We start from the raw sequence: 138,998 nt of genomic DNA, 5'->3' as shown, positions 1-138,998 counted from the left end.
CCCAGCTCTGAGGCCGGTGTCCTCAGACCCTGTGCTGTTGTTACCTTAGTAAACGGGTGCAGAGAGGGGGTGTGTGGGCCTGATACGTTTTGTTTATGTTTGTTTTAGGGGAGTTTCCCCTCTTTACTGTGGTAAATGTACGTAAGTGAAACAGCGTTCAGGGTTCCCCCAGGTGAATTTTGACAGGTGCAGACACCTGTGTCACCACCCTCGTGGAATATCCCATGTTTTCGGGCCCTCCCACCCCAGTCCGGATTCATGCACAGAGTCACAGAGTCTGTACAGTTTTACGTCTGGCTTTTTTTCCACAGTGAGTTTCCGAGGAACATCTGATGGTATTTTAATTTCTAGTCTCACCTCATTGTGCTCGGACAGTGTAGTAGGAACTCTACGTTTTCGAATTTACGGGTGTTGTTTGGCCATTTAAAAGTCAGTGTTCATGAGTCTTCCGGAGGAACTTGAAAAGGAGTATTCTCTGGTTTTCAGCTACAAAGTTCAGTGTATGTCAGTCAGGGCTGCCCCATCGTGTAGGCAGTCTGTTTCATTGCCTGCATTTTATTCATTCAGACATAAACGTGAACTGATCTTTCCTTCAGTTTCTGTCAACACGCGTGTCCAGTAACTTCTGCTCTGTAACGCTGCTGCTGTGCCTGGTGCCCCAGGGTTCACATCCTGTCCTGGTGTCTTCCTGCGATGGGCATTTGGGCATTTGAGTTGTGTCCAGTTTGGAACTGTTGTGAATGTTGCTGCTGCAAACATTATGGCTCCTGTCCTTTGGTGAACAAAGTGTGTAGTTCCGTAGGATAGAGATACCTAGGAGAGGAATAAATAGGTCATAGTAATGAACATGATTCTGCCAAACCAGCACGTCAGTTAAAAAATATGATTCTGTCAATTCAACCACAGCTCTCTTAGAGGTGTTTTTGCTCTTTTTCCACTAAATGAAGTCACCATGGATTTTTTCACACTAGAACATTCAGACAATCGCAGAGCCGTTCTCTTTAGCTTTACTGTGACGTGACATATATAGTTTCAGAGCTTCTGTCTGCCTCGTAGTAACGTCCTCGGGAAGAATCATAGATATAGTGTCCCTGAGTGTTGAGAACTGGCCACCTTGGGCCATCCAACAGGAAGACAGCATGAGCTCGTGTGTGATTTAAAATTTTCTCATAGCCACATTGAAAAGGTAGAAACAGATTAAATTAATTTTAATATAATACATTTTACTTAACCCAATATTATCTAAAACATTATCATTTCAATATGTAACCACCAATACATAAAAGTCACTAAGCTGTTTGAAGTTCTTTGTTTCGGACTGGGTCTCGGAAACAGTGTGCATCATACACGGAAGCACAGCTCAGTGGGGCTGCCGTGCTTCAAATGCTCATGTGTGGCCGCTAGCTGCCGTGTTGGGCAGCACCGGGCTGTGGCTTGCGTGTCACAGACAGCTGTAGCAGCTGTCAGATCCGTCGGTTGCTTGCTTTCCCTGCATCCTGTAAGTGGTGCTGGTATCTTCTGCCTCTGAGGTCATGGAGAAAACACCGGCCTGGCTGCATCGTCTCATGGCCTTGCCTGCTGGCATTTCTTATAGATGGGGCCATACACTGTGTGGCCTTTAACGTCTGCTCCGTCCCTTAGCAAAGTGCTTTCAGGGTTCATCCGTGTTGCAGCACGTGTCGGTGCTTCATCCGTTTTTACGGCCGGGTAATGCTCCACTGTCTGGATGTGCCCCGTTGGTTCACCCATCCAGTAGAAAGCCTTTGGGCTGTTTCCACTTTTTGACTCTCGTGAGCTATGCTGCTGTGAACACTGGTGCACGGTTTTTAGTGTGAATTGTTTTCATCTCTCAGGTGGGGTTGCTGCCGGAGCGAGGCTCCATGCTCAACCTATGTAACTGCCACTGTTTTCCACAGGGGAGGTGACACCATTTACATTCCCACCAGCCACGTGTGAGGCTCTCTGATCCTTTTTGACTGTTATTGTTTCTTTTCCTTTTGAATCATTTCTGTTCTGTTTCCCAGTGTCCCCCTCTCCCTGGGCTACTCCCATTTCAGCTTTTTTCTAGTGGTAGTTGGATAGATTTTCCTTAGGGTTTCAGCCCCCTTGTCCTGGGGGCTGCACTGTAGCCACGTGCTCCCTGGCAGTGGGCTCGTCGGGCCACAGTCTTGGGCCTTGCCCTCCAGATGAGGGGACGGATCACCCAGAAAAGCTCCCCAGGAGCAGGGCAGTGTGTTGAGTCGTGACCTGGCGAGCATGCTGACGGGTGGGTTCTGTGTGAGCGGTCTAGCGGTTTGAAGGTGTTTGCAAGAGAGAAGGGCTTGGGACGGGTCCAGATCCCCTGAGCAGGCGGAGAGCGTGCAGGACGCTCCATGTGTCCCTCCTTGCTCCTCACACAGACCCTCTGGGCCAGGATGACCTGTTCCCTGGCCTGGGGCCCAGAGAGGGAGATCGGTGCCCCCGCCAGCTTATTGCCACCCCTCCCCTTATTACACTGTGACCCGGGGATGGAGCGCCCCTGGGAGTTTTTCCTCGCTTCTCCTAAGGGCCCCTCAGAGTGAGGCACCTTTAAGGCATGCACTGAAGGCTCAGGTGGGGAGTCGAGGAGGCTGCAGTTCTCAGCTCCATGTGGAACTCGGGGTCAGATTCCAGACCCTCCGCCTCACACCGCTGCACCCAGGGTGCTAGCTGGCCCGGCTCGAGCCAGCCCTGCCTTGGGAGCCCCCACTTCAGCTGCAGGGTCGGCCCAGAGGACCCCGATGCAAGGGTGGCATCTCGGGCTGCCTGTGCCCGGCCCCTGGCTCTCCTGGTCACAGACTAGGCCATGCTTCGTGCATAGAGATGTCCTCCGGACAGAGCAGGTTATGACAGCGGGCTATGAGCACTGCCTTGCACTATGCTTGTGCAGGTGGCTGCACAGCCACCAGAGAGCCCGAGGTTTGCAAAGAATGTTTCTTCAGCACCTCGCTGAGCGTGGCAGACGTCTGCCAGACCAGAAGATTCAGAGGCCATAGGCATCTGTCTGGAAGGTAATGATTTCTGTTTATTTGAAAAGTGTGGGACTTGGGTGGTCTTGCTGACCGTTGCCAAGCGTCTCAAGCTTCAAACTGCCCAGTCTTGGCAGCTTATCGCCTCAGTTGCTCAGGCTAAGCCCCCCGAGTCGCCTCTCGTCCTGCATCTGGGCAGATGCAGCTGGCTCTCCCTTCGGATCGGCTCCAGAATCTGGCCTTTTCCCTGCCTCTAGCCACCCAGGCCACCTTCCTCCATCACCAGGTGCTTCCTGCAGCTGCGGCCACTCTGCTCAGCCAGAGACCTCAGCTCCGCTCAGGCCTGTCCAGGGCTCCGTCTGCTCAGAGGCAAGGCTCTCCTGGGCCGTCCTCCCCAGCTACAGTGGCTGCCGGTTCCTCCCAGCACGGGCCACTCTTCTCCAGAGTGGCTGCGGGGCCCCTGTCCCCTCCCGGGTCTCTGCACACTCCTCAGGAAGGCCGTCCTTGCCAGTCTTAAGATCTCGAAATGCCCGGCCTACCCCGCCTCCTGTTCTGGCTCACACCTAATGTACATTAAATTACGCATCTTTTCCTTATATCTCTGTGTTCTGCGTGCCTTCCCTCACTGAGTGGCAGTGCCACGGTGGCGGGCCGCAGCCTTTGTCTCTATCGGCTTCTCTTTGCGGGCTGCCGTTGCCCCCCAGAGGTACGTCTGCGGGAAGAGACAGCGGATCCAGGGCCAAGGGCCACAAGCCACTCCCAGGCGGCAGCAGGCTCTCCCGAGTCCAGGGCCCTTATTTCTTACCTGCATCAAAGGCTGTAACTGGGATCCTGGTCGCGTTTTCTTCTGTTGTCTGGTTAGGAAAGTTTTACCAGTCGATGCTCCACTGTCGCCATCAACACTCCGAACGAACCATCGGCCGGCCATCCCAGGCCGAGAGGCGGGGCTCGCTGGGAGAGGAGCGGCCTCCCCGGCCTCCCCTCCGCCGCTGTCTGGCCCTGCGCCGCCCAGACGCGCGAGTCCCTGATGTCGCCCACTGCGCATGCTCACTGGGCCCGGGGCTGCATCACGCGCCGCCTGCCACCCGCCGGCCGCCCCCTGGGTGCCCACTTGCCTCAGCCGCCTCCAGAGCCCCTTTGACTCCCTTCCTCCTGGTGTTATTCTCCCCGGCTGCTCGCAGTTGCCGTCGGAGGCTGTGCAGTTCCAGGGCCTGTCCCTCCCTGCGTCTTCTGCGCGGGGCGGGCCGGCGGGAGCCACGCAGGTCGTCAGCCCTGACACAGAGCGGGCCCCTCGGCTTTGCCCTGCGTGCGAGCCTCCCGCGCCGCCAGCCGCGTGCGGGGTGCGGGGTGCGCCTCTCCTCTGCTTCCCCGCTGTTCGGGGTTAAGCGCCGATGGGCGTGGGCGTGGCTGGCAAAGAGTCCGGACATCCGGGACTCAGACCTGTTCCCGCGCCCTCCCGCCAACCCCTCAGCACCCCCGACACAGCTTTTCCTTTTGTGGATAAGGACACTTGACACGGTTGACAGGAGCGTCACCTGAGCCCCGCGTGTCCCTAACCAGTCTTCAGCCCCCGACGGCTTGGACGCCTGGCAGAATGAGAGGCCTGCGGTCCTGTGGCTGGATCCCTCCAGCTGACACCTCTCGATTCGAGGCCTGGGTGTCGTCCCTCACACTTCAGTGACAGTGGCTTTCTTGGGGAGTGAGAGAGAAACGTCCACTGGGTGCTGCAAGGCTGGTGTGGGGTCTGGAAGCCAAGGTCACGGTGGAATGGCACCCACAGAGTGTGCTGTCACCATGTTCCTGCGCTGAAACCCTCCGTCGCCCGTCCCGTGTTTTCCTTCTGCCCGTACCTCCGTCACCAGATCCTCGGGCCAGGGCGCTCTGGTCCAGCATGGGAGCTGGCACTGCCGCCGTCCCCGGCCGCGGGAGGCCCTCCGTCTCCCACTTGTAGAGCGCGTCCCGCAACATGGCATTTGCTGATTGTTTGGCCTTTTCTCCGTCCTGACAAGCGGCAGGTTCACGAAGGTCCTGCGGATTAGCTGTAATGACCAGGGATCTGCCGACAGTGCTCAGTCAGGAGGGGACTAGGGGACACGGAGCCACTGACTGTCTCTCCTTTCGCCCCCAGAACCCCCCAAGATGAGCCCAGTGGTGGAGCCGCTGTCCTGGATGCTGGGCACCTGGCTGTCAGACCCGCCGGGAGCCGGCACCTTCCCGACGCTGCAGCCCTTCCAGTACCTGGAGGAGGTGCACATCTCGCACGTGGGCCAGCCCGTGCTCAACTTCTCGTAAGTCCGCCCGCGTCTCGCGAGAACGTGGGCTGATGGACAGCCCGCGCAGTGGGGGGTGTTTCCGAAAGGCGCGCTCTTCCCCGCACCCCTATCCGCGACGCGCAGTGAACGGGTGACCTGGGCTTGCTTGTTCTCCGCATGTGACCGTGCCAGACTGACAAGGCCTCGGGGTGTCACCTCAGATGTAAAAATGGGTGCACATGCGCAGCGAAACCCCTTGTGGGGCGCTGCGTCCGCGTGCGAGTCAGGCTCCCGTGTCACCGCGGGCAGGAGGCCCGTCGGGGTCTCGGAAGCTGCTAGTGCTGTGTCCCTCGGATCCCCGCTGGTCGGCCAGCGGGGTCCTTTGCGGTCCCGCGGCTGTGCCCCACCCCATGCATGCTGCTTTCGTAGAGGCAGATGGTTAAGTAGCGCGCCCCCCCGCCCAGAGGTGGCTGAGAACATCTTGCTTTTTAATTACAGAAGTAACATTTCTTAAGATTTAAGCAAGAAGTATGTAAAGTCAAAGGTAGAACTCCATCCCTTCCCCAGTCTGTACTGTACGATTAACAATTATATATTAAGAATCTTATTAAATTAACTTGATACTATTTGTATAATATCTAGCAACTTCGGAAAAATTGAGATCTCATTGTTTTAAAAAATATTATCTCATACCTTTTTGTATTTTTTGCTGAATGGATGAGGGCAAAGTAATATTCTGCACATATCCCAAAAGGTACATATAACACAAAGTAACCCACAGAATTAAGCGATCTTTTAAAGCTACGCGTTACAACCCATTAGAGAATTTTGTGACTAGCATTAAAAGAAAAAATTAAATAGAGTAGAAGACGAATATTTTGGTAAATACAGGTAGGTAATGGTCTAAACTGCGTTTCTCGTTAGGGTTATGGTGGAGCGGGCGTGGGCCCACCTGTGCACGCTGTAGGGTCCTAGGCAGCGCCTGGTGCTGGTCAGGTTGTGTCAGCTTTAAGTCGAGGGTCACGCCCTCAGCGCAGCACCTCTTACCACCGTGAATTCGCAGTCTCGAGGCAGTGGACAAGAAGCTGTGTCCTTACTGTTCCACATATGAAACGATTGTGCTCGAAGGCAAGATGATAGCTCCCAAGGGGGCAGGCAGGTGTCGGATAGGATTTTACCTGTTGGAGCTGAAGACTTTAGTGTGTGAGGTGTGGGGGCCAAAAGGGCCCAGGGGAAGGGGACCCTGAGTTACATAGAGCAAGTTGCTGCCCTCGAGGTGCCGAGCACAGTGGAGAGGGCTGAGCCAGGTGCCAGGGCATGCTTTCATGCTGGAGGTGGGGGTCTGGAGGCACCTGGCGGCCCCGCCCACACACGCCGGAGCACCCCCCGTGGTGTCCTTTGTCCAGCTGCTTCCACGTGAGTGAGCAGGCGGTGCCTTGTTCTCGTGCGGCCCCTGCGCTCACACTCTGGTGCCCTCCAGGTTCAACGCCTTCCACCCGGACACGCGGAAGCCGATGCACAGGGAATGCGGCTTCATCCGCCTGGAGCCGGACACCAACAAGGTGGCCTTCGTCAGTGCGCAGAACACAGGTACCCTCGCCAGCCGGCACGGTGGCCCCTGCTGTCAGTCACGCTGGTGTCCCTGCTTGCGGACGCTTTTGTGGGGGACAGCTGGGACACAGATATGATCCTGTGAAGCATGCTGGGTCCTGTCTGCAGTCTCTGGGGGTCCCCAGGAGGCGGGGCTGCGGGGATGGCTCTAGAGAACTGGCTGGTTTTCTTTCCGCCCCAGTTCCTGCAGTAACCGCGGACCACCGGCTTCCACCCCCGTGGCGCAGGGCTTCGGTGGGGTTGGGGCTCTGGGGAGAGAGCTAGGGAGGCTCACTGTCCTGCGAAAGCTCTCCCATCTGAAAGTCTGCTTTGTCCCCAGAGGGAAGCCATCCTAAAATAGGTCACGAATTAGAAAGTATTCAAAACCCACCTGTGACTTGACCTGCTCACTGGCCCAGATGAGGCTCGCTCCCTGGAAGCAGGTGGAGTCAGGCCTGGACTGGAGCTGCCCAGAGCGGTGTTGGGCCGGAAGTCAGGGGCCAGCCAGAGGGGTGTCCATTCCTCTGGCCTGTGCCCCTCCCTCCGATCCCAGGGGTCCCATTTGGTGGGGAGAGATTGGAGTCAGGGCTCCCCTGCAGAGGGTGGCCTTCTGTAGGTCACCTGCCCCGCCTGTAAGTGGCGTCGTGTCTCCTCCCTCTTGACGGCAGGGGGTTGGTTGCAGGCAAGGAGGCCGCGTTGCCTCGATGGCTGCAGAGCTCAGATCTGCTGAGTCCTTGGTTACGAAGACGGTGGGAGCCGGGGCCGCCAGGAACCCGAGGGCAGGCTGTTGTGGACTGGTGTCGCTCCCTTGCAGGCATCGTGGAGGTGGAGGAGGGCGAGGTGAATGGGCAGGAGCTGTGCATCGCGTCGCACTCTATCGCCAGGATCTCCTTCGCCAAGGAGCCGCACGTGGAACAGGTGAGCCGTCCGTCCGTCCAGCCACCCCTCTCACGCGATGCTGCGTGCTGTGCTTTTCGTCATAGGCGGGATTGCGCCTCGTTCCCTGACTGATCCCTCTGTCTTGGAGCGCTGTCCAGCCCCATGGCCGCCGTTCCCCCTCACTTCCCACACGCGCCAGGGTCGGGAGGCACCGCGGTTTAGTCACCCGGTGCTTGGCTGGCGGCAGTGAGGTTCTCAGCTTTGTCGTCTTTCTGTCGCCAGCGTCCTCGTGCATTTATACTGTCCACTTCCGCACACACATCCACATCTATTGGATAAGTTTCTCCCAGCCGAATTGCTGGATCAGAGGATAGGCACATTTAAAATTTTGGTAGATGACTCTTAAATTGCTTTTCTTAACGATTGCATCCCCACCAGCTTTGCATGGGAAAGCCTGGCTCCCTACGCCCTCACCAACGAGGAGTGTTTTTAGACTTCCTGATGCTTTTGAACCTGGTAAATAAAAGATGGTATCTCATTCATGTTTTAAATTTAACATAGTGAGAAGGAGCATCCTCCATGCTCGGTGGCCGTTCCTATTTCTCGTTCTGTGTACTTAGTGTTCAAAGTCATTCTGTGTACTTAGTGTTCAAAGTCATTCTGTGGGCTTTCGTTTTCTTACTGATTTATGGGAGCTTTTTATATACTGTGGATATTCATTTATTGTCTGCTGTGTATGTGACAAATAGTTCCCCATTCGGTGGCTTATGTTAGCTTGGTTTGTCATGTGTTCTACAGGTTGTAAGCTTTTCGGTAGCTGCCTCTGGGGTCTTTTCCTTTGTAGTGTATGGATTTGGGCCTAGCTCAAGGGTTTTTCTGCTCCAAAATGATCAAATTATTCTTCCATTGTTCTTGGACTCCTGCAGCTTTCCTTTTCACATTCAGCCCTTTTCACAGCCTCTCTGAGGTTTGTTTTCACATGATGCCATATACAGTTCTGACTTTCTCCGATGGGTGACCAAGTGACCCCACAGGTTCGAAAGGTGTCAGTCTTAAGCCACAACCCCAGAAATACGGGGAAGGGCTCTGTTTCTGTTGGCCTTTTTATTTTTTCCATAGTAATTTAAAATCATCTAATAATTTAAGATTATCATAGCTGTATGTTAAATTTAATATCTAAGGAAAGGTCTCAGTATCTTTTCTTCTGAATTATCTTGGTTACTTAAGCATCTCCTTTTCTAGAGGAGCTGCCGAATTAGCTTGTCCAGGTTCATAAACCAACAGCAGGTGGGCGGGCACATGAATCACGTGGCGAGAACAGCGGCGTCTCCGGGTAGCGGTGCGCGGCAGCATGGCGGGGGGTGGCGGTGACCTCAGGTCTTGTTTGGTGTATTTGAAAGATACCAAAGTTTGTTCCTTTATGACTTTAGTCATGTAAGTCTTGGACGCTTCATGGTAGGGTGAAGACTTGAATGCTGTGTAGTTTTTTGTTGCTATATAAATAGAACGTTGTTTCCATTTTAACTTCTAATTGGTTGTTGATGGTTGTGGGGAAGCTTCTGGTTTCTGTGTGTTTCTGTTGACCCAAGCCATGTTTGTCACTTTCTGACCCCTGGGTCTTGAGCGCGGCACTGACCGGGCAGCAGGGTGAGCGTGTGTCACGCTGAGCCGTGACTGCAGGGAGGTGCTGTGGTGTCTCGGCCCTTGAGAGGCGCTGCTGCAGGCCCGTGGCTGTAGACGGCCGTTGCCAGGTCAAGGACATCCTGTGTCTGGTATGCTAAGAACTGTATTCAGGAGAGGGTTTTGAGTTTCATCAAATGCCTTTGCAGCCTCTTTGGGGAGGATTCTGTGTTTTTTCCACTTGAAGCTGTTGGGTCAGTGAATTATATTAATAACTTTGAGTCATGTTGCTTTTTGAAGATCACGTGTACTAGTTATGATGTATTAAGTAATTTTTTGAGATCTCATTGTCTATTTTGGTATCAGTTGTTCATACAGTGAGCTGGGCCTCCAGGAATGAGGGGCGACCCCTGGGAAGGCGTCTGGGCCACGCACCGGGGAGCAGAGGGGCCCAGACCCGGATGGTGCTTTTGCGTCTGTCTTGTTTATCTCGAGGTTCCTACTTTGTTTTGTTTGCAGATACACATTTCCCAGGAAAAGTGCCAGTTTCGTGGGGATGTTCGAAGTTTTGGAGGAAAGCAACACACACGGCTTTCTGCCACCCGTTGCCTCTGTATTTTTGTGTCTTCTCCTTTTCTCATACTCACCGGAGGCTGCCTATTTTATCATTGTTTTGTTTGGATTTTGTTTACTTTTACTAGGGAACTAACTTTACATTTTACTAATGAAACAAAAAAGTGCCTCTTCTGCAGAAGGAGGGAGGGAGTAGGCAGAAGTGAGGCCCGTGGGGTGGGACGGAGGGGCAGGCTCAGCTCTGCCAAGTGTCCTGCCTGACCAAAGGTGGATGCCCATGCCCAGTCACCTTCCCCCCCAGGTGACCTTCCCCTCTGGGGTGACCTTCAGCGCCTCGGGTGAGTGCAGTCGCAGTCCTAGTCTGTCAGTGACTGGCTGATCACTGAGCAGAGCCCTCCAGGCCCGTCCATGCTGTGGCGATGGTGGCCTTCCTCCTTAAGGCTGAGCCCTGTTCCCTCGTGTGCGGACCGCGTATGCTTATCCACTCATCTCCTGGTGGACACGCAGGGTGCTCCCTGTCTTAGCTGCCGTGAACGCGGGTGCACATATCTGCTCCAGTTCAACCGGTCTGTGCCCAGAGGTGGGGTTGCTGGGTCACATGGTCATCCTGTGTTTAATGTTTTAAGGAACCGCTCACTGTTTTCCGCTTCCACTGCCCCATTTCATCCCCGCCAGTGCCCAGGGCTCCCACCTTGTCTGCATCCTGTCAACACTTGCTGTTTTCTGCTTTTCGATAGTAACCATCCTAATGGGTGACGTGGTGTCTCATTGTAGTTTTGACTTGCGTTTCCCTGATGATCGGTGACACTGAGCATCTTTTCATGGGCTTGTTGACCATTCGGGTATCTTTGGAGAAATGTCTATTCAGGTCTTTTGTCCATTTTTGAATGGGGTTGTTTGGGTTTTTGCTGATGAGTTGTAGAGTTCTTTATATGTTATAGACATTAATTCTAATATCAGATATGATTGGTGAATATTTTCTTCTGTGGGTTGCCTCTTTACTCTTTGGAAAATGCCTTTTGGCATACAAATTTTTTAAATATTATGGAGGCCACAATTTGTTTATTTTTTGTTGATGTTGGCTGTGTGTTTGGTGTTAATGCTAAGAAACTATCGCCAGATCCAGTGGCATGAAGCTTTCGCCCATGTTTTCTTCTAAGATTTTAAGTCGATTCATTTTGCACCGTTGTTTTGCGGACACGGTTGGGCGAGGGCCCCGCTTCGTTTTTTTGCGCGTGGACGTCCAGCTTTCCTGGCACCGTCGGCTGAGAAGACCGCCCTTTCCCACCGACCCCGCGCGGCGCTGCCGCCCGTGCGCGGCTGGCCTCTGGGCTCTCCGTGCTGCGCCACGCCGCCCTGATCACCGTCGCCATGAGGGAATTTCGAATCAGGAGCGAGTGTCCTCCAGCCTCAGTCTTTTTCCATTTGGGTGATTTATATTGACCTGTTTTCAAATTGACTGTCTCCTCTCTCCCGTTAGCCGTTAAGCCACGAGGCGAGGCATTCCGTCTGTGTTCTCATGATGCCCTTCTTCCCAGTTTGCTTCCTGGTATTTGTCTCCACTGCCACCGCGTGGCCCCGGTTCCTTCTCGGCCGTCAGGAGGCAGCGGCGGGTTTGGCTACAGTCCTGAGCTGTCTGCACAGCTTTCAAACTGGTTCTGCTCACGGGACCTGCCAGGGAAGTGAGCTCCTTCACCCAGCTCAGGAACGGTGTTTAATGGCCAAGACGTGGACATACCCTGCATGTCCGTCAGTGGATGAGGGGATGACGCAGATGTGGTACACGCACGCACATGTGCACGCACGCACGCATGCACGCACACCCTTTATGTCCGTCAGTGGACGAGTGGATGAAGCAGAGGTGGTACACGCACATACACACACGTGACACACATCTGCACGCACACACACACACCCCCTTCATGTCCATCAGTGGATGAGGGGATGAAGCAGATGTGGTACACGAGTGCACACACATGCATGCACACACAGCCTGCATGTCCATCAGTGGATGAAGCAGATGTACACATGCACACATGTGCACGCACACAAACGCACGCATGCATGCACGCCCTGCACGTCCGTCATTGGATGAGTGGATGAAGCAGATGAAGCACGCAAACACACGTGCACACACACGCACGAGTATCAGCCATAATTCAGAATGAAGTCCTGCCATTTGCCGCGATATCGATAAACTTGAGGACTAAGTGAAATAAGTCAGACAGAAAGACAGCGCTGCAGGATCCCATTGGTAAGTGGAGATAAAACCTAGAGCCTCACGGAGCAGAGAGCAGAACGGCGGCGGCTGTGGTGGGAGAGGCGGGGGCCGCTGGTCAGAGACCCAAACTGCCGCTTAGAAGCTGGGCGACTCTGGCGTCGGCCGCACAGCGTGGCGTCTGCCCGGGAGCCGATCTCAGGCCTCACGCGCACACGGGGACGGCGGCCGCGCGAGGTGTCGGGTGGTAGCTCACCTGCCACAGTCATTCCGCCACGTACGCGTGTATGAGGTCGTCACACTGCACAGCTGAGACCTGCATCGTGACGTCTCAGTAAAGCCGCGGAGAAGGGGGGACGCCCTTGCAGCGCGTGGTGCACGTGGCAGTCCTGTGGTGACTGGCAGCCCGTCCGCGAGCTATGACAAGGGCCTGCAGAGCCTGGCAGGCCTTGGACAGCACGCCGATGGCGTGGGACCGGGCTCAGCCCTCCGTCCCGCTGCGGCGTCCGTGCCCGTGCGGGAGGCACACGAGCCCCTGCGGCTTCTCGAGCCCTTCGCTTTAAGGCCTGAGCGAGGGTCGGCGCTCTCCCGTCTCCCGACCTTCCATTCGGCTCCTGTTCCCTACTGAACGAAACGCAGGAACGAGGGAAAATGTTGGAAAAGCATCAGGACACCAGGAGGTTCTCACCCCGCTCGCACCCACGGTCGCATTGCTCTTGGGTGCGTGTGGCCCGGGAAGAGCGGGCGTGCCTGGCCAGGGGACACGTGTCCCCATCAGGGCCCGCGCTGCCTGCTGGTGGCGCCATTCACTTGGGGTCGAGCCCCGTAGCATGAGGAAACGCGTCGGCGTGCTGTGCGCCGTCCCTGCGGCCAGCGTGGGGCAGTGGCCGTCCTGGGCCGGGGCTGCTCACTGTGAGCTCCCGGCCTGGGCGCTGGTCAGCGGCGCAGAGGGAACATCAGGCTCGTGACTGGCTGGCAGCCACGTGGCCGGTGGTCCTAGGAATAGAGGTGAGCAGGGGGTCCCAGCCCTGGCTGTTCATCGGCGTCACCTGGGCCCACCGCAGAGATGCCAGCGGCCTCTGCCTGGGGTGCCACGGGTGCCCTGCAGGCCTGCTCCTCACCTGTCCTCCATCCCTGGGGTCCCAGTGGGGCTGTAGGAGTGTCTCAGAGATAAGGGCCGCTTAACAGCAAGGCCAGCCCGGGCTCCCGAACTCGGAGCTGGATCTGAAGGACCAGGCGCCCACAGTCTCGACTTGTCTTCCCCGTCACCTCCCACGTTCGCCATGTCCCAGAGAGCCACCCACTCTCCCTCAGCAGTGTCGGGCAGGCCACAGCCACTCCCCAGCCCCGGCCAGCACAGTGTTTTAAACACTGCTCATCCCACCGAGGGGTCGTCAGAAATTCTCTGCTCGTATTTTGCTGGTCGCACCGCAAGCAAATCGGCTGCCTCCCGTCCTGTTCCCGCACTGTAACGTGCGGTGAATCTGGCTTCTGTGGGGATGCAGACTCTGACCCGGTGGGTCTGGGTGGTCCCCCACCCCCAAAAAAGGTGGACTCTTCCTGGGGCTTCAGACCGGCCTCTGCCCAAGAGTGCAGCCCCCACCGCGGGGCTGCCTGGGACGCGGGCCCCCGTGCAGCCTGAGCCAGCTCTGCCAGGGCGACACTTGCTCCCAGCCCCGCTATGCAGGACCGAGGACCAGCCTGTGGCAGCCTCGGGATGACCACAAGGCCGTTCTTAGTGACCTCCCTCACTGGGCTGCTAGTTGTCACCGGAGGCCCTGGGCCCCGGGAGAGGTCTCCTGAGCCTGTGCGACGCCGCCCACCTGCCTCAGCTCTACGCCTCACAAACTGTTCTGCCGTGAAGAGGGAAAGTAGCACAAGAAATTCCATCCAAGGGGCCACGAAGCCCACAGGACCTCACAGGTGACTCTTGGGAGCCTGTGCACTGGTGCTGCCATCGTGAAGCCACCGTCATCCCCGAGGTGGGCTGGCAGCCCCCGGAGGCCACGCTCCGTGGGTGGGAGATGCTGGCCTGAGTGGACACCCAGGCGGCCGGCACAGGGCAGCCCCTTACCCTGCTTTTCCCACACGCTGCCCTTCCTGGGGCCCGGGGAGAGGTCGCCCAGCGTCAGCTACGGTGTCTCCTCCCAGGCCTGTCCCCCTGTCTCTTGCTCACCTGCTTCGTGCTACCACGTTGCTTATTCCAGAGCAAGATGCGGTGTTCACAAATTCGGCACAAAGAGACGGCGCTGAGGCCGAAGGAGAGGCCACATTTGGGTTGTTGTGCAGTGACATGGGTGTGAGCCACGTGGCGTGTGAGCTCACGCCAGCAGTGAGCACACTGAGATGGCAGGTGTAGAGCCTCGCTGGGTCTCCGCCTCACTCCCTTCTGTCTGGGACCGAGCCTGCGGCTTCGGATGCCTGAAAACGGACTCTTTAAAATCTGGCTCTTCCTCTGCCAGAGGGTTGGGCAGTTATAAAGGAGGTGCACGTTTTGTCCACCACGGAGCCCCCAGCACGTTCCGGGACACTGGGAGGGGCGGTCCCCGGGCGTCTTGGCAGCCACCCTGCTTGCACGCCATTCGCAGGTGTCCCAGGCGGTGAGGGAGTTCCCACTGGGGTCGCCGGCTGCAGGTGTTCTTGTCGGAAGCAGCCGCAGTAACTTGTTGGGATGAGTGGGTGGTTCCAGAAGCCCGGCAATGAGTCACAGGAACAGCCCCAGCCTCAGGGCGGCCGCAGAGTGAACGAGCCTCGGCAGGTGACAGGCAGGTGACAGGAGGCCGGAAGGTCAGCTCTTGTCTGATGGGCGGGACCAAGTCACGTGCTCCTCTTCATCTGTTGGTCTGGGGACGGCTGAGGGGCTGGGAAAGGTGCTGGTGAGGGGTCAGGACACCTGGACCTTGGCACGCCCGTAGCTCTGCGGCCAAGTGTGTCACCCACTCCCTCTGCAGGAACACTCAGCCGGACCTCAGCCATTTGCTGTGTCTTTGGAAGATAAAACTCAGGTGCTTTGTATTCATTTTGTTCTGCTCAGATTACCCGAAAATTCAGGCTGAATTCTGAAGGCAAACTTGAACAGACAGTCTCCATGGCGACCACTACCCAGCCCATGACTCAGCATCTTCACATCACCTATAAGAAGGTGACCCCATGACTCAGCGGAGCTTCGTCCTGGCCAAGGGTGCCCTGTCGTGACACGCGGTTTCTCAGACGCCGCAGCAGGTGTGGGTGTGGCCACAGGTCTCGCAGGTTTGAAGGCGTCACCTGTGATCCTGTGACTCGTAGAAAAACCAAATAAAAGGCTTTTATTTTTATGGCTGAGTATTTTGAGTGCCATCACGTGTTTAGACTGTGTCTCTTCCTCTGCTGGTGACTGCTTTCCAGAGCCTTTCCGCAAAAATTAGGACGTGTGTGTGTGTCTGTCTGTGAGTCTGTCTCTCTTCCTACAGTTTTGAAAAGGTCTGAAGTATTTGTAAATCTTAAGGAGAATGGTCAGTCATAAGCTGAAGACAAAGACAGAACAGACTCTTTTGTCACTTTCCACAAGCTGGAGCGGCCTCAGCACCACGTCCCAAGGCAGGGGGCCCCCGCAGTCAGCGTCACGAAAGAGGTGTGATTTTGTTACTCGGTGATAGTGTTAGTTTCATTTCTTTCTTGTTGGGCGTGAGACTTTCCGGGCACACACAACCCCGGGTAGCTGCCCCCAGCTCTCCCCACACCAGTGGTCCGTCTGGTCTGCCTCCTTCTGTTTGCTGGAGTGGTTTTAAGCACATTGCAGACATAGTGTCATTTGCCCCTAAATGCTTCGATATGCATTTAAAAACAAAGTCTTTTTATTTTCTTACCACACGGGGCCTCAGAAGCCACAGCGGGATCAGAGACCTGGTGTGATGGGAGCTGGGGCTGGGGACAAACAGCTTCACTCAGGGGCTCAAAGGAGGAACCAGGGCTGGTGCCGAGCCCGCAGAGAAGCAGGGCCAGGGACCAGGAGCCAGGGGCACAGGGAGGCTGGTGCCGGGCACCCTGAGTAAACCAGGCACGAGCGTCTTGAGGCAATGTCCGTTCCAGCTGTGGACCTGTAAGACCAGACAAGTCACATGCCTCCAGATACAGTGGGGGTGGGCATGGGGGTCCCCATCCCGAAGGGAGAAGTGAAGAAGGCAGTGACGGTCCTAGCAAGGCCGAAGCCTCAAGGCTCCAGCAGCCCTCTGGCTGGGCGTCCGCCCCCGAGGCCACTGGGGTGGAGGTCCCTCCCCTGCCCGCTTTGCTGGGCACAGCCCCGCTGTCGCACAGCAGGGGCTCTACCCAGTTGCGGTCACCCTCACGGGGCGCCCTGCAGCGGCCCCACCCATGGGGAGCCAGGGTCTCCGCTGGGTGTGAGCCCAAGGCTCCCGGCTACGCGTCCTTCATGTATACGCACAGGTGGCAGGGCCCCTGTGGCTTCTGCTTTCTGCAGGCCGGCGAAAATGGCACCTCAAGGACACAGGTGGCCTGTGCCCTCTAGACGGAGTGGCCCAGGAGCGCAGGTGGCAGCCTTACGCTCTGGCTCGTGAGGGGAGGGCACCCGTGTCCCTGCGGTGCCTGCGGCAGCTCCCCCAGGTGGCTGACCGCTGCGGCCCTCGTCAGGTCTGCACACCTTCACGTCCCGCAGGATGGGCCCGCGGACGGGCTGGGAGCTTCGCAGATTTCAGGCCCGATTCCTTCTCCGCCCGCATTTCACTGTAAGTATTCAAGGTCAGTTAGGCTGCTCTTTTGTAGCGATTTCCTCAGCCAGGTGTCCAAGTTCGTGGCTCACAAGTCCTACCTCCCACGGGACTCTGGACACGAACACAGTTCGGCCACACACTTCGCACGTTACAGTGAAGGCCCCATTCCAGGCTCCAAGAACACGGCGCTCACTTCCACCCGAGACGCCTTCACGTCCGTTTCTACAACCTCCCGCTTGTGGCACTGGGGTGCTGAGAGCGAGCCTGCCCTCTGCCCGCCTCCTGGGACATCGGAATCGCCCACCACAGCCCATTTGGGACGATGCAGACTGTTTCTGGCATGCACTCAAAAAAAAGTCCCAACCTTGGCCCGTCCCCCCGTTGCAAAGCCACGTCCACATTTTGAGATATTACAGCAGCACCCCTACTTCTTGGTAACAATTTCTGATGTCTGCTTGGACTGATATAACAAAAATACTGTAAAATGAGTAGCTTATAAACAACAAATTTTTTTCTCACACTTGAGGCAGGAAGCCCAAGCTCAGGGCGCCAGCCAATCCAGTCCGGTGAGAGCCCACTGCCTCGTAGCCAGCGTCCCCACTGCGACCTCTCGGGCGTGGGCCGAAGGCGCTCCCTGGAGCCCTGTTACAAGGACACCAATCCTGTCGTGAGGGCAGAGCCATCACATCCTCCTCACCTCCCAAAGGCCCCGGAGGCCGGCGTCAGCCGTCTGCTGCACTGGAGCAGTACTGAAAAAAGCTGGGAGCACGAAGGGACTGTCACCCCTGCCTCCCACTCCCGCGTCCTGGTCTCCTGCCTGCTCACAGCTGGAAAGGGCACCGAGAGGGCAGCGCCCAGAGCAGAGAGACGAGAAACAAACAGCTGACCTGGTGACCTGGTCACCTTCCCCCCCCCGCACCGTGCCAGGGACTTGTTGGGAAGCGGGCCACTAGTCTTGGAGGGCGTCCCCAGCTGTGTTCGGCTCCATCTGGGTTCCTTGCAGTGTGTGGCTCGTTCCTCTGTTTCCTGTCGTCTGTGAGTGGGACAGAAAGCCTGGTGGATTCACACTTCCTGACGGGTCCCGGTTCTTCCTGGCAAGGCTCATGAGGAACCTCGCAATCTGCTTGTCTAACTTTGCTGAGGCAAAAACCAGCAGGCTCTGGTGGTGACAGCCTGGCCCTTTACTCGTCTCCACCCACCTTCCACTGGAAGGCTTTGCCCCGCGAGGGTGACAACCTGAAGCAGCTCCTCCACTGGAGTGGCAGCTTGTCACCCACTCACTTTTCACATCCAGTGCAAGGCTCTGGGGAGGCCTTCCCTCTGCCCCTGGGCTGAGTCTGGTCGTCCTGAAGTGAGCCCCACCAGAATGCTGCAGAAAGCCTCACCCCTTCCCTCTGCGAAAGAACCCTCCAAACCTGTGAGGAGCCTCAGTGAGCAGACCTCTGGGCCAAGAGGCTGAGGACACGCCTGGAAGCAAGGTCTCAGTGACAGACGATGCTCAGTTTACAGGTTTTTACACTTAGAATCAAGGGAGAAAAAGTAAGAAAGGGCACGTGAAACCCACTGGCGGGGAGAAGGCCAAGCGGGACGCCTCCGGGGGGGTGCACAGGAAAGCGGGCGCAGGGGAGCTGGCGTTGACGTCGCAGTGGACGGAGGCGGCGCGGGCAGCGAGGCAGCCACAGGGAGCCGCTAGTGGTCTGCAAGTGGACGCCGTCCGTGGCATCTGAGGCACAAGTAGGGGATGGGGCTCTGGCCTGTGACGGCGGCTTCCGCCCGGGCGTGCACCCCCGACCTGCCGGTGCAGGCACCGGCGCGTCGGCCTGTGTAGCCCCTTTTCTTCTCGCCTTCGCCGTCAGCTGTTGGAGAGGGCACCCGAGACCCTCGGGCGATGGCCGCGTGCTGAGCGGTTCGTCACGCCACCTGCTCTGCTTACGAACCAACAGCGCAGACACCCAGGGTGGTTCTGGGCGAGTGCAGCCCTTTTCTTCTCCACAGAGGCACTCGGACGGTCCCGGAGGTGGCCCGCCGGAGCCCCAGCCCCGATGGCCTCCGAGCGGCAGTGCCACAGCTGCACCCCCTGCCCGAGCAGCTTCACTGGGGGCGGGACTCCCGCCTGCGGACAGCACCGGGGCCGGGCCAGCTGCATAACCTGCCCCCGCTTGGTCTCTCCGAGCTGCCCGTAGGAGACTGCAGAGGTTGTGCCCCGCCACCCTCAACTACCCTGTCATGGGACAAACACATTGTTTAAAGAAAGAAAAGAAAACTAAGCGTCCACATTTCCGATTCAAATTTTAAGATTATAATTGTTTTGTTTTTTTACTTAAATTCTTTGATTATAGCTTTTTTTAGATGAAAATCTTGGTTCTTTGCAACGTTATTTGCTTTATTCCACAGGACACACATAATTATTTCAGAATAGTAAGTTATTAATAAGACTACAGATCGAAGTTTGACCTTTTTTACTCTTTTTACATCTCATCGAAGATACAGTTAAAATACGTTATAATTGGAATAACTGATTTCTCTAACGGCTTACGTCGCCAGCAATATACAGGCTCACTTACCCCTACAAACGGAATGTTCTCAGGTGAGCTCTGCCGTGGTGAAGCACCCTGCTTGCCGTGACCGTAACAGCTGCAGGTGCCTCTCCCCCGTGCGGTGCCCCGCTCAGCGCAGAGCCTCCCGGGGATGGCCAGCCTGCCCAGCGGGTCCCCTCACGCTGGCCTGTGTCCTTCCGGTCTTTCGCTAACCAGACAATGTCACGGTGAATGAGCTTGTTTTGCGCTTTTGCCCGAGTACCTTTGGGATGGTTTTGGGGAGCAGGACAGCCAGCCCAGGTGCGTCACCGTGGTGTCCCACGGGCCGTGTGAGGCCGCCTGCCCCGGGCGGCCGTCTGTCGTCAGATTTGGGTTTGGGCCAGTCTAATCGGTGACACGGGATCTTCAGATAGTTTGGTTTGCATTTCTCTTATTTTTTGTCTTCTTGATTTTGGGGGCTGATGAAGCTCTTTTGAATCAGAAATATGAATCTTAATATTCCTAATTTAAATTACGATTTTTACTGGGATAAAATGTTATAAAGTTCATCCTTTTAGCCATTTTCAAGTTTCAAAAGAAAAAGTGTGCACTTCGGTGTCATCTCGCATATTCACGACGTCGTGCGACCCTGACCTCTACTCCCAAACACGCCTCAACCCAGCGGAGAGACCTGGACGGTGAGCCACACGCCCCGCCCAGCCCGACGCCACTGCTCTGCCTCAAGGTGCAGGTATTTTTGAAGGCGCTGACTGTACAAACGTTTCCCCAGGACGTATCCCCCTCAGTTCCGCGGGGAGCCGGCACTCGCCTCCTGCCTCACGCTTGGCTCTTCGGTCCGCCCGGAGTGCGTCGGGCGGGCGGCGGGCCGCGGGCCGCTCGGGGCTGCTCTCCTGCGCCTGGCGCCCTGCCGACGGCCACCCACGGCCCCGTGCCCCCTCGTCCCTCTCCTCTCTGAGGGCTTCCTGGCTGTTTGTCCTTTTGTTCTCTCATGTGAACTTTATAATTAGCTTATTTAGAGCTGGGGGGGAAACGTTCTGGTCTTTTTATACGGATTCAGTTTATAAATTTGCTTATGGAGAACTGTTCTCTGAGCGTTTTCCCCTCCCAAGTCCCCACGGGCGTCTTTAGGTGACTAGTGTCCTCACACAGGGCCTCACTTTCCCTGTTTGATTTAAGCCCAGAATCGCACCCCTGTGTCTGCTGAAGTGGGGCATCTCCTCCACTGCCTTCCGACTGAATGCACTTTGAGCCCTGCTGCTTCCTGAGTGTCTCGGTGTCTGACGTCACTTTTTTATGCTGGAAATGTACCAGAGCATTTGATCCAAGCAGCGAGAGGCAGGAAGTAGGGCAGGCACGGTGGCCCTGGGCGGCGACTCTAATAGCCGCCCCTTCCTTCTCTCCACCTGCCAGGCTTCCTGCGGGCAGCCTGCTCGGTGGGGCGGGAGGGAGCAGTGTCCAGGGCCAGAGCGGGAGGTGAGCGACGGGACACGGGGGCCGGAGGACCTCCGCTGTCTGGCCCACACGGAAAGGGAAATGCTGCGGCCCTCAGGCAGCGCGTGCCTGTGCCCACACCGGGAGGGTGACCCTGCGGTGGACGGACAGGGGCCGGGCTCTGGGCCAGGGCCATGGGGGCCAGGCTGCTGGGCACCCCGCCGTCGGTTCACGGATACAGAAGGCAGTGCGGTCAGGGACGAGCTGCGGTGCCTCGGGCTTCATGTTCCATCACACTGGACGCATGGCCTCCTGTCCATCCCTGGGCACAGGGCTCAGGCAGGGCTGCCCCACTGCTGTGACCTTCTGGGCCAGGGGCTCGACCTTCGTGGGTCAGCCTGACACCCCAGCCACAGCGGCCCTGGCAGACACGGCTTAAGCCACGGCACACAACTTCCACTCTGTGGGGTCGAAGCCCCCATGGCCCCTCCAGCCTCGCCAGCCCCAAGTCACCTTCGGGATGGAGGCCTTCACACAGTCGCCCTGCACGGATGGGAGCCCAGCCTCGGTGTCCGCAGCTTCCTCCCTCGTGGGCCTGGGAGGTGCCGCTGACGTTCCGGGCTCGGGAGCAGCGGGCGCTGGGGAGAAGCCGCCGTGGGCTCCGGGGCCGGCGCTCGCACGAGCAGAGGGCCTGGGTCTGCGGAGCAGCTCGGTGGGCAGGAGGCGAGGCGGCCGGCCGCAGGCATCCGGGGCCGGGGCTGCTGTGGCGTCCGCCCGAGCCCGGCTCATCGCTCGGGCAGCAGCATGGAGACCGCCGCCTTCAGGAAGCGGCCAACGCTGCCGAGCGCGGCCACCAGCCAGTGGGCGCGGAAGCCGGGGTCGGTGCTGGCCACGCACGTGAGGATGTCGGTCTGGGCGGGGAGAGGGGCGGTGAGCGAGTGGGGGCGGCGGGCACCGCACGCCAGCCGCGGGAAAGGCGGAGGAAACGCGCGCGGCCTGGTCCGCAGACAGTGCGACGCCGCCAAGTCCCCGCGCCAGGTGCCGCCAGCCTGGGGCCCGGGGCCCCGGCGAGGACGAGCCCGGCTTCGGACCCTGCCGTCGAGGAGACCGAGCTCGAGGGAGGCCTGCGGCCATCCCCTCTCCTCCCACATGCCTGAGAAAGGAAGCCCTGCCCTGCAGCCCGGTCCTGGCCGACCCCGCCCGGGCAGGCTCTGTGGAAAGGGAGGAGGGGGTCGAGGCCCCGGGGTCTCTGTGGGGGGGGCCACAGACATGGGAGTCACCTGGGGGTAGTGCCTCCCGACCCAAGGCCACCCTCGGGTGTGACCACGACCCTGGGCTCCAACCTCAGCAGAGGGCTGAGCGCCACGCAGCCGGTGTCCCCACGCACACTGGCCCAGCACCCGTTTCGCAGAGACAGACCTCCTGTGGGAGGGGCGGCCCCCACGCCCGCGGCCCAGCAGCCCGCGACAGGTGGGCAGGTGAGGACACAGGGACAGTGGCGGGCGTGACTGGTGCCGCCGCCCATTCTGGGGGACCCTGCCCATGGCCACCACAGCCACGCAGGGCTCCGGTCAGCACCAGCTGGGCGGCCGGCGGACCTGGGCCCCACGGCCTGCACCCCGAGACCCCACTCACCCATCCGCCACGCCTCCGCAGCCAGCTCGCCAGCGTCTTGTGCACGAACTCCCCGAGGCAGTCGACGAGAGCGGGCACCACGGCGGGCTGGGCCTGCCGCACACAGTCTACGGCCAGCCCCGCGGCCACCGAGTACAGGGACACCACTTTGCCCCACGTGACGCCTGCAGAGAGAGATGGGGGCGCTGCTCAGCAGAAGGCCGCCGAAACCCCAGCCCGAGCCCAGCCCACGGGCCCCACGCAGGGGCTGAGCCTCTCTGAGCCACCCCCCGCCATGGCGCTGGCGGCCAGGGTCAGACTCGGGGTGCCAGCCCCACTCACAGCTGAAAGGGGTGCTCGGCCCACGTCCACTACGGGCCAGTCCTGCCCATGCTCACAGTGGTTCTTAGGCAGACATTTCTTGGGCCTCCATTACACACCTGCGCACCTGTGCACCTGCTCACCTGCGCCAGAGCCTGGGCCGGCCCTGCCCAGCCCCTCTGCTGGGGGTGACCACAGGACAGCAGGGTGGTTCAGCGACGGGGAGCCTGAGGGCTTGGGGTGATGACTGACTTGGAGCGAGATGCAACAAACAGAAAGCAGCTTCAGGGAGCCCCGGCCCCAGCTGGCCCGCCCCTCAACAGCCCTGCTGCCCGGTCTCCGCGTAGAGAAGCTGAGGCCGATGGAGGGACGACCGTCCCTGGGCACGGGGCTGCTGAGAGGCGCCCCCCGCAGGGAGGGGACAGGAGCCCAGGCGGGAAAGGGCGCTGCGCGCTGACGCTGTTTCCCTAACGTGCACAAGACCTTATAAAGCAACGGGAGGAAAGACTGCCGTCCCCAAGGAAACTGCGGCCTCGCGACTGAGGGACGGCGCGGGGCCCTCGGCGGCGTCTGTGACGGGACACGCCCTGTCCCCCCAGCGACGGTGACGACCGGCCTCTGCACGGGCGTCCTCCCCGGAGAAATGTGCGCTCAGACCCTTCGCTCGTTTTTAAATTGGGTTGTCTTCTTAGTATTATTCTGAGACTTTTCATCTTTTATGTTTTCTGATCTTTCTGGGGTAAATGAACTCTTGGCAACTTTTATCCCGGGAGAGAAAATGAGTTTTCCACTGAAGCGAAGTGAGAAGCCCAACACGCTCGTACAGCGAGGAGCAGCCTCTGGCTTCAAAGGGGCTGGACACACACAAGGCCACCACGGAGCCAGGCCCTGCAGCTTTCCAGCCGCCACTACCCTGGCCAGAGCCGGAGGCAGCAGGCCTGGCAGGGCCTGCACCCCTCAGGGGCAGCTTGGGGAAGATGGGGAGGGAGGTCCAGCCTGAGGGTGAGTGTGCCAGGCCCAGCAGCACGGGAGGGGCTGCAGGCGGGAGGGACATGGGCTGGCAAGCACCCGATGGCTGGAATGCACCAGGGGTGACGGGGAGCCCATAGGCGACAAGCAGGAGGGCACCTGCCAGGCCTGTCCCCCTGTCTGACAAGGCGGGGGTGGGGTGCTCTGTCCTGGCCCCCCTCTTCTGTCCCCTGCACACACACCCACACCACGCAGGGGCCAGGCCCCCACCTTCCTGCTCAGCCCCAACCACCCGCAGGCCAGAGCTGCCTTCTCAGAGATGAACCTTCCTTTTAAAGCCAGCCCTGGAGACAGACACAGGCGGCCACCCACGCACCAGCGTCAGCGCCGGACACAGGAGCCCGGGAAAGGCCAAGGACGGCCGTCAGCCCAGGGGCCCAAAGTGCCCTCCTTCCTTCACTGGCCCTACTTGCTGCCTCCTCCACAAGGTGCCCCCCAGGTCACCTGAGAGGGCTGCCCGCCAAGTCCCGCCCCAGGACCCCAGGTAGCACTATGCAGACAATGTGGAGAAGGCTGCTGCCCAGCAGCCCCCCGGGCCCCCGCCTGACGCCCCCCCGCAGTGACCTGCCCAGGATGGTCCGCACTGACTGCTGGTGGCCCTGGGAGAGGTCAGATTCTGCAGCCAGTGGTCCTGCATCTCCATCTGCCCCTGTCCCCACCTGCCCCCCATCCCACCTGTCCATCCCACGTTCCTGCTGCACCGGCCACACTGAGGGAGTCCCACGGGTCAGGCCCTGCTCGGCCCCGACCATCAGGCTCCCCCCTAGGAGGGAAGGCAACACAGGAGGTCGACATGCAGACACCCCAGAGGGTGGTCAGTGGGGCTGGGGGCTCAGCCTCCTCTGCGGGGGGTGGCGGGTCCCCCACGGGGCCCGGGCTGCTGCTCTCCCTCTTCCAGAGCCCGACTCTGCTGCCGTCCCCACCAGAAAGCCCCAGAAGGAAGGTGGCCCCCCCTACACTCAGATGCCGCCGGCCACTCACACTCCCCACACCAGGAGCGTGGGGCCTCTGGAGCACTGTGGCTATGGGACCCTCAGGGTCCCCTCCCCGGACAGTGCTGGGGAAACGTCTGTGGGTGCGGTGACAGAGGATGTGGGGCTGCAGCTGGGGCTTTGGTCACCTGGACGGTGGAGCCTGCCACCTGCTATGCACCAGGGACACAGGGATGAGGCAGAGTCACAGAGCGTGAGGGGCCAGAACCGGACACGAAGCCTCAGGTGGGGAGAGGGTGTCTGTGGATAACAGCGAGCCCAGCAGGGTCTCAAGGAGGGGACGTGGGGACAGGAGGGCATTTTGGGGGTGAGTCCTGCAGCCTTCCCTGAGCCTGGAATGCAGCGTGCGGACAGGAAGCAGGGAAGCTGAACTCTCGGTGAGGGCCGGGGGCGGGGGAGCCAGCAGGAGCTGTCTCCTGCTCCTAGGGAGAGTCACAGGTGCGTGTGGGCCAGCCAGGTGAGACAAGTGTCGCTGTCCTCCAGACGCGCCAGCAAGCCCCTCCGCCCGGACCCCCATCCCACGCACCCTTCTCACGACTTGCCTTCGACCCACAGAATGCAGCAGTGGCGCTGTGACTTCCAAGGCTGTCACAGAGCCTGGCAGCGCAGGGCGCTCCCTCTTGAGACCTGGTGCAGGGCCGAGCGCCAAGGGCCACGTGCAGGACACCCTGGCCCCACTCCAGCCAACAGCCAGCACCAACTGGCAGCTGACCACGCAGCCTGGCCAGGAATTCAGGTCCCTGCCAACCCAGCTAGAGCCGAGAAGAACCACACGAGGTCCTGGGCTGGCGGCCCGCCAGGCCCACCATCCTCAGAACCAAGGGAGGCACCGCAGCCCTGGCACCAACCCACAGCCCTGGGCCACGCGCGCTGGACGCCCCGGGGTGCACGCGCAGGCCCACCTGCAGAGAAGATCTGGGCCGCCACAGCCAGGAAGGCACTGGTCACCGCGGTCTCGGAATGCGGGGACACGTTCAGCTGGCGGGCCACGTTACGGTAGAGGCTGGGCCGGATCAGCTCCAGCTCGTCGCCTGCACGGCCACGCGGGCGAGTCAGAGGCGGTCCACAGCGGCCTGACCCCTGCCCCACTGCCCACGGGCCTGGGACCAGCCCACTTCTCGGTCCCTCCGCCACTGACCTGGCCTGCACCTGAGCCCCACTCGACCCTCCTATGGCCCCCGGGAACAAGGAGGCCAGTGAGGTGGGGTGGGCACCCCCAGACCTGCCTCTGCGGCCCACCCCTCCCGCTGAGCCAGCTCCCACCCCCCAGGGCCAAGCCGGCTGGGCCAGTGGGGCGGGAATCCCGGGGAGGAGCGTGGGCCATGCCTGACGGGTGACTCACGGCCACCGCGAGCTGCCCGGGCGGCAGGCAGGCTGGGCAGGCGGCCAGGGCCCGACATGGGCAGGGACTGCCCGCGCCCCACACAGATGGGCAGCCCAGCTGCAGCCTCAGACCTCAGGGGGCACCCCTCCTCAGGCCCGGCACTGCCTGGGCCCCCAGCCACGCCTGCACCAAGCACGGGGACAGCGGCCACACCGCGGGCAGGGGCTCGGCAGGGCCCTGCCTGCTGCGCGTGCTCCCTGCAGAGGCCCCGGCAGCGGGGGCCGGGAACGCCACAGCCCTCGGCTGGGTGTCCCCAGCCCAGCCTCTCCTCCAGCCGCAGCACACAGGGAGGTGCCCACTGTACGGTCCTGGCCGACGAGGGCGCCCGTGTCATCCCTGGGCCAGCTGCTCTCCATCCGATTAATTAAGGTCTGGGGCCAGAGCAGGCCTGAGGCTGGGCGGCGGGGCGATGTGGGGAGGTGGCGTGGAAATCCCCAGGGCTGGCTGGCCTGCTCCCACACAGGCCTCGGGGACTGCTGGGGACGGGCCCCGGGGGGCTGACCGCCATGGGGCCACGACCCGGCCTCTTCCTGTTTCCCACTGCCCCAGGAGGAGGGGCCGGGAGGCAGCGCCGGGCCCAAGAGCGGAAGGCAGTGCATGAGCCATGAATGCAACACCCCTGGGTCCAAGCCACTTCCCCCCTGGGCCCCCTGAGCCATCCCGCAGGGGTTATGTTATGCCCCAGGGACTGGACATGGCCAGGCTGGACTTGGAAAGGGCCTCTGAGAGGGCCACTGCTGGGCACATGGCTCGCTCCTGCTACCAGGGCCTGCAGCGTTGGGCCCTCAGGGTGGACCACGGGACTGAGGGACAGAAGCTGGCCCGGTCACATCAGCAGAGTCTGAAGCAAGGCTTTTCAGACAAACTTAAACAATGGGGACACGGGGAAGAGGTGGCCTCAAGCTCCTGCTCACAGACGAGATGGAGGCTGCGGACGGAGGCAGGACTCTCTCCTCGCCACTCCAAGGGGGTGAGGGGCTCTTGGGGGGGCCAAGGAACTATCTTCTCCAGGATCCTCTAGAAGTCGTCCCCCAGGGTCATCCCCACCACCCAGCTGGAAGAAACAGCAGCGGGCGACCACGCGGAGTCCAGGCACTCCAGGGTCCTGGCCCACGCAGCGCCACTTGCTTCCACACCTAGAGACCTGCCCATCCCGGGGGGCGAGGGGACCGACTGACTGCGGCGAGGGGTCCAGACCTCGGAGAAGGCGGAGACAGTTCCTGGGCGGTGTGGAACAAGCACCCCTAGGGGGCCAGCTCCACAGGTGGGGCTTTGGTTTCACCCGTCTTGGGCACTCAACTCCAGAGGGGCCGTAGGAGGCCCAAACCGAGAGGAAGGAGGGGCGGGGGGCAGACTTCAGCCAGTGGCTGAAGGGACCTTTTTTCCAAAACAAACATCAGGACACGTGGTCTGACAAAGGATTTTTGTGCCCAGCAGAGTATAAGGGTCACGCTGGAAGTTTAGCCACCAAAACATTATTCTTCCCGGAGCTTTCTATCCTTGATGGCCAGAGTGTCTGCGATCTGGCTGAGCAGGCCAATCTGGGCAGGTCTGTGGGGGGTCCATGGCAGTGTGCCGAGCCTGAGCGGGTAAGGACAGGATGTAGGGGAGCGGGGCAGCATCCGCCTGGGTGGGCCTGCCCTGAGCGCCTGGCTATTCTGGGCACCCCCAGGACAGCCGCCTCTCTGCCCCTGAGACCCAGGCCCAGCAGTGGAGGGTGCTGGCCAGGGCACCCCGTGGGTGGCCCAGTGCGGAGACAGCGGCACCCCGAGGCGCAGCCTGGGGGCCCCGTCCTCCAGGGCCCGCACTCACCCAGGCGCAGCAGCACCGCGCACACCTCTGCCAGGCGGCCGCCCGGGGTGGGCGCGGCGCGCTCGGGCACGCTCCAGGCCAGGCCGGCGCGCAGCAGCCGCGCGTGCACGAACTCCCGGCCGAGCGCCTTGGCCTGGGCTACCAGCTCCTTGTCGGTGGGCGAGCGGTCAAAGGCGTCCATGATCTCGGCGGCGAAGACCGAGGAGCGCCGCAGCACCTCCATGGCGGGGACGCGGGCGGGGGGTGCCGCACCTGCGGGCAGACTGCGCTCAGCCCGGCCGGGCGGGCGGAGGGGGAGGCGGGGCCCGCGGGGAGTGGGGGCGCGGGGCGCGGGGAGGGGCGCGGCCAGCTGCGCGTAGCCGTTCGCTTTTGTGCCCCGAGTCTTTAAAAACACGGAGTCGCATTCTTTTAGATTCCGGATTAACTCACAAAGATCCCCACGGCCGCCAGGGATGGGCGGGACCGCGGGGAAATGGCGACCCCCTCCGGGGCCGAGCGCGCGGGCCGAGGGGCGCGGGCCGGGGCGCAGGACCCTGGGCCGGCCCCGCACCCCGGGGCCACGACCTCCGCGCCTCGCCGTGCTCGCGCTTGCCCCCGGCCCGGCGTTCCCGTGGCGCGGCTGGCAGGGGAGGGCGCCGCGCGCGCCTTGCTCACCTCTCCCGCCGCATGTCGCGGGCGCGGAGACCGGGGAGGAGTCCTGGCTTCAGGATCTGCTCGCCGCCGTCTCCGCCGATCTCGATCCTTCCATTCAAGCTGGCGGGGACGCGCGCCCTCCCCGTCCGCGCCTGAGCCGGGCCGGAGCGCGGAGTGCACGGCGCCTCGCGCGCCCCTGGGCTCCGGCGGCGGCGTCGCGGGCGAGGGGAGCGCCGGGCGCACCGCGCGACTCTCCGCCGGCGAGAGGCGAGGCTTGGGGCTTCGCCTTCTAAGGGAAAGGCAGCCCCCGGGGCGGGGCCGCGCCGCGCCGGAGCCTCCCGCCGCCTCCCCGCTTCAGGAGGCCGGAGCGAGTCCCCGGCGTGCGTTCGCGGCGGGCCGCGCGCAGGAGCTGGCCCCGCGATCGCGTGGCCCCGCGATCAGACCCTAGCTGTGGCCCCAGCCTCCTGGCCTCACGCCAGGCTCCATTTCCTTATCGATCCGTGCAGGTTCTTTCTATATTCTGGAAGCGCGTTCCTGGTCCGACCCATGGCTTTGTGTTGGAGATCGATTTGTGGATTCGCATTGTATTGGAAAGATTGCAAATACTTTGTGCCACTCTGCGGTTTGCCGTTGCTCGTAATGAGCAGGAATTATTCTCAATGAAGTCTAATTTATCAGTCTTTTCTATTACGTTTAATGCTTTTTCATTACGATGTTCTGTGTTTTCTTTTAGACGCGTAATTGTTTTAGCGTTCATGTCATGATGGATCACAAATTGATTCTTGTGAATGGTGTGGTGGTGGTGGCGGGGGGCAGAGCTCATGTTTTCTCTGTGTGGGTGTCCAGTTGACCTAGCTTCATTTACTGAAAAGACCACCATTCTCCCACTGGACTGGAGCAGAGTCCCCATCGTAAACCCAGCGGTGTGTATGCGAAGATCTGGTCTGGACTATTCAGTCCCGCTGGTTATTTCTCTCTCACTGAACCAACATAACACAGCTCGAAACATAGGATTAACCAACTTGCCCTAATTCACACATACACAGCCAATAGCTGAAGAACACATGTTCCTTCTCTGTGCACATAGGATGTTAACCACAACAGGACAAATCCTGGGCCGCAGAGTTGCACCAAATTTCAAAGGGTCGAAATGATTCGAGTGTGTCTTCTCTGAGTTAAACTCAAAGCCCCCAAGTGCTTGGAAATTAAACATCACACTTGTAAATAATCAATAGGCCAAATAGTAAAGCACAATGGAAGTTGTAAAATATTTCGAAGTGAACGATAGTGAAAATATGACACATCAAGTGCTGTGGAATGCAGGTAGAGCAGTGCTTCGAGGAAAATTTATAGCTTTAGAAGAAAGATCGAAAAGTAATGCTGTAAGCTCCAACTCAAGAAGCTAGAAAAAGAATAGCAAATTAAAATCGAAGGTGAAAGGACATAATAAAAACAGGAGCAAAACTTAATGAGACAAAGCAAAACTTAGAGGAAATCGACAAAGTCAAAAGTCAGTTCTTTGAATAGATGAATAGACTTAATAAGCCCCTGGAAATATTAGGTAATAAACCCCTCCCACAAAATCCAATATCAGGAATGGAAAAGGTCACCACAGGTACTACAAACATTAAAAGGATAATAAGAGGAAAATATGAACAACTTTGGCAGTAAATATGAATTTTAAATGAAATGCAATTTATCAAAACTGACAGTAGAAGAAATAGAAAATCTGGATAGTCCTATACCGATTAAATAAATTTAATTCATTATTTAAAAGTTTCCTACAAAGAAAATTCTAGGTTCAGGTGGTTACATTGAAGAATCATTCTAAACAATTGAAGAACTATCACCAGCCTTCCACGGACCTGTCCAAAGAGTGGGAAGTGAGGGAGCACTCCCCAGGTCATTTGTGAGGCAGCATAATGTCGATCCCAAACCTCTGCCTGCCTCGCATCCCCACAGGCGGGACGGAGAATAACCATAGCCACCACCTGTGGTCGTCGGGAGGACTGCCCCACTTAAGCTATGTAAAAATTGCTTGTTGTGTACAAGTGCTCAGTAATTGTTCGCTGTTGTTGCAGAAAAGCTACAGAATTCTAAAATAGGAGCGTGCATTTTAACGTTCTCTGTAATGCAGGGTCTGGGGCACCAGGACAGCGTCTGCCTCTGGTGTTTCTGGAGAGCTGAATGTTTTATAGATGGACATCCGGAAGGTCCAGGCGGGAAGGGTCTTGCCCTTGGAGCCACTGCAGGACTGGCGTAGCCAGACAGTGAACTCGAGTCTGACCCCAGGGCTCCTGGAATTCCCCTCTGGCAGGGGAAGAATCTGTGCTGGGGACCCCTGCTCCCTCCCCACCCAATGTGGGAAGTGTGGCCTCGGGCAACTCCTGGCCTCACTCCCAGCCTCAGTTTCCCCCTATACAAAGTCAGATCTGGCTCTGCTTCCTGTCTCCTGGGGAGCACAGCCAGGCATAGAAAGACGTCCTGGGCTCCGACATGGGAGTGGCGAGTCACTGAGCATAGCTGGGAGCAGCATGACCCCTTCAGTCCATGCCCAAAACCAATGGACGTCTTCCTGGACATTGCAGATGAGATCCACGCCGCATCCAGGGGGTCAGTACAGAACATTGACAGCAAGGAGGACCTGTGCACAACCCAAGTGTTTACAGGGGAAGGGGTGAACCCAGCTGTAGCGCCAGACCACAGTCCTCACCCAGACCTTGGGAAGCCTGGGCCACACTGGAATCAGTTAGGGTCTTCCTGTCCCTTGAGGCCTGCAGGAGGCTGGCCTGACGGGCCCGGTCCCAGCCCCCCAGGGTGCTTTGGCCTCCTCCAGTGCCCCTTGTCCCTGGTGTCCTGCCTCTGTAGAACCCGTGATCCCTACTCTGGCGTCTGAGCCCCCTGTCTCCCCGGTGCTGACGTAGTGTGGCACTTGGAGATGAGCCTTCTGGGCGCCCCCAGCCCAGACGGGCTTGAGCACAGGGAGTTGTGTCGAACCGTGTGCTAGGACCCCAGGGAGCATCCCGCGGCCTTCGGGCTAGACCCAGGAGCCTCTCCGTCTGTGGGTCCGTGTGCTCCTTCATGATGGGTCATCTCTCAGGTGGGCTGTCCCCGCGTGATCGCAGACTAATTTTTTTTTAATGCCTGCAGCCCCCTATCTGCACCCCACAAATTCGGCCTTTCTCAGTGGGAAAAAGCCAGTCTCTCCACGTAGCTCCTGGGGTGGCCTGGGGCCAGCAACTTCTGTCAGCCTATGGCTGGGCCAGCTGTGGTTGGAAACGGGGAAGGTGCCCCATTGTCAGACCTGGTCAGGTCCGACCCGGGATGGGGTACACGGACCTGTCAGTGCCACCAAACGGCATAGACAAGGGTGGGCTCATGCGCCCTGTGGGGCGTGACGCTGGCTTTCACAGAGACCTTCTGGCGGTTGTGTGGGTCCCAGTTTAGGGAGCAGTGGGGTCTGCGATGCCAGATTTGGGAGGCGAGTGGCAATAATTGCCTAAGATGTGGTTCAGGGTCCCTGCCTGGTCTCCCTACGGTAGTTCAAGGGGACAGAGACATGCAGGGTGGTGTCCCCTCCTCCAGAGCAAGCACTTGGGCTCCCCGAACACCCTGTCTACACCGTGGCAGCCACCTCCCGAACGCGGCACCGGGGAAACCGAGTGGCCAGGGTCGGCAGGGGCGTGGACGGGCGTGAACAGGCTGGACAGGCTGGACGTGTGGGCTCAGGGGGCCCGTCGAAGCCAGGCTTGCTGTGGGTGCGGGAGGATGCTGGGCAGGTTCCTGGCGGGAGTCTGGCCTCCAGGGGGTCACACAGCCTGCTTGTCCAGGGCGAGCCTGCATGTTTCCTGGAGCGCCGTGTGCAGGCTGGCAACGCCAGCCCTTCGTCTGGGGCCCCGCGGGCTGGGTGGACCTTCACCATGGCCTCTTCATGCTCCTTTCAGAGTCTGTCCTCAGAGGGGCTTCTGCCTCCTCTGCTGCCAGCACCCCGGTCCAGCCACCACCCCTCTCTTCTGCACGGCCCCCTGTCCGCCCCCTCCAGCCCACTCCTTGCGAAGGGACAGGGTGTCCTTTCAAAACCAAGCAGATATGTCAGTGCCCGGCCCCCAGCACCCGGTCTCCCCCTCCCGGTGAGCTGGACCCCCACCCAGCGGCCTGCTCTCCTTCCCCTGCCCCGTCCTTGCTCCCCGGGCTCCAGCCGCCACCTCCCTGCAGATCGTCAAGGCGGCCGAGTGCCTCGGGGACTCTGCACTTGCTGTTCTGTCTTTCAGAGAACTTCCAGCTCCGCTCACGGTCACTTCCCCAGAGGGGCCCTTCCTTCCCCTGCCACTCCCGCCACCTGCTGAAGAATCACCCCCCTCCCTCTCTACAGGGGTTGCCAAGGACGAGGCAGGTCAGGAGGACACGAGGTGGAGCCCCCAAGAGGCGCGACACAGTCTGCCCCTTGCACACCCCGTCGCTGCCAGTGGGTGTTGCATTTCACAGCGTTGTGTGTCGACGGGCGCAGCCTGCCTGTCCTTCTGGGCAGATGTCCCTCTCCCCTCTCCTCAGTGCGGCCCTGGACCCCGGGGGGCACAGCCAGAGCCGAGCGCCTGTGGGGACTGAGCCCAGAGCACGAGCTGCTGTGGCTGTGGCCCCCCGCCTCTCTCAGTGGATCCCTCAAATCATCTATTTTAGGGAGACGGGTTTATTCTAAACCCAAGTCCTTGCCCCTTTTGTCTCGAGGTCCCAGGGGTCCGCCTCGCCCTGGGCCATTGCAGTAGTGGGGGGGTGCCGGGGCCTGAGGCCAGCCCCCTCTGGATTGCTGACGGGAAGGGGATTCCTGCTGTCCCCCATGGAAAGGTTGCAGAATAAACTGCAGGGGCGCCTGCCCACAGGGGTCGGAGGGGCCACAGGACCACATGTGGGGGCCACGCGTGGGGACCGTGAGAGCTGGAACAGCAGGGGGTGGTGATCCTGACCAAGACTTGATGGCGTCCAGATTCCCTGGAGATGTTCAGAGTCCCAGAGGCAACAGCTAATGCAGTGGGCAGTGGGCGTCAGTCTGCAAACCCGTGTTGGCCTAGCCTCCAATGAGGTCACTGCCAGCAGGTCCCCTGGGAGGGCGGCAGGGGACCTGGCTCCTGGGGGTGTAGGTGCTACGTGGGCACTTCTGCCGCCTCCCACCTGACCCCAAGGGGGCAAGGGCTGTGCGTAGCCCACGCAGGCCAGAGGTGCACCCCAACTCCCCATGCGGCGTAGGGCAGGGCTGGGGGACAGGGGCCCCTGGGGCGGGGGTTCTGCTCTCGTAGGTGGGTGTGCACCCCGCTCTTCTGCTGTGAGGCCGTGCCGTGGAAATAGATGGTCAGATGGGGCTGGAGCGACAGGCAGCGGCTGCTCTGAGCTTCCTGGGGCTGAGGCCTGTCCGCCCCAGGTGCCCAGGCTGCTCCCTGGCCTGGCTCCTCCCTGTTTACTTTTGTTGGCAGGTCATTCTTTCTGAGGCATCCGAGCCCAGGCCACAGGGCTCTGAGTGCTGGATAAACAAGCTGGGGGCCAGCAGGGCCAGGCGGCCAGGGAGGGGCCTTCGAGCCCACCCCGTGCCCCTGCCCCGCCCCTCCCACTCATGGGTGGGGTCCGGAAGGGTGGGGTCCAGCCTGGGGAGGGAGCACGGCCCGGTGGCCACATTCCCCGCCCCCCATTGAATGCCCCCCCAGTGCTGCCGTTACGAAATGCTTAGTGTGTGTCCACCTGACGTGACGGTGTCACCGAGCCGTGTAGAGGCGCCAGCTGTCCGTGACGAACAGCGCCTGGCCGGCTCTGCCGCGGCCGGTGGCACTCTGGTGGCCCGTCGGGCTCAGCATCTGCCCGGCCTCCCGTGCTTTCCTTCTCACTGAGGCGTCCATTTCGGTCATGCAGTCGGTGTGTTTGTCCTTTGTCAGACATGGAGCTGGGCTCCCCCAGGCTGTGGCTGGAACCTCACCCCTCCTCCTGCTCAGGCCTCGCAGGCTCTGGCTCCTCAGCCGGGGACACCTGTGCCTGGCCTGCGCCCCACCTTCTGCTACAGCTTTGCAAGCCCATCTCTGCGAACGTCAGCAAGCATTTTTAGCTCCTTCTTCCCACGCCGGCGTGGTCGCTGGCCCGGCACGTCCTGCTGCCCCAGGACTCGAAACTTGAAGGCGGCCTGAGTTCGAGCACCCGTGTTTCTCGGAACCTCCCTGCCAGTCTGACACTTCCAGCCTCGCTGTGTGTGCATTGGCACCTAGCACAGTAAATTCCACGTTGGGGCACTTTGGTGCACATACTGGGCATTTTAACCAAAATTATGCATGTCCATGATCTAAAGAATCCAATAGTTCTACGAGGATTTCTGTGAGTGGCTGCCCCACCCATGCAGTGGTCTCACAGCTCGTGGTTCCTGACAGCTCTGGCTCCCGGGGACCCTGCTCTCATCACAGAGGCCAGGTGCTGCTCACTGACCTCCCGCGTCCCCACAGGGCATCCTCTGCTCTGTGTTGGGCTTCTGGTCCTGGTTTTGGAGAGTTCGGAGTTCTCTCTCCTGACTTGTGTACTGACTTCTGATGCATCTTTCCCACTGACAGCTGCCTTAACGCGATGCCCAGTTCTCTGCTTCACGGACACAGTACCATGTGTCTCTGAGGACTGTGATTTTCAGGGCCTTTTTGGTGGGTGCCCTTCCCATGCTTCATGCTTTCCCCATCTCCCCCAGTGCAGGCTTTGGTCCTTCCCGAGGTGGGGATGGGGGTATCCCCTGGCTGTCCTGCAGGGCGGCAAGAAGGTCTGCCAGCTCTCTGCGGAGTGTGGGGGCAGAGCCTGGTGACGGGCCTGCCTTTCTCTCCGAACCGGAAGGGAGACCTTCTCCCAGGTAGCTGGGCTTCTCCCGAGAGGCTCCTTGAGTATCCTGCTTGGGTGGGGGCGGAGGCTCCGTCTGGTTGCTAGTGTCCTGGACCCACAGTCAGGAGGCAAGGCCTCCTTTACCCTCCCATCCCCCCCATCCCCCAGTCCTGGGCTGGACTCCCTGAGACCCGAGGGTGGGGGCTTGGGAGGGGTGAGGGGGCTCCTGCTCATCACCGCCCCTCTGAGGGGCCTGCTTAGGACACGCCTGGAGCTGTGATTTGCATCATCTTCTTCATCATGGGTCAGTACCTGTGTGGGGGCACACTCCCCGCTTCCCCACGTCAGGCAGGGCCGGTGACTTTCCTCAGGAGCAGGTGAGCAGGGCGCGGCCACGTCCCGGGGAAGCTGGAGGACCGGCGTGACGCTTTCCCTCCTCCCCAGGATGGCCCTGCGGCTGGCGAAGCGGACGGGGCACAGGAGGACAGGTGAGCAGAGCTGCGAGGACCCGGGACGGACGCACCTGCGTGACGAGGCCCTGTGGGGCGCGCCCGCGACTCCGCCAGCGTGTGTCCTGGGGCCGAGGCCGCGCGTCCAGCTCCACCATGGACCAACGGGCGGAAGCGCCACGGCCCTGTCCACGGCCCTGTCCACAGCCCTGTCCACGGTCTCCTCGCCAGGCGCTTTGTGCTCGGGCCCGGTCCGCTGTACAGGGCATGGAGGGGCGCGATGGGCGGTCAGCAGCCGGGCGGTCAGCAGCTGGGCACTGGGTGCTGCCACACTCATTTCGCTGCCTCCCCTGCTTTCCCGCCGGGCGAGGCCATTGATCACTGCGAGGGGCGGGCGGGGACAGACCCCTCTCCCTAGCTCCACTGTGCGGCCCGCAGGGCTCGGAGGCGGGTCTGGGGGCGCCGCCCTGATGCCCAGCGCTGTTGGGGTGCTCATCTCACCCTCGCGAGAGCCCTTTTCTCCCACGTCCCCTCCCTGAGGCCTTGAGGTCTCCTTAGGTTTTGAAACGCTCTGCATTGTTCTGAGATTTCAAAGTCACGGCCACTGGCCAAACACAACATGTTTTTGTGAACATAACAGTAAAACCTGGTCACTAAAATATACTTGGAAAATTGGAAAAGCATCGGGAAAAAACCGAAAGCCACATCGCCGAGTCGTGGGGGCTGCGGGCATTTCGCCTGTTTCCCCCGGGGCAGGGCAGCGTGCGCTTCCCCTGGTTCTGAACCTTGAGCCTCACTCAGCTCCAGGCTCCCTCACGCTCAGGGGCACTGCCGGCCCCCCTAACCAGAGCCGCTCCTGCCCCCCCCCGCCCCCCCGCACAGCCTGTCCTCGTCTGGCTGGGTGACTCCGCAAAGGCCCTGCCCTCTCAGACGCCCGGCTCCCAGGGAGGAGGGCGAGGCCTGCTGTTGGAAGGTGGTACTTTGCTCAGAGAGAAGGGCGGGCTCCCCCATGACCTTCGGTCCGCAGGATGCCCCAGGGTGTGTGGAGTTTGGGGGAAGCTCACACTCAGCTGGGGTTCAGTCCCCACCCAGCCACCTTGGTTCTTCCGCCTCCTCACCCCTGCACCAGGCGGCCTCCGTCCTGGGCGGCGGCCCCACCCGGGCTGCACCTGCTCCTCCTCGGGACCTGGCGCCCTGGGGACACTTCCCAGCCGTCTGGCCTGCAGGTGGCGTTCGCCTCCCGCTCTGCATCCTGACCTCCCCGCCAGGAGGCTCACCCACGTCTGCCCTTGCCCCCTTCACCCCCCAAACCCCCGCCCCCTGCTTGGCCCTCACTGCCCCCAGGAGGCTCGCCCGCATCTGCCCTTGCCTGCCCCACCCCAGCTCAGCCCCCGTTGGCTGCATCTCCTCTTCTGCCTTCCTTCTGCTCAGCTTCTGGACTGTTGTGTTTCTGGCATTTTCCTCTAGCATGGGTGCTATGGACTGAACTGTGTTTCCCAACACTCATGTGGAACCCCCAATGTGACGGCATTTGGACATGGACCATTGGGGGAGCTAGGGTTAGACGAGGTGACAAGAGTGGAGCCCCACAATGGGACATGAGAAGAGACGCTGGGGAGCTTATGCTCTCTCTGTCTGTCATGTGACTCCGTCTGCTGTCCCCCGAGGAGGGAGCTCTCCCAGAAGCGACTTGGCTGCTGAGGCCTCCGCTGGATGCCAGCCTCCGGGCCGAGGAGTGGTATCTGCCGTTCAAGCCCCGGCTGGCGTCTGCCATGGTCGCCCGAGTCTCTTGGGCAGTCCTGGTCCCCTATCACTGAGTGTCTGCGCCCTCAGTGTGTCCCCCGCAGCCCGTTGTCCTGATAGCGTCCCCTATAGGGAATCGTGTACAACGTGACCTTTCGAGGCAATGCCGAGCGCATGGACCCTGGCTCCTCCACTCGCCGCCTAAGGACGTCAGGTGGCTTCTGTTCGGCGCTGGCGACCAGACACGCAGCAGGCGTTTATGCACAGGTTTTTGTGTGAAGATACGTTTTATTTCCTCTGGGTAAGTGCTCAGGAGTGGGAATGCTGGCTCAGGAGTTAGGTGGATAATTGACTTTTTAAGACATTGTCCAGCTGTGGTTTGGAGCAACTGGACCGTTTACAATGTGTGAGAATTGTGGGCTCTACCTCTCCGGCCTGAGTGACCAACCACCGGCTGTGCCCAGGATGGCCGGGTGGCGGCGTGGCCTCTTGGGATGGGGGGTGGGGCTTCCACTGTTAAAAGTGGGAAACTCCTGGGAAAACTGGGCTGGTTGGTCACCCTATCCTTGTCACCACTTGCTAGTGTGGTATTTTCATTTTAGCCATTCTACTACGTGTGTGGTCAGTCTCTCGCCACGGTGTGACTTGCGTTTCTCTGATATTTGATGACGCTGAGCATCTATCTGTTCATGTGCCGTTTGCATCCACAGATCCTCTTTGGTGAACTAAGTCTATTCTCAATTTCTTTCTTATTGGGTTGTTTTCTAACTGGTTAATTTTGAGAGCTCTTTATAAAGTCTTAGTATATATACAGTTGGCTATGAGATTTGCAAATTTTTTTCCGCAGGCTATAGCTTGTCTTTTCATTTTCTTAACAGTGTCTGAGAGTAAAATTTAAACATTTTGATAAAGCCCAATTATCTTTGTTTTTCTATATTTGTGGTAAAATATACATAACACAAAATTCACAATTTTAACCATTTTTAAATGTATAATTCGGTGGCATTAAGTAAATTAACGATGTTGTGTAACCATCACCACTATCTGCAATCACCACAAACATAAGCTCTACTCATTAAGTAATAACTGCCCCCGACCCCTCGAATCGCTATTCTACTTCCAGTCTCTAGAACTGGCCTATTCTTGATACCTCATGTAAATGGAATCATACAATATTTATCTCATTGCCACTGGCGTATTTCCCTTAGCATAATATTTTCAAGGTGCTATGTTTTAGCATGTGCCAGAACATAATTCCTTTTTAATTTCGTGTTATTTATTTATAACTGTGGTGAAATACACAAAACATAAAATTTCACCATCTTAACATTGCACAGTTCAGTTGTGTTAAGTCCGTCCACACGGAGGCGCAGCCGTCACTTCTGTCCCCAGAACTCAGCGTCCCAAATGGCCCTCGGTCCCCCTCGACCACGCCCCGCCCACCCCTCCGCCAGGCCCGGGCACCACCGCGCTCTCTGACTTCTGTGGGGACCTCACAGGAGTGGGATTACAGTGTTTGTCCTTCTGCTTCTGGCTGATTTCACTGAACACAGGTCCGCAAGGTTCCCCCAAACGGCAGCAGGTGTCAGAACGGCTTCCCTTTTCCAGGCTGAATGACCTCGCACCGTCCGTCAACACCACAGCCGCCACCCTCTCATCCCTTCAGGGCGCTGGGGCTGCTGCCAGCGCAGGGCCCGCCGGGTGGGGCAGCGCAGCAGCAGCAGGAGGGCCCAGCACCCAAGTGGACGCAGAGGGGGAAGCCGGACGGAGAGGGCGGGGAGGATAAAGGGCAGGACAGTGGGCAGGAGGGAGAGCGGAGCGAGGGAGATGAGCCTCGGAGGAGCAGAAAGGGAGAAAGAGGAGAAGGGGGCGGGGCGGCCGCGACCCCAGAGCCCGGGCGCCCCGCCTCCAGGCCCCCGCCCCGCCCCACGGCCTGCCGGGAGACGTAGTCCAGAGCCTCTCAGGAATCCGGACTCGGAGTCCCAGCGAGCCCCGCGGCGCGCCCGCGGCCGCGACAACGCCCCGCCCCATGGCCTGCCGGATCTTGTAGTCCGGCACCGGCGGACGCCCAGGCTCGAGGCGAGCGGCGGGACTCGCTGTCCCAGAGAGCTCCGCGCTGAGCCACGACGCCGCGCGCCGCCCTCCCCGTCGCCGACGCCGGCCTTTCTCCGGCCGTCGCCGCCGCTGCCGCTGCTTCGCGGGCTGGAGGGCCTGGGCGTCCCCGGGCGAGCGGAGCCTGCGGGTGGGAGCCTGCGCGGGCGCTGCGGAGCGGGCCGGGGGAGGCCGGGATGGAGCCCCCCGGAGGTGGGCGCGCTGCCGGGCGAGCCCGCGCCTGGGGCGGTTGGGGCGGGGGCCGAGCGAAGCGGGGAGTGGGGAAAGGGGCAGGCACCGGGGGCGGGGCCCCGCGGCGGGGGGCTGGGCACCGGGAGCGGCGCCTGGTCCGGGGCAGGCGGGCCCGGAGGCAGGACCCGGGCCAGGGGCCGGGGTGGGAGGGCCTTCGAGGGGTGCCCCGGGTTGGCGGGCGCTGGGCCCAGGCGGGGCGGGGAGGGCTGCAGTGGGGCTTTTCCCGGGGTGGGGGCCGGCCCTCCTGACTCCAGCCCGCCGCCCCGCCTGGAGCGCGTGCCCAGGGGGTTGGAGGAGCGGTCGCCCCTTCCCCCGAACGGGCACCGAGCGGCCTGCTCTCCCTCCAGTTGACTGAAGCGAGCGAGCCGGGCTCCAGAGCGTCGAGGCGGAATCTCGGGCCCCCTGGAGTTGCAGCGGCTGCTCTGAGCCAGCGCAGACATGGCTCACCTCAGGGGGTTCGCCAACCAGGTGAGGCTCGGTTTCTGGTTTGTGAACGTGCGCGCGTGCTCGAGCCCTCCTCTTCCCCCACAAGAGCAGTGACTGCGGACTCCAAGGAAGGGAGCAGGCCACGAAGGGACATTTTTCACTGACGGGTGTCGCGTAGGTCGTTATGGGGTTTCAGAAGAGCCTCCCCGAGGGGTGTATGGGGTGAAGGGAGCAGTGTTCCTGGGAAGCCTCCTGATGCAGTTCTGAGGGCCACAGTGGGGAGCAGTCCTGAGGTGCTCGGGCTTGCTGGGGCCCAGGGCTGACTCCGCGCGGCTGGTGTGGGTTTCGTGCAGCAGCCCACGGGCATCAGGACCAGCGGGACAGGCGGCCCGGGGTGCGCGACCCCGTGGGCTGCGCGACCCCGTGGGCTGCACATCTGCTGGGCCAGCGAAGGTCCGGAGCCTTGGCCTGGCGGCAGTTGTTCAGCCGGTTGACTAGGGCAGGGGCTCCGGGAGACCCCTCCCTGATGGGCGATGGAGAGGGGCTGGGGATGTGAATAAAGTGGCTCGTCGCGTTCAGGAGCTGGCGTGCGGGGCCATCTGCAGACGTGTGTGTGTCCCCGGAGCAGAGATGGAGAGGCTGCCCCGCAGCGCCCGTCTTGCCCAGGCCGAGTGCCCGCCTGGGTGGTGCCCCCCATCTTTCTCTTTGGTTGAGTGGTTCTTGTAATTTCTTTTAGGGTGACTGCTGCAAGGTGTTGGGACGATCGTCCTTTGGCTCCCTGGCCCCTAAGCAGAGGCAGCCGCAGGCACGGCAGACGGCGGGAGCGCTGTGCGCATGCGGGGAAAAGGGCTGGAGCAAGATGTTTCATTCGTTTTGACGTTTTGTGTCCTGTAGAGCGCGTGACCAGGATGCTGGGAGGGGTCTGTCTCCAGCTCATTTCTAGGAGCCGTGGGGAGCGCTCCCGCGTACCTGCCCTGCCACTGGCCCACGGGATGCGCCAGGGTGTCCAGTCACACCCAGGAGGGAGCGCGGGCGCCGAGGGGCTGGGAGGGGACCCCAAAGGAAGGAAGCCACCTTTGTCCTTCAGGGGCGGAGAGCTCGGCCTTTGTTGATGGCCGGAAGCTCAACAGGATGGCATTTTCTCTTGAGAAGGTTGTCCCGGGCCCTGTGGGGTAGTCCCCGTGTGGGGCAGCAGCTGGGCTCCCCCATAGCCTGCGCTCCTGCCCCTGCGTCCCCCGAATTGCTACATGGTAGCGCCGTATGCTCACGTGATGGTCAGGGACGGGCAGCTCTTAGTTCACAGTTGCCACTAATGCAGACACACTGCCAGGCGGTGGCCCTGGCTCTGGCAGTGCCAGGGCTGATCTGGAGAACGAGGGTCTTGACTACCAGAGCCAGCAGAGCGACCTGAGCGATTGTCCAGGCCACATGCACTGTCTAGGAGGGCGGCCTGGGCCCCCAAACCATCCCTGTGATGAACTTGTAGGTTCAGCATGGCCAGGGGTGTCCCTATCATGCCTTGTCTGCTCAGTTGACTCACCGACAGCAGTGGGGACCCAAAAGGTGTGAGAATGGGGGGTGTTGAGGCCTGGACTCTGCTTGAGGCGGTGGGGGTCTGAGCACGCGGCCTGGGCCTCCCTTGTCTGTGACTGTGGCAGACCCAGCCTGGCTCTTGCCGTGTGTGTGGAGTGCTAAGGTGTTGTCAGCAGAGCCGAACGGGCGGACATGTCATCGGCAGAGGCCTTAGGGTAGTCAGGGGACCCCAACATCTACGGCATTGATGCCGACCAGCGCCGCCAGGTCTCGGCTCTACTTCCTCCAGGGTTTCCCTTGGGCCATCTTCAGAGAGGGACACAAGGTCAGGCACCAGCTGGACGGGAGTACCTGGACGGCTCTCTCCGGGTGTCTTGCAGGGCTGCCCGGCATGAGCTGGGGGCAGGCTGTGGCCCAGCAGTCCAGTGGACCACCACCTGGGGCCCGAGCAAGCACGGTGACCCTGCTGGTGGAGGAGCAGCCAGAAGGGGGGCTGCTTCCCGGGCTGCGGGCCACCACGGCCAGGGCTGAGCAGGGAGCCGCGACGTGCCCGCCCAGAGGCAGAGCGGGCTTTCCCTCCGTCAGGAAGGGGTTCTGTGCTGGTGGCTGCGTGGCCCGCGGTGTGGGCCGTGTGCTCTTGGGGTTGGCTCTGCTCGCGGATCCATCCCGCCCACCCGCACCCTGACGGCAGCCGAGCGGCCGTGATCTGGAGCCTGTGCTGTCCTCGTGCTACCTGAGCCTCCCTCTTGGCTTCGGGGACTTCCTGGTAGCTGGTTGTCACTTCTTGCACGTGCCCTGGGCTGCCTGTTCCGGGAAGGGAATGAGAAGGGCTGCGTTCCTTAATGGGCCGAGCCAGGGTGCGAGTGGACGCCTCATCGGCCCGCTTGGGGCACCTGTCTCAGCCGCTGCCAGGAGGCCGGCCGGCCCGTCCTCGACCTTGCCTGGCCTGCTCCGTGGGAGGATTCCGTATCTGTGTGGAGGCCCCACTTCTGGCCCCAACCTGCCAGCGTGCGGCCCAGCCAGCTGCCCCCCCAGAGCGCCCGTCTCCGTGTGGCTTTCACTTTCCTGGCTTACCTGGCCAGCTGTGTCCACAGGTGCGGGCCTGTGGGCATCCCCCTCCTCCCTCCTGGTCACGAACCCCGGGACGACAGCTCACTGGGCAATCTCTGGGTGACGTGTAGTGTGTGTAGCCAGTCGGGCCTGGCGTGAGCCTGGGCCCCGTGGGCTCTGAGCCTGCTCTGGATGACTCTCAGGACCCTGGCCGGCCCTTCAGCGCCTGACACAGCAGATGTGATTTCGCCATTTCACACTGGCCCTCTGCAGGCGCTCGGGGATGTGGGCAGCCCCTTCAGAGGGAGGTGCTCTGTGGGCTGGAGGCCAGGTGATTTGGGGACCCTTTCTGCCTCTGTTTGGATGAGATGCTAGGCTCCCACCCCAACGCCGCTGAACCCCATGTGGGTCCTTCGTGGTCAGTGGGCCTGTGAGACTGCCCCTGGCTTCCTGAGAGCACGTCCAGGGTGGGCAGAGGGCACACCGTGTCCTCAGGAGCCCAGAAGCCATGTGGGCGGGGCCGGAGGATGCCCTGGTGGCCCCAACTGGCTCTCTGCATTGCTGTCCTTCACGCAGCCCCCACGCTGAGCTGTCTGACTGTGACGTACTGAGGCTCAGGGTCAAGGCTGTGGTTCTCAGCTTGTGGACGCCCCTCTCCCGACTCCATCCCAGGCCATCTGTACTGCAGCCTTGTGCCTGTCAGGCCTTGTCTGTGTTCGAGTCTGAGGGACACACAAGGCGCTTTTCTGTGATCTTTGAGTGTCCAGGATGAGGCGTCCAGGAAGCATCACTGTGCAGCTCAGTGCAGGTGTCCCCAAGACTGGATTGGGGTGACGAGGGAAGCCCTTTCGAGTGTAGCTGCCAGGTGTGCAGGGAGAGCTCGGGTGTGTGTGTGTGTGTTTTAAATTAATAGACTTTAGTTTTTGAGCAGTTGAGTTTACAGGGAAATGATACATCCCTCGCTCCTCCTCCTTAACCTGCTAGGTTGGCTTTAGGGTGCTAAGTTTGTTAAAATGGTTGAGTCCGTATCGATACACTGTTATTAACCAAGCCCACAGTTTCCAGAAAGTTCACTCCTGGTACCCCGCACCTCAGCAGCATACAGGACAGTCTCACTGCCTGAGGTCACCATGCTCCACCTGCACGTCCCTTTTAACCCGCCACTGCGTCTTGCTTGGTCCCCCCCACCGTGGGAGTGGGCTGCAGGTGTGACCTCTTGCCCTTGGCCCCTTGGCCTGACCCACGGCCCCACGGCTGGAGCCAGACCCCTGTGCTCTCGAGGGTCTTTGCCCTGGGGCGGGGGCAAACGTCCACATTCTGAACTGAAACCACTACGGAGAACCGAGAAGAACCCGGCCGAGCTCCCTGCGCTCAGGGCCGCGCACTCTGACGGCCGCCTGCCCCTCGCCCGCAGCACTCACGCGTGGACCCCGAGGAGCTCTTCACCAAACTGGACCGCATCGGCAAGGGCTCCTTCGGGGAGGTGTTCAAGGGCATCGACAACCGCACCAAGGAGGTGGTGGCCATCAAGATCATCGACCTGGAGGAGGCCGAGGACGAGATTGAGGACATCCAGCAGGAGATCACTGTGCTCAGCCAGTGCGACAGCCCCTACATCACCCGCTACTTCGGCTCCTACCTCAAGGTGCCTGCAGGGAGCGGGGTGGGTTGTGCTCGGGTGTGAGTGGGGGCCCAGGGTTCCGTGGGGCCGCTGGGAGGCCAGGCCTGGTCTGAGGCGAGGGTCCCTGACGGGAGCACAGAACCAGCTTCCCACGGGAGCGGCTCCCAGAAAACAGGAGCCCGAAGGCCAAGCTGGCGTGCTGGAGGTTCCTGGGCTCATCCTCCGGGGATGCCTGGGGGCGGCGGAGTGAGAACAGGTCTGTAGGGTCAGGGGTTCTGAACCAGCCGCATGACCCCACCGCCTGGCTGTGCCATGTCTTGGGGGGACTGGGGTAAGCCCCATGCATCCATGAGGCCCTGCTAGGAGCTCTCTGGGACCCCTGAGCTGGAGCCCAGAGCCCAGTGCCAGCCTGCGGGGGCCTGCCCAGGGGCACCTGGTGTGCACGTGTGTCAAGGCGCGTGCCGCCTGGGTAGGCTGTTTTCCCAGCCTGGTTTTGGGGGCGTGTGTTAGCAGAGTACAGTCGGCCGCTGGTCTGGGCTGTGGTCCGTCTGCAGAGCTGCTGCAGCAGGGGTGTTGGGAGGGGAGCGGGTGGGGCTGCTGGTGAAGCCCTCCCTTGGAGGGCCCCGAGGCTTTGGAACCCTGCTGGGGAGTGTGTCCTGTGGCCTGGGGTGCCCCGTGCTGGCTGCCACATGCTGACAGGCCTTTCTCTGGTCCCAGAGCACGAAGCTGTGGATCATCATGGAGTACCTGGGCGGCGGCTCCGCGCTGGACCTGGTGAGGTGTAGGCCGCAGCCGTGGACAGCTTGCCGGGCAGGGCTACAGGACAGGTTGCTGCGGGGTCCTGACAGTGTCCCGGGCCCCTGGGCTCCTGGGGCCCTCTCCTTCACTGTCTTGGTGCCTCAGCCTTAGTCAGGAGCTGTTTGCAGCCCCCTCGGTTGATGCCGAGGGGTCCGGGGCCTCTGCTGGCTTGTGGGGGGCAGGCGGGGTTAGTGCCTCTGGACACATGGGCTCAGGAGTGTGACAGCACCTTGTCCTCCTCATCTACCTTCCCAGCAAAGGTGGTGGTGGCCTTTGTTCTCTAAGAAGACCCTCCCTCACACCCACCTGGCCTGCGTCTAAAACTTTGTTTCAGAAGTAGGGGGAGGTGAAGACCCACCGTCTGCAGGGTCACCCTCATGGGAGTGCAGTCGAGCTCAGGCCTGGCTGTGGGCGAAGGAGGTGTGGCGGGGAGGTGTCTGAGGCCCCACCCCGTCTGTGTGCAGCTGAAGCCGGGCCCCCTGGAGGAGACCTACATCGCCACCATCCTGCGGGAGATTCTCAAGGGCCTGGACTACCTGCACTCGGAGCGAAAGATCCACCGAGACATCAAAGGTCCCCAGGCTCGCCTCCTCTCCCCTCGAGCCCGCCAACCCTGGACAGGCCAGGGTGTGAGGTGGCAGGCGGCCGTGCGGGGCACGCGGCTGGTGGGGCTGGGGGCCTCGCAGCTCTGCGCTCCTGGCCTTTGTCCCCTGCGGCCACCGGACACTGATGGCAGAGACGCTGGTGCTGGCGCCACGCCCTCACGCACCGGGAATGCCAGCCGTCTCCGGTTGGGAGAGCCACCGCACTGTGGGTTGGCCCTGCCGAGTCCCTGGGGAGGAGTCAGGGCCACCTGCATGCTGGTGTGGAAGGCAGGCCCGGGGAGGGCCCCTCACGCTTGCGGGCGCCCCCGGCAGTGCCCTGGCCTGGGCCTGTCTCTGGGCCGCGGGGGGAGGCAAAGCTGAGTGAGGCTCCACCAGCAGGTGCTGCTTCAGGCAGCTGCTCGCGGTGGGGTCTCCCTGGCTCAGAGCGTGATGCCTCGCTGTCCTGTATCAAGCAGCTGCCAATGTGCTGCTCTCGGAGCAAGGCGACGTGAAGCTGGCGGACTTCGGGGTGGCAGGGCAGCTCACGGACACGCACATCAAGAGGAACACGTTCGTGGGCACCCCCTTCTGGATGGCGCCCGAGGTCATCAAGCAGTCAGCCTACGACTTCAAGGTGGGCCTGGCGGCCGTGACGGCAGCGGCGCTGGCAGGGCTCGGGGCCACCCTGGTGCCACGTGTCCTGTGTGGCTCTCTGTCTAGGCTGACATCTGGTCACTGGGGATCACGGCCATTGAACTGGCCAAAGGTGAGCCTCCGAACTCTGACCTCCACCCCATGCGCGTCCTGTTCCTGATCCCCAAGAACAGCCCGCCCGTGCTAGAGGGCCACCACAGCAAGCCCTTCAAGGAGTTTGTGGAGGCCTGCCTCAACAAGGACCCCCGATTCGTAAGGCTCCAGGCCCCAGTTCGTGGGGTGGGTTGGGACCACGTGGCCGGGCCCGGGCCTGTCCTCTGGGGGGTCTGCAGAGGCCACTCCCCATGCCAGCCCCACGCTGGCTTTCGAGGTGCCTCCCCAGGGCCCCTCACTGAGCCCTCCCAGAGAGCAGGCTGCCGAAGCCTGCTGCAGCCTCAGGGCGGAGTCTCGCTGTCCCCGGGCCTGGTGACCTGGGTCCTGACCTGCGTCCTTCCCCCGACAGCGGCCCACGGCCAGAGAGCTCCTGAAGCACAAGTTCATCACGCGCTACACCAAGAAGACGTCCTTCCTCACCGAGCTCATTGACCGCTACAAGCGCTGGAAGTCTGAGGGCCACGGCGAGGAGTCCAGCTCGGAGGACTCTGACATGTAGGGCTTGTCCCTGGGGGGTCCTGGCCCACTCGGCTAGAGGCAGGTGCTAGTGGCCGGGGACCCGTGTGATCACCTGGCCCCTGCATCCTGTGCAGGGCCCCACCAGCGTGTGGCGGGGAGGCCCAGGCGTTTGCTCGGGACCGCCTGGGCCTCAGCCCCCAGCCCTTGTGACTCTCGTCTTTCCCCGCAGCGATGGGGATGCTGAGGATGGGGAGCAGGGCCCCATCTGGACGTTCCCCCCCACCATCCGGCCAAGCCCGCACAGCAAGCTGCACAAGGGGTCAGCGCTGCACGGCCCCCAGAAGGTCTGGCCCCCGCATGCTGAGCTGAGCGGGGGGCTGCTAGAGCCAGCGGGCAAGGGCTGTGGGGGTGGTACACCCCTGGGCCTTGTGCTGAGCTACCCTGACAGGCTGCGCTCCTCCAGGAGGCGGAAAATGGGGCGGGGGCAGGGCCACCTGCTTCTCAGCTCACCCCGCCGGGGTCCTGCTTTTGCAGTCTGCTGAGCCTGCCAAGAGGCAGCCGAGGTCCCAGTGCCTGTCCACGCTGGTCCGGCCTGTCTTCGGAGAGGTGAGGGCTGGGCCAGGGGTCCTGTGGGTGGGGGCGGCTGGCCAGCTCCATCCGGTACCCGGGGTTTCCCCGGCCCTTGGAGCCCAGTGCCGTTAGACTCATGGGCCGGGCGTTCTGAGCAGGATTACGAATGGTTGGGACAAACTGCTCTGACACGGTCCTCTCAAGTTCCCTGGCCCCTGGGGTCCCAGGGTGGCTTTGAACTGCAAACATGTGATGACTAGAAGAGCTGGGATGTCTAGGTGTTGGGTGTCAGGCCTAGGCAGGGAGGGGCGCAGGGGCAGCTGAGTCCTCCATGGTTATGTGACCTTTGTTTGTGTCACCTGCTGATGGGTAGTCGGTAGCACCACAGGAGTATGACATAGCCAGGAGCCCCTACACCTGGGACATGTGGCAGTGGGTCACATGACCGGTTTCTGCCCCAGGTGACAGCAGCACCTGGAGTCCAGGGAGGCTAGATGGGCTGTGAGCCTGGAGGCAGCAGAGCCCTCCTGAGGAACGTGGGGACACCTGGGCTGGGCAGCGGGAGCTCATGGAGCTCAGACAGCTGGAGCCGAGGCCAGTCCCCGCACTGGGCCCCGTGTGGCATGCGGCCTGGGAGAGGAGGGCCTGCCTGGCTTCTCCCCGGGCTTATAGCCTGTGGCATGGGGGACGGGGGGCTGTGGGCTGGGCTCCCTGCCGCGATGTTTGTGTAGTGAGCTCAGAGCTCAGTGGCCACATGGAGCCCCACCCAGGCCGGCAGGACCCTGAGGGGGTCCTGATTCTGTGGGCTGGGCCTGAGCTCAGGGCTGCTGGGCAGTGTGTCTTTTTTCTGTCAGGTGTGGAGTGGGGCAGGGCGCTCTATGCCAACCTGTCTAGCTCATCCCTACCAGGTTGCCTGCCCTGGGATTCCCAGCCCGTTCCTGCTGCTCAGGACAGTGGAGGCTGACGGGCGACTGCTGGTACCCTCTAGCCCCAGAGGTCAGAGCTGGTCGCTGGCCATGTGGTGCATTCTGGGCGTTCCTGGGCTGTGTTCTCAAGTCTATTAGCCCTGAGCCAAGAGCTGCTGTGACCCACAATTGGGAATCAGCCATGATTCCCATGACAAGGTCTTGCCAGCCTGGGTAGGGCTCCATGTGGCCACTGAGCTCTGAGCTCACTACACAGTCAGCCATGGGGGGCTGCCAGGGACCCCTCTTGAGAACCCTGATCTGAGCCTCCGTGAGTGGCGTCCTTGCCTTCGGGCTGGCTGGGTCCCTAACCAGAGCCTTCAGGTGCCCCCACTGTCCTCGCCTGGCGGAGGAAGGGCCACGAGGGGCTCCGGTGGGGGCGAAAGCCTGCAGCCAGGGTGGTGCTGTGTCCGCAGCTCAGAGAGAAGCACCGGCAGAGCGGCGGGGGCGTGGGGGCGCTGGAGGAGCTGGAGAACGCCTTCAGCCTGGCCGAGGAGTCCTGCCCCGGCATCTCGGACCAGCTGATGGCCCACTTGGTGGAGCGGGTGCAGCGGTGAGGACGCTGCAGGAGGTGTCTCCGCTCTTGGCTTCGGGCTGGGGAGGGGTGGGCGGGCTCCCCTGCCTTTCTCGGGCTCCTGCCCGTGGCCTCACCCAGGGTCCCTGATTCCCCCTCCCCAGGCTGCTCGGTGCTGCCGCCTGGTGGGTTCTTGCGGGGCCTGCACGTGGGGCGGGAGCAGTGACAGGCTCCTCTCTCCTAGGTTTTCACACAACAGAAACCACCTGACGTCCAGCCGCTGAAGCCGCCGTGGACGGGGAGCGGGCAGGGTGGCCTTCGTTTTGAGCTCTGTAGGGCCCTCGCTGACTTGGAGCCCCTTGCACCGTGTCACGGCCTCACCGCTGGGTCTCAGCCCCTACCCTGTGCGGAGGGCTGTCCCCCGTCCCTTCCTGGCTGGGCTGAGGTTACAGCTGGCAGCAGAGACCCCTGGAGAACCAAGTGACCCTGTGGGGGCAGCGGGCTCGGTCCCCTCAGGCCTCCTTGGCAGGGCCGTCCCCTCCCCCAGGCTCACTGGGTGCAGCTGCTTGGATGGGGGTGTGGAACCTGTCAGCCCAGCCCCTCCCCTGCCCAGGGCCATAGTGGCCGTGGATTTGCCTTGTGGTGTGAGACCAGGTGCCGTGTCTTCTCGTAAGCGCACGCGTCAGCCAGAACATTTTGTATTTTAAGAAAACTGAACTCTGCTTTCCTGTATCTTCCGAAGTTAAGGTGTTGGTCTCACGGGACACGGAGAGGCTCCTGCCCCTTTCAATAAACACCTGAATTGAGCTGCACTGGTGGTGGGCGGGGACCTCCGGGGGGTTGGGGGGGGCGCAGACTGAACAGAGGGTGGCACAGGTGTGGTGACATGCCCTTTACTTTTGGCCACACGCACGTTAGCACAAGCAAAGCGTGTGTACGCACCTCCCTGTCTATGAAACCGCGGGGCACCAATGAATTAGGGGCCTGGCCCTCCGAGGGCCACACGAGGACTTTGGTTTCCACTTGTCTGGAGGTATGTGGGGTGGGCACCAAGGTGGCTTCTGCTGGACGTGTGTGTAGCTGTGACCTGAGGCCTATGCCCCAGCCATGGTCGACCTAGACTGAAGGACAAGGCAGCTGGGCCACCCCGGTTCCCGTCCAAAACCAACCCTCGGCAGGGCCTGCTCTGAAGAGGAAGAGGGCAGGCGGCCCGCTTTGGTCACACTGGAGCCGGGCCGGTGTTTCCACTCGTGTGCGTGTTCTGTCCAGGGCCCTAGAGGCCCAAGGGGTGCATTGGGTCTCGAGGGGGACCCAGGTGTCGCTGTGATGCCCGGCCACACTGCTGGTCTGTTGTCGGGAAGAGTCAGGGCAGGCAGCCACGGGGCATGTGCTGACTGTGTTCTGCTTCCTCGTTTCCTTCCTCACCGGGCAGCGTGGGCTTCATGCCTCCTCCTCGGGGGGCCCGGCCCTCCCAGGTGAGCTGCTGGCGCTCTCAATCACCTCCATCCACCTGGAGAACAGGTTGGCCTGTCAGACTCCAGGATGCTCACCTGGGAAGCAGGGCATGCTCTGGCCATCAGACTGGTGGGATCAAGTATCTTCCCAAGAATGACCCAGAACATGGAGTACATGGGACAAACCAAGGGCCAGTGGGGTCCCCAGAGGCAGTGCTCTGCTCTCCCTGTCCAGGACCAGAAACCCTGGCTCCAGCCCGTCAGTGGGGGCAGGACCAGGATGCCCACGCAGTTACCTCCCGAAGGTGTATTTGCTCTCGGCCCGGAAGAAGTAGACGTGCGACTTGAACTGCAGCTTGAAGACGTGCTCCTTGAGGATGCCGTCAGCCTCCTGGGGCACACTCACACGGTAGCCCAGCAGCGGGAGGCTGGCCAGGGGGTGGTCGTCCTGGAAGGCGGCACAAGCACGTCTATGGGTGCGGCCCTGCCAGCCAGCTACCCTCCCCTCACCCAGCAGCAGGGTGAGAAGGCCCACCCCTGGGGGTGCTCCCTACCTGATGAGTCTTGTAGAAGAACAAACAGAAATTGGTGAAGACCACCCAGAGTTTCTGCCATCCATTACTGTTTTTGAACTTTCTCAGCAGATACCCTGAGAGCTGGTTCTGAAAAAAGGCGTAAGGGCATCTGCTGGGGTTGCAAGACCCCAGAGCGGTCACCCTCCTGGGGCCTCCCGGGGGCAGGACTGCTCCCCAAGAATGTGGGCCGCCCCAGAGGTGCAGCTGCAGCCTGGATTTTGCTTCTGTGCCGCCAGCACCAGCGGCTTCCCGCAGCAGCGCTGTTCCTCGGCACTTATCAGCCTAATGGGGTTCTGTCTCCCCCTTACTGGCAGGCAGTTTCCCAACTGCCACGAGTCCCCTGGCCCGAGGAGACGAAGCCCCAACAGAGCACATGGAGCCAAGTCTGGAAGGTTCTTTCACATGGTGGGAGGAGAGGGCCGTAACCCCCAGAGGCCTTGAGTGTGACCTATGCTGCACAAGGTGTGGGCTGAGCCACCTTCGGCACTGAGGTGAGGTGGGAGGCCCGGCCCTGGAGACCCGCAGACCAGTGCCACCCGTTCTCTTGCACCCTCACTCTAGGGTGGGCCTGTACCTAGTGACGCGTGGCTGAAGAGGTATCCTGGGTCACGGCCCCAGACTTGCAGGGGGTACGCTCACCCATCCACGTGTACCCTGCGTGTCCAGCCCCACCTGGCAGGTGAGCCCGGGGCTCTAACTGCTTACGTGCAGGGCTCCCCCAGGTTCAGCAGAAGCTCAGAAACCACACTGAAAGGCGAATGGCTGGAGCCAAGTGACGGAGGCAACAGCCCCCAGTGACGGTCCCTTTGAGAACCCTGGGGACACCACCCTGGCTCTTCCCAGCACATGGCTCAGTTTTCCTCACTGGTCTGCACTAGCCTTGAGCAACTGTCACCCCCCGAGCCCAGGCAAACCCTGGGCAGCTGTGCCCAAGCGGGCTTCCTGCCCCGGGCAGGCAGCCTGGGTGCCTGGCCCGGCCTCGTCAGCAGCTGGCACAGCAGAGGTGCTCACGCCCGCCGTACCTCGACGGCCGCACTGTGGTCGGCTCTGGAGACGCTGGTGCTCCGGCACCAGCACACGTGCGCCGTGCTGTTGGCCCGGAGCGTGCTCTGCCCCTCCGGGGGGCTGCGGGTGCTGTGAGCATGGGCTAGCTCCTGCTCCAGAGGGACCTCGTCCGAGGATCCTGGGGGAGAAGGCGGCCGTCCGCTCAGAGGGGACGGGCTGGCTGGGCCGGGCCCTCCACAGAGGGGATGGGCCTCGGGGGCAGGGGAGCCCTCGGGCCCAGGCCAGGCGCAGGTGGAGGGCAAGACCACGTGGCCGGAACGCGGCCCGGAACGGTCCTTGTGAGAAGAGCACCTGGGGGCAGGGGACAGCCCGCACCCAAGGAAACCGATTTGCAGAAGAGCCTCCTTGGGCGCCCTAGGGGTCTCGGGGGGAACTCACTGCGGGGCGGGGTGCACACCACGCTGCCCGGCAGCTCCAGGGGCGTGGCGCCACCGCCCTTGGCCGCTTCGATGGCGGAGTCCAGGTCCTGCATCCACTTCTCCTTCTCTAGCCGAGAGCTGCGAGGCAGGGCCAAGGCTCAGGGCTGGCTGGCAGAGCGCGGCCAGGGCCCCTCGCTGCGCCGACCTCGTGGGGGGTAGGTCAGGGGGTCGGGTGCCTGTGTCGCCCCGTGTCCCGTCTGTGGGTCCAGAGGGCTGCCGGGAGTGCTGCTGGTGGACTAGCCTGTATCCCCCAGGGATTGGCACTGCCAGCTTGGAGCGGGGCTCTACAGCAGCTGTCCCCAACCTTTCCGGCCCCAGGGCCGGGTGCCGTGAGAACCTAATGCCTGAGGATCTGAGGCGCAGCTGAGGTGGTGACGCCGGCGCTGGGAGCGGCTGCAGATGCAGATGGACCTTCGCTCACTGGCCCGCCGCTCACCTCCTGCTGTGTGGCCAGATCCTAACGGGCCACAGACCTTCCAGATCCGTGGCCCGGGAGGCTGGGGACCCCTGGGCTAGGACACTACAGGGTGGAAGCTACAAGTTGGGTACCCACTGGGCTTCCCCAGGGGAGGGACTGAGCACAGCAGGTGCTGGTGCCTGAGGCAGGGCTGCCCTGAACCTTGGGGCTCAGGTCTTCTTCCTGCTGCCTGGGGTTGGGGGGGGCAGGGAAAGTGGCCATTTGCTCCTGAGCTGGGCCTGATGAGCCTCGTGCTGCACAGCCCTGGGGGCAGGATGCAGATGGGGACCGTGGCGTGGCCACCCGGCTAGGCTCTTCCCACTGGCCTGTCGGGCTGCCCCTTGGGCTGCCGGTGTGCCAAGAGCTCGTGCTCCTGGAGCCTGGCCGTCCTCCAGTGCTGTGAGCACCATGGCCAGTCGCGGGCATGTTCGCAAGTGTCACGTGCCCTCCAAGCCCCACCAGTGGAGAAGCACGTTGGACACACGACGCCTCCAGGGACACACGTCACTCCCACAACTCTGAGGGGACTTGGCCGCGACAGGGAGGCCCCGCTCCTGGCCTCCTTACCTGGCTGCCACCACGATGGTCTTCGGAGCCGCGTAAATGGTGAAGCAGTGTGGGACAGACCGCGTGTCCTCGCTGGCTTCCACCTGCGGGCAGGCAGGGGTGGGAGTGTAGAGTGTAGCAGGGCTGGCCGAACGCAGTGGCGCGGGAGCTCTGCACTGGCCAAGTCTACGCTGACTACGGGGGCTACGGGAGGCACGAGGAGTCCCCACGCCACGGCGCCTGCCACCCAGGCGGGCGGGCGGTGGGCCACAGGGCACCCGACTACTCACCGGTGGGTCCAGCACTATTAGCTGAAAATCAAGCACAGGGAGAAACGGTGAGCACTACCGTCACCAGAGAGGGAGTCGCACAGTTCACGTCGCACACTGGGGACCAACACCTAGCATGTGCAGGTCCAGAGAAAAACCTCCGCAGATGCGTCCCGGCGGTCAGTGACTAAGTGAAACAGCTTCAGAATGACATTACCTGATCGAACCTGAAAGCACGGACAGCAAACTGCCCTCTGACCACGCGAGGCTGTCCCCGGGCTGTGAGGGTCTGACATGAGGGAGCTGACACTGGAAATGACCCATCACAGAGTCAAAGGGAAACAAGCAGGGACTCTGCGACGCTGACCACTGAGCCTGCCACTGGACATAAAAGATCTGAAATGAATGTGAGCGATGGCCGGGGAGGTGACCGAGATGTCGGTTAATGTGCAAATCCAGCCATGCACCGCATAACGTTTCAGTCAACAACAGACCACATGTAGACGGTGGCCCCCCAAGATCATTGTGGAGCTGAAAACTTCCTGTCACCTAGTGACGTCGCAGCTGCCGTACCATCCTAGCACAATGCATTGCTCCGGTGTTTGAGGTGACTCTGGGGTAAGCAAAGCTACTGTGCTGCCAGCCGTGTGAAAATACTGCCCGCAGTTACGCGCAGAGCTGACACCTGATGGTAACGTGTTTACTACGCTACGCTCTTCACCGTCGTCTCTACGGCTAAGAAGGGCTCGCTGTACAGCAGGAAGCTGCGTCGCCTGTGGCAGCCTTACACATCTTGACTATTATTTTCTCTTGTGCTTGATTTAATACATTGCATTATAAATTTAGTGCAGCCCAAGTGGACGGCGTTCAGAGTCTGCAGTCACGCACGGTCATGGCCGAGGCCGTCACACTTACCCACCACTCACTCGCTGATTCGAGCAACTTCCAGTCCCCAAGCTCTATTCACGGTGCGTACCCTATACAGCATACCATTTTTTTAATCTTTTCTTCCCACGTTTATCTTTTATACTGTATCTTTATTGTGCCTTTTCTATGTTTAGCTATATACATACTCAGCATCACCCTACAGTTGCCTGTGGCGTTCACTGCGGCCGCGGCTGCGCAGGCCGGTAGCCCAGGAGCGGCAGCTGCGCGCACAGCTCAGGGGTGTGGTAGGCGGTGCCATCTCGGCCAAGTCGCTCCACAGTGTTTGCACAACGATGAAATCACCGAATGACGCCTCTCAGAACGCGTGCCGTCATCAAGCAGCACATGACTGTCACGCAATTTCCACAAAAACCCCTATGGTGTTTTGAAAGAACATGTCCAAATGATTCCAAAACTTATTTGGCAGAATTAAATACCTGAGAATAGCAAAAAACCTTTCTACAAAGGACGAATAAGGGATGAACCTTATTCATGCTTAGGATCCCACGAATTAAGAGTGGCCATGGGCGCCAGGGCGGAGAGGGGCACAGGGCACCCAGGAAGAGCCCGAGTGAGAAACGCGGGCGGCCCACGGGTGAAGACAGCCTTCCAGACTGGTGAGGGACGAGGGCCTGACGGGGGACGGGACACTGACGGCACGGGCAGAGCTCGCGTCCCAACCGGACGTCATCCGATGCGACATTTTAGGTAGGTTAATGGAGAAAAATTAAACCATGATGCACCAGGAAACAAGGTGCTGACAAGGTCTTGGCATAGAAAGGACTTTCTGAGGCAGCACCGGGGACAGAAACCCTAAGGGAAGGAGGGACAGCTCTGACACAAAAACATCTAAATTCACTCCTTCGACAAGGACGTGCGAGATGCTCTTTTAGGAACAAGACGATCACGGTCAAGACAGTTTAAATCGCACTCCGTAAAACCAGCCTGCAGGCAACGTGAAAAGGGCCGAGGGTGGGCTGGCGTCTTTAACGTTTCACAATGTGTGTGAAGAACAGGGCACCATGGCGGCCAGAGCGACAGACACATGCGCCTCCTGGAGTGCGGTAGCGGGGGCTGCACCCCCCGCCCTGGAGAAGGTGGGGTGAACAGCCCGTGCTTCCCAGGGCTGTGGGAAAGGGGCAGATGCAGAGGCGCCTAGCGGGACGGTCAATGGGGGCAGCTGCTTGACAGCCAGGACGCAGTGACATTCGAGCCATGCACACGAGTGCACTATGCTAACACGACGCCTTCGGAGTTCATCTCAAGGGCACAGTCAAGGGTGTGGAGGGGGACAGAGACACATTGCTGTGGCTTCTGGTTCTGGAGAACCAGATGCAGCCGGCACGTCCAGTGTCGGGGACCGGTCACGGGAACGGGATGGGGCTTGGCCCCCAAACCACCGCTCACCTCAGTGAGGTGGCAGACGCACAGAAGGCGTGAGGACATTCGTGACGAATCGCTAAGCAAAACGTGCAGGTTACAGAATGGCTTGTAAAAAGGGCGGGTCCACTGTGCGACAGACACGGCCCACGCGGGGAGCTGGGGCACACGGCACACGCAGACGGTGCGCGTCCCCGCGGGATGAGCCGCTCTCGCTCCGCACTTCCAGTTGTTTCGTGTATGATGAAAGTGTCGCTTTTAACGGTACTTTAGAACACATGGAGTCTGCTTCCCGCGGCGGCGCATGAGCTCATTCGAGCCGACCCCCTTCGATCCCCTTGCTGAGCTCAGGAAGCTGAACCGCGTGGTGCGGACGCTGCCGAGGGCCCCTTGGGAGGGAGGGCCGAGGTGGGCAGGACGCCCTGAAGAAGGCAGGGGTGGAGAGCTGCTCTGGGCTGCAATGGCGGAGATGGCAGGGCAGAGTGTGGCCGGACCCCCGCCCACAGACGGGGGGCCTGGAGGGGCGCGCGGAGAGATGCTCGCTGCCGCGGGAGGCTCTGGACCAACGGCAGAGCTTTGTGGCAAGGGCTGGCCTTGGCCCGCTACCTTCGCCACTCCCAGAGACGGGGCCCAGACTGAGCGCATGGGGGGCAGATGGGAGCATGCAGACGTCTGCACGAGGGTCCTCCCTTGGCCCCCAAACAGCACCCGCCTCGGGCCAGGGGCAGCAGTGCTCACGAAGGGGAAGGGTGACAAACGAGCGTGGTAGGGTGAACAGTTTCTGCTCATCAGAGAGGTAAGCATCACGCTGCGCCTGTGACAGCGGGGGTGTGGGCGCGCCCCAACGGACTGCGGCGCAGGCAGAGTGTTCTCAGGGCGGCAGGCCCGCAACCACGGGCGGGGCCGAGCTTGTGACTCTTCATGAGGCGGAGGTGGGAAGGCACAGCAGAAGCCACGCGGGACTCAGAGCGGGGCCTCACAAGGGGTGTGCAGGGAAGGCGCTGGGCGCCGGGCTCACTGCCCGCTCCCCAGCAGAGGTGTCTGGCCATTTTACAGCTGTGAGTGTGTGCATGTGCGTGTGCGTGTGCGTGTGCGTGTGAAATAACTCCTTCCAATGCCACAAAGAACCAAAATAGTCAGCATAAGAGCAAAGAGATACAAGTATAAAATCAAAGAAGTGAAACTCTAGTCTTAAGAGTTGGTGGCTCAGCCCCCACCTGCGCAGCGCCCACCTGGGGTCCTTCACAGGGCCCGCTGGGTAGACACGGTGAGTGGGGCCTTGACCTGCAGGTGCTGGCGGTGACCCCAGGGTGCGGACGGCCCTGGGAGGGCTGTGGGGGAGCCCCGTGAGCTCCAAGACCAGTAACCACAACAGGTGGGGACAGAGCAGAGCCCGGCAGGTGCTTTCAGGTAGCGGGCCCGGACCCAGCCGCGCCCCAGCACTCACCAGCATGCCGCGGAGCGGAAGGAGACCCCGGGTCCGGAAGCGGCTGGTCCCCGAGACGCCTCTGCTCGTGTACAGCAGCATGTCTGAGAACTGAGCCGAGAAGCTTTAGATAAATACATTTTAAAAGCAAATAACACGGTTTCGACGTCTTAACTGTCAGTGGTTATCAGATATATTCGGCTTGCGGAGATTTTGGCAAAAAAGGGAATTTGACTTCATACAATTATTTCGACCAGAGACAACTGGCAACCTCAGAGACCGGTGGGCATCGGGGCCCAGCCGCCCCTCATCCAGATGGCTCGGGTCCGTATCTACCGACCAGCCGTGAGGAAGGGGGCTGACGGAGAAAAGCCGGTGGCAGCAGGGGCCCGCTGGGAGAGCCTCAGCTCCCAGAGTCCAAGTGGTGAGCAGGACACTTGGACGTGGCCGCGGCAGGGTGGACACCCTGCGGCCACAGGCACGTGGCTTTCCTATCCTCTGGCCTTTGCTCGTCCGTGGGACAGGAGCCCACAGCTAAGGAGAAGGCAGCCCCAGCTCCCGCCTGGCCATGAGGCCGCCCGCCCGCCTGCCCGAAGCTGCAGCACAGGCCCCTGGCAGGGCCGCGGCCGCCCACCTACCAGGAAGAACATCCTCTGCTGCAGGCCTTTCTTGGTGAGCTTGTGCAGGCAGCCCTCGCGGATGAACTCCTGCAAGACAGCGACGCGGTCCCTCGGGGTGGGCCCAGGGCCACGCAGCAGATGGCGGCTGGCGGGTAGGCTGGCGTCACTGTCACCGCTTACACTTCTCCGAGCCCCTCTGCAGGAGCCCAGATGCCCACATGCCCTCTGCGCCTTGCACCCTCCTCCCTCCTGCCTGCTCCTTCCGGCCAGCCGGGGCCTGGCTGGGTGCCAGCGAACTCAGTCCCCAGACTGTCTGCTGGGCGGCTGCTGCCGCGTCTCGTCACGGGCCGGCTGCGCCGAGGGCTGTCGTGTAGAGTAAATGGAATGTTCTCATTGAGAAGCTCGTGGGGACGTCAGCCATGGGGGTGACATCCGAGCTGGACTTTGAGAGGAACTGGGCAGATGCAGCTTGAGTCTGGTTGGGAGCGGGGCACACAGTTCCCTTTGGGGGTTGTGACTAACAAGCAGTATGGCAGCCAGCATCTGCTCAGCATCTACTTCCGCGAGGCAGGGGCCGAGCAGCGGACATCGGTCCCCTGGCCACTCCCAGGCCTCTGCGTCCTAGGGACATGGAGCCCAGGCCACATTCCAGCCTTGGCTCCAGAGCCCACTGGACCTGCTCGATGCCACTGCTCTTGCTTATTTGTCCTGTCAGTGACAGTGCCCTGGGGCCACCGGGTATGACACTGTGGGGGCGCTGGGAGGAACGACACGTGTAATGAGAGCCCCACCGCCCTGCAGCAGTGCCACTGCGGAGCCCTGCGGTCAGTCGACGAGCGACAGGAGGTGAAGGGGTCCTGGCCCGGAAGGCCCAGCCCAGGAGCGGAGCCTCCCGGACATCCCAGTCCTCGTTCCTCCCTTGGGACACGTGGCCCCACGTTCCCAGTGCCGTCTAAGAGGCCAGCATAGAAACAGTGCACTCGGCCACGCTCCACTACACGTATGTCTGTGTCGAGACAGGAGACGTCCCCACGCACCCCTCAGAACGTTTTCTTATGTCGACAGTGCTGAGCCAAAGCAAAAGGCATCGGTGACAGAAGGTACGCAGCCCAGCAGAGGAATACTAACACGTGGGACAGATCCGAGGGTTCAGAAATAAACCTCCACATCTATGGCCCGTTGAGTTTTGACAAGGGTGCAAAGGCAATTCAGCAAATGGTACTGGGACGACTGGATGTCACGTGGAAAAGACCGAAGTTGGGCCCCTGTGTCACACCGTCTACGAAAATGAACTCGAAATGGATCAAATCTAAATGCAAGAGTGAAAACATGTAAAACTTGCAGAAAGAGGCACAGGAGACAACTCCGTGCCTCCGCCTGCGCAGCGGCTGCTGATCTACGACAGCGAGAAAGCAGGTAGACTGGACGTCACGGAAACGAAGCCGTCTGTGCCGTAAACGACACCGTCAGCAGCGTAAAGAGACAGCCCACAACACGGGAGAGCGTCTCTGCAAGTCGCATTCCAGTAGGAGGCTGGGACCCAGCAGACACAGACCCTCACACCGCAAAGGAGAAGGACAAACAAGCCAGTTACAAGGTGAGCAAAGGGTCTGAACAGGCACTTCAAAGACGGCATACGGATGGCCAGCGAGCACACGAAAGACGCCCGACCCTCGCCGCTGGGGAAACGCAACCCACAGCCACACACCATCGGATGGCTGGAGGGGCTGCGGAAGGGAGCCGTCCCTGGAAAACCCGGCAGCTCAAAACGTTCCACGCGATCACCCACGACCCAGGAATCCCAGTCCCAGGTGTGTGCGCGGGAGAACCGCACACACGTGTCCACACTAGGACGTTACAGCGTTCACGGCAGACTGCGCGCCACAGCCGGAGAGGGAAACCCGCCCAGCGTCCGTCGGCTGATGATGGACCGGAGAGTGGCCGGTCTGCGGCGCGAGTACTGTCCAGCCTTGAAAAGGAGCAAGGCCGACACACGGCGACGTCAGGAACCGTGGAAACGTGGCGCCGGCTGGAAGAAGCCAGGCGAGAAGGCCGTGTGCTGCGAACGTCGAGGACAAGTGAGCCCAGAGACGGCATGGAGCCTGGCACGGGGAGCGGCTGCCAGTGGGCACGGGTCTCCTCCGGGTGGGAGGGGAATGTCTGCACACCCTCAAACACACTGAAACCCACTGGATGGCTTCAAGAGGGGAACCTGTGCCGTGTGACTCACATCTCTGTGCAAACAATGTGGTCGCCAGCTCGGACACATGCACACGGAGCCACTCACCCGGCCCGGGGCGATGAGGCTCTCCACGCCGACCAGGTCCCGCTGCAGCTCCGTCAGCTTCTGCAGGTTCTCCAGCCGGACCAGGCTGTGTCGGAGCATGGCGGTCATCTCCGTGATGACCGTGAGGGCATCTGTATGAAGAGGCCCCTCAGTGCAGGCACCCGGGGACGGGGAGGCGGTCACCACTCTGTGACGGGAACCGGCGTTTTAAGTCAAGGGCATGCTATCAAACCCCACACAGGGCCGCCAGCACGTTTTTCGGCTGCTGGGCATGGCCAGTGCGGGTCCCTGAAGCTGACCTGGGGCTCAAACTCGTTCGGCCCAAGCCGCTGACCGGCCAGCACTCAGCATGATAAAGGCAAAGAACGGTCTTTGTAAATAGCTGTTTACTGTTCCGGGCAAAGCGGTGTTTGTTCTTTAGGGAAAAATCACTTACTGGATTTTAAGAGCTAAATAATTTGCACCTTCGAAGCATTTATAATTTTCTTCTTGAATGGAGGAGCAGATGCCATGAAAGCGTAGACTCAGGAAGAATGTGTTCAGACGAAACACAAAACCAGACACTGAGTGGTCTTCAGAGCCCCACCCCGGGTGCAGGGACCACAGCCTCCTGTCCCCTTGCTGCAGCCAGTCATGGGGACCCTGCTATCCTCCGACGACTCCCGCTACGGCCTGGCCACGGCACCTCAGGGCTCCAGGAAATGCAGCGGGCGCTGTCCGCCCCCACCCACTCCGCCTGGCTTCTCCCCAGCCCCGCAAGTCTGAAGGGGGGCCGTGTGACTGCGGCTCACTTCCTGGAGGGGACAGCACCTGTCTCACGGCTTTAAGAGAATGAAGCCACGTGAAGAGGCACACGGGGAGATGAGTTTTCCTCCCTAAATGACAAGTTACAAGCGCCAGGGGTTCCGCTGCAGGTGCTGGCACCTGCCGTTGGCTGTGCAGGCTCCTGAGCTCAGGCCCCTCACCCGGCCGCCCCCCTGGGCCCAGCTCAAGTCTGCACAACGCTGCCAGCAGGGGCTCTCTCCACTCTGCTTGTTCACTGCAGGCCGCCTAGACCCACATGTCTACCCTGGATGGTAACGGTGCCACCTTGCCCTCGGACGCCGTGTGTGTAGAGTGCATGCTGGGAGGTCTGGCTGCCACATGGGCTCCCCATGGCCCTTGGGGAGTCTGGCACTGAAAGCTGGTGGAAGCTGGGGACGCCCTTCAGACCCGATGCAGGGCTGCTGTCCACAGTGCCACCCATGCCTGGGTTTCCACAGAACCAGCGTGACATTGATAAGCCATCAACATGCTCCTGGCCCCTGGCCAGCCCAGGCACAGCCCTTGGAAACCCTCGTGAATGAAGGACAAGATGTGGGACGACTGTCTCTAAGCCCCAACCTAGAAGTGCCCCTTTCCCCAACAGGCTCACGCTCGGGCTCCTGGGAAGCCCACCAGGCTGGTGGCATCTGCACCCCAAGGGGCCTTCGGGGCCCTGTGTGGAGTGGGTGGCAGTGGGAAGAGGCGCTGACAGCGGTCGTCAGCTGAGCGCGCTCCATCACCTGGGCCTTCCTAGCCCTCTGGGGCCGGCGGGCCGAGCAAACGCCTCCAGCTGCCAGTTACCGACGCGTGTCGTGTCCGCCATTTACAAAGCACTTTCGGAAACATGGCCTCGTTTTGTTTCTGCCTCAGCCTGCGAGCTGCACTTCACTGACGAGGAACAGTGCGTGCACGGGCGTGGCCTGCCCTGTGGCCTGCCCTGGTGACCCGAAGAGGCCACCCCTGGCCCAGCCCCCGCAGGTGGGAGGGGGCATTTTCAAGGTGCTGCATTTCTTGATTTCCCTGAAAATGCTCGGAAACGTTTGTGACGATTTGTGCTGCTTCTTTAGCAAACACAGAGCACTTGCCTTTAGAACAAAGAAGCCATCAGCATCGCATGATCCGTTTGGGTTCTCATGCATCAGAACATACCTTATTTATGCCCGTTTGTGACGACGGGGAGACCAGCTACAAGCAAACGCTGGTCTTTCGTCTTATGACGATGGCAAATTTACTTGTAAAAATCTTCTGATAGACAGTAATTTCCTGCACTAAATTTATACCACAACCAGAAGTCATATTTGTAAGTTAAAAAGATCAGAGTTTGTTCCTGTGTCCCTTTAATGCACATGAAAGATGGCAAGGTCCATCTGTGTCAGAAGCGTCTAACAGACCACACTGGCCACGTGTGTGAGATCTGCTGCCAGGGCTTTGCACAGACGAGTGACGCTGGGGAGTGCTCCACCCCGGGGCGCTTGTGGGGGGTCTGCCCGTCACAGCTCCCACTCCCTGTGACCCCCAGGACGATCGGAGGGAGCCTTTCCCTACACTGTTCGGATTTGGAACAGGGACGGTGGGGCTGAAGAACAATACTGGCCGGCTCCCCTCCATCGCGGGGAGGGGGGGCAGCGCTCGGCCTTTCTGGGGTGGAGCCCGCAGCCCCTGCGCCAGGCCCTCACTCACCGCGGCAGTCGGCGAAGTCCGGGTGTCCGGGCGCGTAGTGCCCACACAGCTGGCCCAGCAGCCGGCGGTAGTGCAGCAGTCGCTGGATGGGCTTCAGTAAGAAGGAGCTGAGAGGCAAGTAGCAGACTTTCTGGAGCTCGAACTCTTTGTACACCGCCTCCAGCTTCTTAACGCGCTTGGCTGCCTTTTCCAGCTCCATCAGGACCTCGTCGTGCCTTTGGAAGTGGCCAGTGAACTGCTATTGGGGCACAACACGGACCCTTTAGGTTAGGCGACCGGGGAGCGGGGCGAGCAGCCGGCCTATCTGGGCGGCATCTGCCGTGTGGGCGTCCAGCAGGCAAGCGGCCCAGCCCTGGTTCAGACAGGAGGGCGGGGCTGTGCACGCTGTCACGGCCACCCTCGGCTGCATCAGGGGCTCCACCTCCACCTTACAGGTGAAGAACCAGAACCGAGGCCGAGAGGGCCGGGTCTCGCCTCGTGCGACATAGCGGTGAGCTCCTGGTGGGATGACACCAGCCCGGCTCCAGCTCTGCCTCAGCACGGCGGAGGCGGGGCGAGGCAGGTGAGTGATCTGCTGTCAGAGGGAGGGGACGCTGAGGCTTCCCCCCGAGGCTTCCACCGCACCAGCCGCTCCAGGCCACCATGGCCTGATGGAGGCGCGAGGGGACGCCCTCCCCGGGAACTGTCCCACAGGTACTCCTGCGCCTAGAGCCACCACACGCACGCCGCCACCACATGCACGCCGCGGTCGGTACCTTCAGCTGACGCATGTTCCTGAGCAGCACGTCCCCGATCCGCTGACGACTGCCTGTGGCACCGGAAGGCCGTTCCCTGTACAGACGACGAGACAGTCACAACCTTGCGAAAGCTCGCGAGACTCACCCTGACAGGCCCAGTGTGACTGGCTGTCCTAGCCGGGTGCTTCGAAGGGCGAGGCCCGTCCTCGACAGAACCGGGTACGACATTTGGGCTGTTCTCTCGAAGACGGCAATCGGGGCAAAACAGGATGGCCTACCTGCACCCCGCTCTTCCCATTCTTCTGGAACGGGGTGGATAAGGGACGGTTTCGCGGCCACTCCTCCCCACACCTTCTAAGGACAGACATCAGTGAGACGCGGTCCCCGTGACCTAGCCAGTTACCAGAGCGCCAGCCGCTGCTCCAGCTCTCGCAGGAAGCCGCTGTGCAGCTCGTAGATGGGGTCGATGCTGGAGAAGAGCAGGGAGCTCAGGCCCGCGGGCAGGGCGTCCTCCTGGACCGCCGCGCTGCGGAACCACTGCGGGAGAGCTCAGGGTGACCGCGGGCCTCGGCCGGACACCCGGCGCGAACCCCGGAGGCACTGTGAGGACGGCTCAAATCAGTGCCACAGCTGTGCTCCGGGCTGACCACCAAACGTCAACAGCATGAGACGGTTCTGGATGAGAAGCTTCAAGTGGCCACGCTCCCAGTTTTACAGAAAATGGGGCCCACGACCCCAGCCGATTGGGCGTCTGACGGAAATCTGGTTCAGAGAGCAGGGCGTGTCAGCCCCGGGGCCGAGGGACGCTTCTGGGGGGCGGGGGGGTCTCCTGCCTCCAGGGAGGGTCAAGCGGCATCGAGGACACCCAAGCAAAAAGGGACGTAGGTTGCTTACCACAGTAATAACTTCCAAATCCTTCAGGTATGTTCGTTCTGTGGCGAGAATCTCCTTCGCTATGAAATAGGCCTCGTCCGCTCCCGGCCACTGCGAGAGGCACAGACAGCGTGAGCACGGGCTGTCGGCCACGATACCGTGACACCCGCGTCCTGCACAAGCGACCGGCGTCATGCGGGTTTCATCGTGATTCCCGAGGGGGTTTTCTTCTGAGTGAAAATATGAGCCCAGCTGTGTCTCCCTCACGTTCTCCTCATTGCCGGTTACTCTTTTTGAGAAGAGAATTGCTGTTCGAACACTGACACAGACTGAAGGCTATTACTGCTTTTGAGATACATCATCGTTCAGCTGTCGCTGCCAGAGGCGCAGCTGGTTGCCACACAGACCCACGAGCGTTCGGCCCGTATGAGCGATCACGCCTGACTCACGGAACAGGCGTCAGTGTGCGAGCCCGTCGCACCGGCAGAGCTCGGGGCAGCCGGGCCGGCCAGCCCTGCAGCTCTCACGCCGACCAGGGCCCGCCTGCTTGTGGGTGATGCCGGCAAGTCAGTGAGGAGGCCGCTGCGGGGGACGGGAACTCTGGGGGCGGGGATTAAGGCCCCAGGGGGGTACGAGGCCCCTGGGGAGGATGAGAACTCTCAGCAGGGGATGGGACCCCTGTGGCAGCAAGGGCCATACACTGCGCCCTGGGAACCTGGGCTCCGCACGGGCTCTCACGCTGGCCCCAGGCTCAGGCCCAGCCAGGGGCTGCGCCTTGTCCCTGGAGCATCTCAGAGAGGCCGGGAAGTCCAGCTCCAAGGCCCTCCCCCGTCCTCTGCAGCTGGAAGACGCCCCTCCTGCTCTACCCTGCACGGCCGCCCTGCTGCTCCTCCGCCCGGCTGGGGACTTTAGAGAACGTCTGCCATGCAAACACCTACAGAGCACATGCCGGCCCCAAACCGCACCTGGGACATGCCCAGGAGCAGGAGTCCCTGTCCTTGAGCTGACAGCATCCTGGGAGGAAACAGGCAAGAAGCAACACACAGGCTAATGGGGAAGCTGCCCGTCACGCAGAGACCTGTCATGGGCGCAGAGCAGGCAGAGGGGGCAGAGGGGGCGGGGTGGGCAGCTGCAGACTCCAGCAGAGCAGACAGACCGCCTCCTGGAGAGGGCGGGGCTGAGGAGGTGGTGGGAATGGCGTACTGGGACCCCGGGACAAGTCTGGCTGCTACGCTGAGAGCAGGCTGGAGGGCCCGGGCTCACCGGGAGGTGGGGCGGCAAGAGGAGGCTGGGGCCCTGGCCAGTCTCCCAGCTCAAGTTCTGCTGTTGGGGGAGGGACCAGGGGTAGAGGCGGCAAGGGTGACCGAGGCTTTGGGCCCACATGCCACAGGGCGTAGGTCAGGGAGGAAGGTCAGCGGTCAGGTTTGCATCTAGGAGCTGAAGCAGTGAGCTGGGCTGGGGGTCTGCGGCTGAGAAGGGGAGGCTGGGCCGGAGGCTGACATTGGGGCCCGTGGCTTCTTCCCTGGGCCCTGTCCCTCTGGGAAGCTTAGGAGAACTTTGGGCTGCCTGATGGGATGGAGGCAGAGACCGAGGCCTGAGGGGGGGGGGCTGGACAAAGCCCGGCCGTGAGGTGGGGGTCCTGGGCCGGAAGCCAGTCAATAACGCAGCCCCACACACGGGCACACACACAGCCTCACACACACACAGCTCACACAGCCCACACAGCACATAGACAGCTCACACAGCCTCATGCACTGCCTCACACAGCCCACACACAGCTCACACACAAAGCTCACACACACAGCTCACGCACAGCTCACGCAGCCTCGCTGACACAGCCCACAGCACAGACAGCTCACAGCACACACATGGCACACACACAGCTCACAGTACACACACAGCCTCACACAGCTCACACACAGCTCACACGGGCACACACACAGCTCTACAGCACATACACAGCTCACACAGCTTTCCAAGGTTTGGCCAGCTCACACAGCACACACAGCTCACACACAGCTCTGCTTACACAGCTCTCACAGTATACACACAGTATCACACACAGCCTCACATAGCTCACACACAGCCCCAATGAGCAAGCACACACAGCACACACACACACCTCACACAGCACACAACACAGCACACACGCACACACGGTCAGAGCTCACTGGGCTGGGACTACACAGCTCACACAGCACACACAGACTACAGCCCCACACAGCACACACATAGCACACATAGCTCACAAAGCACACTCACAGCACACACACAGCTCCGGGCCTGCTCTCGCTGAAGTGGGTGCAGGGGGCCCGGGCATGAGGGGCAGTGTGCACGGAGGCCACATGTGTCCAGTGAGGGTGGCCTGGGCGGAACATGCATCTGGTGCTCTCAGGACGAAATGCAGCGGAGTGCTAAGGTGTCTGTGACAGCTGCTCCACGTGACAGGCACCTGTGAGGCGGGGGTCCTACGGCCACTGGTGTCCCCACCTGTGATTACCGCCTCGTCCTTGAGCTCCACGCTCTCTACCTAGGCTCTTACACCTGCCTCGTACCCATCCTGATGGCAAACACAAACTGGCAGGGCGGCCACCTCCACTGGCCACCCCGAACCCGCACACCCGCCGCCTCCCCGGCGGCCACGCTCCACCTCCAGGACCCCCTCAGCCGTTAGCAGGAATGCCTCCCTGTCCCCCAGACAAGGTGGGTCCCTGGCGCTCGCCCTTAGAGCCAGACCTCCTCCCAGTCACCTGGCTGAGGGCTCCCTCGGCACCTGCCCGTTCCCACCACCCCCTGCTACCCCCTGGTGCCCTGGGTGCCACGAACAGGTACGGAAGTCCCCGAGGAGTCCCTGAAGTCCCTGAGGAGTCCCTGACCGTGATGGGAGGGTCTCAGCTGTGATTTTGCTGGGGACGCCAGTCCACCATCCCCTTTTGCTCATGGGGCGGGGGTGGGGTGGTGGTGGGGTGGGAGGCACCCTGCCCCGCCCTCAGGACCCCAGCAGCAAGCCCTCTGCCGGGGCGGCGCCCACCTTGTGTTTCGGTTCCTCCTCGTCATCGGTCCTGGCTTGGCCGGCGTCGCTAAGGACAGGGCTCAGGAGTGGGGACGAGCCCCGCTCAGCAGGGCCCAGAGCCACCTGAAACGCAGGGCTCAGGCTCAGTGGGCTCTTCCGGGCGGAGGGAGAAGGCTGAGGACTGTCCACAGAGAGGCCTGGAATTGAACGGGGCAGGGGATGGAGCGAGAAATGAGCGCGAGCCACGACGTGGGCCAGATACCACGTGGCTCCCCAGGCGTGGCCCACACTGGCCGCGCACCACCACCAGGCACTTCCTGGAAACTGTAAACAAAGCTGCTGTCACATGCAGCTCTTGCTATGACAACGCGAAAATGGAAATAGGCTGATGGCTGACCAATCCGGTGTCACAGGGGCTCTGAGGTTCTGGGGGTCCCCCTGGCTCTGAGATGCACGTGACACAATAAGCAGCACAAAGCCCGTGAGGCGGGACCATCAGGGAGCGGCACCTTCCGTGTGCTCGAGACATCACGCTGATGCTGACATACCTGGGAAGGTGCCTGTTTAGGCCACGGTCATTAATCATTCACTTGAAAAACTGAGTCTTATAAGATGGCAACTCTTTATACTGTTTCATACTTCTCTGAATTTTTCATTAACAAAGATTTTATATTTTGGCTTTCTAGAACTATACTACAAAAGTAATTACTTAAATTTTTTCCCTTTTTAAAAGAACGTTTGCTTTCGACTCGACAGAAGCCAAAATTCGGGGCTAGTTCTACAAAGGCTTACGATAGGCATATCCCATCATACACTTTGTAATAAAGACATTCTTATCCGTTCGGTTCTGAGTTTACTTCTAACATTTTTCAGCGGGACACCGGTGACTCTTAAGTGTCCTATTTTAAAGATACCACTAAAGCAGTTCCATAAGAGAAGTGTAACTGCTTCTAAAGTGTCTTAAGACAGCTGCCTTAGGGTTCCCAGCGTGGGAAACCCAAGCCTCCATCACTTCTAACCATGATGCAGGTGACAAGTAACTTGACTTGAATCCATGGTGCCCGCCTGCTCCACCCACAGCTGGCTTCAAAGCGAGACCCGCCACGGCCGCGGCTGGAGATCTCGGATGCAGGCGCCTGTGGTGACCCGCTCCTGGGTGGGCACCAGCAGCTGCACTAACCCCCCCAGCGCAGCCCCATGGCTGGAGGGGCCCTTATTTTCACATTGACAATCTGGAGTGCGGGACCCCACTGAGGTACTTCGGAGCTAAGCCGCCGGCGCTGAGACGCCAGAGCCTTCCTCTGGGATCTCTGACAGGAAACGTTCGTTCCCATTAGAAATCCCGGACAGAAAAAGATGTGGCATTACTAAGGACCAGGTTGTTAGAACTTGCTTTTCTCACACATTTAAAAGATGCTGAGCAACCTTAAAAGATCATAGGACTCCTAACCGCCCCCGCCCCCCGCCAGGCCTTACCCAGACTTAGTCAGCTCTGAAGGGCTCGAACCCGGGCTGCGGGCTGGGCGCTGGGCCCTGGAGCACGGGTCACGCCACAAGAGCTCTCTGGCCTGGGCCCAGTGCAGGGTAATGGCCGTCAGGCTAGAGAACACGCTGCCAGAGGGTGGCCCCTCGGTAGGGAGAGGGACCCCCCTGCAGGACAGACTGCTCACCTGGGAGACTGAGTCACCATCTGACGCTATCATTGTAGGTTCTACTTCACGAACACTGTCAACTCACAATTAGCAAACAGATTAAAAAGTACCACAGGCTGCTATTAAACATTTGTTTTATTAAGTCTGTCAACTACAGCAACACATTATAAACCATGCCTACTTCGAATTCTGTAAACACAGACCCTACAGATAAAGTCAACAAGGCTGTGGGAAATATGTTTTCAAGAGAGTGGTCCGTCGAGGTGCTTCGCGTGTACACCCCGTGTTCCCATGCCCCATCCTGCGTGGGCCCGTCTATCGTGTGTGAGTCACTGACATACACTGCATACCGAGAAGACAAGTGTGGGGCCGTGGCTCTGCAGGCGTGTTCTCCGGAAGTGAGGTCGTGCAGCCCCAGCTCTGCTGTCTGGACTGTGGGACAAGGAGAAGGGTGCTGAGCCCTAGGAGACCTCGTCTAGGTTGGAAATGCACATTAGGATGCGTGGATAAAGAGCAGGTGTCGTAAGAATTTTTGAAATGCTACACATCAAGTTTTAGGCATCACAGAACGTGCTTAGCCCTCCCTGGTGCGGTAAAGAATTAATCTTACGTATCTGTAAACCAGAGCCGTGTCCCAGAAACACAGTGAGAAAGCCAGCGTGCTTTGTCACGAGCGCTCGCCGCGGACCGTGCAGACGCGGAGGGGCGTGCTCCGGCACCGCCGCGCTGGCTCCTTCACGCGTGCTGAAGGCGCTCCTCAGTTCCAGGACCGGGCTACGTAAAACGGACCGACGCAAACAGTAGCCGTGTCCCACCAGCCCCGTGCCTCGCTGGAGTGGGCCCCAGACCGCCCGCCCGTGCTCACAGGCAGGCTGCAAGCTACAGGGTTCCATCGTCTCCAAGAAACACCTAGAGCTCTTGTTTCCGGTTATTCGTCAGCAGCGAGCAGCTCCGGCAGCTTCCTCTGCGGCATTCGTTACTGCCATTCTAGATACTCGTAATTTTTGAAATGTCGTTTTAAAAAGCGCTGTGTCATACTTTGTGCTTATCATCACTCTATTCATTTGGCTAGGGCACTAAAGACAAATACCACGTTTAGAGGAGAGTTGAGCTAACTTTTATTTTATACCTTTCAATTTTCTTCGAATCCCTATAAAAAACAATCTTGACAATTTTTGTCCAATAGTGGAGGAAGAATCAGCTCCAGTTTGGAAGATTCAAGGTCAATTTTGAAGGTCAGCACGATAACAGGAGATAAAAGATCTAGAAACTCCTTTAACTGGGACAATGGCTCACTAATCCCACTAGAAAAGGAGGGGGCTGAACCGTCTGAAGAATCTGGGTAGATGTGGGCTCGCCGAGTCAGCAGGAAACTGTTCTGGGCTCCAGTTCTGGGCTAGACGGTTATGAGTCGCTTCACACAAAATCTGGCTCGCAAACAAAAGGCTGGAGCTACCGAGGGGCCCGACCCCCAGCTCGCCTGCCACTGTCTGCCCTGCAGAGCTCGCTCCCTGCTGGTCTTCTCCGTCTGCACCGCAGCAGGCAGCCTTCCCGTGGGGCTGTGAGGCCTCCACGAGGGGACACCTGTGAAGCTTGGAGTGGGTGCCCGGCACACAGGGCCCACACGCTAGACGTGGCTGTGGTGACCTGGTGTTCGGAGGGTGACATCAACATGTACGTGCTCCGAAGAAGCATTTTCCAGAGTTTTTTCTTTTGTTCTGGGTAATCAAGACTCTTTCTTATTAGAAGAGGCAGGCGCCCTACCCTACAGCACGGTGACACTTTGGGCCACTTGCCTGGGGTGACCCTCTGTGCCTGTGCACGCGTCGGGATCCAGGGAGCCCTGCGTCTGTTCTAACGAATGACACATTTTGCCTAAAATTCTGAGAAGCTGTTGACCTACGGATCCTCTGAACTATTGGAACGATGATGGTAAGGTCCCTCAAACAAATGATCCACATAAACTAAACAGTCTGTGACAGTCATTGGGAAAGAAATGTGATCTAACATGCGTCAAACGTCAAGCTCATACGGCCTTTGCCTGCCTGCCTGACTGGTCGGCCTGTGGGTCTAATAGAGACGAGCTTCTGAGCAGTTTCTTGAAATCTGGGTTGATCACTGAGGTGCCACTTGCTTGTGGCACCACTTCATCCCTGGGGGGCACTGGTGGCCTCACTGGGGGCAGGCCACCTCATGCAGAAGGGGCTGACACCTGTGACTCAATGCTCTCTCCTCCACCTGGGGGGTGACCAACCCAGGGTTCTGGAGAGTTTGTGTCAACGGGTGCTTTTCTAGAAGGCTGCTGCCACCTGGCCCTGCTCCAGTACGAGACAGAGCACAGATACCTTCCACCTCTGGCCACACAGGGTGCCAGGCACCTTGAAACCCAGGGAGCAGCCTGGAGGGAGGCGAGAAACCTTTCTCACAGGCCGCCGAGCAGTGGTGCAGTACCCACCTTACGGTCCATGCCCCATTCGGCCGAGGGGGAAGCCCAAGTTCAAAGCCGGAGTGCGGCCGTGTCCGGGACCTGGGCAGCGGCTGCGCCTTGGGTCAGGGGCTTACTCTGCAGGCTGGGCTCCAGCCGTGAGGCGGAACGGCAATGATGGCCCTGTCTCCGGAATCGAGAAGCCAGCAGCATGTGTTCTGTGCACAGCGCGAGCCCAGGGGCCACGTGGGTCACCTCCAGTGCTGCAAACCACGCTGCCCTCGGCCAGCGCCCCAGGCCCAGTGCAGAGCCCAGGGCAGCAGAGCACACGACATCCAGGGTGCGCCTGCCCTGCCCCCGCCGGCCTCCGAGGGGCAGCGTCTGCCACGCCTGAGGCGACGGACAGCCCCACGCCTGTCTGTTGCTCAGAAGCCTATGAAGTGAGAGACGTCAGGGAAAACGTAAAACAAGTGACGTAGCTATTTCGGGATTCATTTAACACGTGACATAATCTTTAATTATGTAAATCAAAACCGTAGCAAGTAGAGGAAAAGAAAGCTAAAAAGCTCGTTTAAAAATTCATAGTAAATGTTTCCTCATTTTATTGAATAAACAAAGGTTCTGAATGAGTACATATCTGCAGCTTCACAAATGGCACTTCCCTGGAAAACGAGCTGCATGAGTACCACGGACCAGGCAGCGCAGCGTCTCTTTCAAGAATGAACAAGTTCAAATGCATCGCGAAACGCCAGTTCCTTTTCTCCTCTCTCCTAGGGGAACATGCAGCGTTCGGCAGGAGAAAAGCACCAGGGACACTGGAGCACGGCCACCACGGACGAGAGGCCGACAGGGGGCGCCGCGGCCGCGACGAGCTCTGCACCTTTGCGACCAGGGCCGGGCAGACCCCGGCAGAGTGAGACCGACCCCAGGCCTTGAGAACAGACTGAAACCCGCGACTCTGAGCGCCCGAGGGAGCACGAACCCTCTCGCCTGGGACGCGGCTCTCTGGCCGTGGGTTCAAGCTCCGTGAACCAGGAGGGCACGAGCGTACGTGCAGACGCAGGGATGGGCACCGAAACGCGGGGCAACGGCTCGTGTGCCGCAGGCGTGTGCATCGCACGGGCGTGGCCGTGGCGCGTGGGGCGCTCACAATCACTCCTGCAGGGCGGCACGGGCGGGAGCCGCGCTGGAACCGGAACACGCCCCACAGCGAAGCGACGAAAAGGACTTTGCGAAACCACGGCAGGGAAGACGCAGCGACGGACTCGGAGGCTCTGCACTCCGGACTGCGGGGGCCAGCTCGCCGCACTCCCGGAAGCCGACCGCTCGCTCCCAGAGCTCCCCTGGACCGGGGCGGCCGCCGCCCGAGCACAGCGATCTCGCCAGCACCAGGCCTGAGCTCTCGCACCCCGGCTCACGCGGACTGCCTGCCCTCCGGAAACTTAGACACGACCAGACTTGACAACTAATGACAATAAATACTCTGCCTAGAGCGGAGCGTATTATTGGAAGTGACTTAATGGGGACAACAGGTACCGCCTGCTGGGGGCCTTGCAGGGTGGGACGGCTACAGGACTGCTGTCAGCTGGCTACACCAACACGCCCGGCCCTCCTGTCCCATGCAAGGCCCTGGATCTCACTAAGGAGATCAACGGATTAAGAAAGAAACCCGTCCACGCTTAGCAGGCACTTTTCAACTGCACACTCTCGCAATCTGGCTGCTGATGTGAGAAGTGTGGTTACAAGTCTACGTGTTTTATTCAAGTGTGAACGAATGTCCTGTAATCTGGGTACATGGGACCCCCCTCCCCAGGTGGTGTCGCTGCATAAGCACAAGGGCTTTTCACGATCAGCAGCCACCTGAAAAAAGGGGAGGCCGAACGTGCCTCGACCTGAACCGCTGTGGACGTGTGAACACCTACTACAGCGACCTCCTGGTATGGGGAACGGCGTCACTGCCTAAGCCACCTGCCACCGGCAGCAGAGACGCGAGCAGGCCCCCGCGGCCCTTGGGCTCACGTCCCCGTGCATCCCAAAGAACTCCTTCTGGATGGGGTCACAGCCCACTCGGAAGTGCAGGGGGCACCCTGAGCAGTGACTCCACAAAAGCTACGGCTGGCTTTTAAACACACGATGTTGCTGTAAAGGAAGAGCCATAAACTCGAACTATCATCGCCGCTCTGGGGAGGGAAACCTGTCAGAAACGTCTCCAGGTCTCCCCAGAAAGCTGAACCTGAACGTGGCGCCTTCCCCAGCAGCGCCCACAAAATGACTGGGGCGCCGGCTTGCTATGCAGCTGTGTCGTCCTACATGCTGCCCCACGGAGGCGCCGGCCGGGTGGGCTGTGGGACGGTGGCTAGTGTGAGTGAGGGGTGAGTGGTCAGCATGGCTCCAGGTCCAGCCTGCCGCAGGGGCCTGAGGGGCAGGCAGACGACGGCATAGGCTGGCCAGACTGCGGGACATGAGGCAGGACCACTAGCTTCTTCCCCAAGTCACTGGCACAGTGGGGGGCTTCTAAGTGACAGAGACTTAGGCGCTACTGGCCACATGCGGCCAGCAGCTGGTCTTTGGATTTCGACTTGAACAAATCAATCAGTGACAGGCACTTTGGACGGCCAGGCAGCTTCAGAGTGTCCTCGGCATGTGACGGCGCCGGGGACGCCGACACTGCGTGACGTCTGTGTGGGGCTACACGCGGCGGCGTCCTCACGTCTCAGACATGTAGAGAGTTTGGGAACGCCGCTGGTGTGCCAGGCACCCGCTATGAAATGCCACAGCACAAAACGTGAAGGAAAAGGGCTGGTGGGCGACGTGGGGGACGCTGAGTGGGGACACGGGTTCGTTCGCTCCACCCCTTTCCACTTTTGTATACTCTGAAAACTTTCTGAACAACAAGCTAAAAATTCACCTCTCCAAAATAAAGTTTCGCTGAGGAAACAGAAACACCCCGCTCTCACGCGAAGGCCTAGGAAGACGTCGGAACAGAATTCCTTTAGAATCCGCAGGACGAGAGCGTGACAGGCATCACCCACCACCTCTGACCTGCTGCCCAGACACTAGGGAGGGTCCCCCTAAAAAAAAAGACAGCTTGGTTGGTTTGGAGCACCACTAGGGACAACGGATGTGGTGGTGGGGGGGGGCACGGGGCAGCTAGGCCCAGGAAAAGCTCTCCGCCACACGAATCCGGTCGCTTTCTCAGTGACACAAAGGGAAAACAACGTCCCGAACACACTGTTCTAATCAGTGAGTCCTAACAGCACCCCGTTTACCAGCCCAGTCACATAATCTCTTCGGAGGTCAGTCTGCCAACTGAGAACCCTGCCCAGCGCCTCCATCACTAGAGAGGTGGCCTGCAGAGTGAGGGCGGGGCAAGTAACAGTGGTACCCGCCGGGCACCGGGCCGGCCACCACGGCCAGCTGGGGCTGAAGCCACGAAAACAGGAGATGACTAGCCACATGCACCTCTCCCAACACTGGCATCAGATCAATGCCAATGAGAGACCGACCCTCGCCGGAGTCATAGGGGCGTCGAGTCCTGGGCGCACAGTGTGGCTGCAGCAAGCAGCCTCGTACCGGAGCACTGGCGGGAGGCTCAGAGCCGCACAGGACATCAGGGAAAAACTTATTTAAACGGGGCGTTGCTCTACTAAATAGTGCCAGAGGGATGGAAAACACACTCCAAAGACAAAGCCCAGCCTGTGGACCGGACGAACTCGGCAGTGTCCGTCTGGGACTGCTGCCGCGCCACGTGCCAGTGGCTTCTCTCCGAAGTCCGCAGATGGACACGTCCCTCCGTGCTCTGGGCACTGGCCCCGCCCAGCACACGGGTGCCAACCACAGCACCGCGGGCAGCGGCCAGAGAGAGTGGGTCACAGCGCGTAGAGAAATGCCACTGCCCCTCAGGGAGGGGGCCCCTCGGTGTCGGCGGCTTTCTGGATGCTTATTCCTTCTAGCGAACGGTCCACTCTGTCAGTCCAAGGCACGGCTCCCTGGTTCCGCTTTCTCTGCAACCACGTACCTATCACGCCCCAAGTACACCGCACAGAAGACAGTTCAACTGCATTTTAAACCAATACCTCTCCAAGCCCAGCATCTACACATAGCACTATGTCTGGGTCTAAGTTATTAAAGGGACGACGCCTTTGGCACTGAGGCACCCTGGGACACCCAGGGACCCCGCCGGGCGCAGCCACAGACCAGCACGCAGAGGCTGCAGCCTCCACTGTTGTTCCCAGGGCTTGGCTCCCTCGAGACTTTGAGCCCTGGCTGGACAGGGCAAGCAGAGCCTCCACCCTAGCTAATCTCAGCAGCGTGCCTCGTCTCAGACCGCAGCACCAGAGGCAGACGGCACGCGTCCCGAGGGCCTCCAACAAGGCCGTTATGCTCACGATGGGCAGCACCAGCTTCCGGCTGCATCAGAGCGCACACCAGAAACATAAAGCTGCAGACTCACTGCCCAGCTCTGGGAGGAGGAGCTGGAAATACTCATCCATCCCCAACTTGCTGCATAGTCTTAAACACCATTCACAGTGGAAGTTTTCATCTGTGACATTCAAAAGAATAAGCAATCAGAGAATTAGGAAAAGAAAGAAGCCCTAGCCATGGACACTGAAAGCCAACGACCTGCGCCCTCAGGGCACTGAGCAGGTGGAGGGTCCCTGCAGAGGAGCTGCGAGTGGTCAAGACAGGTTTTGGTCTATCTGCTCTCCTGGACTCCAATTCTTTACATTGTTCTGCAAATCAAAAATCACTCTCTCCCCACTGGTCTGTGCGAAAGGGGTGCTGAAATAGAGGCTCGTGTCTATGGGGGCCTCGGAGCCCCAGGAGTCCGTGTCGGCGCTACTGGAGTCCTCGGCCGCCGTGGGGGGGTAGCTGAGCTGCTCTAACTGGTCGATGATGTCAGAGAACTGGAAGGCCGAGCTAGCCTCGGAGCGCACTGAGTGGGCTGGGAAGTTGGCCAGGGAGCTGGCCTCCGAGCGGCCGGCGGAGCTGGGCGTGTGCGCCGAGCAGCCGTGCAGCGGGAGGTTGCTGATGGAGCTGCTCCCGGACGGGCTCAGCAGGCTCTGCATCAGGCTGGCTTGTGCTTTCACCTCGAACAGCTCCGAGGTGTCTGAGGGGTGCATGTCACCCCCAAAGCCACCGTCTCCCTCAAATGCGAAGCCTTGCCCTACGTCCACGGGCGCTGCCCCAGGGGAGTACCTATCTGGGCTGCACAGGGCAGAGCCTGGGCGAGCACGCAAAGGGGCCACGCCGCCATACGGGAAGGAAAACGCCTCAGAGCCTCCGGCAAAGAAAGAGATGTCTGCCGGGTCGTCATCTATGAACTCCTCAGACACCTGCAGCTGGGCGTTTGTCAATGTGAAAACAGGGGTGCCTCCCCCGCCCGGCCGGCCACCCGGGCGTGTCCCCCTGGAGAGGCAGGAGCCCGTGGCCAAGTCGCGCTCCCCATGGTCGTCTTCCCCAGGGGCTCTGCGCCCCCCGCCGGCCCCCACTGCACCTAGGCCCGTGGGGCTACGACCCCTCACGGCGCGACCGGACCCAGCACCTTGACGAGGCTGGAGCGCAGGGTGCCCGCGGGGCGGTGCCTGTCCTGTGTCGAGGCCTTCCAGCGCTCGGCCGCCCCGCTCTGCCGTGGGCCTCTGGAAGCGGGGAGCCTGGGGCTCCGTTGGGGAGCTGCCACTGTCCTCGAAACTGGGTGGGCTAGCAGGGGCCAGCGGGGATGGAGGGGCCGAATAGACGGAGGCATCTGCTGAAGATGGGGACACGGCTGTCGTCACACCCTCGGTGAAGGAGATGCTCTGGGTATCACAGTGAAGAAAAGCAAAACAGGAGAGAAAAAGAAAAACTTAACAGATTTCCTTCGGAAGGTTGCAAAGCTAACGAGGCCCTAGTCGGCACATCCACACGCGGCTGCCCGGACTCGCCCCACTCGGAGCGGGGGGCTGGGGAGGGACGCGCTGCAGAAGGGCCCCGGCCGCACACGGCCCGACACGGGTCACCACCCCACGTGCGTGAGCGTTGACAGCACAGAGACCTCCCCCGCTGACAACTGGCGCGCGCGGCCCCCGCCCACCGCGCGAGGCTGTTTTTGGGTTTTCATCATTTCCTCACGGGGAAAGAGAGTTAGACAGGCCTCAAGCCGTTCCTGTCAGCACACGAGACCCTACAGCACAGCACGGACAGCGGTCAGAAGGTCAGCGCCAGCAGGGGCGCGCGTCGGTGCATCCACCTCAGCGAAGACTGTGCGTGTGTCCCTGCCTGTGCGGCTCCGGCTCCGGAGCGGGAGGGAATCCCGGAGGGGCAGTGGCCAGAGAGGCCAAGCGGCCATGCTGCACTCGCTGCCCCTCGGGCCCCCTGCCCGTGTCCTCGCTCACGGCCCCACATACGGGCACGAAGTGAGTCCTCCCTACTGCTTATGCCACGTCTCACGCGTCACTGAGACCCAGGCGTGCCTCCAGAAAGCCCTGTACCGTGTGGCACATGCATCACAGAGGGTGCTCGTGTGCCGCAGCCCCTCACAGGCCGAGGCCGTGGCGGGGGCACGGCCACCACTGTGTAGAAGCAGGGCGATCTGTTTCCGCATGTTAATAACATCACTTTTTCTTGATCGTTCAACCATATTCAATATCCTCTTGTTGCTTTTAAAAGACAATATCAGAGAACTAAAGACTTAAATGTAAGTTTTAGATAATTTGTACTATTTTACACTATTCATAAATCTGAACTTTGTTAAAAAATAAAAAGAAATTATTCATTTCAACTGATCTAAGAAGTCATGCCTAAATAGGAAACATACCTAGAAAAGTTAAAAAATGTTTTTATTTAAAAGACTCAATTAAAAAAGTGGGACACATAGCTTTAATGCAGTACATGTTCAGCTTCTGGAAATACTTTAACAGTATAAATGACAAACTGTCAATAATTAACAATGGGCAGACATAAAAAATTATAAATAGTAAACCGATCGCATCGCTGAGACGGTGTGTGCCACGGTGCCGCTTACTCCTCCTGCCCTTTTTCTCCGTGCATCTATTTGTCTTAAATAAAAATGAGGATCATATTACGTAGGCCGCTTTGCAGCCTGCTACTTTCAAGTATCAGCATATGGTCACACTAGTCTTCTAAAACAAGTTTCATGGCTCTTGAGCAGTCCGTCAAATGGACCGCCGCACAGACATGGCTGTCGGGGACTCCGGTTCCTAGGGTCCCACTGTGCTGCCCATCAGCACACGAAACTTTGTCTTTACTTAGGACTCCTTTCTGCCGACAGAGTGCCAGGATTGGAACTGCTGTGTATACGACACAACTAATTTTACGACTCTTGTTAAAACATCGCCAAATTATTTTCTAAAATAACGTACTGCGTACGTTCTAGCCACGAGGACTAACCTGCTTTGGCAAGTCCGTGGTCAGGGCACGGGTGGACATCTGAGTCCTGCTGTGTCTTCTGTGAACAGAGAACAAACTGTGAGCCAGCAAGCCCTCCTCTCCTGATCCCGGGTTTTAAAGCAGCCCCTGCCGTGCCCGTGCACCCACAAAACGCAGCCCAGGCTCTGATGACAGGCCATACGGCACCTCACTAGAAATGGGCAGGATAACAGAAGACAAGGATTCGAATGAAAAATAAATATCCCAGAAGAGGTGAAACTGTCTTCCCACTGAAGGAACAATTCCACATGCAAAGAAACAGTGTGAATTTTCAGATTCAGAGTTTACCAAACTATGTAAAAACATTACATATGAGCTGAGCTATACAGACTAGAAGCTAAAAGTAATATCTGTACCTGTATAAAGATATCACGAATCCATCATCTTAAAAAAATAAACAACTCAAGTGTCAAAATACATGTTTATGTATTTGAAATGAGTTTTATTCCAATAATGGTTAAAAATACTTAAAATAGCACATCCGAAAGCGTGCGCTTTACATCACGACGACCATGGAGCTCACCTCTCATATGGAACCCTCCTCATCCCACCGTCTTTGACGTGATCTACGAGCTGCTTCTGAGTTCTTCCACTGTCAATAAAGGTTCAGGGTTTAAAGAAAAGAATCCACAGCAATCCACAGCATTACTTCACGAAGGCCAAGGCCAGTACGTCTCGCCCTCCCATTATGACTTTACAGCGCATTTAAAGCTACGCTCTGTGGTGAGGCGAACAATTTTCTAAACGAAGCTTTTAAGCCGGTTTTCCCCACTATTTATTTGACGTGCTGTCTCCTGTTTCACAGTGGCTGCCTTCTGTGTCCTCCTCCGACATGTCTGACAATGCTTTTTCCCGACTAGACTATTTCTGTCCTCAGCCGCACCAAGCAGTCAGCGTCCCGCGTGGCACTGTCCCACCTGTATCTGAAGGACGAGCCCCTGCTGAAGAAGACGGCTTTGGCTTTCGGCTTAGGTTGGTCAAAAAGCCTAAAGAAGGTGTGATACTCCACACAGATCTTCCAGAAGTTCTTACATTCATCTCTACTGCCCAACAAGAATTCCAGTGTGTCCTGGTAAGGTCCCTAGAAACAAACACAAAGGTTCAAGCGACTAATTCAAGAATAACATTTAGGAAGCAGTGTAGACAACAGGCTATTCCAAAGTCAGAAATTAGGAAGACTTTTTTCCTGAAAATTGTTTATATAGACTTCTGGTTCCATTTACATTTAAGAGAAGAAAAACACAGTGTCTGTGTCTGTGCACCCATACCCACTGTGAAATCCCCAGAGAAGTGCAGCCGCTCACAGCCGCACAGCTGCTGGCACTCGGAAGCCCCTCTGCCCTTCCCCACCAGCCAACATTCTCGCCTGTCGCTACTGAGCCGTTCTCCCGTGGGGCGTGGGGACGGCGTGGCAGTTTTCCAGGCTCGCAAACACCTCCACGAGGAAGCCACTACATTCTCTCAGGATTACTCCTTAGAATAAATCCCCAGAGATGTCACACTGAGCTCAGGAACAATGCAGCTTTAACCTCATGGAAGACATTCCCGAAAGGTGATAAAACTTTAACTCCTGCTGTGAAAGTGCTTGGTGACATAAAAGGTAGCCTTGCCCAGTGCTGTTCCAGGCACAGCTTGGATGCTGAGGCCCCGGGCTACCTGTCCCTCCCGCTTCAGTGCCTGGAGCAGGAACTCTCTGCGCTCCCTCTCCCACGGGGTGACTGCTGGAAACACTTTTTTACTTACAGAAAAAAGAAAAAGCAACCTTTTACCTCCATTTTGTGTATGTTTTTGGCATTCCTTACACTTCTTCATCTACAGAGACATCTGAACAATAAACAGTGAAGCCCCCTGTCGGGCCGCCCACTGCAGCAGCGAGGGTGCCTGGTGCTTGACGGAAGCCCTGGGTACAGGCCCCTCCTCCGGACTGGCCGGGGCTCCCTCCGACACCTCCCACCTCACAGTGGGGGGAGACCCAGCTAATCTGCGTCTTATTTCCAACTTCCTTTGTACGTTGGAAGGTGACAATCTCAACCTCTTTAGATAGTGTGAAGCACTGGATTTTCCCGACTATGAGATTGTATAGATACTTTTTTCCATTGCCTTTAATAAATTCATATGCAATTATTAGTTTACTGACTGATAATCTCAAAAGAAAGGAATATTTACTTTCTGAAAATCAAGGCTCCTTCAATTAGAGCTATTAGAGAGCTGATGTGTAAGCCAGATACTGGGGGGCGAGGGGCTCCTTCGGCAGGCGGTGGGTCCCCGCCGACGGTGCTCTGTAGCCGCCCTGGCTGGCGGGCAGACCGGCCGCAGTGGGCCAGTGGCCTCGGCAGCCCTGGGGGCTGGTCGGACAGGTGCATTCTCAGGCCCCCGCGTGGCTGCGCCCTCGTGCGGGGACCGCGGGCAGGGTGACAACCGCTCTGCCGGATCCCGACCGGACCCTGCCCTTGGGCGACGTGCATATCACCCGCCACACGCTGCCAGGACCCGCACCGCAGCCGCACTACTGGCACCGGAGCGGGACGCGTCCTCCTCACCACGGGCCCTCGAAATCATACTCACGTGGACCTCTGGGTGCAGTTTGATAAGAAATCTTTTCCTCTTGAAGCTGAGTTTGCGGACCCGGGACCAGTTGAACGTGTTGATTTTGGCGGTGCTCTGAAATTCAAGACGGACACTTGGCAGCAGTCTGAGGCCCGGACGCGGCCCCCCACCGCTTTCCCGCACGGGAGGGGGTGCGGCACGCCCCTGCCCGGCTGCCTGGCAGCCCCGTGTTTCACAATCACACCCGGGACGACTGCACTGGAGCGTCCGTGCCACATGCTAATCCGCCCGTTTTAGAAAGATAACTCGATTTCTTTGACACGGCTTTACCACGAAGTATTTTCATCAATGTTAATATTAAACTCTCCTGAAGCCCGCTCTGCAAGGAGGGGGGTCGGGAGGGGGCCGCGGCCATGGCCAGGCAGGGCTGCTTGGGCCCTGGGTGCCGAACCGGAACGAACGACGTGGGCTGGCCCTGGCCGTGGGTCTGCGTGTCTCAACACCGCCCCCGCTGACAAGGGCCCTTTGCTCTTCCACAGTGACGCATGCAAAGCACAGAAAGAACCTGGACGATTTTGTCGTGTAAGAAAGTGAATGATGGGGACATGCCACAAGGAGACAGGAGCTTGAAGGGACTCCCAGTGGCTAAATGTGGGAGAATTTAAAGATCAAACTAGATAATGATAACATCGTTAAGTGTCAGATTATAACTGAAACTATAATTTGAAGTGTAACGTGATTATAGAACGATTCCATGGGTCCACAGCGACGTAAAGGAACTAGACGAACCGGGAGAAGCCCTTCCAGGAGCACAGAGTGGAACTCACAGTCTTCATTTGGAACCTTCGCAGCAACCCAACTAGGAGGCGGTGGGATGAGGTAGTTTCAAAGATCTCTCCACAGAACATTTAGTAATTGCAAAGGATAAAAAGCAACTCTGCACCCATCTGCCCAAGTGATCGGTGCTACTACCCGCAACGGGACAGAGGCCGCGCCATGGGCCACGGCATGGGCCACACCAGGCACATCACGACCTCTGTGATTTACCCACCCGAGCAGCTCGACTGAGGGTGTGACCCCCGGCAGGGACAGTACCAGATGAGCAGCCTGCGATCTTCCAGAACACCAAGGTCACAAGAATCAGGGAGGAGGGAGAAAGTTCCGGACTGCAGAGACGAGACACAGAATGGCTGGGCAGGTGTTCGGCTGAGATGGGACGCTCCGCAGTGAACGGGGCTGGGCAGCTGGGGGGCCCCGGGCGGACCGGGGGAGGGTCTGAGCAAAGGAACATTTTGTACCGTATTTGTCACTTTTCCGTGAGCTTGAACTGCTTCCAGCACAACATTTAAGTGCATGGAACACGTCCTGGCATCTCCGTTCTCACCTCTTCCCTGCACACTCGAGATGGGGGCGGCAGGTGAGGGATGTTCTCCCTTCAGAGACTAAACATCAGCCCCAAACGGAAGGGGCGCCGACACGCACAGTGCGGACCAGCTGAGAACAGGGAAGAAACCAGGCACAGAGACCACACTGCGCCCATTTATGCACAGTGGCTGGGAGGGAGCCCAGACAGAGAGGGACCAGAGCTCGTCAGGGGCTGGGGCTGGGGTGCTGCTAATGCTATGCGGGGGGCTGGAATGTTCTGGAATTAGTGGTGACGCTGCATAATTACACAAATATACTAAAAATAACTAAATGTGTCCTTTAAATGGTGAACTTTATGGTATGTGAATTATATCTCAATTGAAAAGGCTCCTGATTAAAGAGAGGTCGTCAAAGCCAAGACAGCACGTGAGGGTCTAAACAAGGACCGAAGTGTCCTAGCTCCCAAAATGTGGCCCAAATACTCAATTACTCTGATTTGTACTCAAAGTAAAATACTGGAGAATTTTTAACAATGTTCTCAAAAAAAGCAAACAAGCAGAATAAAGCAAAACAAAACAACTCAGACACAAAACAGCAACAACAGAATTGTTTCCAGCTGCTTGCTCACCTTTTCATTTTCTCTTTTGCTCAAAATAAAAACTCACAACGGTGCTCCCTTCCGGTCTGAAAGCTCAGGCCTTCAGCTCCGACTTCTCCCACGTAGCGTCTAACAGTTTCCGCTGCTACGTTTTGGCTCCTGGAGTTTACTTTTCTCTCCCATCTTTTGTTCTTTATTTTTTCACTCTGTTTTGTGGTGATTTTCCAACTTTATCTTTCCAACATCCTCGTTCTGCCGACATGTTTGTTTCTGCTGTCACGGTTCTCCCCACCCACTGGAAAAGGATTTTTACTCAGACCCCAGCAGCTGCGCAATCTGTCCCTGACATCATGCTCTTCTTCCTTTGCAGTCCAGACTTTCTCCTGTGGCCCCATGGATGCTTTCTCCTCCGCAGTCCGGAAGTGGCCGTGGCCACACGGGCGGTGGCGTCGGTGGCTTAAGGCCAATCTTCCCGAGGCCCGCCGTCTCGTCTGTGCCAGAGGCATCTGTGAGGGTGAGTGCTCCCTTCTTGGCTCCCACCACACAGCCGTCCAGCGTGACGAATTCGCTGGTCACTTCACAACAATGGACAAAGCCGCCCAGAGGTCCGGCGCTCTCGTCAGACGGGGCGTAATCGCGGGAGGTGCTGTTCCCGACCACCCTGCCACCCTTGACGAGGCAGCTCCGGCCAACCTCACAGATTTGGCTGCTCTAAGTGCGGTGATGGTAGCCTTTCTGCCCAGCCAGGGCACAGGAAGGCCCCCGGGCAGGACGCTGCACCCCGACACAGGCGACCTTGCACAGCCCTCACAGGACCCTGCACGGCAGCTCCTTGGTGTGCCTGCGGCTGCCCACCCCTTTGTAGCCTTTGCCCTTGGTCACCCCAAATACATCGGTCATCTCGTCCCGTCCAAACATCTGGTTCACAGGGACCAGCCTCTTGCAGGTGCAGTCCCGTTGCCGGCCACTGTACCCCACTTGCCTGGGTGGCCATGCGGTGGGCCTCTTCTGGCCTGGAGGAAGCAGGTGCATCAGGATGTGGGCAACAGCGCCAATTGGCGGCTCTTCGTGCTGCCGACTGCCGCCCCCAGTTGCTCCTGCCGTCGCCTCCCCGCCACTTCCTGCAGTGTTTGGAGAAGACCTCCTTCTTAGCTTTCTGCCGGCTCTCACAGACGCGCTCAGTGAGGGTGGTCGCGAGGGGTTGCCACGCACCCACGATGTCCGCAGCCACCAAGGGCGGCGTCTCCACAGTGGCCACGGCCTGCACAGCTTCCTCCTCGCTGACCCTGGACCCAGGCCTCCCGCCCTCCCGCAGGAAGCGGGCCCTGCTGGCCTGGCAGCCCGGGAAGCTCCTTGCCCCCTGCAGGGCTGGCCACCGCACTTCCGAGACAAGACGCCAGGCCCAACCTGGGCGCAGAGACCTCCTGTGGGCCACCACCACCACGGCGCAGCTCGGCTGTCGTGGTTTTTCGAGCACACATGTTTACAGCGTGTCCCTGGCTGCACCCGGCTCTTGTGTCAGAGATGCAAGCTTCTCGTTGCTGTGGGGCTCTTAGGAAGATGGAAAGCAGTAAATACATCCACACGGTTCCAGTTCTAAAGGCACCAAAAATGCGTGCACAGTGACGTCTCCCCTCCCGAAGCCGCTAGAGGTGACCAGTGCCACCAGTTTATTTTGTGTGGAATAAACAGTGTGCCCGAGACTCCATGAGATGGACGCTCACCGTGAGTCTGCCAGCCTCCTGGTGACTGGAGGCTGGCACCTCACTGCCACAGGAGGCTAGAGGAACCGCCACAAGGCGCAAGCTCTGTGCGTCTGTGTCCCCCGAGTGCCACGCGGCGTGAAGCCTTGTGTCCGCCAGCCTGACGGGGAACCAACGTCCTCTCTGAGGCGCTGGAGGTTTCGCTGTGCTTGTCCACCCTCCCGTTCCTGGCCCTGGTTCTGCTTCTTCTGAGTCTCTTTCCCCAACAATCTGGTCTGTCCTTCAGGAGAGAACCCTCACCGGATCCTGGCGACGCCGGTGCTGGTAGCTCCGCAGGTCCTGAGAGCGCCGGCCCGCCACCGTCAGTGGAACCTGACGAGGGACGGGCGGTCTGTGCAGCTGACGCTCGGCGCACGGCTCAGGAGCTGAAAGAGGGGGCTGGCAGCTGCATGGCGGAAGACACCGCGTCCGCACTCACGGCGCCAGCGAGGCCGCAGGGCGTCTCAGGTGTGACTCCTGAGGACACGACATCACCTGGGCAGTGGTCGCGCTGGGAACATGTCTACCTTTAATCACAGGAAAACGGCCGACAAGCCCCAGATGAGGAACACTTTACTAAACGTGAAACGGGACCGTGCTGACACCACCGGTGTCGTCGGAGAGGGGAAGCACGTGTGCCCGCACCACAGGTGCCTGAGGCTGCGTCCTGCCCGGAGGAAATGAAAGCCTCGCGGACGTCGCTGGCCCGCTGACGAGGCTGGACAGACGCCGAGTCTGGTAAGGACGTGCCAGCGGCCCGGGGACAGGGCACTGCAGTGGAGAAGGGGCACTCTCTGCACTGGGAAGCACACCCTACAGTCCTGGGAATCAGGCCACGACGCCGGCCTCCCCTCACACACCTTGGGGGGACAGTGTGAGTGAGCACGCCTGAGAGTGGCGGGTGTGACACGCAGGAGCGGTGGGTGTGACACCCAGCAGCGGGTGAGTCGGGGTAAGTTTAGGAGTGTTTCCAAAAGAAGGCTTTCAAGAGAGGAGGCCCCACAAGGCCAGCTCGCAGCTCTTTGTGGGGGGTGGGAGCCCTGGGATCAACACCGTGGGGCTCCCACGAGGCTGCCTGGCCTCTCGCAGCCATCGGCTCATGGGCTGGAGCGTGACGCGTCCTCTATACTATCCGAGCCGTACCCCGGAGGGGACGACCTTGCCCTCCTCCCACACGGGCGGGCTGCAAGTGCCCCGCACGCAGACACACGGACAAACCCAGCTTCCCGTCCCAGTCCTGGCTGGCTCTTGGGGACACAGTGGCCTCTTCCCCGGCTTCCCCACGGCAGCCGTTGGACCTCAGCCTCTTCCACTCACCTACTCACTGCCCAACTCCCAACATTTTGCTGATATCTCTCAACTTCTGTGGTTTCCTTTCTCAGTCTTGGTTCTTACTGATTTAAACTTAAAAAAATTTTCTTCACTGCCATCCTGGTGGGGGATTTGAGGGAGTACAAATAAATTGAATCAGCCATCTTCAATGTGAAGTCCTTAACCTTGCTTTTACAACTCGCTCTGGCTATAAACTATGACAATGACGATGGACGTAAGACTCAAGTCTGTGACGCAGGAACCATCACGGGTGTGAGCGGGTGTGGGGGCCGCGGGGGCCCTCGCTCAAGGGCATGGCTGACGTACCGCTCCCTCTCACAGATGCATCATTAAACGTAAAACGGGGCTACATTGCACTCAGACAGCACGTAACATAATTCACATTCAAAATTCAAAATTAAATTGTTTTCTCGACAGGACATTGACATGTGAAGGCGAGGCAGAGGAAAAGGAAACAAGCGTGCTTGACCAGGGAGGCGGAACAGGTGAGCCACTCCAGGCGGTCGCAGGCCAGGAGCCCGACGGGGGCTGAGCTGCCAGGACGGGTCCCCAGGCCCCTGCTCTGCGCGACTGGGCAGGCCTCGGGACCGCTGCACTCAACCAGAGGTGCGTGCTTCGACGAAGGCCAGCACCCAGAGAGCCCAAGGAGCCACCATGGGCAGGGACGCAGTTACCCAGGTCAGAGAGGACACGGTCTCTGGAGCAAAGGGCCCGTACTCCAGCAGTCGCTGTCAGGCCCGCGGATGCCGCAAACCCCAGGACACAGTCGGCTACAGATGGAGCTCAGTGGCCACGTCCGTCACTACTCACCTGCCCCACACGACGAACGCAGAAACTCCCTGAGCGCAGACTGTCACCTGGCGGCACCCTCTGTGTTTTCTAGCCTGCTCTGTCCCGTCACCTTAAATGACGCTGAGCCCCGCTGCGGCCCCTACGGCAGCAGGCCCAGCCGAGGCTCGGGGGCCGCTCCCGGGAGGACAGAGCCTCAGGTGAAGGCCTAAGGGGGCGGCCTTTGTTTCAGCACCAGAAGAGGGGGCCAGGCCGGGCGCCCTGAGGGGCGGTGGGCTCCGAAACAGTGAGGACAAAGACAAGAAGACAACTTCTCTATTGGGTGACATGCAAAGCTCCCCTCCAAGTCCAAGACCTCATCCATCAGAACAAAAGCCTACCAGAATATGTGGAGACCGAGCCCGCCAGGCCGGAGCAGCCCCACCCCCCGCTCCTGCCCTCCCTACCTGGAACACAAGGACACCTGTGTGGGAAACCGCCAAGCTGATCTTGGCCCCCTCCCTGTCGGAAGCCTGGTGAAGCCTGATGCCGTACATCTCCAACTTGCGGGCGATGTCCAGCACCTGGAAGTCGGACTCGGCAGGCGTCTGGCCCCTGCGGTGAAAGATGGCAGGTCACAGCCCCGAAAGCGGCTGCTCTGAGAGCCGAGCGCAGCGCAGACATGACCAGGAAAACTGAGTGGAACAACCCCGCAAAGGGGGCTTCGTCGCTTCGGGGTAGGCCGCTCGCTGTCTGGGACCCCACCCGCTGCGAATACGGCCCCGTGCAGATGGGACACACCGTCCCCCCCTCCTGCGCTGTCACCTACGCCCCACCACGGGTGCATCTTTGCGTTCACTGGCCGCCCGCCGCTCAGCCCGCTCTGCGTGCTGATGAGGGGATGTGCAGACGGGACAGGTGGAGACGCCCGTGCCGGAGGGGACGCCAAGGTCTCTGCCAGCACCGCAGGGAGCCCATCAGCCCTTCAAAGAGCGGGGGTCTTTTCTAAGGGCACTGATGTGCAATCCGACCGTTGCAACAGACTTTTATGTGAAGAAAATTATAAAACCGAATAAAAATATCGTCACCAGGACAACTGGCTTTACCCACGTGCAGGTCTCCACGTGCCACGTGCCTCTCGCTCCCAGGAAGAGACGCTGCACTGCCCGCCAGCCTCCAGGAGGGTGGCTGGCGCTCAGACAGCGGGCAGCTGGGCAAAGGGAAGACTGTCCCAGTCAGGGGCACCCACGTCCCAGGCCCGAATCCACCCGCAGGATTTCCCTTCCTTCTTCTTCCTTCCAAATGCCTGAGCTGTGGATCTTTAAGCAATAATGCGGCTGTTCGGGTTTGCCATTCCTGATTCCACTCTTTGACTAAAATTTCCATTCTTTGAATTTGGCTATTTGGAACCTGCCTATTAACTTCCATTTTCCTAAGTCGTCGACAGGGAGGGACGCCCAGTGTGTGGCATAGCTGCTTTCCGAGAAGCCCTGACCTGCAGGGCGTGCGGCCCTAGAGCTGGGAGGAGCAGAGGCTGGCGGTTCCGAGGTTCGGCGAGCACCCTGGACGCTAGGGCAGTGCTGGTGGCCCAGAGAGCGGGGACCCCCCACCGCCACGAGCAGGCTTCAGCATCAGGGATGGTGAGGCCATTCCGAGACCTCTCAGACGGAAACGAGGGGTGCTCTTGGATGCGGGAAGAAAGACGATCCTTTTTATACAGTGGGGAAACTCTGGCCAAACGGCGTTTATGTCCTAGTGTTTCATGGAGGGCAGAATTTGCTACCAATAAAACTGGATACTTAGCTGAAGAGGTTTCTAAGCCCAGTTCTGAAGGTGGAGTGTGGCCGCTCCTGACCACGTGCAGCAAAGCACAGGGAGAAATGACTGAAGGGTAGGACTGTTAAGCAAAGAGGAAAAGTTTAGAGACCTGAAAAATTCCCAGCCTACTCGTATGCCAAAACCCGAGATCGCTGAGGGCGTGGTCCAGCGGTGTCTGACGCGGGGAGTGGGGCCTGCCAGCTGCGGGTCAGGGCTAGTGCAGGAGCTGAGGCTGCCCTCCCATTGGAGGGCGCTGGGGCAGGCTGCGGGAGCTGCAGGGTGACCCAGCCCAGGGCAGCAGTGGTGGGTGGGGCCACTGCAGAGTGCAGAGCTGTGGGCTGAGAGGCCCAGTCTCACGCCTGAGGTGACCATCATTCAGCGGTCAGGCTTGGATTTCCTCAGGATGCCGCTGTACCTGCAGGCACATGACTAGCCGGGTTCCACAGCGTCCCAGCTAGAGGGGACTCTGCCTCGGGACGAGTGTCCCTGGAGTCTCACCCACAGGATTTCGATGAGACTTTAAGCCTTGCAGGGTTGTTGGGGTGAAAGGAATGTACTTTGCATGTGAGGACAAAAATTGTGGGGGGACAGGTGGAATGTTACAGAAGGGAGGTTTTTGCCCCCCAAGATCCATATGCTGAAGCCTAACCCCCGAAGTCATAGTGCTGGGAAGTGACTGCGTAGAACCCTTGTGAATGGAGTCAGTGCCCTTATAAAAGACGCTCCAGAAAGGCCTCGCCCCTTCCTCCACATGAGGGCACAGGGAGAAGACAACCGGCAGGTCCCTACCAGACCCAGAGCTGCTAGTGCCTTGACCTGGACTTCCGGCCCCCAGAGACGTGAGGAACAAACGTCTGGCATGCACCGAGACACCACCTTTCAAGTCTTTTCCTGCAAACTCAGAGGCCCAAGGCGAGCACGGCGATAGTCAGGGAGAGCCTGCTCCAGCGTCCTGCTCAGGGATCACGAGGGTGTGCCCACTGCGTCGGGAACGGAAGCATAAGCCACGTGGAGAACCCATCGTGATTTAAACGAAGGCGCAGTACTGTCTTTGAGAGACTCCCACAAAGGGGGATTCAAAGAAATGAAGGACGTGCGACACATTCCCGCCGGCGCGGCAGGCGGGGTTAGCGGAGCGGAGCTGTGAGGGCCCGAGACAGACCCGAGCTCCGGACTCTGGCTCCCTCGGGGGGCCCACCCGACTTCTCCTCTCGATGGCGCCCTAGGGTTTTTAAAGCAGCCACCTCACGACATGCACACGCAAATGAACAGGTGCAGCTAAGTGCACATACACACACACACGGGACGCCAGCCCTCGCCGAGGTCTAGTTCTTTGCCTCCTCCACAGGCCGGCTGCTCAGTGTCACCGCTCCAGACTGTCGCCACCCCTCACTCTCAGTGCTCTTGAGCCTGAACCTCACTGAAGGCGCCGAGGCCCCTGTGCGGTCAGTCACAGCCCGTGGACGTTCCCGCCCGCGCTCGCTGTGCCTGGCGGTGACCCTCCACTCAGGAGGCTGCGGCCCCTTCCCGGAGCCCTCCCTCAGGGCCCGCATGCTCGTGGCCCCTGCTCTCACGGCCCTGTGGTGTCCCCTCCTCCACGCATCCTGCTGGGCTCCGCACTCTGTGCCATCTTTCTCTCCCGAGGTGGTCTCACTCGCTGCGCAGCTCGGTCTGCCCGCTCCCCGGACCCCCCTCTCTTAGGCACTGTTGCCTTGGGAGACAAGTCACAGGGCAGCGCCTTCCTCCAGGTGTCCAGCCCTGGCTCGGTGTGTCTCGGCAGGGAGAGACCCTGTCCCCAACTCCAGGGGCAAATCCTGAACAAATGACTGTCACCTTTGGCTGGCACTGGGAGAGGGCCCTTCGTCCAGCTGGTCCTCAGAGTCAGTGTGACTCCTGGAGCTGCTTGCTGTACCTTCCCTGCCACCAGCCAGAATGAAGGCCAGGCTTGAGAGAGGCCATGCCCAGGGCACCCAGGACACGAGCCAGAGCCCTGATGAGTGCCGGCCCCCTGCTGGGTAGCCCAGGAGTGCTGAACGCTGACGCCAAGGGGTACCCCGAGGCACACCCATGACGGAGCACATGCCTTCGCTCAGCTTTGCCGCCGAGAAGGCAGCCACGACAGCACGTCACACATAGCAAGCACGTGAGGGTCGCGTCAGTCCCGTCAGCGGCTGACACTTTTGTTCGCTCTACCGTTAACCCAGAGGAATCTGCATCGTGCTGGGCCCTCCTTCCCGTCTGTCTCCCCAGCTCCTCGGCTCTGGCCTCTGCCCGGACCACCCCCAGGGGCTAATTCCTCAGAGGAGCCTCCCGAGCACCCTCCCGGTCCTCATCGCTCCTCCCCCGAAGAAGGCTGTGCCTGTCAACCTGTCTAGCTCAGGTGTGTCAGGTCCTCATCGCTCCTCCCCCGAAGAAGGCTGTGCCTGTCAACCTGTCCAGCTCAGGTGTGTCAGGTCCTCATTGCTCCTCCCCCGAAGAAGGCTGTGCCTGTCAACCTGTCCAGCTCAGGTGTCACAACTGACGCCACGTATTTGCCTATCCAGAGCCTGCATGCCGCCGGGGGCGCCTAGGCCCTCCCTAGGTCTGGAGAGGGGCCAGACGCGTGACCAAGTACAGGCAGCCTCACAGGGCACAGTGTCCTCGAAGCAGGACTCAGTGACTTGTGTGGGCAGCAGTGACTGACAGAGAGCTGGCACCCAAACTTCTACAGAAGGGGCTGGACCCCAGCAGAGCTTCACCTACACGACGTTATGTGATGGAACACGCCTGCGCCTCAACCCGCTCCTTCTCAGGACCCGGCCAAGTGCCCAGAATGTGCCCGGGAGCGCTCACCTTGCTGAAATCAAGGTCACCGCCACCTGGGCCTCAGCCCGCAGCCCTGGCTCTGCCCTGTCACGGCCCTGTCTCCGAATCTCTCTCCACTCCCCTCTCCTCCAGCACTGTCCCTCTGGGTCCCTCACTCCAATCCGGAAAAACCCGCCGCTGTCAAGTCTCAGAGAAGCTGACGAACTGCACTGAGCCACCGAGGGCTGCCTCCACCACTCGACACTGCCTGGCAGGGACCCCCACGACAGCCACCCGACGTCCTGCTGTCCTCGCTCCTCCTGGGGCCCCGACCTCCTTCCCAGCCTTTGCTAAAGCGGCCACCTTGCAGTGCGTGACTGGCTCCCAGGGAGCGCCAGCCGTCAGTGTGGTCAGAGGCTGCCGCAGGCGCCCTCACGCGCCGTTTGGCCACCGCTGCAGAGACCGTGGGCCGGCGGCCGGTCCCGAATGACTCACGTGTGCGTCCGATGGAATTCCAGTATCTTCTCCAGAGAGGGCGCCTGGCGGGGCAGGTACTCGTTGGCTTTGAGGTGCTCGCGATCCAGGTTCTCGTCATAATCTCCTATCTCCGCTGAGATGAGATCACAACCGTTAAACATTTTAATTTTTAAATAAAGAAGAATACAAGCATTCGTACATGCAAATGCATAAACTAAAAGTAGAAAAAAATGATCCTAAATCTGTAGTAAGATAACACATCCTTAACTAAATAAGAGTTTGTATTTTATTTTTCCAAATGTTTCATGCTGTTAAAGGCAAATATGTAGGCAGGTGAGGATATTTTTAGTTTTAAAGACCAAAGACGCAGGTGAGTAGCCCCGGGGGCAAGCGCCGAGCTGCCAGTTGGACAGAGTGTGTGTTTTAAACCACACTTGATGCATGAGAGGCTGACGCATGTAACTTCGTTTCGGGGCACTGTAGTTTGGCCCAGCCCAATGCCACGTGGGCACTCGCTGCCTCCTGCTCTGCCAGCCGCGGGCCTCGTGCAGCCCAGCGAAGCGCAGCCCGGCGTCAGAGCCTCTCTTACATTTCCCCCGGTTCGGCTTTAAGTAACTACAGTTCCTCACATACATCTGAGCCAGCTCTTGCCCTGTGTGAGATACTGAAGAAACATTTACTTTCTCCTCCAGGTTTAACGCCCAACTTGTCTGGGGGCTGTGGTGTTCACCCCAAGGAGGCCCCTTCCTGGGGGCGCTGAGAACCAGGCTGACCACTGACTCCTAGGCTGGAGAGGTTTGTCGGTAAAATGAGCAAAGGCACAAAGGAGAAACAACCCGAAAGAATGCCCGGGGTACGGGCTCAGGCCTCGGGCCTCTCTGCCAGGGGGCTCGTTGCCAGAAGGGGCTCCAGTTCTGCGGAAGGTAGTATCGCGAACGTGCAAACGGAACGCCGCCCTTTGCCCACGCTCATTAACCTTGCAGGTGCGTCGGCTCCTGGCGAGGCTGGGCCTACCTGGGCCGCGCACCCGGGACATCGCCCCCGCCCCCGCCCCGGCCCCCGCCAGCGCCCGCGGCCCGGAGGCACTGACACTGCAGAAGGTGGGACACGAGGAGTGCCGCCGTGGCGTCCGTGCAGGTCAGGCGCTCTTCCAGGAGGTCTCTCTTAAGTTGCAAGGCAAACAAGTACCTAGAAGGGAATACGAAAGATCACAGAGATCAACTCCAAAGGTTCCAGAACATGCTCCCCGTGTCTCCGTCGCAGGAGAGCACACAGCCCCAGGAGGGTGACACCAGGGCAGACAGTGAGCAAAGGCAGGCACAAGTGGCCCTTGAGGCGGCAGCGGCTCGGCAAGCTGAGTCACACAGGGCACACCACATCCACAGTGCCGGGCGCGCGGGAGCCTCACGTGAACGAGGACAGACGCTGGCCTTCCTGAGCACCACAGCCCACAGCACTACACACCGCTGGGGAAACGCGCGAGTGCATGCCGCTTCTGCTGCACGCACAACTGCACTCACGATTTTGTGCGAAACGGCAGAAAGAGGGCCAACTAAGATACAGCTCAAGGGCGGCTATGAGAATTCTACGCAGATTGGGACTATCTGGTCTTGGCTAGGGTCTGAGGACGGGGGCTCCCGCATACCCCTGGAGAGAACGTGACCAGGGAAGGCAGACTGAAAACATCTGCGTGTCCGTTTTCCCGTCAATGAGTAGTTACTGAGCACATATTCTGTCCCGGGCACGGAACCTGAGCCTGGAAACACGATGGTGAACAAGACAAACTCACTGGCCCCTTGCTGGAATCTATGCTCCAGTGTGAGCTGTTAAAAGGCGCTGTGTTCAATGAAAATTCTAACACGCAGACTCTACCTCAGCAGTTCCACCTCTGCAAACTTTTCCTGCAGAAATATTTCCAGAGTTACCACAGACGAGTGGCTAGGGATGTTTATTTGCATTACAAGAGAAAAAAATAACCTAAACATGTGCTAATATGAGAACGGTTAGAGAAATTAGGTCACAGCCCTCTATATACTGCTATGGAAAGCTGTCCGCGGCAAGCTATGGACGGGGTGAAGAAGTCACTCTGCAGTGCCACGTGTGTGTTCATTCAGAGGAGGGGTGAGCCTGGTGCACGTGGACACTGGCCGGTGTGCAGTGCTTAAAGAGGCGTCGTGGCAACTGACCCTCGCACGAACGGAGATACGAACAGGACTTGGAAGAAAGGTTTTCGAGAATGAAAAATGAGACACTAGGGGACGGTTGGACGGTTGGACGCTGCTTGCGACACATCGGTCCCTCTGGGGCCCTGGGTCTGCTTGTGCGCTGCCTGTGGGTTCGCCTGAGACACATCCCTGGTGTCGGTGCTTCTGGGCGGAGTGGGCCAGTAGGGGGTGAAGTGGGCATGTTCCTTTTTTACTCCACACAGCTTTATTAGAGAACCTTTTTCTTCTCTTATCACAAACATATATATTTTTTTATAAGTGAAAAAGGACCTTCCGCATAAACATGGCCTGGGCTCAGGACCCTGAATTAGTAACTTCTGGCTACTCATCATTTCCTAGGTATATATATATTTAGAAGTTATTCCCTCAAAAGAGATCTATTTTGGTAAATGTCAAGTATGTAACGTGTGACTGAGGCAAGTTCTGTGTTCACTATAAAGATGCTTTTGCCCCCCCCTGGGGTCACCTCCTCCTCTAAAAACGCAGGCGGAACGAATGTGACCTCGATGGCCCTCGCAGCTGGCAGTCTGATCCTGTGACAAACGGCCTGCCAAAACCTCGTGAGGGGGTCCCCAGGCACGAGTCCGGGTCTCTTCGGGAAGGCTACACGGTGCCCTGGTACCCCACACCGCCACAGGTCAGCTTCATCTCACTCCTGACCTTGGGCTTTGAGCTGGTTTTTAGATCGCTGCTTAATTATTCATTACAGAATTGGTACATAAAACACAAAGAAAAAACCTTCCATAATCCTATTGCCCAGATGAAACAACTGTAAACACTTTCTTTCAATCACTATGTCAAAGAGCCAGTCTTGAATTCAAGAGCAGCACAAAGGAAAGCTCGTCACTCATGAGGACTCGCGCACTTGGTACTCGTCCTAGCGAAGCATGTCTTGTCAGAAGCACGCGGGCGACGTCCCTAAGACCTCCGCGCACGTGGATAAACCCATGCGCACTGGGGGAAGAGGGAAAATCGGTCCAACCGTCCCCTAGTGTCTCATTTTTCATTCTCGAAAACCTTTCTTCCAAGTCCTGTTTGTATCTGCGTTTGTGCGAGGGTCAGTTGCCACGACGCCTCTTTAAGCACTGCACACCGGCCAGTCTCCACGTGCACCAGGCTCACCCCTCCTCTGAACACAGGGTGAAAGGACAGCCCTGCTGGCAGCGGCCACAGCTCACAGCGGGCTCTTTACCGTGTATATTCTTCTTGCAGCTGGCCTGGGTCAGGTGGGAAAAACTTCACTGCTAGGCGAAGCACGGCATTCTTCGGCTCTATGAAAAGAAAACATTTAAACTTCACAATTAAGGTCGATCTCTGTATTTGCGTTCTTTCCATACACTGTGGTGTGACTGGGCGGGTGCTTTCAAACCGCCGGTTAGAGCAGATCTTCTCGAATAAGGTATTAAGAAATTCCCCAGGCATGCAGTTATGAGTCCTAAGTCCCCATCACATATCAAAGAAAATTTAAGACCTTTTGCATTAAGCAGAGATTCCTCAAGGAACCCTAAAAATGGGCAGGAAATGGCACATTAAAGTTTTAAAATATATTCTTACTTACATTTTACAATTTAAAAAGTGATTTCAAAAGTTAAGGTGTTTCTGAAACCCTCACGCACTGTAGGAAAGGATGGTGTCACCACTGGCTGCACGGAGCCAGCACAAGCTGAGCACTGGGAGGGAAAGGTGTGGGCTGGCGGAGCACCTGTGTCCCTGAGATTCCGGAGCACCGCCAGCCTGCGCTTCAGCGGAAGGGAGGAGGAGCGGCTCTGCTGGAGTGCGACCCGCCCCACGTGGCCCAGGCTGCCAGGGAGGCCGGGTCCCCCCACACAGCCTCCCCAGTGCTGAACACGGTACGGGGAGCTCCGACCACTAGAGACGTCGTGCTGTGCGATTACTAAGAACCGAGCAGCTTACGATGTGCCATAGTTTTAAAACGTAATAGAAAATAACTGCATTCATGATTACAGAATGGTATTAACTATTTTATTTAAAATGCTAATTAAAGACAGGACCCCCCATGTCTTTTGATAGTGTAGACAAACCACATACTTATTTTTGCATACTGGCCCCAAATGAAAGCACCATCAGCAGCACGTCTGAGGTGAGGAGCCGAGGCCCCCAGAGGCCCCCTGAGGCCCCCACTGAAGCCCGCTGAGCTAGCGCGCCCCCACCCGCGCCTCATCAGGTTGACAGCAAAATGGCTTCCAGGTTCATCTGCTGTCCAGACTAGTGACAATGGACATCTGGACATGCCTTGAATTTGAATAGTCAAGAACAAAAGCATCTTAAATGAACAGAAGTCTAAAGTTTAAAAAAAAAAGGACTTACTTCGTACTTGCCTAATGATGGGTTTCATAGGTTCGAGCCAAATCTGAAGGGGATTTAAGAGAACGAATCTATTAATTTCTCTATGTAATTAGTATGTTACAAAACACAAAAACAATTATGATTAAGAGAGACGGGCAAGGCAGGGACATTTTGACCCTCCTGCTCTTAGGCACACGTCAAACCCTGGCAGAACAGAGCGGCAGGGGCGCCGGCTCTAGGGGCGAGGAGGCGCTGTGGTGCTGCCAGGCACGGGGCCCCAACAAGCATCGGGGGCACCGTGGGGCCGGACAGGCACCGCGCGCACACCCCACTCACAAACCGACCCGGGGTGGCCACACAGCCGGCCAGAGCCCCACGACGCGTTTTAACGTGTGGGCTGGTTGTGGTTTCTGGAAAACAGTTCCCTAGTAAAGCTCAAAACTTTAAAGATTCATCTATTAAATATAATGAAGCCTGGAGAAAGTTTGCTCAAAATCCGCTTTTATGATGACTACCCTGTAGGACGTGCCACCTGTGCAGGCAGACGACAGTGTGGGGAGGATGCGATGAGGCTTGGATAACAGGCCAATACATCCTCTCCGGCGACACATGAGATGTTTCACAGTGCGGCTCTGGTGGCAGTAACGTGCCGGTCGCAAAGCGTCTTGTGTCACCAGAGTAGGTCCTCGCAGGCTCTCCGGGCCCTGCACGTCGTGTGCACGCTGCCACACCTGGAGCCTGTTTCCACACGCGAACGAGAAGCACGTACCCAGCAGGACGGGGCGTTCTGAAACTCCAGCCCGAAGTAGTCACACTCGATCAGATTCAAGCGCTTCCACACTTGTGTCAGCAATATCTGGCCGTCGCATTTAGGCTGCGGTGACAGGTGAGAAAAAGCATGAAGAGGATTAAGGGATTTTAAACAACCAAGTTTATCAGCACTCGCACGGAGCTGCTTCCTGCACGCAGAGCTTGACTCTGTCCGATTCTGGCTTCCGTGCCTCCGGGGAGGCCCGCACACCACCGCGGAGCCAGTCCGCGCGTCTGGAGCTCTGTGCCCAGAAACGGGCTCCAGCAGGAAGCCAAAAGCTCCTTCATCTCACGCTCTCAGCGTCTTCATCGCATGGCTTCGTAGCTTCAGGCTACAGAACCCATTTTCAGTCTCAGTAAACATTCCACCAAATCCTGATATTTCCTGAGTGGGCCTCACAGCCCGTGTGTGCACGGGACCCGTGTGCGCACCAGACCCGTGTGCACAGGACCCCAGTGCAGAAGGTGTCCAGGGGCAGCGGGCGCAGCGGGGTGACGGGCGGGCTACTCTCAAACCAGGCGCGGCCACTGCTCTTCATGAGGAGAAAGCGAAGCTAGACCCCTGGCTGCACGGCTCACAGAACCGCCGGAGGGAAGGGAGCAGGGACACCTTGGTGAACTCGGGGCGAGGCAGGGCTTCCTGAGCGCAGCAAGGGAGAGACTGATTTCTGATTAAATAAAAATGTAAAACTTCTAAATAGAAAGACACGGAACAAAGCTACAATGTAGATCATACCGAAGAAATTCCAACTGCTCTCTCATATCGCTCCTGTGAGTCGGGAAGAGAAACGCGAATGGCTGTCAGGCGCAGGAAAAGGTACGCGAGCCGGCTAGCGACAGAGCAGAACAGCGAGACACCATTTCTCATACATCGACGAGGACGGGAAGGGTGGTGACACCGACGGAGGTGGCCATGGGAAGACAGCCACTCGCACGCAGTGCTGGCGGGGAGTGCACGCAATCTTCTGGGTCGTCTGAAAACACTTCAAAATGTTAAGTGTACGAAATACCTTTGTTCCAGCAATTCCACTTCTAGAACCTTTGACAAATATTCTCACTCAAGACAGAGCTAAACGTGCAAGGACGGACTCAGTAAAGAAGAGGCCGCATAAACAATGGTGCATCCATAACTGAAAATTACGTAACCTTTAAAAATACCCTGCATGTGCTGTCGCAGAATAAAGTCCAAAGCTACGGTTTAGTCAAGAAAAAAGATGCCATGTCCATACAGTGCGCATAACGTGACTCCATTTAATAACACACATCTACGTGCAGCAGAAACAGCGGGGAGCTGTACGGGCACCTTTCGGGTCACCGCCGCTGGGGGAGCGAAGAGGACGGGGATGGGGACAGGGCCACCTCCCGGATCGATTTCTCCTCAGTGGGCAGGTCATTTGTGCACATAAGATAACGTGAGCAGGTGGGGGAGGCGGAGCCCCCGTCCCAAAGGGCGCCGCCCTCCTTTAGGTCTGACCGCGGGGCCCCTCGCTGGGCCTGTGGAGTGTCGGCTCCTTAGTGTGGGCTCGTCTGTCGGACCGAGCCGCAGGGAGAGCCGCAGCACAGGGCCACCTCCCGGATCGGCCAGGCGGGGCTGCATCACGCCAGCGCCACCTCCTCCAGGGCCCCCACGTGCCAGTGCTGTCAGACCCAAGTCAACCGGAGCCCCTGGGGCGGTGAATCCCCCAGGAGCCACGAAATCAGGCTGTGCTGCCAGCAAGTCCTCCTGAACCTGGGCACTTGTGGTGAGCGGACCAGCGCCCCGAAAGCTCTCCCAAAGCCACGCGCTCCCCCCTGCCTTTGTCCCCGTCCGCCAGGACAAACACAGCAGTCCCTCCTCACGGGCTCCCTGACACTCACGCCACAGCAGGACGGTGGTGCGGTGGTGGGGGCCCTCCAAGTCTCTCGGCTCGATGCGCACGGCCCTGCGCTGCCTGGCTTCACCCACCCAGGAGCCACCTGCACACCGGGCGAGTCCCTCCAGGAACACTCCCTCTCGCCGCCCTCTGTCAGCTGCCAGGTGTCTCTGAGAAGCTGCTAAGTCACCTCGCCCGTAAGCCACCAGTTCCAGCCGGTCCCACCTGATGGCCACGTCACGTGGTGCTCATCTCCCGCACTGTGCGTCCCTGCATTCTCGTGGACTCACGTATCTGCGTGGGCGCAGTCCTCCTCCGAGACGGTGAACTGGAAGGGCAGAGGCTGTCTTGCCGCCCGTGAGTCTCCAGGCCTAGCACACAGTAGGTGTGCCGCCAACCCGACACCCAACCCGGCCGCCGCTGCCCACCACGCTCGGCTCGTCCCTCTTCCTTTTCAACCGCCTGGCGTCCCCGTGTGCTGGCTGGGTGCAGGCACGGTTAACAGCTCTACCCAGCCATTCACGACCCGCCAACTGAATCCTCCACTCCTGGGCTTGCCCAATGGGACCAAGTGTGAAGACACACAGGGGCACACTCACAACGCGTCAGTGCCCTGTGATGTCCAACACCCAGAATGGGGTTCTGACGTCTGGGTACAAAAATACATGTAACGGCACACGTGTTTGTATTTATGCACACAAATATACACAGGCATGTATAACACACACGGATGCGCACGTATATGTACACCTGTATGATACACACACGAATGGACACACGCGAATGGACACACGTGTTTGGACATGCATATAGCCACACATGTATAGACACCCACATACACACAAGTGGATACACGCACATGGATATGCATATGTACAGACGCAGGCATCATGACACACACACGTATGCACATGAATGAGCGCATATATAGGCATATGTGTATGCACGTCTGTTCAACGTCTTGAATTGGAGTAAATTTTACTAAGAAACTTTCTTCAAGTCAATTATCAGGTAACAAAAGGAATTTTGTATTCTGTGTCACCTGAAATACATACTCAATTCCTACAAAAACCATCAGAATCAGGTGTTTTCACAAATCATGTAGGAACAGACATTTCCAAAGCTATTCAAATTGATCCAAAGCACGGCAGTGGCCATGAGGACTTCCTCCTAAATCTGTTTTATGAAAAAGAACTCCTGAACTCCAAATCTACACACACACACACACCCTACAGGAAAACGTCCATTTATGGATATCGATAAAAATATTCCAAGTGAAATATCAGCAAACATAATCCAGCAACAGTTAAAAGAGTAATATGGCATAATCAAGTAAAATCATTTACTAGAGAATAATTCAATATAATACTAGAACATTCATTACTACATCATATTAATAGACCTATAGAAAAAAAACCCAATCTTCTAAGCAGTTCCAGATTGAGACACTGAGAAAGCATCTCATAAAATTCAATTTTCATTCTTGGTATAAATTCTTAATAAAACAGGAAAGAGAAATGTGATTTTTAAACAAGATGAGGCCACTCCTAACAGTACACTCCATCACTACTGTGTAACACTGACATCAAAGCGAATAAACGAGAGGTAAAAAATTAGAGGGAGCAAAACTACCATTGTTTGCAGATATAATAATTACCTTTGAAAATCCAAAAACATCAACTAGAAAACTATTCTGAAAAAGACGGAATTCAGTTAGGCGGTGGGGGGGAAATCATAGAGATATCAACAGCCTCCGCATACACAATTAACCACTCTTTGGGGTTAGAAAGGAAGAAACGACCACATTTGTAACAGTGACAAAAAAGTTGAAGTATCCTGGAATGAAGTTAACAATGAAAGAAAGCTGTACGAAGATTTTAAAAACATTCTTATGAGAGAGAAAAGGGGGGACAGGGAAGAGGCGCGCAGAGGCAGAGGGCATACCATGTTCTTGGATAAAACGCCCCACAGAGGCGACCGTGCTCCTGGGTCCCCCAAAGATTCCACCCTGTTCTAATAAAAGCAGCAGCAGGGTTCTTTGAGGAACCTGATAGGCTGATTCTATACTCGATATACATTTTTTAAATGCAAAAATGGCCAAAAAAAAAATTCTGGATAAGAAAAATAGGGGAGGACTAGCCTTATCAGGCACTCAAATTGTTGAAAACCCACAGTAATTAAAATGTTTGGTACTGGTACGTGTCTAGAAACACAAATCGATGGAACAGAGTAGGTGGCGAAGAAATATTAGTGTCTGATAAAAGCGATATTTCAAATCAATCAGTGGGAGGGAAACAGATTTCTCAAAAAATACTATTGGGTACCTATTTGGAAAAAATAAGGTTGTACCTTTACCTCACATAATAATCTCGAGATGAGTAAGACATCTATTCAGCGAAGTGCACCACAGCGAGATAATTTTGTTTTTTGCTGGGTGGAAAAAGGGCATTTTCGTGTTCTCCAGAAGCGAAAAGCCTAACAGGAGGCCTGAGAGACTGAAAACACAAAATTAGAAACCGTCTGCCAAGAAAGAAACACTGTAAAGTCAAAAGACTTCTTCAAAGACAGACAGGAAAAAAAAAAAGAAAACATTTATAGCTCCTATCACAGACAAAGACTAATTTCTTTAAAACACAGATAATTGCAGAAATCAGTAAGAGGATTATGAACTGGAGAGAAAAATGGGCAAAAGAACAGGCTGTTCACAAAACAGAAATCTAAATATGTCTAAACACAGATAAGGAGGCTCCCTGCACTCCTAACGAGAGATATGCAAATCAAAATTAAACCGAGATTCTACTGGGCTTGCAGAGCTCGAAGTCTGACGGCAGGTGTCAGGGAGTATGGGGGAGGGTGGGGAACAGGTGTTCCCTGCTGGGGCGGTGGGAGCAAACCCCACAACCTCTGCGGGGGCCGGGAAGAACTACCTACTGCACTGTAAACGTCCAAACCATTCTCTTAAAGACCTCACTTCTAGGAAGTATTTCGCAGGTGCAAAACCAGGTGTGTAGAGATCAGAACCTGCTATGGCAGTGCTTCCAACAGCGAACGGCTAAGCACGGCCTGTCCCCAGGACAGGACTGGCTGGCGAACCGACGCATGCAGTGCCCTCCAGGCAGTCGGGCTGAGGCCGCTCCGCGCACGGAAACAGAGAGACCCCAAGTACACTGCTAAAGCGGCAAGGCGCAGAACACCGCCTGTGACACCGCCTGCACGGGGACAGAACCCACGCTGTAGCTCTGCGCAGGGTCAACGTGGACTCTCAGGAAGGGCACAGTCACAAGAAAGGTGGCTCCAGAGCACTGACCCGTGTGACCGCACAGCTTTCTCTGTGTTTTGAAATTCGTATCATGAGTATGCGCTAACCCGCTTTTTTAAAGGTCTATATGTTTTTTAAAATAAAAAAATGGGAGTCTGGTCAAGATAGTGGAGCAGGTAAATGCTGTGTTCACCTCCTCCCATGACTGCATTAAAACTGTAACTAAATTATACAACAGTCAACCGGGAGAACCATCTGGAGACAAGCCGAACGGAAGTCCTGTAGTCCTAAAAGTAAGGAGATAAAGAAGCCATGTCGAGACAGATGGGGGCTAAAATCTCCCTGCTCCTCAAAAAGGTCTCCAAAAAAGCGCAGGCTGAGCATGGGTTGGGGAGGGGAGCTGTCGGTACACAGGGGCCAAGTGCAGGATGGTGAAACCCGGGTGGGGTGAGGGAGCCCCTGAGTGAAGGGGTGGGCGGGCGTGGTGGGGGAAGTCAGTGGAGACAGCAAACCCAGAGTGGGAGGGACGTGAGAGCAGCAACTGAGCACGTCTCCGTGGGAGGGTGGCCTGGCAGACAGTGCCACAGCCCTGGCTCTGTCCCCTGAGAGGTCCTGGCATCAGCAAGACTCGGAAAGTGAGACGTGTACCCCGCACACACACCCTCCTTGGAGGATGGGCTGATACCAGGCTGGGGCAGGAAGAGGGCCCCGTGAATCCAGAACAGTTTGCGCCAGGAAGTGCTCACAGAATGAGGGAGATGTGTCAGAAGAACACAGATCAGTTCCCACTGGTCAAATCCAGGGCAAACGGAGCACCAGAGGACAGTGACACGATGGGCGGAAACCCACTGGACAGGACGGAATCCATGAGTCCACGCCAATAGAAAGCACACGAGACGTTTACGTGTGTCAAAGACCTACCCCACCAAGCACTTACTAATTATAGAGGGAAAAAGAGTCACCTCACCGTGGAGACGCCGGCAGGTGCCACCTAACCAAGTGGTCAAAGTGAACGTCACCACACTGAAACTACGCCACGTGACAGGACGCGGTGAGAACCCAGCATCCCTCTGTGCCATCCCTGTGTCCTAGTCTGTCTGGGCTGCTACACCACAGATGGGTGGCTTAGAAACAACAGAACTTATTCCTCCCAGCTCTGGAGGCTGCAGTCCAAGATGCAGGTGCTGGCACATTCCATGTCTGGTGAGGACCTGCCTCCTGGGTCACAGACAGCTGTCTCCTCAGGGCCCTCAGATGGCAGAAGGGGCGGGAAGCCCTCTGGGGTCATTCGTAAGGGCGCGACCCCGTTCAGAAGAGCTCCGCCATCATGACCTAGTCACCTCCCCAAGGCGCCTCTCCTAAAACCATCACACTGGGGGTTACGTTTCAACATATGAATTTTGGGAGGACGCAAATATCCAGTCCACAACACCCTGCCAAAGGTGCACGCCCTAAATCCAGTCACGAGGGAACAGCAAGGTCAAAAAGACACACCTCCAAAATAACTGCTGTCACTTCAAAAATGCCAGGTCGTGACGGTCACAGGCTGGAGACCAGAGCCGTGACTGTGGCCTGGGCCGCTGGTCGTGAAGGCACCAGTGGGACCCGCGGGGACGGGACGGGCTCAGGGCCCTGACAGCAGCAGGGTCCGCGTTGATGTCCTAAAGCCCGCTGACGACGAGCCCTGAGACCGCAGGGGGCACACCTGAGGTGAAAGGGTGCGGGGCGGTGCCGGCAACTCACGGCCAAACACGCAGGGAAAAATTCTTTGCACTATTTTTGCATCTTTTCTGTAAGTTTGAGATTGCTTCAGAATAGGTAACAAAAAATGAAAAATATAGAACCTTCGCAGTTGAAAACAAAGGAGTCTACATATAAACTATAAGAATTAACATGAATTTAGCAAGACTGTAGAATACAAAGTTATTACACAAAAAACAACTATTTCTATAATCTAACAACAACTAGAAAGTGAAATCTAAAAAATGCTATTTAGAGTATCAAAGAAAATCAAATGCCTAGTAGTAAATGGAAATAAATGGAAAGATCTAGAAGTCTGCTCTACTGCAAATTATGAAGCACAGCTGATAAAAGCTCGAGAAGACCTGAGGGAGACACGCGCAGCACCTCCAGTCCGTGAAGCTGGCGTGCCCTTCTACGCGATGCCAGCTGTCCCCACGCGGCCTGTCGGGCCCATGCAGACCCGATCAAAATCCGAGCGGCTCTGGTTTGTGGACACTGACAAACGTTAAAAGCTGCGCCAACACCAAGCCCCGAAAGGAAAGACAACACTAACGAACAAAGCTGGAAGAACGCTTTCGGACGTCGAGCCTTTTCCCAACGCCGCAGTGAGGCCCACATGGTGTTGCTGCAGAAACGACCGTGGAACACGAGGGAGCGCCCAGAAGCAGACCCGCGGGCACCCCCATCCGAGCTACGGCAAAGGCGCCGCTGCCAGTGCGTGCGGGAGGCGGTCTTTTCAGTCGGTGGTGCCAGGGACAGTGAACATCCACACAGAAAAAGTGAACACTGACTCCCACCTCACCCCACACACAAAGTCGGCATGAATCACGGGAGGGTAAAACAGTAAACTTGGGGTTTATTGTGTGAGGCAAATAATTCTCACACAGGACACAAGAAGTATCAAGCACGAAAGCATGATTGATAAACTTGACTACCTGAAAATTATGAACTTCTGTACATCGAAAGACTGGTAAGATAGGAAAAAGGCAAGTCACAAACTACGAGGCATTTGCAATATGAAAATCCAACAAAGATCACACAGCTACCCCCCCAATACACACACACACACCCCCATGAGAAAAAGACAATCCAATTTAAGAAAAACAGGCAAAAAGGCGTGAACAGACACTTTACAAAGGATGTTATCTAAGTGGCTAACGCACAGCAAGAGAAGTCACATAGTACGACATCAGGGGACACATGAAATCCACAGAGACACCACCGGACCCGCCAGGGTGGCTAAAAGTAGGACTGGTGACACTGAGTGCTGGCAACAGCGGAGCCATGGGAGGTCCCACGCGCTGCTGGGGGTGGGAGCCTGTACCGTGTCCCTGGAAACTGATCGACAGCGTCCTCGAAGCCATACACACATTCGTCATAACCCAGCAATTCCAGGCCTGGGTCGTATGTGACAGAAATGTCTGTTTCTGCATACCGAAAGCCGTGTTCGAGAATGTTCACTGCAGTTTCACTTGCAGAAAGCAAAAGTGAAAACAGCTGAATGTCAACTGAACAGGATGGATAAACCCACGGTTCGTTTATACGACGGAATCAGACCTGGCGATGAGAAAACAGACACCAGCACGGGCACCGTCCCCGCACGCTGCAGGCGGACCGGGCGCTCGCGAGGGCACCCGGAGGACGCCTTCGCGGGCCGCTTCCTGGACAGCCACGTGCAATGTGGCACCTGAACACCGAACCCAGCCCGTCTTAAACGCACTGGAAGCAGACGGGGTGTGACTGGGGGAGGGGAGGAGACCAGGACGGCGCTGAGAGAAACGCTCATCAAGTGAACTAACGATGAGAAGGGTCTCTGACCTGGTATCGACGGCGGGCGGCAGCACCGACAGCACACACACGGCCGCACGGCACGCGAGTCAAGGTCTGGCAACACGGCCCTCCGGTGTGGAGGGTCAGAACGGTGGCTACCGCGGGGGCGCGCAGCTGGCTGGGAGGCTCGGAGGCTGGAGCGCGGATGCGCACGGGAGCCGGCAGGCCGCCCGCGGAGGGCGTGCGCTCTTCGCCGGGGAAGTTACGCCTCCACACAAAGCAGTCACGAGGAAAACGGGGCACAAAGTCCCCCAGAGCTCAGGAAAAGTGACCTCCCCCTTTCTCATTAACTCCTTCGTAAAACCCGAGGTGTCCGCTGACCCACAGGCAGCTGGCTCTCTCCCTGGAAGATCCTGCTAGGAAAGGAGGCCTCGCCCTTGGCCTGCAGGTCTCTCCGACCTCCGCCTGCCTGGACAGCCTCCTTCAGACACGCTGCAGTTTGTCCAGGTCGCTTTTCAGACGTCACCCGGAACAGAACATAGCCGAGAAACCCAAGTCTCGTCCAGTTGCTCCACAGTGGAATCTGCTCAAAGTAGTGGATCACTGGCTGGAGACTCGGCTACGTGCTGGAGAGGGCACCTCTGTCCCCGACACGGCCCTGAGACACACATCCACCCGGTTCCGTTTACACACAAAGGAAGACTTTCTTAGACCACGTGTTTTAGAACAGCAGGAACCATATTTTGAATTTTGTCCAATAATTAATAAATCTCCACACGTGTGGAGACTTTCAGCAGAACGAGTCCTCTGCATGGACAAAATACTAGGCATTTCTTGATGCTTCAACTCAAATTATAAAGAAAGGTCGGAAGGTTCTCGCCCACAGAGTTGCTGATGTGGGCACTCAGATGTCTGCTAGCGAATAAACAAATCACTCACTCAACCTTCCGACACGACCACGCGTAGTGAAGTCCGGCTGACTTATCAAGTCGGGGTAATTCATCACAAACAACAGTAACAGGAATGTGTGAGGTGTGCCGCTGCCGCTGGCGAAGAAGGTTCTCCAGACAGGAGAGTGAGCGAGGAGCCAGAGCCGCGCTCGGCCTCCAGGACACTCCCGCGGCCCTCGGCACTCTGGCCTGCAGTGACATAAACGCAGCTTCTAAGCGTGGAATGAATTTCAGGAAGATGTTCACCAGTTATTTTCCAAGCCTAAAGAAGACCAAACTAGAAGAAATAGTGCAGTTTGAATAGATTTTAGCGACATACAAGGAAACAATGACCGTCCAGGTGATGAAATATGAAATAACTTGGGTGTGCCCTGAGCCTTGGGTGTGCTGGCGGGGGGCTGGCCCGCTCTGCGTGGTGGGGCCGTGGTCGGGCACCTCCTCCAGGCACCGGTGGCTCCCGGGCTTCCTCACTGGGACAAGCGCCCTTGAGCACAGCAGACTCTGCGGAGAGGACCTGGCTGTCTGCTGGGTGCTGAGCCTGGGGTTTCTTCATGTGAAAGATAGGCTCTTGTCCTGGAAGGGTGTCACGGGGGTGTGACAGAGTGACGCTGTGCACGGTGCCCGACACTGGCCGGTCTTCGAGTCCAAAGCTGGAGAGCTATCCGCGCACAGCATCGGACTCTGCACGGGTGTCTTCCCACTGCACGCAGAGGCCCGCACCCCCGGAGTCCCTCCACCCAGGATGGTGTGGCCCCCCCGGGGGCCACGAGAAGGGGAGCAGCGAGACAGGTGCCTGTGCTGGACGGGGGCGCTGCTCCAAACGGCCCGCGCTGGCTCCCTTCTCCTGCCGGCACCGCCTCTTCCGGAGGGTGTCCCAAGGCGCCACGCGGCAAGGCTGCTCGTCAGTGCCGCTTGCCAGTCGCTTTGTCACAGGTTCATCCTTCTTAACTCTTTTTACAGGGTACCATGACCAGGACTGCGGCTCATGAAAGGTCGCAATCCACTCTCTTCTCCGTGTCCTTTGTTCTGTCCCATGTCCATTTCTATCCACTCACATCTTTTACACTTAAAATTTATTACTTCTGTTCCAAAAAATGCAGAAATTCACCATCAGTAGGACTGCGACACCCACTGTATGTTTCCAAAGCAGCAAATGGCCAGGTGACATGCGCCTCACTCTGAATGACAATGGAGGGGTCTCAATGACACCTGGGTGCTGGTGTCATCAACAGACACCCACAACGGAAGAAAGCCTGCCCTCGCGACCCGCTTCCCACTGAAGCGACGCGCAGCCATCCGAACCGGAGCTGTGTTCCAGACGGGGCTGGAGGAGAAACGGCGCTAGGAACATGCTGCGCAAAATGCAGGCGAAAACCCCATTTCCTGCTCAGCGTTTCCACTTTCCCGGTTGGACCCAGCGTTAAGGTCTCCAAGCCGAGACATAAGCGTGCTGTTAAAATTCGCATCGACACAAGGGCCACTGAAGAGTCTGTCTGGGTGGACACGGGCTACGGGGCGTAGCCCACAAAGCGCTTCTTTATTCTTTGTCCTGAGCAGCGTGGGAACATTCTTCTTGAGAAAGCTGGATTCTCCCTTTGACTTGTTTGTTTCATGTGCCCGTTTAGTTCACTTGCAAATTATAACGTGTCCATCTATCTAGAGCCTCCTCCGATCGCAGTGTTCACCTCCACCGCTAGTCCCACTGCTCGAGACTTTTCGTGTCTAGTAAAGAAATCAGCCCAGATCTCCTTTCATATGTGATACTGTGCAACGAACGTGATCATGAGGGCGCGCGGGGAACTGCAGCTACATTCATGCTGGATTCTTTGAAAGGTCGCTGGCATTTTGGTGGCATTTCATTCTCACTCTGGCACACTTTCAAGTCTTCAGTTCCCACATATCCCTGACATACTGGACACCAAGGACCCGCTCCAAGCCGCAGTGGAAGCCATAAGACACGTGTTCCCTTAGGGTGCACACGGGTGCAGCTGCCGCTTCTGCTTACCGGGGAGGGCTTTGTGTCATGGTGGGGGGATGGCGCTGCCACGTGCTCAGCTACTAGACTGGAGGGTCACTGTGCACACAATTGTCCCTGCCAAAAGACGTGGCAGGAAGTGAGCTTCTGGACGGCCAGGGCACCCTGGCTCTTCCTACAGGGTCCCCTTCCATTACGCGATGACCTAGGGCAGCCGCACACCCCCACGTCTGACCCCGCCACCGTGGGGGAGCTCGTTCTAGACACCGCCTCTGAGCCGCGCACCCACCCGCTCTACCCTGCTTTGATGGGCCGGGCAGGAGCCTGCGGACACTCCTCTAGAAGCTGGTGCCCTCGGTGCAGGGAACTGAGGGTCTCCAGGAACAAGGGGCTCTGAGCCGGCAGGCAGCTGCTGGGCCAGCTGTGCACAGGACGCCCAGTGGCTCCCTGCCTGAGACTCTCCCTTGACTTGAGGGTCTCACTGGTGGTCAGTTTCCGCATGCCCGACAGGTCCCACAGCCCCTCAGTGACCGTGTGCACCTCCACGGTCGGAATCGCAGCCCTGGCGGCAGAGGCCTCGCCCACGCCAGCGCTGGCGGCTGCTCACTGCACTGCTGTCCCTGTGTCATCAGCACGGCCCCCCCTTGTGACTAGTCCGTGGTCCCCACTGCATTCCCCGGTTCAAACACTCGTGTGTTTGTCTCCTGACTGGACCCTGCATCATCCCGTGGACAGACTGGAAAATGCCCACGGTGTGAGCCTCACCCTCTTTACTGGAAAGAAAAGTCCTAAAACTTGGGGGGTATGGGGGAGCCACATCTACAGCAGTCCTCCTGCCACGTGTCCAGGCTCGAGCTGCCAGCACGCCACAGAGGGAGCAGAAGCTCGGCATGACCAGCTGAGGTCTAACGTGGGGGAGGTTCCCGTAGGCGCCTGTCCTGCTAGCGCCCTCCTCGAACCCCCACATCCTCCGTGGGGGGAGGTGGGTGGCGGCCTGAGAACACGCAATTGGGATGAGCTTCCTGCCCGCAGCCAAGTGGGGAAGGGGCAGGCCTGAGTGCAGACGAGACACGTGGGACACTCCCGATGGGCACGGGCTGCTCACTTCTCCTCGCACAGCACAAGGCACAGCGAAAGGGCAGCCGCCACGGGAACGAGGCCCCGCCTCGTCACACACGGTGCACGTCCAACAAGCGACCTGCTACTTCTGATAGGGGTCAGGAGCTGGGAAATCAACCCGCCATTTTTTGATTCCCTGTCTTTAACTTAGCATCAGGGGAAAAGCAAAACAGATGGTCTCTTGGCTCAGCAGCTGATCTCTTGGAGCCGGCGGCCTTGCAGGTCATTCTTCCTCCCCTACGTCCACAGAGAGGTCTGCCGGCTTGCCTGTCCCTACCTGTGTGCGCTTGAGAAAGCGCATGAACGAGAAGGAAACCCGTTTGTCAGCGTGCCCGACCCGCTCGCTCACCCAGCCTGGGCCCCGGGGGCAGGCAGCCGGCGTTCTCAGAAGGGAAGCTGGCCTGGGAAAACCAAACTTTAAAAAAGGTCAGTGAAACCAGTACCAATCGGTCTGGAACCTCATTTGCAAAAGTACACGAACAACCGAGAACAACCAGACACTTAAAACCAAACTCCTGAGACAAAGACGGAGACCCGAAAAGCAGGAAAATTAATTCCCGATAAGAGCACAGAAAACTTAATTTAAAACTAGGGTCCTCGGAAAGGTCAATGTAGTCATAAAATGAGAAGACGGGGTGGCGGGGGGGAGGGCGTGGGAAACTAAGGAATAAAAACGGGAAGTAAAAAGATAACTCCAGAAATTAAACCTCAACGGGCGGCCTGAAGAACAGGATGGGTAAGAGGGAGTGAGACGTAAACTGGAACTGGTGGTATGGAAAGAAAACAGAAGCTTCTCGAGATGCACATAATGAAAGGAAAATCCCGATTCAGGCTGTGCCTAAGAGGAACGGCAAGAGTTCCGGGAGGGGTCTGCAAGAGGGGACGAAGGACAGGGCGGGGGGCGGGCGACCCGGAGAGTGTGCGGGGACTCTTCTCCTGCACTCCGAGTTGTCGTTCCCCCACCTCTCGTGGAATCATTCCACATCAAAACAGAAAATAAGAAACAAAAAACGTAAACTCCATTTTCAGTAAAACTAGAAAACTGCTAAATCCTGAACCACAGGCTCGGCAGGAAGAGGGCCAAAGGCAACGGCACCAGCGCCAGAGGGTGCTGGTGTGCACGGGGAGACGCACACGAGACGCCAGGCCAAACAGCAACGGCGAAGGGCACAGCCGGCACGCTGCCACCTGCACCTTCCGTGTGCAGGACGAGGGGAAGGGGCGTCGGCAGCAAAGTCCCAGCTCGCATCTGGCTGGCTTGGCGGAGCACAGAAGCCACGAGCAAACTACGCACGTGACCGGCTGCTCGGCCAGAGCCCCGCTGCCGGGTACCGCCCCTGGCAGAGAAGAAACAAAGGCAGAACTGACTCACATACAAACCTCAAGTCATTAGATAAACGTCAAGTTTCAACTAGTCTGTAACCAGCCACTCACACAAGACCTCCTTAAGACAGCCAACACAAAAACAGGTGATCAAAATAGAACCATCACTGCAAATATTCAAAGTAAAAGGAGGAAAGAAACAGAAAAAAAAACAAATGTCAGATGAACACTCAGCAGAAAATTGTTGCCCCTTAGCAGATGAACCTGTGACCAACATTTCATCATGAAATTAAAAGTTAGTAAGGCAACTGCCTCCGTAATCCAAGAGCACAAAGTGAAGATGTAAGAGCTCTAGAAAGAGAAGCAAGCACCGGTAAGAGATCCGTCTGCGTGAGAGCTCCTGTGCCCTGCTTTCTAGCCACGTGACCTCGGGTGACACTTCAAACTGGGTGGATTGCTTGTCTTTTTATTATTGAGGTGTCGGTTATTTTTAAAAATATATTCTAGATATAAACTCCTTATCAGATATGTAATTTGCAAATATTTTCTTCACTTTCTCAATAGTATTTCTAGAACAGATTTTTTTAATGAAGCCCAAATTTTATTTTTTTGTCATTTGTGATTTTTGTGTTATATCTAAGAAGCCTGAGGTTGTGAAAATTTATTCCTAGGTTTTCCTCTAGGAGCTTTCGTTTTGACCCTGGCCTTGACTTAGTTTTGTGTGCGTGTGAGGCAGGGTCATGCCTCATGCTTTGTGTAGGGAGATCCGGCCGTCCCAGCACCGCCTGTCGAAGACCATCCGCTCCCCATCGGGTCGGCTTGGCGCTCTGTTCGTTTATTTCACTCTGGACTCAGCTCTGCCTCACTGATCCACACGGCTGCCCTGGGCCAGCACTGCAGTGCCTTGGCCGCCGCAGCAGCACGGTTTGGTTTGGGCAAGTGTGAGTTGACTTTCTTCTTTTTCAGGGCTGTTTTTGTCCACTCCAGGTCCTCTGCATTTCCACCCAGATTTTAAAATCAGCTTGTCAACTTCCGCAAAACGGCCCCCTGAGATTTTGTTAGGGTCACACTGGGGTCACGGTTGGGGGAAGTGCTGCCGTTGATCAGGGGTGTCTTTCATTTATTTAGATATTTAATTTTTCGGCACTTTCATAGTTTTTAGTGTGAAAATTTTTTTAAATTTATTTTTTGTTAATGGCTTTACTGGAGCTCATAACACCTGTTTGGAACTCAGCCGAGCCATGTTTATGCATCATGTCAGTGCCTTTTCCTAGAAGCACTAGGGATGGCTGCTAATAAGTATGATATTTTGGTAACTACCCCAAAATGAAAGTGAGTAATATATGTTCTCTGAGCCAAATCTTTTTCTTTAATCTTTGAGTATTTATTGAAGGGCAAAAAAACAAAAAAAATCTTGGTTTCTTTTGACACTTGGTTCTGGCATTTAAATTTTCCCCTTTGAGGTCATGTTTTTCAGAAAACACAGAGATTTACTGAATTCGTTTTTAGTAGCATGTAGGCATTCCGCCAGTCCCCCACCCCCAATTAAGAGAGCTTTTTAGAGAAAACACACTGTCTGATTGTGTCACATAGCAGTACGTTCAGTGGACAGTCTAAATGTTAATGCACAATGCAACAGAGCTTCAATTATTTTAGGATTTCACATATATTATTGTGTTTAGTTTTTAGAAAAAAGTTGCAATGTAAAAAATAGTACATATTTTGTAGCTGGATTCAACAGAAAATACAACTGTAATTAAAGTTTTAATATACAGGAAAATGGATGGACAATGCAAAAGGGAAGGTAATTTGACCCTATAAACAAACACATCAGGGGGTTGTATTTTAATTAAAATTTTATCATGCTTGGAAATTTGCAATTATTTTTATAATTATACTGCAAAAGAAAAAAGACCTCTCTGGGTTATTCCCTTTAGAATTTTTTTCTATAAATAAAAAGTTTAATACAAATTCTTCAGATGACTAATTGGCTTTTCAAAACTCTTATGGTTTATAACTACTGATCTCCCCTTCAAGAAATTAGTAGCTGACTACCAGGGAGTGTACAAGTTTTGAGGTCCTTTCGTTAAATTTACCCCAAGTATTTCATCACTTTTTGATGCCATTGTAAATAGAGTTCCGTTACCTTTACTTTGGGATTGTTTATTGTTAGTGTATAAAAACAGAACTGATGTTTTTATATTGATCTTGTATCCTGAAACCTTGCTGAATTTATTAGTTCTAAAGGTTTTTTTTTTAAGGGAGTAGATTCCTCAGGATTATCCATATACACAATGATGTCATCTATAGAGATAATTTCACTTCTTTTCCAATCTGGATGCCCATGACTTTACTTTTTCTTCTTTTCTTTTCTTGTTTTTACTAACTGTCCTTGCTGGAACTTCCAGCACTGGATACGTCTTTAAAACTCTCTGTATCTCAGTTTTCTCAAGTATAAATAAAACTGATAAAAATGCTGAGAGAGAGGATGAGCGGAATGACCGATGCATGTGCTTCGGAGCAGCACTGGGACGAGGTAAGCGCTCAGTGTTGGCGACTGGGCATACATTAACAACACAGCTAAAGCAAATGATCCAGAAGGGTTAAAAATAAAAGGATAAGACGGGCACACCAGGCATATTGCAAACAAACAAACAAAAGCATCAGAACCTGAACTTCATAGAATACATGGCTGTATTTAGGCCCAAAAGGCACTGAGCCAAAATTTTAAAAAGGGTATTTGATAAGAGGAAAACATTGCTATATTCATCAAAATATACCAATAAATAGAGCTATACCAATGAACACAGGGTCGACATTCATAAAACGGGAGCCAAAAAGAGGAACGACATAAACACACCAACCACGGGAGCTCATGCACGTTCTCCGTCTAAACTAGTCAGATGGCTTGAGAGCGGGGTGCGGACAGGGTGCGGGCACAGCACACGTCAGCCCTGAGGTCCCAGAGGACTGCAGTCGTGATATGACAAAAATGTCAGAGGTTATTTCTGGGCGTAGTAGAATAACTAATTTTAATTTTTTCCCTTTGTACTCTCTTATATTGACTGATTTTTATTTTTTTTACTATAAGCATGCATTAATTTTATAATTTAAAAATACATTACAAACACTTTATAGGGGGAAAATAGAACCCCTCCCACACAACACTACTATTTCATAAATCCAGCTGATGTGAATAATTAAAAACAACATCAATTTCTAAACTGCAGAAAATTTACAGCAATAAAAACTTTGGTTTTTAGAATTTATTGCAACGATTTTCTAAAACAAGTTTGCCCTCCTTTCATGCTTTGTTTTCTCCAAATTAGATTCCGCTAAATAAGAAACTGAAAACCCATCGTAAAAGCCTGTGTTCTCAGCAAGAGTTTACACCAAGAGTGTCTCAAGATGTCTACTTGTATTCTTGATGTTAATATGCTAACAAGTTCAATTTTACGTGATGTTAGCCCCCATGTATAATTTATAATTTCATTTCATAATACAATCTGCATTCTAACTAAGGATGTTTCTACTATTTCATATGGTTTTAAAAGGTGTAAGATTGACATAAGGTAAAGCCAGTAGCAAATAGCTATAAAGCTGAATATCTCTGATTTAACGTAGTTTGATTTAAAAGAGCTCACTACATGTTTTTACAAGTATGTTTCAAAATATTTTCTAGAAGGACAGCAATGTCTACGGCCTTAGAGTCATTCTGAGTTCTCTTAACTGAAAATTACTTTAATTGAAAAAAAAAAAAAGGGCTTTTCTTCTCGTACAAAAATCTGACTTTACTGGTTTCGAATATCAACACATGCAAAAAGGCATACAGCCACATAATAGGAAGGACTGAACGAAAAATAAGTATAATTATGAGGAAACGTTATGAATATCTGAAAACAGAACACTAAGAATATATTTTCCATCATCAGAAACATTAGATTGTAGGAAAACATATTTTAGATTTGTCGATGAATTATGACAGAAGTCTAGGCTGAAGCTTTTGACGTCACCAGCTCCAGGCAGATGTTTAAGAGTGTCTGACCCAGGAGGAAAATACTTCTTTCTGATTTTCAGCGCGAGCAGGAAAAAGCCCATAATAAGCAAGGGCCGGGCCCCTCTGCCGCTGTGCACAAGAGACGGGCAGGAGAACCAGCAGGAGTGCACGGGACGCTCCCCGGCCCCGTCTGGGGGCGCCTGCAGACATTCTCAGGTTCCTCTGTGATGACCAGTCAGGATCCCTCTAAAAGTGAAAGCCCACGATCATGTGACCCGGAGCCCAGGTGACAGCGACGTCGCTGACGCCCGCACTTCACTTCAGCAGGAACCAGAGTGAACGTCCCAGATCTGGAAGGTCCCGGCAGTGGCCACGCCCACCCTTGTGCAAGAGGACAGGGCAAGGAGCCTCTGCTTACACGCCGAGGGGCACCTCGAACCCCACGTGGCCTTTGATCGTTCCCGACCTGTCCCAGGCACTGGCCAGGACCCCGGAGCCCACACCTCGCACAGCAGCAACCCCACAGGCTGTCCTCAGTCTATGGGTCCCGGGTGGGCCCCAGCGGGCAGGGCCCCAGATGCCTCAGGCCCTGGGTGCCCGTCTGCGCGCCTCTCCCCGTCCTGCCCCGTCCCAAGGGACCCCGATCCCCTGCCGGCTCCGCTTCACCGTGTCCTGAGCTCCACTCAAGAACGGCACCACGAGTCCCCTCCACCCCACTGGCCTCTGCGCCCAGCTTCCAAAACAGTGTTGGCGCCGCGGCCAGTCGAGATGCCCGACCGCAAGTCCCATCTCTCCCACCCGCCGCTGCCTGGGATGAGCTGGTGGTTCTGCATCGCACGACTACCGGTGGCAGCAGGGGTGACCGGCGCGGAGAGCCACAGCACGACTCTCCCCCTTCTCCCGCAGGGTCCGGCCCACTTCCTCATCACGATGCTCTGGCAGACTGCACAGGCCCACCGTGCAGGTGTGGGCCTGTGCCTGGGGGCTGGGGGCAGTGGGCACCGGAGCTTCCATGCCACAGCCGGGCGACTAAGAATAAAATCGTCCACGTCTCTGCCTTGCCCCGCCCTGCACATTCCTGGCATCAGGGTCAAAGAAACAGATCAACTTTCCAAGACAAAATAATAGGTTTCGGATGCCAGAGCAGAGTCACATAATCGCTGCATATACTAGGAACACGTAAGAACTTCTGTAGAAAGCCGACACTGTCCCCGAATTTCAGATGCTGAATTACTAACTTTTACTTCTGAGATGGCCCAAAATAAGTTCTAAGGCGGTTCATTTGCCATATTTAGGATTCTCATGGGGAAGCAATGACCAACATCTGGGTATGATACTTTCTGGAATTTTGATAATTTTTCCTGGCCAGAAAGAAAACATTAAGTTTTTACTGGAATAGCAACCTACAGACTTCTAGCACGGAACTTCAGGACTGAGAATTTGTCCTCCCACTTGTCACATATTTGAGCAAAAGCTTTTGTAATTTTGAAAAAAAAAAAGCCTACTCTAAAAATGTCGAGTATTTTATGGAAAAGGGGAATGTGAGCAAACGGAAGGAAAACCTCGTTTGTTAGCGCTCGGCCCCCACGGGCACAGGCGCTCGCCCCATGGGTGAGCTGCACACACCCGAAATATGCCCCAGGTTGTTCTTTTAATCACCAAATATCACTCTTTCCACAATACCTACGTCCAGATAATAAACAAGCTATGACTTGCATTGACTCCTAAACCGGCTAATCAACCACGAGAGGTGGCACTGTTTGGTCACTGCACCCTGTGAGGCCCAGCAGGAGGCCGCCGCAGGAAGGACCACACTCACTCCCGACCTCTCCCTCCACGGCACGCAGGGAGAGAGTTTAGACACCGCACGTCACTCCGCTGGGAGCGGAAAGCATTCCCGCGCCACGGCTTTGCACACAGGACAAGGCAGGCTGACACATGGCTTCCAGATGGTGTCTTTCATGGTTTGGGAAACAGAAATTCAGTGAATCAACTGAAAACAAATCAAGATTTTACTAGATCAAAAAACTGGCCACTGACCAACCTTCGGACAGCTTAAAATCCCATCAGTAAACATCAGCGGTCACTTAAAACAGGACACGGTTGAAGCCTACACGGGCCTCCCCCCTGCACCACGCAGCAGGTGACCATGCCGCAGGTGACCACACCACAGCAGGTGCCCTGCCACACGGAGGGCACATTTTAATTTAATTAGCAGCCAGCAGAGAGCCACGAGGTGCACCCCCTGCACTCTCTCCAAGTTGCAGCAAACGAATGTAACGCCAGGGTGATGCTAGACGCTGGCGGCCATTATGAGGTAAACGCTGACTTAGATACACTGTGACTGGCGGTGCCTGGTTCTCTAAATCCGCATGACAACTCTCAAGGAAACTCTGAAATGGTTTTAACATATCACAAGGAAGCGGCTGCTCTGTCAGCTTCGCTCTCCAAGGATCACTGCGGCCAGCCCTCCGCCGGGCCTTCTCCGTGGCCCTCACGACTCTGGGGGGCCGAAATGGCCATTCTACATGCGGTGACCGGGTCGGCAAGGTCAGACTTCACCGCCACTCACAATCTGTCCAAGGAACCACCCCGAAGACAACTTTGTCATGGCACAGTTCTCATCTTTTTGATGAAAACATTCCTCCTTTTGTCATTAAACTAACTTCTAAAATGTCATCTCAAACCGTAATGAGACACCATTTCACAGCCCGCTGGACGGCTGGACTCGGAAGGTCGGGTGAGGGCAGGGAAGGGTGTGGGGAGGCTGCAGCCCGGAGCACTGCTGGAGGGACGCACATGCTACGGCCACTCGGGAAGAGTCTGTCGGCTCCTCAAACGAGTCGACACAGGGCTAGCACACGACCCAGCGATTCCACCCCTAGGTTCACGGCTGAGGAACGAGCTTGCACACGAGTGTGCACGGCAGCATTATTCACAGTTGCCAAAGGTGGACTGTGCACCAGCTGCTGAACGATGAGCAGAATGTGATCCATCCACAGAGGGGACGCTGTTCGGCCACAACGCGGAGGGCGGTGCTGACCCGGGCCACAACGGGGACGAACTCCCCAGCACGATGCTCTGCGACGCGGCCGGACGCGCCTGAAGTGCCCAGCACGGCAGGAGCCGCACACAGAGCAAACCGCTGCGTGCGTGGAGCTGCGGGAGGGGGCTGGGGGTCGGCGGTGGACCTAAAGGCCGTGCGGCTTCCTCCGGACGTGCTGAACTGTTCTGTGACTGACTGGTGACTGTCACACAAGTCTATAAATACACTACAAGGACACCGACCTATACATTTTAGATGGGCTGATTGCACGCTATAGGACACGTCTCAATAAAGGTATGAAGCATTTTCTACCCAACTTTACCCTTTGACGCTATTAAATATTGTTCAGGAGACAGAAGACCTTAGCTTCTGGCTTCAAGCCATCCTGACCTACAGGCCACAAGAATTAAACAAGCGTGTGTCGCCTAGGTCTAGAAAGAAAGCTGCAACAAAATGCACGCCGCTTACGATGGGGATCAGGCAGTTCTGCGGGAACACCGCAGAGCGGCTCGCACGCACCGAGACGGCGCGGCCGCTGCACACCTGGGCTGGGGCCGGCCTCCTGCCCCGGGCCACCGGCCTGCTCGGCGGCTAAGCTGCTGGGCCAGACGACGAGATGAAATCGCGCGCGAGGGAGAACGACGGCCGCGAACGAGGCGCCGAACGACGCGAGCTCCAGACGCATGGGGCGGCGCCGGCGTCACGCGGCGCCGGGGTCCGCGTACTTTTTAAAAATGAGGAGGAAGAGCACACTCTCATCGACAGCGATCGGAGCGCAGCGAACGCGTCGGCCAGGAGCGCGGGCGTCGCCCCACACGCGACGAGGTGCGGACGGCACGACGGCGCCAGGCGGTGCGTGCGGCTCCGCGGTGCCCTTGGGGACCGGCGTGCTACACGAAGTCAGCCCCCCATCGCCGAGCGTCGTCGCGCGCCGGGACTGCACTGCACCCCACGCCTAATCAGCTCCACCAGCCCCTCTGTCCGCAGTTTCAGCTCTAGAAACATCTGCCATCCCCGTGGCGGTCTACACTGACGGAAAACCAAGTTCATTTGCACAGGGAGACGGGAGATATAACTAAAGCCGGGTCATGCAGACTTCACCCTTCTGAAGACAACATCGTGAAGCCAGCGAGGGCGTCTCCCATGCTGAAGACAGACACGGGCCAACCCACCGCAGACTGCAGGAAAGACAGACGTGGCCCAGCGGACAGGTCTTCAGGTCGAGCTCTACGTTTTCCACTGAAGCAAAATATTAGCATTTCAAAAATAACTAAATGTCAAATTCTTCCCTAAGTTAAAAAGGCCCCTTAAGTATAAACCTTCACTATCAACTAGGGGATTCCCTGCACCCCTGCGCGCGGCCGATGCTCGCGACCATTTGCGGGTGGAAGCCAGTGTTTCCCAAGGTGTCAGCGGCACATCCGCCCTTAAGCAGTTTACGGACCCTACTGCTTAAGGCTTAAGAAAAAAATAAACCAAGTTAACAGACGTAAGACAGGTATGGACGGCCCCAAATCCCCACAACCAACAAAACAAAACACCTAAGTCCGAGGTCCGAAAACACCCTACAGTGAGCGGGGAGAGTCCAAGCGCCCTTCGGTCAAGATGCCGCTCCAGCCCAAGCTTTCCCTGTTCGTTCAGCACACAGTCACGGAGCGAGGCGCGGTCCCAGACACTGAACACGTACAGCAGGGACTCAAATAAAGCCTCGCGTCCCGGGACCACCAGCCAGGCCTGGGACGGGGAGTGCCCTCACTGCAGCTGACAGAGACCCACCCGGCCGGGGACCTCAGTGCTCCATAGCCCATGCCCCGCACTGCAAGTCTGCAGCATCCCACAGGTCCAACAGCAAATGTCACCTGACCACAGTCTGTCTCTCCGGTCAAGCGTGAGGGGCGTGGGGTGGGAGTGGGGAAACAGACCAGCAGCAGACAAACGATGGTGGAGCAGAGATGGGGCACCCGGGTCGGAACCAGCCTTGATCTTTGGATCCTGGATCTTCGGAGCTGTGCCCACAGGAGACACTGGGGACAAAGGTGCAGGACAAACCAGCCGCCCCAGCCAGCCTCTCCTGGAGGGCGGTGGAAGCAGTGCTTCTGGGAGGCCGCTCCGCCTGCCAAGGGCAGGCCCAGGCCGCGTGGCTATCTGGCTATCATCTGGAGAACCGGCCCAGCCCCCTGACACCACTGGGGCTTCGGTCTTTCTTCCGGGACCACCCTCCAGACCCACTGAAACAGCTGCCGCGGAAGCCTGCGAAAAGGCCGGGCTCCTCGGCACGCCCTCATCCGGGCAGCTCTGCTTCTCCGCCCTGAATCTGCTGCGGCCTGGCGGCTGGCTTCCATCAGCAACGCCGCGGAAGCTACAGCCCTGAATGCCTGGCCTAGGCCTCCAGGGACTTTACAGCTTCCACTGCCAGGTGAGCGAGGCCAGGCTGTTACTGGAGGGAGGTTCCAGATGGGGTCCTGGACTTGGGAGTGAGGCCACCCTAAACCACCCTGCCCCTCTGAGCCAGCCTGGACCGGAAGAACCTCCAAGGCAACACTCAGACATGCAAGAGCTAGTAAATATTGGTTGTTTTAAACTGCTGAGTTTTGGGGCGGTTTGTTATTGAGCAAAGCTAGCTGGAGGATAGGGCGTTTAGAAGCAGAATACAACTAACTTACAAAAAAGCTTAATTTTAACTCCTCCTAAAGGGTATGCATCAGCAGCAACACAACTGAAAAAGTACTCTACCCAGCTCGGGATCTGCAACAGCAGTTTGCGTCTGATTCCTGGTCACTTTCCAGGTACATCAAAATACCAAACACGGCAGTGGTATTTGGTTAATATAAACAACAATCCCAACTTATTAAAACTTCTACAAGTTCTAAATATTCTGAAATCCTTACACAACACTATCTCTTATTTCCTTAAGTATAAAACGACCCCAATACTTAGTAAAAGTGAACTTCCCATTCTATTTATGACTCAACAATAAATGTGTGCTCTCTTCTTTCTGGAGTCTAGCTTTAGATAAAGATCATTAAGCAGAACAAAAAAAGGTGCTCTAAAAGCAAACTGTAATACAATTCCTTTCTTCCTTTCTTTCTTCTTTCCATCTTTTAGAAATTCTGAACCTGTCATCGGCCTCGACCACAGCGGGTGTGTTTACCCAGGGTGGGCACATGGGGGAAATGCTCGTGAACGCTTGGCTGGAGAGATTTGGGCGTCCAGTGAATTCCCAGACCTGTATCCTATTTCCTGCAGGTGACTCCTGGCAGAGGACCTTGGTGAAGAGGGGGAAGCGCCCCCTGTAGAGGGGCCCCTTCCAACACGGGAGGGGCTGGGAGGAGGCCGGACAGGCTCCACGGTCCCAGTTCCCACGGCCCTGATGAAATAACTGCATTTCCTACTCAAACAGGACCTGAACAGGGGCGTTCAGGTCCTGAATTCATACACGACCAATCTAGGCACGAGATCCTTGTCGTCACTCAGCCAGAGAGGCCGATGTGCCCAGGCTCCAAGCATGGGGTGGCCACCCTCCCTGCAGCCCTGAGGCCCGTCCTCCCATCCTACCAGGGGCTCCCTCTGCCCCTCTCGTCTCCCCCACCCACTCCAGGCAACGTAGTCTGGACGGGGTCTAAGGAAGGTTCCTGTCCACGGCCGGCCCACGGCTCAATCATCTTTTTATTTCCCACGTGGCACCTTAACTTCTTGACAGAAAAACCCAAGCACCAGCAGGCCTCCTGCGACAGTTCATCCTCTTGTCCTTACTTTTGTGACACTAAGAACTGGAAAAGCTTCTAATGACATTATGGAAGTCAATATGAAAATATTTTTAAGAGAATATATTTATGCATTACATGTGAAAAGGATAACTTTTAGAAAGAATATTCATTCTGATGTCTTTTAGGAAATCAGAAAAAGTATTTTCTAATGTATTACGTGGGTCTTAAAGCTATTGTTTAAAAATACACACACACACACACACGCTACATACACCTTTACATACACAACTGTATCTGTCAATGTTAGCAGCGCGATCTACTTTCCAGAAATTTCCAAATGAACGTGTTATCAGTGCTGACCAGAGAAACAGGCCGTGTTGGCGCTGGGCGACAATCCCCGGCTCGGCCCTCTGCCTGGTGAGTGCTCAACCCTCACCCCAGCCACCCCGAGAAGGGGGACTGCGCTCATCCCCACATTTCGGACAAGGAAGCTGACGCCTAGTGAGGCTAAACGACACCCCCTCACCGAGGCAGCCAGTGGCTGACCCAGGAAGACTGGGCAGCGGCCATGTGATTCCGGTTTGCAGCCTGCAGCCCGAGCCAGCCCCTCAAAAGAAAAGAAGGGAGAGCCCAATGATATCAGAATTTCGAAGGGGAGACAGGGGAACACCACTCTCCAAACTAAGAGCAGAAACTGGGACACGCCGTTCCCAAGGGTTTTATTGTGTGTCACCAAAGCCACTCTTGGTCAACTTCATAAATAAGCAAAATCTAACTAGCAAATGGAATCTGGGACATGATACTGGACTATCAGAAAATATAAGGAAATATGCCTCCAAAAATCATGCTTCCTACCTCAATGTCAAACACTTCCACGGTGCTGTCCAGCAGCTTCACTCTGATGTGGACGTGCTTCTCCTGCATCCTGGCCGATGTCCCTGTCACCGCCCTGAGAGTCTGCAGAGGCTCGAGGGTGCTCACTCCCCCAGCGGTCTGGGCACCCAGACGGGTCCCTGGGGTCTGCAGGACTCTGTATGTCCCTTCGATCTCCCCCATTCGTCAGCAGCTAAGAGCGAAGAACAGCTGAAACAAGACGAAACCCAAAGAATCATCACTAGCTATTCAGACGTTGAAACAATATAAAAAAAAGATCAGGTACACAGGAATTCTTTGCGAATTTCTGCAACTCCTATGAGTCTTAACTGCATAACGATAGTTAAAAGAAGGTTATCTTCTACTCATATGTGGGTCAATGGGACACAAAGCAATGACAGGCAACATCTCCAATAACAGCACCTCCTCGGTGCTTCTGTAAGCCAGGCAGCATGTAGCTCGCTGAGCCCACGAAATCTCACACGCGAGCCCGTCATCACTACGCACCTGGTGGAGAGGGGGTGATAGGCAGCCACAGCCTGCACCGCCCTGGGCTGCGGAGCAGCCTGGCATACTCTCCCTCCTCAGCCCAAACGGCCACCGCGCTGACCACACACTGTGAGTGCTGGATGCAGCAGGGCACAGCACCCACACGTGTCACGCAGCATTCAGCAGGTCCCTCGTCTCTGCTGACGAGGTGAGGAAAACGCCAAGAAAAGTAGCTGAAGACAGCAGGCTTGTCTCTGCCAGCTTTGCACCCCTTGGTTCTTCGAAGCCGTGTCTCGCCAGGCTGGAGTGGGTGCCACCAGTGCTATGGGAAGTAGTTCAGACACAGTGCCGAGTGACAGCCTGTGCCACGAGAAGGTCTCTGGTTTGAGCTGTGAAGTTGAACAGGGCTGATCATGCCATCATTTCCAGCAAAGAAAGAACAGGCTAAGTGTCGGCTAGAATCCAGTGATGCTGCCTGGCTTTTAATTATCACTAATATAGTTAGTTACCTTCTATTTATGGCAAATTTCTTTCTTAAATGTATGTATTTATGTTTGAAAGTCAACTTAAAGAAAAACAGTTCACAATAAAAGCACGGCACAAACGAGTGCCAGATGGTTAGTCAGGAAAGATGCAGCCGCTGCAGAAGTTATTTTATTTCACTTAATTATCTTCAAAAAGTCTTCTACTAGTTTGCAGGAAATTTTTTAGAAAACTAATCCTGCTAAATTCCCGGTCCAGTCCCTTGCAGGCCAACGTAACTGCTCTGAGTCCTCTGGCCCTTTTTTCTTTTTCATGTTCGTTATCGAGACAAACTCATGAACTTTTTATCTCTTGAATTAAGTTCAGAAAGCCTCTTGGTGACCAGCTGCCAAGCCACCCCTACTGTCCACCCCCAGAGGGCTTCCACAATCTGACCCACCACGCGAACAGCAGAGCGCGAGGAAGCGAGAACCCGCGGGAGCAGGGGACGCGAGCCGCGTGGGCAATGGAGGGGGTCCGTCATCTCGCCAAACCTATCTCCGTGCCGATTCCTGCACAGATGAGCAGGCCAGACCCACCCAGGCACGTGTCAGCTGAGCCCCGCGTTTGGTCCAGGTTGGCAGTTACCTGTCACCCTCAGAGCTCTCTCCAGGCTGTACGCCCTCTGAGAGCAGGAACTAAATTCTTTCTGTGAATGTTTTCTAAGCATTTACTTAATTAACGTCACTGGCACCAAAAAACATCACAGAACTTGAGAAGTGAGTGCCACAGCGCGGGGACGTGAACGGAGACCCCACCGAGAAGCCATCTCTAGCGGGAGAACGACGGCTCACGCTCATCGAACGCTCCTCTGAGACAGGCCACAGGCGTCTTACTTCGGGCACCGAAGCAACCCTCCGTCTCAAGCGACAATTCTGGAAACATATACAACCTGAAAATATTTCTAGAAGCCATTTTTCTTATTTATTCCATTGTATAATTCTCATTTATATTTTTTCTTAATAATAATTTTAGAGGGAAAAAATTATTCAGGCTCTTTCTGATCTACTCATTATAAGAAAGTCAATTCTAGACACATAACTCTGAGAAAGCTCAGGACAGCCAGTGTCCAGAGGCGCCCCTTCGGGTGAGAATACTGGGCGACAAGTTGGGGCGCTGGCCCTCTCAGAGCGGAGGACTGTCCGGAGCGCCTGGCGCAGGGGTCTGTCCTCTCTGTGACTCATTAAGCCATGCATTTGATTCATGCAATTTTTCTATAACTGTTCATTTTATAATAAAAGCATATTTAAAACAGTATACTTTTAATTTAACTTGGTTTCATCTGTCATAAGAACAAAAGGCAGAAGAGACGAATGAGAAATACTTTCCTTAGTTCAAGGAAGACTAAGACACAGCTCCCTAGATGAAGCCCCTCCTGGTTGTTCTCACCCAGCCCACAGCAAACATCAACACAGCTGATGCTGCAGCTCAGGCCACAAGACACTCCCATCCTGGAAGACAGACTTGCTTAAGATCCCGTGAGGGCCCTGTTGTGACAGTCTAGAGAAAAATCTGTTTGCTATCACACAACAATAACACATCAAGAACTACCCATTGAATAATTACTCAGCTTTAAGTAGAGAACTTGGAGAAAGTTGGTATGTAACACCAATGCTGTGGATGTCACTTAACCTTGGTCTCAAAGACTATTGATCTGTTTTAGGACAAGCAGCGTAAGTAGACACTTCCTGCAGAAACATGAGTTTGCTCATCCAACAGCCACTTTCTACAGTCTGACAATGGGAGAAGTGGAAGGAAAAACGTACGTCCCAAATCCATCTCATACAAATTATGACCTAATGGAACTTAATTTGTTTTGTTTTGCGTGCTTATAAACAAACATTATGAAGGCAAGGATATGCAAGCTAGACTAGAAACACAGCAAGGCCAGCAAGAGCCCTTGGCACACCGTGTTCTGCAGCCCTGGGACCCTGAACGTTGACGGCACTCCTGCTCACTTCTCTGCTGCTGCTGGAGAACCCTTCCCAAAGGCCAGAGGGACGTGGCGCTGTAAGAACCAGGGACCCGAGGGCCTCCCGGTTGTTTGCCCACCTTCCTTCCACGTGAACGAAATGCTGCGTGGGCTTCATTCCTAAAAGCGCCTCCAGTGGCTGGATCCCACGGCCACTGCTGACGCTCAGGGCTCCTGCTGCAAACCCAGCGCCTGGGCACACGTCCTCATTAAGAACAACTTTAAAAACCATCCGGACACATTTCCACCTTGAACTTGGAAAAACAAGGCTCGAAAGTCTGCCAAGGCTTTGTGTGATGGCATGTTGATGCAGGTTCGTAATGAATGCACAACTGGGGGTGCTGGTAGTGGGGAGGCAGTGTGTGTGGGGGGCAGGGGTGTGTGGGAGCTCTGCACCTCCACTCAGTTTGCTGTGAACTACGAGCCACTCCGAAAAAGTCCAGTTAAAAAAAAAGCTCTGCCACGGAACACGTAACTCAGAAGGGACAGAGTCAGGGCCGGGGCACAGCCTGCAGCAGCCGGGAAGTCAGCACATGGCCCCCGCGGGGCCACCCATCCGCAGCAACGCGGCTGCTGAAACGCCCGGTGTGCAGAAGCACCCACCTTCCTTGAAACATTTTTGGTTGCCTCTTTTAGGAGGACCAAAAAACATATAGCAGGTGCTTGAATGACGTCATTTTGTTCAATATTGTTTCGTTATTACGTTGATGAGAAAGAAAAAGACTGACTTCTATGTGGGGACCCTGTCCGTGGGGTGTGTACTCTCCCCACGTCTGGTTCCCCACGCGGGTTCCTCCCGCGTCCCAGAGACATGCCCGTGAGGGTGACTGAATGCCCAGACTGTCCAGCGATGGGAGGATGGCCTGAGCAGGGCGGGGCCCCCCTTGCACCCCGAGCTCCGGCAGGGGCTCGGCCCCTGCAGCCCTGAACTGGAAGCGGCGGGGGAAGAGAGTCATCGTCCTCGTCTGCCTTCATCTTTCCTAAACGTCTGCAGACCTCGCCCTTGCTTCGTGTTTCACATCAGAAGCGTTTGGGGTCTTTATGTAGAGCTGGGTGATGTCCGGTGGCCGGAAACGTGCCGCAGGGACATAGCCTTTGGTCACGTCATCAGCCTCTGGCACAACTGGTTTCGTTACACGTCGTTGCACATAAAGTCTCAGTTTCTGAGACCCTATCGATGACATGAGGACCTGCTGTGTTCCTACACTGACCACCTAAGGAAGCAGAATGTGGCACTTATTTTCACCAGCGTCCACTGAGTCTGAGCCCCGCAGCAGTCCGGGGAACGTAGTCCCACTGCCGATGATACCCGCGGGGAATTCCCACCCAGCTCCTTGAGGCTGGGCTGCTCTACCTCTTTATTACAGTGTAGCAAGGGATGAACCCTTTTTTATTCCCTTTCTACTAAGCATGACCGGCAACTAAGTAATTCAATCACTGTTAAGGAACCCGAGGAAAAAAACAGTCAGAATTTGCACTGCAAGGCAAAGCCCCAAAGAGCTGATGAGAAACGGCTGGCAGCTGGAGGGCAGGCGGGCGCCGGCACGCACGCCCACGGGAGGGTGCCAGCTGCACAGACGCCGCCCTCCCCAGCGCACAGCTTCCCTGTCTGCTGGAAGCTGGCATGGCTGAGCACGGCAGAAGCGTCTGGCGCTGGAAACCTGGGGGGAAGGCGCTGCAGCCCACCGGCGCACACTGCTCCAGAGCTGCGCGCAGCCTCAGGACTGACGGCAGCCCACACCCTGGGCCGCGCTGTCCCCCCCGGCACCAGGAAGGGCACTCGCAGTCCACCTCAAAACCTCTGCTGCCAGAAGGGCACCTCCCATAAAGAGAAGGGTGTCTATCAAGGTGCGACAAAAAGGGCCAAATAAAAAGGCAGGCCCTGGGGGAAACCGAGGAAGGGCGCAGCAGCCCAGGGCTGGGGGGTGGGGAAGCCTGGAGGCAGCACACCTGGGATCTACTCCCAACTCTGCCATCAATGCCCTCACTCATGCCCGCCGCGCCCGGCAGGCTTTTACTCTGGCAGATGGGGCGGCGGGCAGGGAGGGCTCCCCCCTGGAGTTGAGATGCTTTTCAACTCCAAGAATCCATGATTCTGTGCTAACACAGCTCAGTGTGAAAATAAAATGAAAGGTGTTCTTGACTCCCATTAACGTGGAGTAGTTAGTAGCCACAAACAAACCAAACCTCATAAAACCATGGCCCTCCCCACCGTGTGAATAGTGGCTGAAGCTCGCAGACAAATGCAGCACCGATTAGTAGTCCAAAGAGATGACTCTGGACGCAACATTTGCAAGCCTTACAATTTACTTTTTAGGTTTTATAAGAACTGCCTGATTACTAAACAGATGTCAATGTTTCTGACCTTCGACCATCAGATATTCTGATTTTATATTCAATAAAATTCTATTAACTGAAAAAAAAAGTTTTAAGAGCCAAAATGAACGTAGTTAACTGACTGATTCTCAGCTTTTTTTGGTACAAAGCCACCCAATTTAACGTCAAAATCTTCACAAAAGTAGGAAGACGTCCATATGCTGCTTTGGTGTGAAAGCGAATAAGAGCGAGGTCCAAACGCAGGCGCGTGGCACACTAACTTGTGTTAAAAGAGGAGGAACACACACGCACACATTCGCTCCGATTCAAACGACAACAGGATAAACCCAGACTAAGGAGCGTGGTTACCTGTGGGGGAAAGGTGTTGGGGAGACAATGCTGGAAACTCTGCCGCTTCTAATAGCGTCTCATCGTGTTGACTTGGGAACCTTGTAAATGGTTTTACATGATTAAATCAGTATTTTAGAAAAGCAAGCCCTAAAAACTCAAAATAAAACAGATAATCCTAAGTGAATCTTAAAACGGTGGCTAAACTTTGAAGAGAATTAGTTCACGCGACTCTAAGACTCAGAAACTTCATTACACACACTAATGAAATGTAGCCTCAGCCCTAAAAGACCACAGGTGAAACCAGCATGTTCATATTCTATGGGGAAAATGGTTTCATTTCTTCAATAAATGGCCGAAAAAAGTGGGGTGGAGGCGACAGAAACTATTAAATTTAAAATTTAAAAACTGTTACTTGCCAAATGCTACATGTGCCCTTCTTTGAATCCTGAGTCAAACACTCATCGGACAGTCCGGGAAAGTGAGCGCCAGCCCTGGGCGGGGCCTAGTAGACATTTAGCAGCACAGCTGACTCCCTAGCCGGCCCTGTGCACACATGAAGGGAAAGAACCCTCTTCAAGACGTACACTAAAGTGTTTATGGATAAAATGGAGCAATGTCTAGGACTCACTGAAATAATCCCAGGAGGCAGAGATCAGTGGAGGGGACTACAGACCAAACAAACAAAACCCCCTAAACTACTGCCCATATGTGCTGTGGGTTATTGAAGCTGGGTTTGATATATTGTTTTCTCTACTTTTGTGAATGTTCGAAATTTTCCATAAGTTAAAACACACACACACAAAACAGATCCAGCAACAATTTTCAATGCATATAAGGGTTCGAGGAAGCCCTGGGATAGGGCATCACTGAGAGGGAGTAAGAGAGTCCTACACGACAAAACGCTGGCCCAGCCCCGTCCTGTCCTGTGGAAAATCGCAGCCGGAGAAGGAAGCCACAGACCAGTCTGTGAAGAGGTGAGGCCAGCAACCAGTGTCCTGGCTCCCAGGCCAATATAATATTGCAAAATTTTCAAGATTAAAAAATAAAACAAAAAAACCTGACTTAAAACTGTACATCCATGTCCATGTACTATAAAGTCACTCTGTGCTACCTCCACTTTGTCATTATTGTATTTTTCAGTTCTAAAATGCCCATGTTTTTCTTTCCATCTTCTATTTTTCCCCTAGACTTTCTACCTTTCCATTTGTTTCGAGTACCCTGAGTTCTCAGAACATTTTAATAGCTGCTTTAAAGTGTACTTTAGTTTTTATTGCAATCTTAACTCGCCACAAACTTAGCAACTTAAAATAACAGCCTTTTATCATCTCGGTCTCCACGGGCCGGAAGTGTGGGTGCAGTGTGGACCAGCAGCATTCTCTGCCCAGGGTCTCACGAGGTCTAACTCGAGGTGTCCACTGGCCTGGGGTCTCGTGTGGTGCGCTGGTGCAGCACACACTCCCAGGCTCATTCGGTTCTGTGTGGGTACCGGACATAGGCCCCCAGTCCACGCCGGTCACGCTCAGCGTCCAGAGGCCGCCTGCACTCCTCGGCTTCCCCCACCTTCGCAGGCGGCCTGCTGGACCCTTCGTGAGCTTCACTCTCTCTGTGGTCCCTCCCGCTGTTAGCCAGAGAAAGAGCTCGACTTCAGGGCTCATGTAATTAGCTGAGGCCACCTGGAGAGTTCAGGACACCCTCACGCATTTACGATTAGCTGACCAATACCCTAAGTTACACCTGCAAACGCTTTTGCAATGCAGTGTAACACATTCCCAGGAGTAACGCTAGTGCATGAAGGTCGTGAGGGCCGCAACTCTGCCTGCCATGAAGTTCTGTCCGATGACTCCAACGCTGGCAGCTTCTCGGCCTCAGCCTGTCTCTTCTCTCGTGAGGTGTATTTTCCCGGTTCTGTATATGTTGGGTAATTGTGGATTGTATCCGGGACGTTTTAAATATTGTGTGGTTGGTTATGAGGCTTTGGGTCTTGCTGAAACCATGCATGATGCTGGTGTTTTGCTCTGGCAGGCACTGGCTGGCCGGGTTCAGGATGCAAGTCCCAACTGGCCTTTTGTGGGCTGTGGCCTTGGCATCAGCTCCAGCGTCACGGGCTGTCCCCCCGTGAGCCATGACTTCGTGGCCTGTGTGGTTTCCAGGCAGTGGTCCACCCTCTGTAGAGTTCCCAAAGTCTCTGGCAAGCTGTTGGGGGTCAGACCCATGAGTGGCAGCTCTGCATTGAGCCCAAGGTTCAGAAGCCACTTCGGGGATCACTTTTCAAGCTCTTCCCTCTCCACGATCTCCCTGCATCTTCTCCAGCGGCCTGGGGCTCCCCTTCTCAGTCCTCCAGCCAGGAACCTAGGGCTTTGCCTCCGCTGCTCTGCCATTTGCTTGCTGTGACTGCGCCCTGGTCTGGGACCAAGCCGCAGGAGGAGAGAAAAAAGCAGCAGGGGTCCCCCTACTCCGTCAGAGTGCTGCCACAGGACTGCGTGGAGGACAGGGAGAGGAGAAAAAGTGGGGCTTCCCCCTACTGTCTTCTGGAGCCCAAATGAGGACCCTCCTCCCAAAGCTCTCTGGTTCGTGCCCGGGGCCCACCGCTGGGCTTCCAACACCAGAGACCAGGTGGGGATGCTGGAGGGAAAACGGACTCCCTGCTGAAGCAGCGCACTTAAATCGTGGCCTTTGTCCCCAACTCGCCTGTCACCATTTACTTGTTAGTCCTCAAACAGCTCCATGCAACTGTCCAGGCTTTGTAGCCAGTCAGGGGGAGAGATGGGCAGACCGTGCTCACCCCACCCTCTTGGAGCTGGAGCTGACGTCCACGCACATTCAGACACGCTGGCGGTGGTTACCCTGGGCACAGGGAGGAGGGCTGCTTTTTATTTCCTTCTTTCCAGTGTTCTGTATTTTTTAAATTGTCAGAGATGATGAGTATCCATCAGTGTCGCTTCAGAAGTGTCACTGGTGGTCACTGTGGCATGACACTGCCCTCTCTCTGTCTGAGGGGAGGCAGGGACAACCACCCTGTCTCTCCAGGAGCTGTGCCTGCTCCCTTCTGAAATAGTTCAAATAAAAATCAACACTTTCAGACACCCTGGGACCGATTTCTTGTTCAGATACAGGCACGTGCTGCCTAATGACCGGGCACGGTCCAAGAAGGGCTTCGTCAGGCGATTTCACCATCGCACAAACGCCAGAGCGGCTCGCACGCACCGAGATGGCGCGGCCGCTGCACACCTGGGCTGAGGCCGGCCTCCTGCCCCGGGCCACCGGCCTGCTCGGCGGCTAAGCTGCTGGGCCAGACAATGAGATGAAATCGCGCGCGAGGGAGAACGACGGCCGCAAACGACGGCTCCGAACGACGCGAGCTCCAGACGCACGGGGCGGCGCCGGCGTCACGCGGCTCCGGGGTCCGCGCACTTTTTAAAAATGAGGAGGAAGAGCACACTCTCATCGACAGCGATCGGAGCGCAGCGAACGCGTCGGCCAGGAGCGCGGGCGTCGATGACGGAGTGCCACGCTCTGTGCACATCGCGCCCGCGGTACTGTCACACGACTGTCAGCGCGGGGGGCGTCACCCCACACGCGACGAGGTGCGGACGGTACGACGGCGCCAGGCGGTGCGTGCGGCTCCGCGGTGCCCTTGGGGACCGGCGTGCTACACGAAGTCAGCCCCCCATCGCCGAGCGTCGTCGTGCCGCCGGGACTGTAGTGAGACTTGCTCACCTAGCACTCATCTGATTAACTGCCACCAAAGCCACTGGGACTTAAATCACGAAGGAGATAAGTGTAATAAAGGCCAGCAATTTCAATGATCTGTGGAGCTACCTTTTGCTGCTGCTTCCTTCCCAACACAGTCCCACTGGCAGCTGGAAGCGGCACTGAGCACCCGCACCCCGTGCGCCTCTCCTGCGTTATGTGGCCACAAAGGGCCAGAACCCGCCCCTCAGAAGCAGCTATTCTGCCTCTGGTTTCTGGATCCCTGACTTGCACCGGCCCCCTCCAGGGTCCTACACAAAGTGTGCCTATGGTCATGGCCTTTTGTAAAATTTACAAAAAATATTCTAACTGCAATCGGCTAAGACTGCTGCCTCTTTCCGCTCCAAATTTGCCTCTGACTCTCTTTCCCTTATGGCAGGTAGCTTAGAAGGGGCTGTCGGCATTTTGGGGAACCAGCCAAGGGCACAAAGAGTTGGAGATACATTTAGTTTGCGTTTAATGGGACTCATTTATGTTCTTTGCAGTTACTTCTGTGTATACTTCAGTTGTCACTGGCCATCTCAGTGCAGGGGTGGCTTCCAGGAACATCGCTATAGCACTGGGCCTGCTCACCGGCGAGTGATGACACCGGGCAGGGCCGGGGCCGGGATGCAGGGTGCCTGGCACCGGGAGTGTGTGGGCAGTGCGAAAGAAACACGGTATGAACAGCTGCTGTGCTCGCCTGTCAGAAAACCTGATAATGTAGTAGAATTATAAATGTAGTGTAGATATTTTTTTACTTTTTTGAATGGAATTGTGCAAAATGGAACTTAAAAGAAATGCTTTTCCAAGACACAAACTGCTCACTGTACTAGCAACGGCAGCTGCATCTATATATGAAATGTTTTATGCATCCAGTCAAAAATAAAAATTTTTGATCGATTATGCTAAAGGAACAACTAAATTCTTTCTATTCTTTGTCAGACGAAGAGGCAATTAAAAAGTACACAGCCAAAAGTACTATAGAGCGAATCAAGTAATTAACAAATATGCTACTTTCCTGGATTTAGTGATGTTTGTATTACTGGTCACTTTTAAATCTGTAACTTATTTGCTTTTTCTCATTCTAAATAAATATGTGCTTTCAAAGTTAATCTTTATTTGTAACATTGTATTCTTTTCATAAGGAGGCCCTCCTTCTCCAATTGTACAAGCTCAGGCATGTGCCCTTGCCCAGATGAAATCTGATTAATTTATGCAAACATTTACTTAGCACCTAGTATCAAGCAAGCGTTAAGTACTTACGGACATGGGACTTCTTAGCAGAGAGAAAACCCCTCCCATTATGGGGAAGGAAGACGAAGGAGAAAGTGTGTCAAATGGCCGTAAGCGCCACGAGGAAGCCAAGTGAGGACAGCAGACAGGGTCTGATGGGGGTGTGGGCGGGCCTCGACAGGAAGAGGGCGTTGGCGGCAGGTCTGAGAAGGCCCTGACACACCGCAGCAGCCACCGCGTCCTGGGCGAGTGCCACTGCACAGAGGCCACGCCACGCCCTGTCCACATAGTCTCACTTAACCCTCACAATCGCCACTACACAGATCAAGGAACTCAGGCTCAGAAAGGTCAGTGACTCGCTGGTGGTCAATCAACTCTATGAGTGGCCTTAACGCCACCCTGATTCCATGATGCGCTGTCTGCTTTCTGCTTTGAGAGGCGCTGGATGCTTAGCGCAGGGCGCACAAAGATCTACAAGGGGAGATAAGTACGTAAGGGGCCAGAACTTCCTCCCCGCTACAGAAACAGAAGGTACGAGGTACCATGGAGGACAGGGTGCTGCAGGCCTGACCCGGGCCGGAAGTTGGAGCTGGGCCTTGTAGGGGACAGGAGACCAGCTGGACACACAGCAGTGTGTGCACAGGCATGGACTGCTAGCAAAGAATGAAAGGCCGAGTGGGCTGGGGCCCTGAGAATGCCACGGGGGCTGGGCGGTGAGCAGGCTGTGGCCGTCACACCTACCTTCTCCTGCAGCTAGGGAGCAATGGAGGAAGATACTGGGGGATGAAGGAAGGTCCATCGTGGCATCTTACAGCATTACAGTGCCTTTTGTGTTTGAATTTTAAAATGGCTGTGAACTAAAACATCAGTTTAGGGGAACAATCCATGACTCTAAAATAAAACTACTTACAGCAGGGTCAATTCCGTCCTGTCCCTCGTCCACGTCCTCACATGTTTTCACAACAGTGCGGATGCTGTGCACACACTGCCTGGCCATTCCGGTTAAGGCGTGTTTCTGAGCACATCGCCCTGGATGAAATTGGTTCAAATTTTGGTCAGATGAAAAGACAGGGACGGGGCTGCCTGAACAGGCTTGCCAGCTGCAGAGTGCTGCTCCATTCTGACACACGGGGTCTGCAGGTCAGAGTTTGTTTTAAAAACCAGGATTCTCAAAGTCTATACACACTCCGCTAGTTGCTCTCCAGAAAGATTAAACCAATTTACAGCGTCACTGCCAATGTAACCGCTCCCCACAAACTCCCCAACGCTGGTTTTTTCATGTTACGTTAGTGGAACTCTCACCTTTTTGACTCCCTGCTGCCAAGGTAAAATCTGGAGTGACCTCGGCTCGACACTCGACTCTACGTTAAGGGTTCTTGCACACCTACACTGTGCCATGTGTAGGAAGCTCATGACCCACTGAGCTCAAGGGGGAGCTGGCAAGTTGATAGGAAAGTGGGTGAAGGAAAAGCGCGAATGAATGTGAAGGGGGAAGCAGCAAGGAGAAGCACCTGTTCCTGGATGAGCATAGAGGAGGTGGTGATGGGACTGCCAGCAGGAGCATTCGGAAGAGGAAGGGGACAGAACTCGGCGTTCTAGAGGTTTAAAGGGGCTTGCGAGGAGCTGCCCACACATCAGTGTGCGCTTGTCCAACCAGTGCATAGCCGTACCTTGAGCAGGACAGCGGCTTTAACCCTGCCCGCTTCCCTCTGCTGTCCACTCACATGGATCTTCCACTGGACAGCAGAACGGCTGACATCTCTTAAGCGCTTCCGGCGTGCCAGGCACCCTGCTAATGCAGAGTCCTCACAGCAGCCCCGTGAGGCAGGTAAACTTTGACCCCATTGTATCGATGAGGAACCATATAATACAAACTTCCTCTTTGGGAAAGGAATCAGTACAGCAGGAACCTGGAGTCTACTACAGAAAATGCCCATGCGTGTAAACGAGCTCATGGACTTGGGCGGTTCCGGAGGCTGCATGTCGGCGTCAGGCCCAGAGGAGAAACCGCATGAGAATCGGCAACAAAGCACGGGTACGAGAGAGGATGGCCGCGGGTGACCCGCCACGGCCTCTACTTCCAAATGGGCCGTGCCGCTTGGCCGCATCTCCCCTGCGATTTTGAAAGAACCAAACAAGATGACAGGCGCGAAGTACTTCGCGACCCCTGACACAGAATTAAGTCTTTTGGTGTGCAGGAACTTGGGAAAACTTTTCAAAAAACAGCAGATACAGAAAATTAAAGTTACATTTGGCCCACAAGTCAAGGTTACTCCATGCCTGTCTACCTCAAACGTCTTCTTCGTCTCCGGCAGTGAGAAAAATCTGTGTCCTCTGCGGTAATGCCGTCTACACAGAGCCAACACTCGACCCCAACATTCCCACCGTGGTCCAGCCAAGGCCACCTCATGGAACCAAAACAGACGCAGAGAGAAAAACTGGCCCTTAAAGATTTAGCCCTGGGTTTTAAATCCTTCCATCCTTTCTTCACACTATAAGGTGCCATTTTCCCTTGGGCGCACCCTGCTTGAGTTTCGGTTTTTCACAGCCACTGCTGACGGGCCCGTGAAAGCATCAGACGTTGCTGCCACCAGGGCGCCTGCGTGACGAACTGGGCTGTATTCTGGTCCCAGTTTTCATGGTTTTCCTTTAGAAGGCTCCCCACGGCCTCAAGAGTATTTCTAGCCCTTAGTGGAGTAAAACCATTAATACCTAACACCGCATCCCACCTTTAGACAGGTTGGAAGGGCCACGAAGGGCGTGGCACGCGCCAGCTTCCACCTGTGGCTCCCGCAGGCCTGCACCGCGCGCCCGGGCCTCCACGCGGGCCTTCCCTGGGGCGCCGCGCCCCGCCCGGGCCTCCAGGCCGGACCCTCCCGGCGGCTCCGCGAGCCTCCAGCCGTGAGCTCCGCACACACTGGCCCGCCGTCCTACAGGGCCTGCAGAGCCCGGAGTGAATCCCTCTGGCAAACCGCCGTCAGAGGCGTCCCGGCCCCCGCGGGCCTCAGCGCCCGCCCCGTCCAGGGCCTCGGCCCTAGGCCTCCGCCGTCCGCCTCGCGGCCCCGCCCGACCACCCGCGGCTGCGCGTCCACGCGGCCCCGCGTCCTCACCGGCGGCACGGCCCGCGCGGTCGCCCGCAGCGGCCTCCGGCCCGGCGTCCGCTCCGCCCGCTCCCGACTGCCCGCGGGCGGCCCCACTCCGCGCGCCACGCCCGGGGCCCCGCCCCCGCCCCCGCGGACGCGCTGCCGATTGGCTGGCCTGGAAGCGCGACGCCGAGCTCTGATTGGTGAATGAACGGGGAGGGGGCGGTGAGAGAGGCACTCGCGGAGTCGAATGCAAATCGGCGGAGACTCGGCCCCGGCGAGTCGCTGCCCTGGGCGGAGCTTTGGCTTGGGGGGGCGGGATTTGGCCCTGGCGGGGCGCGGACTTGGGCGGTGCCTTGGCTCGGTGGGCGGGGCTTCGACTCCGGGGTCGGGATTTCGGCCCTGGGCGGGGCCGCGGCTTGGGGGCGGGGCCTCAACTTCGGAGACGCGAGTCGGGCGGGGCGCGGTTCACTCCTCTCCGCTCTTCGCCCAGCCTCCATCTTAACCTCTATTCCTGGGGCTACCGAGTCCGTATCCTAAGAGTACCGAGGGCCAAGCAAGGATATGCTGCGGCGTAGACTGGTCGCTCTGGGGAGGCCCACGGCCCTCCAGCCTTTGCAGTCCTCTCTAGCTTCGCGCCCCCCACCTGGGAATGGAAACGTGACACCGCTTCCCAGGCCCGACTCGCCGGAGCACACACCCCTTCTCCTTCGAGGGGTTCAGTGTACTACACATCCTTCTCCAAGACCCCCGCCCAACGTACCTGCCGAGGTGGGTGTGGTTCTGGCACCTGCGGCCGTTCCCGCCAAACTATTGGAATAAATTCAGGACCCACTGGGCTAGTCCTCGAGGGGACTCCCTCCTACAGTGCTCCCTCCTGAGCAAAGCGCGACCCCTCGTTTCCCAAAAGCCAGATGGGAGTAAATGCCAATCCCAGTACGTCGGTCTCAGGGTGCGAGGCTCCGCAGGGATCTCACCTCCAGGGTATCAGCCCTTTAGGGCGACCTCTCCCTCCTCCTGTCCCCCGAATCCTCCACCACTCCCTCCCAGCTTTTCCTCTTATCGCCCCACGCCCCCCCCATGACACCATCGTCACGAAGAACCCAACAGACTATCTTCGCTGTCCCTAGGGTAGCACAAAGCCCGAGCTGAACCTCCCTCCCCAACAGGTGCACACTGCCAGTGGAGGCTGCGAACGGGAAAGCCTGGTTAGAGGGGCAGGTGACCCCAAGAGGCTGCCGGGTGTGCACTGGCAATTGGAGGAAAGGAGCGAGGCAGGGAGGGGTGTGCAAGGCAAGGGGGACCAGAAGGAACTAGAGACAGTAGGAGTTTCACTACCAAGGGGTCGAGGTGGTGGCTCAGAAGTGCTGACACCATGGATGGAAAGGTCCAGAGGGTCCTGGGTGACAGCGAGAGGGCCATTCAGCCACGCGGATCATCTTTACATTCTAGGTTTTGAAAATGTCTGAGAAATTGTACAGGGACGTTCCTTACCTCTTTTCTTAGAAATATTTAGAAAAATTATTTCTTAGATATAGTTCAGTCATTCATTGTATTTCCAGGTATTTATTTAGTAGTTGTTGCCACAGTGAATGAGATCGTTC

General features: G+C 57.4%; 4 protein-coding genes across 24 annotated transcripts in view; 2 read left to right on the top strand and 2 right to left on the bottom strand.

Annotated features, from left to right (window-relative positions):
* THAP4 (THAP domain containing 4) overlaps positions 1–15,433 on the top strand; it is a 35,156-nt gene extending 19,723 nt beyond the window's left edge. For all 5 annotated transcript variants that reach the window (XM_039861264.1, XM_039861250.1, XM_039861254.1 and 2 more), the window contains 4 exons: positions 5,116–5,275; positions 6,720–6,829; positions 7,644–7,747; positions 15,154–15,433. In XM_039861264.1, the coding sequence (XP_039717198.1) occupies positions 5,116–5,275; positions 6,720–6,829; positions 7,644–7,747; positions 15,154–15,273 (494 nt within the window). In that variant the 3' untranslated portion in view covers positions 15,274–15,433. The remainder of the gene's footprint in view (positions 1–5,115; positions 5,276–6,719; positions 6,830–7,643; positions 7,748–15,153) is intronic.
* Positions 1–28,946, bottom strand: part of BOK (BCL2 family apoptosis regulator BOK) — a 29,098-nt gene extending 152 nt beyond the window's left edge. The window contains exons 1-6 of one of the 11 annotated variants that reach the window (XM_039861309.1): positions 28,600–28,910; positions 27,946–28,197; positions 25,652–25,780; positions 22,872–22,962; positions 22,429–22,592; positions 19,109–21,704 (exon numbers count right to left, since the gene is read on the bottom strand). In XM_039861309.1, coding sequence (XP_039717243.1) covers positions 21,229–21,704; positions 22,429–22,592; positions 22,872–22,962; positions 25,652–25,780; positions 27,946–28,168 — 1,083 coding nt within the window. In that variant the 5' untranslated portion in view covers positions 28,169–28,197; positions 28,600–28,910 and the 3' untranslated portion in view covers positions 19,109–21,228. The other 10 variants (XM_039861318.1, XM_039861300.1, XM_039861292.1 and 7 more) reach the window with 10 other exon arrangements.
* Positions 28,947–39,702: 10,756 nt separating this feature from the next.
* STK25 (serine/threonine kinase 25) lies at positions 39,703–50,077 on the top strand. 5 transcript variants are annotated; one of them, XM_039861179.1, is made up of 12 exons: positions 39,703–39,843; positions 40,292–40,412; positions 44,368–44,598; positions 45,292–45,348; positions 45,837–45,945; positions 46,430–46,590; positions 46,677–46,862; positions 47,113–47,258; positions 47,452–47,566; positions 47,757–47,828; positions 49,174–49,310; positions 49,516–50,077. In XM_039861179.1, exons 2-12 carry the CDS (start codon positions 40,383–40,385, stop codon positions 49,553–49,555), a joined length of 1,284 nt encoding a protein of 427 aa, XP_039717113.1. In that variant the 5' UTR covers positions 39,703–39,843; positions 40,292–40,382; the 3' UTR covers positions 49,556–50,077. The 5 variants fall into 5 exon arrangements, with proteins under 5 accessions (XP_039717113.1, XP_039717137.1, XP_039717128.1 ...); XM_039861186.1 differs by having other exon boundaries at positions 39,746–39,905; positions 46,433–46,590; XM_039861168.1 differs by having other exon boundaries at positions 39,746–39,905.
* Positions 50,078–50,148: 71 nt separating this feature from the next.
* FARP2 (FERM, ARH/RhoGEF and pleckstrin domain protein 2) lies at positions 50,149–137,520 on the bottom strand. Of its 3 annotated transcripts, XM_039861145.1 has the most exons (28): positions 137,422–137,520; positions 123,679–123,906; positions 98,041–98,145; positions 97,293–97,335; positions 96,157–96,235; positions 93,830–93,927; positions 92,758–92,872; positions 88,128–88,275; positions 81,874–81,969; positions 80,226–80,389; positions 79,832–79,900; positions 79,270–79,327; positions 77,426–77,678; positions 67,822–68,000; positions 64,812–64,901; positions 64,321–64,454; positions 63,936–64,011; positions 63,181–63,418; positions 60,697–60,827; positions 58,428–58,496; positions 57,811–57,900; positions 54,078–54,098; positions 53,809–53,891; positions 52,744–52,862; positions 52,323–52,483; positions 51,280–51,387; positions 51,022–51,173; positions 50,149–50,781 (listed from the first exon to the last, which is right to left on the bottom strand). In XM_039861145.1, the coding sequence occupies exons 2-28, from the start codon at positions 123,877–123,879 to the stop codon at positions 50,712–50,714; spliced, it is 3,150 nt and encodes a 1,049-aa protein (XP_039717079.1). In that variant the 5' UTR covers positions 123,880–123,906; positions 137,422–137,520; the 3' UTR covers positions 50,149–50,711. The 3 variants fall into 3 exon arrangements, with proteins under 3 accessions (XP_039717079.1, XP_039717071.1, XP_039717088.1); XM_039861137.1 differs by having other exon boundaries at positions 53,809–54,098; XM_039861154.1 differs by lacking the exon at positions 54,078–54,098.
* Between the last annotated feature and the right edge of the window lie 1,478 nt (positions 137,521–138,998).

This window comes from Pteropus medius, unplaced genomic scaffold (assembly GCF_902729225.1).
Source record: "Pteropus medius unplaced genomic scaffold, Ma_sr-lr_union100, whole genome shotgun sequence".
Classification (NCBI taxonomy): domain Eukaryota; kingdom Metazoa; phylum Chordata; class Mammalia; order Chiroptera; family Pteropodidae; genus Pteropus; species Pteropus medius.
Note: the sequence above shows the minus strand (reverse complement) of the source record. Positions and strands in the feature narration are given on the sequence as shown.

Coding starts and splice junctions, on each gene's coding strand:
- STK25 (XM_039861179.1), top strand. CDS start 40,383: ATGGCTCACCTCAGGGGGTTCGCCAACCAG. Junction 45,349..45,836: donor GCGGCTCCGCGCTGGACCTG/GTGAGGTGTAGG, acceptor GTCTGTGTGCAG/CTGAAGCCGGGCCCCCTGGA. Junction 47,259..47,451: donor AGCTCGGAGGACTCTGACAT/GTAGGGCTTGTC, acceptor CTTTCCCCGCAG/CGATGGGGATGCTGAGGATG.
- FARP2 (XM_039861137.1), bottom strand. CDS start 123,879: ATGGGGGAGATCGAAGGGACATACAGAGTCCTGCAGACCCCAGGGACC. Junction 80,390..81,873: donor AACTGCACCCAGAGGTCCAC/GTGAGTATGATT, acceptor GTTTGTTTCTAG/GGACCTTACCAGGACACACT. Junction 79,328..79,831: donor AGGAGGGTTCCATATGAGAG/GTGAGCTCCATG, acceptor CTCTGTTCACAG/AAGACACAGCAGGACTCAGA.